At 35.9% G+C, this 144179-nt stretch overlaps 8 protein-coding genes across 9 annotated transcripts; 3 read left to right on the forward strand and 5 right to left on the reverse strand.

Annotated features, from left to right (window-relative positions):
• Positions 1 to 2790: 2790 nt before the first annotated feature.
• On the reverse strand, positions 2791 to 4889 carry LOC110891310 (alpha carbonic anhydrase 7). Its single transcript, XM_022139002.2, has 7 exons — positions 4717 to 4889; positions 4301 to 4518; positions 4106 to 4212; positions 3899 to 4001; positions 3234 to 3401; positions 3100 to 3153; positions 2791 to 2999 (listed from the first exon to the last, which is right to left on the reverse strand). Exons 1-7 carry the CDS (start codon positions 4811 to 4813, stop codon positions 2916 to 2918), a joined length of 831 nt encoding a protein of 276 aa, XP_021994694.1. The 5' UTR covers positions 4814 to 4889; the 3' UTR covers positions 2791 to 2915.
• A 17445-nt stretch (positions 4890 to 22334) lies between these two features.
• Positions 22335 to 24910, reverse strand: LOC110891315 (alpha carbonic anhydrase 7). Its single transcript, XM_022139004.2, has 7 exons — positions 24668 to 24910; positions 24346 to 24563; positions 24129 to 24235; positions 23751 to 23853; positions 22835 to 23002; positions 22706 to 22759; positions 22335 to 22605 (listed from the first exon to the last, which is right to left on the reverse strand). Exons 1-7 carry the CDS (start codon positions 24762 to 24764, stop codon positions 22522 to 22524), a joined length of 831 nt encoding a protein of 276 aa, XP_021994696.1. The 5' UTR covers positions 24765 to 24910; the 3' UTR covers positions 22335 to 22521.
• A 34994-nt stretch (positions 24911 to 59904) lies between these two features.
• LOC110891316 (threonine dehydratase 1 biosynthetic, chloroplastic) lies at positions 59905 to 66926 on the forward strand. Its single transcript, XM_022139006.2, has 9 exons — positions 59905 to 60318; positions 61972 to 62151; positions 62245 to 62514; positions 62958 to 63164; positions 64616 to 64864; positions 65129 to 65202; positions 65297 to 65414; positions 65496 to 65630; positions 66621 to 66926. The coding sequence occupies exons 1-9, from the start codon at positions 59920 to 59922 to the stop codon at positions 66759 to 66761; spliced, it is 1773 nt and encodes a 590-aa protein (XP_021994698.1). The 5' UTR covers positions 59905 to 59919; the 3' UTR covers positions 66762 to 66926.
• A 2434-nt stretch (positions 66927 to 69360) lies between these two features.
• On the forward strand, positions 69361 to 72437 carry LOC110891317. The gene is made up of 3 exons (XM_022139007.2): positions 69361 to 69980; positions 70262 to 70548; positions 72249 to 72437. Exons 1-3 carry the CDS (start codon positions 69940 to 69942, stop codon positions 72350 to 72352), a joined length of 432 nt encoding a protein of 143 aa, XP_021994699.1. The 5' UTR covers positions 69361 to 69939; the 3' UTR covers positions 72353 to 72437.
• A 598-nt stretch (positions 72438 to 73035) lies between these two features.
• On the reverse strand, positions 73036 to 75629 carry LOC110891318 (uncharacterized protein ycf20). 2 transcript variants are annotated; one of them, XM_035980338.1, is made up of 2 exons: positions 75483 to 75629; positions 73036 to 73598 (listed from the first exon to the last, which is right to left on the reverse strand). In XM_035980338.1, exon 2 carries the CDS (start codon positions 73576 to 73578, stop codon positions 73117 to 73119), a length of 462 nt encoding a protein of 153 aa, XP_035836231.1. In that variant the 5' UTR covers positions 73579 to 73598; positions 75483 to 75629; the 3' UTR covers positions 73036 to 73116. The 2 variants fall into 2 exon arrangements, with proteins under 2 accessions (XP_035836231.1, XP_021994700.1); XM_022139008.2 differs by having other exon boundaries at positions 75464 to 75589.
• A 16472-nt stretch (positions 75630 to 92101) lies between these two features.
• On the forward strand, positions 92102 to 95773 carry LOC110891320 (probable glycosyltransferase At5g03795). The gene is made up of 4 exons (XM_022139009.2): positions 92102 to 92696; positions 94170 to 94417; positions 94511 to 94862; positions 94952 to 95773. The coding sequence occupies exons 1-4, from the start codon at positions 92418 to 92420 to the stop codon at positions 95624 to 95626; spliced, it is 1554 nt and encodes a 517-aa protein (XP_021994701.1). The 5' UTR covers positions 92102 to 92417; the 3' UTR covers positions 95627 to 95773.
• Positions 95774 to 98655: 2882 nt separating this feature from the next.
• On the reverse strand, positions 98656 to 109107 carry LOC110891321 (coatomer subunit delta-2). The gene is made up of 12 exons (XM_022139010.2): positions 108970 to 109107; positions 108833 to 108876; positions 108622 to 108661; positions 106789 to 107012; positions 105830 to 106072; positions 105001 to 105187; positions 103767 to 104071; positions 102419 to 102611; positions 100626 to 100779; positions 100458 to 100520; positions 99421 to 99517; positions 98656 to 98902 (listed from the first exon to the last, which is right to left on the reverse strand). The coding sequence occupies exons 2-12, from the start codon at positions 108833 to 108835 to the stop codon at positions 98813 to 98815; spliced, it is 1599 nt and encodes a 532-aa protein (XP_021994702.1). The 5' UTR covers positions 108836 to 108876; positions 108970 to 109107; the 3' UTR covers positions 98656 to 98812.
• Positions 109108 to 138176: 29069 nt separating this feature from the next.
• LOC110888922 lies at positions 138177 to 139013 on the reverse strand. Its single transcript, XM_022136418.1, has one exon. It carries the CDS (start codon positions 139011 to 139013, stop codon positions 138177 to 138179), a length of 837 nt encoding a protein of 278 aa, XP_021992110.1.
• Between the last annotated feature and the right edge of the window lie 5166 nt (positions 139014 to 144179).

Below are 144179 nucleotides of genomic sequence, written 5' to 3' on the forward strand. Positions count from 1 at the left end.
AGCTTTTCCAAAAGTGGAAAGTATGACAAAGACAGCCCTATTTATAGGCTTCCAAAAGAGGAAAGGCTCACTCGATCGAGCAGCATTCCTGGTCGAACGGGCTGCTCGATCGAACAGCCTGTTCGATCGGCTAGTCCTGTTCGATCAGGGTGCCCTGTTCGATCAGAATGCCCCTTTCGAGTGTTTCGCGACGATTTTTGATATTTCGATTTCGATGGATGAGGAGTAGAGTAGGATAGAGTTTCTATTCAAATTACTTTTAGTCCCAACTACTATATCTAACATACAAGCATCCTTACAACCTAATTTCACGTTCGATTTCGATTGAGTTTGATTATCCTTCGAGTTTCGATTTGATTTGATTGATTCACCACACAAATTTACGTAAATAAACATGCACAAGTAACACGTAAGGCACACACACACGTATATAGGTACCAAAATTTCCACACTTGAGTTCGATGGTTGATTTGATTAGCTTGATTATTGATTGATTAACTTTATTGCATTGTTACTTCCTACTATTCACAGTCGGTCGTAGAATTGCGGTTAGATCATCGGTCGATTGGTTAGATTATACAACACTTACTCAACATAATATGAAAATCAAAATGAAACTAAAATAGAATTATCTTTAATTCCAATCACAGTCAATACTTGACTTTGACTTTGACTTTTGGAAAACACGGGGTGTTACAGCCTCCCCTCCTTTAGGGAATTTCGTCCCGAAATTAGACTGAGAGCCGTACATCGCCGTGTGATTTTACCAATTTGACGCTTTAGAGGTGGTGGGTAGACTGGTGTGGCCTGATCCAACAACTGGTAACCGATGTCCATTTCCAACCAACACATTTTTAATAGATTGATGACACGGGTGAGAAATCATACCTGAGTCTCGGGTGAGGTGGTCTGATGCTCCAGTATCCATGAACCAACTAGGAGTTTCGGGTTCCAAAGCCACAGTGTTAAAGGCTTCTGCAAGTTCAGTAGGTTCCAAGGGGTTGACATCAGTCATATGTGCTTCAGGGGCAGACTGGTTCGGTGCCGAGGACGGTGGTTGCTGTGGGGCGGTCCAAGGTGAGACCCAACCCGGTTGGGTTGGGTAGGGGCACGGGGGTGGTGCATTGGCCCAAAACGAGTTGGCCCAATACGGTGGTGGCATGGGGTAGTACTGCTGGTTCCACGAGTTCCTTGACGGGTTCTGATTAGACGAGCCACGGCTGCTGGACCCAGACCCGGGAGTGCCTGACCGATAGTGGGCTGGGCCAGAATTAATTGGGCCGTTAGTTGGGTTTTGGTTGCGGTTTGGGTTATCCCGGCGTGGGCCGCTGCGGCGGTTTTGATTGAACCGGGTGGGACGGTTCGAGTCATAGTTCTGATTTCGAGTGGTCTGAGTATCACGAGGGGAACCATCACGGCTGGTAGTTGAGGCGACGGCTGCATGTGCTTCCGAATTGGGACCAGTGCCGTCTCTAGCAGCCTGTCGTTCCATATCACCACGAAGCATCTCACATGCCTCGTTCCAGGAGGGAAGTTCACGATTAATGATAGAACCGATAGTGTCATATTCCCGAGGCAGACCCCGAACCAGTTGCAGAACTAAAGTTTGTTCATTAACCGGGCTGCCCACATCATCTAACTGGGCTGCCAAATCCCGAAGGGTTTGGCAGTAGGCTTCCAACGAGGACACAGAACTGAGTTTCAGGTTGACAAATCGAGATTGAAGGGCGGCACAACGAGGACCTTTGTTGTTATGGAAGATGTTCTTGACCCGATTCCAAGCTTGGAGGGCCGTAGATGGTTCTTCAAGGACCCGAAGGAGATAGTCAGCGGATAGCGTGCTATATATCCACTGAAGTACAACAGCATCAATCTTCATCCATTGAGCGTATGTGGGATCTTCTTTAGACGGCGGTTCTGCAGTGATGTGGTCGAGGACTTCGTATCCGCGAGCATGAAGGTTGAAGAGCTTCACCCACGCGGAGTACGTGACCGTAGTACCATCCAAGACACGGACCTTCTTGGTGATATCAGTGACGGTATAAACTGGATGTAGGGGAGCAGGTTGTGTGGAGGTGTTGGTGTTGGTGTTGTCAGTTTTGTCATTCATGGTGGGGGGTTAAACAGACAGGACACAGGATCGAAAGAAAGGAAGAGGGTGGCCGGCGATTTAGGGTCGAAACCCTAGGGGACTGGATCGAAATCCAGAAAAAAAAGGACGAAGCTACGGTTAGGTATAGAGCACAAGCTCTGATACCATGTAATCTTTAGGAATTCGATGATCATTCTCATTAACCAAAAGGGTTTAAATACAGGAATACAACGGCATAAAAGGAAACTACATCTCCGTAAATCACGGAGTGATATGTGCACAATAAATACAAAAGATACAGAAATATATATACAGAAATAGAAATATATATCGGCTAATACTAACTGCTAACCAATATTTTAGATCAGAATGTACATGGGTGTCTATGCATAGATGCAAGTGGTTTTCAAAGACATTTGAATAACATAAAGTGTGTAACAACACTTCTTAGTTCTTAGATGTTTCATTTCACTTAAAAGTTGATTTCCATTTCTAAAATTACAACATGATTATATATGAAATAAGTGAAATATTACTGAATAACTGATTTTTTTTCCTTTTGTATAGAGATTAGAGTGAAAATGAATAATGATAAAACTAACCAGCAAATTATGATAAAACATCAATAAATAGTATTGTAATATTTGGACTCCAGATAGAATAATTACTAACAAACAAACTTATAAATAAATAACAGATGAATAAGTAATAATTATAATAGATAATAATCTCACGATATAAATAGGGTACAAGTAGTAAACAAAGTTTTCAAAATAATAACAGAGAACACTAGTGGCCGGAGTGTGTATGTGTGGATTAGTTCCTATTTCCTCTCTCGAGCTTGGGAATAAAGAAGAATGTCTCGTAGATTGTCTAGTTGTACCGGTCTTGCATTATATTCTGCATACTGCAACATAAACGTCAATTAGCAATTATTTACTTCACATACTTGAAAGAAAACAATAAGAACTTAGGCAATAACTTGTTTTCTACTAATATATACTTACATCATTTACAGCCTCTCGAAGTAATTTAACTTGACGTATTGAAACTGTTCTTATCTGTATGAACATAAAATCATCCGTGAGTATAAAAACAAATGATAATCCATGCATAAAATTACAAACGTATTGATTGTTACCCTTCTGCTAATGGTCCAAACAACTTTCTCGGTGCAAGGAGGGACTGTGAGTGAACCGATATATCGATAATACATCCTACTGCTCATTTGAATCTCTCTAGGATCTACTATCCCACTGTGTCCACGCATGCCCTTTCGATCTATCATAGATGATATGTTTATAGCCAACTGCAAAGCAAAAGATAAACATTTAACAAATATGTAAGTCGAGATATGTGTAGGTTCATATAAGTCAAGCTAAGCCCGTGCTCATATAAGCTTGAGCTCAACTCGCTTAACTTATGGAGCTTGAGCTCGGGCTTAGCTTATTTCAAGCTCTTTTTTTAAAGCTCGAGCTATGCTCGTTTATTAGTTATTAATTATTTTATTTACATTTATATTTTTTTATATACTGATGATTATAACTTCCATATATATGACCGTTTTTGTCAAATTCTATATATAATGGACTTGTTTAGACTCAAAAGCTTGTTAAAGCGGGATAATTAAGTGATGCTAAGGCAAACTTATTATGAGGCTCAAACTCGTGATGGTGATGGTCTGGATTCGAGATTTTAGCGGGCCAATTTCGTATAGCTCATTCATGGTTTGGCTCGTTACGACTCAAAGATATGAAAAGCATCGGGGATTAACATATGAAAACTGAAAATTTATGAATAAGTTACCCTGGAAAGAAAATGGCTAGGTCTACCGATTCTATAAAGAACAGCAATGACAGCTATTTTGTCGTCCATGCTGAGATGAACCATATGTAGTTCCATGTCAAACCTGTTCATATATATGTTCTTGAGTTAATTTGCTCAACAACTAATACTACTATTTTTGGAAATATATTATGTTGGATCATCTATAAATAGAAAAAGTAGGTAAACCTTATCCCATTGATGGTATGCTCAGAAGGTGAGTGCCAATGTGCTTGTTTTAAAGCATACTCGGTGTCATTGATGATGATTGATCCAGCATCTCCTATCCATTTAACCTGCAACAAAATAAATCCATTGTAAATAGCAATGATTAACTGAAACATGCAACTCTTATATATTGATTAATTATCGAATCGTAATTACCATGATGTCATGGCCTCTGTTAAGCATGGTTGCATTACATGGCTTATAGTTTCTATATAGATTCTTAGGGTGGTCCACTATCTCCACTCTTCGACTCGACATATCGATGGGAGACTGCATCGTCCCGTTGCTGCACAGCGACCACTCATTCCTCATCGCGCCCCATCTGTCTGGTCCCATCCTACTACCTCTCAAATAATCAAATCCACTTTGATCCTCTACATTTACACATGCATATATATAGTTACGAAAATCATTCACTTTAAAAAATATACACACACATGAAACATGTAATTACAAGGTTTATAACTAACTAGCATAGATATATATATTTTAGTAAACTAAAAACCCTTGATCTTAGTGAGCTTTTATAGTATATAACACACAACTCATTAAAATCTTGTTCTGGGCATTACCAACTTCTTGAGCATGAGTGGATGATGGATGTGAGAAAATAAGCATAATCAAAAGAAAACTAAGTGACAAAATGGACTTTGATTTCATATTCTTCATATTTCACAACTTGGAGAGTGAGATTTAATATGTTGTATTGGAGAGAGATATATATATATATGTGGTATGTTCTATGGTTGTACATGATATATATACACACACAGAGAGATCACATTGTGTGCATGGGAAATTACATGGAAGTTTCATGTGTGGTTCTTTGAAATAATCCGATGCATCATTTGATGTTTATTGTTTTAATTGAAGAGGAAAACGTGTCCTTTGTGTTTGCCACAATTTGGAAGCCAAAGGCTGCATCCAACTTGCCTGGAACATAAAATATAATATTATTAATGTCTTTTTTGAAGCCAAAAGCTTCATGTGTGGTTGCTAGAAATTGCAACCCTAAACACCCTTTCGTTTAGGTGTAAAACTAGGGGTTATTTAATTGTTGAGGTTGAGGCGTGTAGTAGTTTAGTACCAAAATTGTACAATGGTGTAAAACTAGGGGTTATTTAATTGTTGATAAAAAAGGAAAGAAATTCAAACATCTTATATTATAAAATAATATTTTTTTAGAACAACTGATAGTCTGATACACACCTTCAAAGCCTATTCCAAAACTACATCAATATCCCCGTAACATATCATGATATCAATAAACAACAAACGCTGTGGTATAAACTCATGTCTACATTAAAAATTCTTTTATATGTCATTTAAGTAACATGGGGAGGTTCATTTGAGAAGAAAAATTAGTTGAGAAGAAAAAGAACAAAGGGTAAAATTGTTAAACATCAAATACTTTTTTCCATCTCATTTATTATTATCTTTGACTAATTAATTAAGAAAAAACCCATCGATAAAACACGACTTAAATTGAGTATAGTACAACATAGTTCGTAAATTATATGTATGAAGTTTTCTACAATGAGACCATGAGACTTAAGTAGTTTTCTATAACCCGACTTAAATTAAGTCCTGATAATCCGGGCCTTTTATAAATTTTACTTTCTCTAAAATGTTATTCATATGTGTTATTATCATTCACATACTTGTATACACCTTAAAACCCTAAAACATGCATAATTGTGAGCTTCTAGCATAAAATACTGGCATTATCAAACTCTAGGGGTCAAACTGTAAATTCTGAAAAGTTTCGTAAACTCTGCAGGTGTCGCATGACCAGGCAACTGATGGGCATGACCATGTGTACTATGATTCACATGATGTGCACTTGATGCACACGACCATACGTGTCGTGATCCGCGCGACCGTGCACCTGATCCGCATGGTCGTTCAAAACCATGTGTGGCGGAATGTTTCAAAACTCACGAATTTTGGTTCCATATCCCTCCTTTCAACCCCCAACCACTAAATTTAACACCCAAACCCTAATCCCAACTATAAATACAACCCCTTACCACCTCCTAAACACTTTACACACTCCAAACACTCTCTCTAACACTGTCAAATCTTCACATTTCTCAACTTTTGGCAAATTATCCTAAGTTCAAAAGAGTGAGTTTTGAGCTAGTTTCTAAACTTTTTTCTTCTTGTTTTTCTTCTTCTCTTTCCTTGGATAATCTTTTGGCGTATTACCACATGTTTACCATGGTAAACAAGTATGGTATACCACCATTTTGAGGTCCAAAGTTAGGATTATTTTTTGAATTTTGTTAAAAAATTTTAAACATGTTCATCTTTCTTTATCTTTGGAACATCTTCAAGTTGCCAACAAATCCCTATGTTGGATAGGTTTGGATTGAAGTTTTGTTCAAGAAATCTTGTGATTATATGTGTACATTTCAGACGTCCTAAATCTTCTCTAAAACATACCTCGAAACGGTGCTCCAAACGATAAAAAATGGTGCTTCAATTTGGGTGTTAAAACTTCCAAATAACAAAAGTCTAGTCGTTTGGAGCACTAATTCGATGTAAGTTTTATATCAATCAACTCGTATCCTTGTTTTAATCAAAAAAACCTAAAACATATGTGGACTGGTAGAGGAAAAATATTTGAGAGGTGGGACTGCCAGTGGAAATTAAAAAAAAAAGTGAGACTACTAATGACCAATGACATCAACTAGAGATTATTAGATGTCAAATTCCTTTAATTTTACTATGACTTAATGTAATGTTTTAGCCTGACTTATTTCGATCACAACCTATGAAATAGTTCTATAACATATTATTTTTAGTAAAGAATCCTATTTTAGAGTTGATTTGACCAGGCTTTCCCTTGATAAAATATATTCATTAATAATCGAATCTTTCGACTAAATTTCTCATTCAGTTTATTATAGGTCAGTTAGATTTTTAAAAGTCAAACTTCCAATTAACATACTTAGCCATACTATTAATTCGATAAAATCCACTTAGGCATTTTATCGATCACTTGGTGGACATCATTTTTAGGCCACCATATTAGGTCAATTTACAATCCAACGCTACCATGTTTCTTTCAACACAACAAGTTCATATACTTATTATCATTTTATTAACATAGACTTTCAATTATCATGAGCCAAATCATCATTTTAGTCAAATAACAATATTTTCATCTTTCATGCCAAACCCATTTCTAGACACATATGAACACTTAATCACACCTTTAAAATGTTCAAGTAATTCATACCTCAAACAAGTATGGTGATCATAAACATCGAAACAACATCAATTTCATCATATCACAAAAACCCACTTTATGGTTGTATGAGCATATACAATTAAATCTCTAAATTGTTTATGTACTTCACATGTACTAACAAGTATGTTGATTATAAACATAATTTCATAATCAATTTCATGATACCATTTATATTTCCAATTCAAGATTACTACATCCAAGATCCTCTTCTTAGAACATCTCTAAAGTTTGAAATTGCAACATACCTTTGTGTTTAAATGATTCAAATCCTGTAAACATGCAAGGGTTTCCATCTCAATAGCACCTTCAATCTTGCATTTTTTTTTGTTTGAGGTTATAGGAGGCTTACTCCCTTTCTATCTCTAAACACGACAAACACACATACACAATATGTGTGTTTTTTTCTTGCCTTTCTATACTCACCACTTTCATTTAGCCCCTAAGGTTTGGTTTATATTTAGTTTGTTTATAACTCACTTAACCTTCATCAATAGCCAACAATGTTAAGTAGGTTAATTAATATTCCTAGTTATATACTTCATGCCAATTATCAAACGAACAAGATAATTCGATTTACTAAGTTCGGGGATACTACAACCCGACTTAAATTAAGTCCTGATAATCCGGGCCTTTTATAAATTTTACTTTCTAAAAACATTTACTCGCCTTTTATTTAACATTAGGTTTATTTATTGAAATCCAAGATAAATGCCCGGATAGTCCCTGTGATTTACCCATTTACAGCTATAGTCTTTAACTTTTGCAATTTCGTTCCCGGATAGTCCATGGCATGGATGGGGGTTAGTTTTTGGTGTTAAGTAGGTGTGAAATGACTAAAATACACTTATCAATAAAAACTAATAAATTGAACATGCCCTTATATTAACCCATTTTCTCTCTCTAAACAAACCCACTTTCTTTCTCTACTTTATCTCGTCTGTATAGCTTCCATCACCTTCTACCACCATAACCTCCTTCCACCACCACCACTCTTCCTCTCTCTACATTACACCGCCCTCACAACCACCATCACATCCCCCACAAATGCCACCCCCACCAGCCACCACCTCAGCCCCCACGCGTCACCACCACAACCCCCAAATTTAAACCGACAATATCAAAGTCAACCTAAGCATTTCAATTGCAAACCATCTATAACCCCAAACCATCGCAGATCTAAAAAACCCATTGCAGATTAGCTCACATCCAAAGACCCCCATCGCAGACGGAAGGAATTAATGGTGAAGTTAATGGTAGTAGACGGAATAAATGACGGATGACGGAGGTTTCTTCGATTTTTTCAGGGTGGATGACGATGACGATGATGATTTTGAAACCTTAATATTCAGAGAGTTAGATACGACAATGATAACAATCAAGATATGATGCTCAAAACATATTCAGAAGGGTGTCATATTAAAAGTGACCAATTAATGAATCAAATTCACTCATCTGAGGAATCAATGTTTCACTCTTTAAATACTAATAGTTGTTATCAAGGGACATTTAGCCAGATTTTTCCAGCCTTAAATGTTTCAAATTTGAATCTACCCTCAAGCAGTTTTGATATAAATTTGCTGGTGGTGGTTATGGTGAAGGTGGGTGGTGATATAGTGGTTAAAGGGGGCGATGAGATGAAGAAAATGTGAGGTTGGGGGTGGAGCCCACAAAGTTTTTTTAATTAATTTGTTTTTATTATTTAGGTGGGGCCCACTTAAATTCAGTTGTATTCTTTGGTTTTTTACTTTTATTTTTAACAGAGAGGGTACTTTTGTCAGTTCACATCAACTTAACAGAGAAAACTAACCCCCATCAACGTCAGAGACTATCCGGGAACAAAATTGTAAAAGTTGGGGACTATAGCTGTAATTATAGAAAGTTAAGGACTAAAGATGAAAAATGGGCAAACCACAGGGATTATCCGGACACTTTCTCTTTAAATCCTAGTTTTTATCGGTTTAACCTTTGCCATTAATGGTATCTTACCCGTTGATTCCAAGCTAATTTGGTTCATTACCAAATCCGTTTTTGGGATGTTACGCCACCAAAAATGATGACGAATTGTTGCATTTTGTCGCTGTGAAACAGAATGCATGGTGAAATGTGCAGCCTTAGTTTAAATCAGAGATAATTGAAGATTGGAATCACAGTCACTTGATCGGTCTTTGGCTAGAATGATAAGGAACAAAAAAAACCTCTACAGTTCAATATGAGGCGGGATGTTATGATTAAAGAAGGCTAATTCAGGTTTTACATTTTAGAAAAGTTCCAAAAATATGTATGGGGGAGTATTCGAACTCACAACCCCATACAAAGAAAATGAGCACCAAACTAGTGGAAAACTTCAAATTCTTTTTTATGTGTTCACTCCATAATTCATTTATGGGGTAACGGTATATAGGTCACTACTAATTATTCGTAACCGAGTGAGTTTCTGTTCACCCGAACTTTTTTATATAGGTCCGCCCTTGGGTAGTTTAGATGCTCAATGGCCATTGTTCTATTTATATACTAACAAAATTTATGATTAAAATTGCAAATAGACACATTGCATAAAAGCTTTTACGATTTTAGATACTAAACTTTCTTAAAAATATAAATATCAATGTTTATATTTCTAAATTTATCTGATTTCTAGTGGATCTGCAATGACCCCATCATGGATCGGTACCCAAACTTGTTTCTGTTGGAGGAATTAAAAAAGTGTAGAATGGCCGATTATTCGGTACCCAGCAACTCTTCTCGGTTTCTCTTGGGGACGAAATGGATAAATGGGTCTGGCTCGGGGAGGAGTCGGGGTTGTCTTCGATTGGGTCGGTTAAGAGAATGTTGTATAGTGATCGGGATCAATGGCGGACCCAGGAATTTTTCCATGGGGGTGCGGAACATTTTTAAAAATTTTTGGCCCCTAGGTATATAAGTAAAAAAATCGGTTCGTATCGGGTCGGGTCGGGTCAGGTCATGTAAAACAAACGAACATCAAACTAAATTTATATAATCATCAAAAACATGTCAAACCTTGTTACAAACATAATTAAAACGTCGACGCCCTACGGGTTTTCATTTTTTGAAATCTATCTAAAATATCATTTAAAGCTAATTTTTTAAGTAATTCTTTCTCTATATAACATAAGTTCATCGCTCCATAACATAATATTTCAATTTTAATTTTCAACTATTCAAGCCTTAGAAATCATAACGTAAGTTGTAATCACCCTAAAAATATATAAACAACATAATCACCCTAAAAATCATCTAAACAACCATAAACAACAACGTCAAAACACACAAAATTTCAAACCTATTTAACAACTTTATTACTTTTTTTCTCCTATAATATTAATCAAAATCATCAAAATAACAAATAAACTTACCCGTGTTCGGATTCCGGTTAGATTTGATGTGTAAGGACGGTGGTATGATGGCTGATTACGGTGGTCGCCGGCTGCTGGACTGTTGTCGCTGGGTGATGTTGTTCGTTGGCAGTGCAGGGACGCAAGAGAGAGAGAGCGGGAGAGAATTTCTAAAGGTTTTGGGTTTTAATTATTTTATTATAGTTTGAAATATTGTTGGGTTTGATTAATGGGCTAAGACTTAGTGGGCTAGCTAGTTAGGAATTATAAGTGGGTAAAAGTATGAGTATTTGCGTTTAGTTAGTTAGGTATTAAAAGTTATATAATTTAGGTAGTATTTTTTTTAATAAGAGTTTACTAAAAAAATTCAAATATAAATTGATTAATTAACTAAGTAAATTACAAAACCATTCATTTAATAGCAAACCACCCGTTAGCGCGGAGCTTAGCATTAAATTTTTCTTCCCCGGGGATGCGCCCGCCCACCTTGGGCTGGGCTTGGGTCCGCCCCTGATCGGGATTACAACAATAATTATGTTTTGGGACGGTGCAAATTGTTACCGCTAAAGTGCAACATCTTCGCTTTGAGGGTGGCTCTCAACTGGCTTCCTACGCGAGAGGCGTTGCATAGAAGAGGCATTCAGTTGGAGGGAAACCAATGTTTTGTGTGGCGAAGGATCCGAAACCACCGAAAATATTTTTATTGGTTGTCAGATAGATTGCTTCTAAAGTGTGGTCTCATAGGGAGATGGTGTAAAGTCATCCTGGTTTTCGATTTTTCTATCCGGGATCTGCTAGATCTTTACAGGGCATCTAGCATCTAGGCTGGGAAAAAAGAGGTGAACATTTTCCATGGGATACCTGTTGGGTCATCTGGAAGGGTAGGAACGAAATGGCATTTCAAGGTAGAAAGACCGAAAAGAGAAGAGATTATTGGTTCGATAAAGTCTTATGGTTTTATCTGGTAGAAATATAGGTCTAAGTGGTCAGGTCTTATTTGAAGTGAATGGTGTAAGTATATATATATATATATATATATATATATATATATATATATATATATATATATATATATGTATATATGATTAGTTTGTAATCGGGTTTGGCTGCTTTTTGCGGCGTTGGTTGCTCGGCTGTTTTGGTCGAGTGGGAGTAGCAGTGTGAATAAAAGTTAAGTTTCATAAAAAAAATTAGTGATTGAATGATGTTGAGGATATCACAATCCATAAGGCTAAAGGGTATGGGGGGCATGATTTGGGTCATTAATGCCACATAGGATCATTATTGGATTGCTATACCATCCCCTTGCATCGTCCACCATGGTTGGCATGGATTAAACCATGGCAACCATGAGCCTCCTTTCCTTTTTTAATGTTTCTTTTTCCTTTTCACAAAAATAAAATAAAATAAGAAAATAGTGGTTTGAGTCATGACCACACCCTTAGGGTAGTGATTTTGGATGATAGATTAGAAGTGAGTGACATGGCGCTGATGTGGAGGGTCATGATGACCATTAGGGTCATGACCACACCCTATAGCCTAATTCACCATCATCGATAGCAACCAATCAAAATAAATAAAGAAATGTCAACCTAACATTTAAAACAAAACATGTAACTTCCAAAAACATAAAAAAGAAATGTCAGTTTAATTGCAAATCATGGTCCCATCTTTTCAAAATACAAAATCTGTGTCATCAACTTTAAATAACAGACATTGAAATACTCATTGAAATCTTGTGATTTTAATCAGTTTGATCTAACATTCCTTTGTGAATCATAAATCATATATTAGGATGACACACATACATCGAATCTTTAATAATAATAATAATAATAATAATAATAATAATAATAATAATAATAATAATAATAATAATAATAATAATAATAATAATAATAATAATAAATAATAACAATAATAATAAAATAAAGAAAAGAAAAATGACCAAATAAACTTAACTCCACGTTTGACGTGATTGACAAATACATCTGGTAAATGAGTTATAATAAGTAATACATGTCTTAAAATATCATATTGTGTCTTAATTAAGAGCCAGATGACTAATGGAGAGTTTTATTGTGTTTAATTTGATTAGTTATGTCCATGATCGTCTCTGAGCGACCAAGGTTAAGTTCATTTGTGAACAACCCCTTGATTGTGAACACTAGTGAACTAATCGTAGTCCTTGATTATCAATACACAATGTATACACAAGTGTAAATCAATGGTTAGGATTTGATGTTGAAAATACACTAGTGTATTTTACGATTTGATGATGTAATCAATGGTCAGAATTTGTTCACTTAGTTCATAAATACACTTGTGTTCACTTTAGAACCTCACCCCATCTCATAATAGTTTTTAACGAGGTATAATAGGCCTTGGTATGTCATTTTATGTCTTAGTGGGTTAGATTGGATTTTGATTCATAATGAGTAAATTATAGATATACATACATGCCTAACTGGTAGTTAAAGTCATGATATTTCTAGACGAGCCATAATATGTCGTAATTTGTCATATGTCCTTGCTATGTTTTCTAGTATTGAAATGATAAGTCATCTGTCACACATATGAACGTATAGAGATGTGTACCATGAGCTTAAATCTTCCATCACTCGTAGAAGATCCAACTCCATCACTACATTGGGTTATAACATATGAATCCAACTTTTAACAATGGAGTTATTAAAGACATACATAATGTCCTAGACCTTACGATCAATCCCACGCGTGACAGAAAATTGCTCATTAATGTAACCTCTAAATCACTATGGTTCGTGACTAAATCACAATCGTGTAATAAGGCCGAAATCTCAGTTCTAATATGAAAGAAACGTTGTAACCATCGACCCATCCAATCCATGCGTGGTATGATGAGTATGCGGTGTTGGTTCAGTTCTGTTTGTGCATGAAGGAAAACAGATAAATCATACCTGTCACAGCAGATAGTGCAGAGGAGAATCCTGTGAGAGAGTTCGACATGCCTGTCATCTTGATTTGGTTCCTCCTTAGGGTGCTGACTGATGATGGTGCTAAGAAAACCGAAAAGGGATATCGGCTTTGGAGAGGAGGCCGAAACTAATGATGTTATGATCTAAATGGGGTGTGAATTGTGAAACTGAGTAACACTTAAACCTCCACATAACTCTCCTTATATAAGCACCCAGGAGGAAACCTAATTAGTTACTAAGGGTAATATGGTCCATCAACAATTACCAACTAATTAAATAATAGGTTCTAATATATTTTGATCTCTATAATGTAAATGATTAAGATGGCTATAGATTAAATATTAAACATAATATATTTAATCTTACATTCTCCCACTTAGCCGAGTAATCATTTACTATGAGTATTAGCTAAGCCTGATCAGGAGTTAACACTCATTTTAGCCTTAAACAAGTACTATAGCAGAGAAATACAGCCGTTGAATCATTATGCGACTCAGGACCCCCATTAATCATACTATAGCCTTAATTTAAAACCTAGTCGTTATGATCAAAATACGCGTAAGCCCTTTGTTTGATTTGTAACTTTTATTTGTCTATATGCCATTATACCGGTTGAACATATTCTAATAGACATACAAAATCAAACTTGAGGAAATTTCATTAAACATAAAACATAAGCTAGTACAATATGCTCAAATAAGGTCTTTACATAATCCCATATTCCGAACATGTTCTTCGTAAACCTTAGGAGGGAGACCTTTAGTCATCGGATCCGCAAGCATATCCTTAGTACTAATATACTCGATACAAAGATTATTTTCCTCAACACGTTCACGTACAAATAGATATTTCGTATCGAGATATAAACCAGCTCCAGTCGAACTGTTACTGTTCGAGAAACTAACGGCAGCTGAATTATCACAGTAAAGCTTCAATGGTCTAGAAATGGAATTAACAATTTTGAGTCCAGTGACCAGATTTCTAATCAACATTCCATGACAGGTTGCGTTATAAACAGCAATGTACTCTGCCACCATTGTGGAAGTTGTGGTCAACTGTTGTTTATGACTCTTCCAAGAGATAGGGCCGCCTGCTAACATAAAGATATAGCCCGAAGTGGATTTCTTGTCATCTTTGCATTTGGCAAAGTCAGAATCAGAATAGCCCACCACTTCTAAATGATCACTTCTTCTATAAGTCAGCTTATAGTCTTTCGTCCCTTGCAGATATCGAAGTACCTTCTTAGCTGCTTTCCAGTGATCTAGGCCAGGATTAGTCTGATAACGGCCTAGCATTCCAGCAATATAAGCGATATCTGGACGAGTACAGACTTGAGCATACATCAAGCTCCCGACTACTGATGCATAAGGTATCTGGCTCATTTGCTCCTTCTCAACCTCTGTTGTCGGACACTGAAACGAACCGAAAACATCTCCCTTAACTACTGGAGCGACGGAGGGTTTGCACTGTTGCATGTTATATCGTGTAAGGACACGATCTATGTAGGCCCTTTGGGACAATCCTAAGATCCCTTTGTTTCTATCTCGGTGAATTTCGATGCCAATGACGTAAGATGCATCTCCGAGATCCTTCATGTCGAAGTTATGCGAGAGTAACCGCTTCGACTCATGCAACATGTCTAAACTATTACTTGCCAATAGAATGTCGTCAACGTAAAGGACAAGTATAGTAAAGTTGCTCCCACTCATCTTGAGGTAGGTGCATTGATCCACTTGATTCTTCATAAAACCTTGCTTCTTCATGACTTCATCAAACTTGAGGTACCACTGACGTGATGCTTGTTTTAACCCGTAAATGGATTTCTTCAACTTACAGACTAGATGCTCCTGACCTTCAGGCTCAAAGCCTTCAGGTTGCTTCATGTAAACATCTTCGTCCAAGTCTCCGTTAAGGAAAGCAGTTTTAACGTCCATCTGATGCAGCTCTAAGTCGAAATGAGCTACTAGGGCCATGACGATCCTTAATGAATCTTTACGAGAGACAGGTGAAAACGTCTCTTGATAATCAATTCCCTCTTTCTGAGTGTAGCCCTTTGCGACCAATCTCGCTTTGTAGCGTTCAACGTTACCATTCGGATCCAGTTTTGTTTTGAACACCCATTTGCATCCTACGGGTTTGACACCGTTGGGTAATTCTACCAAATCCCAAACGTCATTTTTCTTCATGGAATCAAGCTCATCAATCATTGCTTTATTCCATTCAGAAGACTGATCACTGCTAATGGCTTCATTGTAAGAGATAGGATCATTGAGCTTTCCGGGATCCATTTCAGTCAGGTAGGTAACATAATCATCCCAATTAGGAGGCCTTCTTTGCCTGGATGACCTCCTGAGTGGATTATCGGGTTCAGCGTTGTCTTGGTTTTGAGCGTTTGATGTGCCTTCGTCATGAGGTATAATGGGTTCTGATTGTAGAGGTGAATTTTCAGTTGGTGCAGTAGCTTCAGGAACAATAGTCGCATTGGGTACAAGAGGAGTAATCGGAGTAATGGTAAGCGACGAGTCTCTCCCCCCCGCGTCTTGTACTTCTTGCAATTCTTCGTAAGGGTTGGTACTGCTCCCACTGACCTTGAAATTCTCCAGGAACGCGGCACGCTTGGTTTCAACAATATGGGTGACATGGGAAGGACAATAGAAACGATAACCCTTAGAGTTCTCAGGATACCCGATAAAGAAACAGGTAACTGTCTTAGGGTCAAGTTTCCTTAGGAAAGGATTGTAAAGTTTTGCTTCAGCAATGCAGCCCCATACTTTCATATATTTAAGACTCGGTTTCCTTCCTGTCCAAAGTTCATAAGGAGTTTTAGGGACAGACTTAGAAGGAACTCTATTGAGTATATGAACAGCTGCTTTTAACGCTTCAGTCCAGAGGAATAATGGTAAGTTAGTGTTGGCTAACATACTGCGCACCATGTTCATAAGGGTACGGTTTCTTCTTTCAGCGACACCGTTCTGCTGAGGTGTACCAGGCATGGTGTATTGGTTCACAATCCCCTGGCCCTTACAAAACTCATAAAATGGACCAGGAGCTTGACCCACATCAGTATGTCTTCCATAATACTCACCGCCTCTATCTGATCTCACAACTTTAATCTGACGATCTAATTGCTTTTCAACTTCAGCCTTATAATCTTTAAAAGTTGTTAGAGATTCAGATTTCTCCTTAATAAGATACAAGTACATGTAACGAGAATAATCATCAATAAAAGTGATAAATGAAGTATGTCCTGTTATGCCAGCGATTTGGTAGGGACCACTAATGTCAGTGTGAATGAGTTCTAATAAATTAGAACTCCTAGTGGCACCTTTCTTATTCGCTAATGTCATTTTACCTTTAAGACATTTGACACATGTTCCAAAGTCAGAGAAATCGAGAGGAGGTAAGACTTCATCCTTTACGAGACGATTTAATCGCTCTTTTGAAATGTGGCCTAAACGCTGATGCCACAACATGGATGAAGTCTCTAAGTCTCGTTTCTCTTCCATCTTTGTGAGTGATTCATTTATGTTATATGACAACAAAGATTTGGAAAAGCCATCATCTAGTTCTAATCTATAGAGACCTCCATCCAGAACACCAGTACCATAAAGAACAGAATCATAATGGATAGAGAGTTGGCGATGACCATGGGAAACAATAAAACCGTCCATGTCTAACTTTGGTCCTGATACAAGGTTCCGAGTTACCTCAGGAACATATAAGGTATCATAAAGTTTAATACATAAACCAGTTTTCATAACTAATTGTAATGTTCCAATGGCCTTCACTTCTAATTCTCTATCGTCCCCAACTTTAAGCGTTCTTTGGTTTCTTTCCAGCTTCCGGATTGAAAGGAATCCCTGAGTAGAATTGGTAACATGAACCATAGAACCAGAATCAAACCACCAAGAATTAGCAGGAACACTTAAATCATAGGACTCAAGTATCATAAAATAATCGTTACCTTTCTTAGCCAGCCACTCCTTAAAATCAGGGCATTCCTTCTGCATATGTCCTGTCTTTTTACAGAACTTGCAGCGGATACTGCCTAAGGAGTTCTTAGAGCTGGAAGGTGCACTTGCATTAGTGTTAGGATTAGACTTATGGACTTTAGAAGCATCCTTCCTCTGATAATTGTGCTTCCTTTTCTTAGGATTGGAGGTAGTGAAATTGGCAACATCAGTAGTGCGATCCATCCTCATGCGCTCCTCCTCCTGTACGCACATAGCGACCAGCTCACTCATCGTCCACTTTTCCTTCTGAGTGTTGTAGTTGATCTTGAATGCTTCAAAAGAAGAAGGAAGCGAAGTAATGATGAAATGAACAAGGAAACCATCACTGATTTCCATTTCCAGCCCCTTCAGCTTATTGGCCATGTCATTCATCATCATGATGTGCTCGCGAATGCCGCTCCTCCCATCATACTTAGTTGTCACCAGCTTAAGAATAAGAGTACTAGCGTGCGCCTTAGACGTCCCTTTGAACTGAGCCTCCACATGTTCCAAGTAGGTTTTAGCATCTTCAGAATCAGGAATAGCTCCCCTGATTGCATTGCTTATGGATTGCTTCATAAACATGAGAGACATGCGGTTACACCTAGTCCACTTTTCATGAGTTAACTGCTCAGCAGCAGTGCTTTGAGTGGTGAGGTCCGCTGGCTTTTTCTCTCTTAGAGCATAATCAAAATCAAGCAATCCGAGAGTAAGCATGAGAGCATCCTTCCATGTAGCAAAGTTATCACCAGTCAAAGGTGGAATCCCGCAGTTGGGTGCTGATAGTGGAAATAAGATGAGCAAATTATGATACCAAGGAAGAAAAACTAATGTGATCTATGGGCACGTTAAACTAAGGCAGGCAAAATAATGACCATTTTACATAATGAAGCTGTGATAATGTCTATTACTAACATCAAAATAATAGACTTAACTAAAAAATTCTACTTAAACGAAAACAAAACAGCTTTGGCCAGAAGTGTAATCATTTAAGCATACGTGCAAAGTGGTTGTAACAAATCAGCTTTGGCCAGAAATTGAAACAATCACTTTAGTTATGCACTTGCTAAGTATGCCATCTATGAAAGAATTAAATCAGCTTTGGCCAGATATTAAAACATTCATGCTTATGATGCACACTTAGCATAGCTTTTGTAATACTTGAATGATAAGTAGATGTATCAAGTCAGCTTTGGCCAGAAATGATATATCAAAAACTCATTCAAGTTAAGCTATTGCTGGTTTTGTAAAACATTACATTATCTGATTCTGATTAATTAACTAAGTAAATTACAAAACCATTCATTTAATAGCAAACCACCCGTTAGCGCGGAGCTTAGCATTAAATTTTTCTTCCCCGGGGATGCGCCCGCCCACCTTGGGCTGGGCTTGGGTCCGCCCCTGATCGGGATTACAACAATAATTATGTTTTGGGACGGTGCAAATTGTTACCGCTAAAGTGCAACATCTTCGCTTTGAGGGTGGCTCTCAACTGGCTTCCTACGCGAGAGGCGTTGCATAGAAGAGGCATTCAGTTGGAGGGAAACCAATGTTTTGTGTGGCGAAGGATCCGAAACCACCGAAAATATTTTTATTGGTTGTCAGATAGATTGCTTCTAAAGTGTGGTCTCATAGGGAGATGGTGTAAAGTCATCCTGGTTTTCGATTTTTCTATCCGGGATCTGCTAGATCTTTACAGGGCATCTAGCATCTAGGCTGGGAAAAAAGAGGTGAACATTTTCCATGGGATACCTGTTGGGTCATCTGGAAGGGTAGGAACGAAATGGCATTTCAAGGTAGAAAGACCGAAAAGAGAAGAGATTATTGGTTCGATAAAGTCTTATGGTTTTATCTGGTAGAAATATAGGTCTAAGTGGTCAGGTCTTATTTGAAGTGAATGGTGTAAGTATATATATATATATATATATATATATATATATATATGTATATATGATTAGTTTGTAATCGGGTTTGGCTGCTTTTTGCGGCGTTGGTTGCTCGGCTGTTTTGGTCGAGTGGGAGTAGCAGTGTGAATAAAAGTTAAGTTTCATAAAAAAAATTAGTGATTGAATGATGTTGAGGATATCACAATCCATAAGGCTAAAGGGTATGGGGGGCATGATTTGGGTCATTAATGCCACATAGGATCATTATTGGATTGCTATACCATCCCCTTGCATCGTCCACCATGGTTGGCATGGATTAAACCATGGCAACCATGAGCCTCCTTTCCTTTTTTAATGTTTCTTTTTCCTTTTCACAAAAATAAAATAAAATAAGAAAATAGTGGTTTGAGTCATGACCACACCCTTAGGGTAGTGATTTTGGATGATAGATTAGAAGTGAGTGACATGGCGCTGATGTGGAGGGTCATGATGACCATTAGGGTCATGACCACACCCTATAGCCTAATTCACCATCATCGATAGCAACCAATCAAAATAAATAAAGAAATGTCAACCTAACATTTAAAACAAAACATGTAACTTCCAAAAACATAAAAAAGAAATGTCAGTTTAATTGCAAATCATGGTCCCATCTTTTCAAAATACAAAATCTGTGTCATCAACTTTAAATAACAGACATTGAAATACTCATTGAAATCTTGTGATTTTAATCAGTTTGATCTAACATTCCTTTGTGAATCATAAATCATATATTAGGATGACACACATACATCGAATCTTTAATAATAATAATAATAATAATAATAATAATAATAATAATAATAATAATAATAATAATAATAATAATAATAAATAATAACAATAATAATAAAATAAAGAAAAGAAAAATGACCAAATAAACTTAACTCCACGTTTGACGTGATTGACAAATACATCTGGTAAATGAGTTATAATAAGTAATACATGTCTTAAAATATCATATTGTGTCTTAATTAAGAGCCAGATGACTAATGGAGAGTTTTATTGTGTTTAATTTGATTAGTTATGTCCATGATCGTCTCTGAGCGACCAAGGTTAAGTTCATTTGTGAACAACCCCTTGATTGTGAACACTAGTGAACTAATCGTAGTCCTTGATTATCAATACACAATGTATACACAAGTGTAAATCAATGGTTAGGATTTGATGTTGAAAATACACTAGTGTATTTTACGATTTGATGATGTAATCAATGGTCAGAATTTGTTCACTTAGTTCATAAATACACTTGTGTTCACTTTAGAACCTCACCCCATCTCATAATAGTTTTTAACGAGGTATAATAGGCCTTGGTATGTCATTTTATGTCTTAGTGGGTTAGATTGGATTTTGATTCGTAATGAGTAAATTATAGATATACATACATGCCTAACTGGTAGTTAAAGTCATGATATTTCTAGACGAGCCATAATATGTCGTAATTTGTCATATGTCCTTGCTATGTTTTCTAGTATTGAAATGATAAGTCATCTGTCACACATATGAACGTATAGAGATGTGTACCATGAGCTTAAATCTTCCATCACTCGTAGAAGATCCAACTCCATCACTACATTGGGTTATAACATATGAATCCAACTTTTAACAATGGAGTTATTAAAGACATACATAATGTCCTAGACCTTACGATCAATCCCACGCGTGACAGAAAATTGCTCATTAATGTAACCTCTAAATCACTATGGTTCGTGACTAAATCACAATCGTGTAATAAGGCCGAAATCTCAGTTCTAATATGAAAGAAACGTTGTAACCATCGACCCATCCAATCCATGCGTGGTATGATGAGTATGCGGTGTTGGTTCAGTTCTGTTTGTGCATGAAGGAAAACAGATAAATCATACCTGTCACAGCAGATAGTGCAGAGGAGAATCCTGTGAGAGAGTTCGACATGCCTGTCATCTTGATTTGGTTCCTCCTTAGGGTGCTGACTGATGATGGTGCTAAGAAAACCGAAAAGGGATATCGGCTTTGGAGAGGAGGCCGAAACTAATGATGTTATGATCTAAATGGGGTGTGAATTGTGAAACTGAGTAACACTTAAACCTCCACATAACTCTCCTTATATAAGCACCCAGGAGGAAACCTAATTAGTTACTAAGGGTAATATGGTCCATCAACAATTACCAACTAATTAAATAATAGGTTCTAATATATTTTGATCTCTATAATGTAAATGATTAAGATGGCTATAGATTAAATATTAAACATAATATATTTAATCTTACATGCGGTATCAAATAGACCAAAGCCATGCCATTATGTGTATATCATATATTCATCTATGATTCGTAACATATATGTCTGCTATAACTCAAACATAATAACTTGGTACCACCATCATACAATCAATGACGAAGCTTGAGATTTCCGACGGAGGGTAAAAAACGTATATATCCAAAAATTTCTTTATGGCTAGGTTCGTTTTAAATTCTTATGTATTGGGCCAATAAGTTTTTTAGGTTTTAAATTTGAAAATATACATAGTATTTCTAAGATTGATATAATGTGTTTGTTTAAAGAGATTACACTACAAATGAATGATGATAAAGTTAACAAGCTAAATACAACGTCAATAAATAGTAACCCTAATATTCAGACTAGAGATAGAATAACGCTAACAAACAAAGTTAAAAATAAACGATAAATGGAATAATAATAATAATAATAATAATAATAATAATAATAATAATAATAATAATAATAATAATAATAATAATAATAATTATACAAGATAATTATAACGTTATTTATAGGGTACATGTAGAAAACCAAACCAAACTTTTAAGACAGTATCACAAAATTAAAGACAAGTAGATTTTATGCATTACAAAATACTAGTGGCCGAAGTGTATGTGCATGTGTATTCGTTCCTATTTCCCTTCTCGAGCCTCGGCATAGAGAAGAATGTCTCGTAGATTGTCTGGTTGTAGTGGTCTTGCATTATTTTCTGCATACTACAACATAAACGCCAATTAACATTTATTTTGTTCATCTTACCGGAAAGAAAACAATAAGAACTTGGTGTTCACTTGATTTCAAACAATATATACTTACATCCTTTACAGCCTCTCGAAGTAATTTAAGTTGACGTATTGAAACTGTTCTTATCTGTATGAACGTAAATCATTAGCCTATATAAAAAAAGATTTTCACATAAACAATTACAAAATTATTAATTGTTACCCTTCTGCTAATCGTCCAAACAACTTTTTCGGTGCAAGGAGGGGTTGTGAGTGAACCGATATATCGGTAATACAACCTACTACTTATTTGAATCTCACTAGGATTTATAATCCCACTGCGTCCGTGAATGCCTTTTTCATCTATCATAGACGATAAGTTTACAGCTAACTGTAAATAAAAAAATAAAAAAATGTAATGAAAGCATGAATCATGTGCGAATCGTTGCTATCAGTTTTGTAGTTCACAAATATGATATATGGGTGTGGATCATGAGAGAACCACATCTACTTTTTTTCAACTTTTTCATTGCGCAGTTACTATTGTAAAAAACTAAGAATATATACGAGGTACATATATGTAGCTTGCCAATATACATATATAATTTTTCATTTGCGAAAAGATTAGTAGCATTTAAAAAAAATTTGCTTGGTTGATAGTGGTTCTCAATAAACTCTATGATTATCTCATGATCCCTTCTCTATTATATATATACACACATGTATCAAAATTTATTGTTTTTATTTGGAGTATATATGCATGGACGTAAACGAGTCGAGTTGAGCCCGTACTCATCTAAGTTCAAGCTCAACTTCTTTAAGTCATGATAATTATAACTTTTCTATATAACCTAATATATACGCTTTAATTATTATTTTTCATAGTTTTATATAATAGTTATTATTATGTAAAAATTATAAAAAGATCGTTTAGACTCACACTCACAAGCCTACTCGAGCTTGATTAGAAATGCTTGGGCTCGTTAATTAAACAAACCAATTTTAGGCACGAGTTCATGCTCGACTCAATTCAACCTTTTAGCAAGTCAATCTCAAGTAGCTCATCACAAACGTTTTCCCTCCATATGAATAGAACTAGGGATTAAAGTATAAAAACTAAAGAGAATTGAATAAGTTACCAAGGAAAGAAAATTGCTTGGTCCGCCAATATTATACAGAACAGCAATGATAGCTGTTTTGTTGTCTATGCTTTGGTGAACCATATGTAGTTCCATGCCAAACCTGTTGATATATTCATGAGTTAATTTGCTCAAAACCTAAAACCATATTTTTTGGGAAATAATTTAATATTGGGCCCATGTTTTTTTATATATAAAACTGACAATAAACTATGCTAGATACCGAAGTTATCAGGTCTTGGTACCATGATGTTAGGAAAAAAGTGTCCCTAAGGGGTCAAGTCCGTGATGAACAAAAAGTGTAGATTTAAATGTACTTTTAAAGTGTGTATTAGTTATCCATTCTAAAAGAAAATATACTAAGAAGGCAAAGTAAACCTTTTGCCATTGATGGTGTGCTCAGAAGGCGAGTGCCAGTGTGCTTGTTTCAAAGCATACTCGGTGTCATTGATGATAATTGATCCCGCATCTCCAATCCATTTAACCTGCAACATCCAATCCATTGTAAAACTCAAAGATGGAAACATGTAAATATAACAACAAAAAATGATGCAAGGCTTATTTATATATGGATTAATCACGAAATAGTAGTTACCATGATGTCATGACCTCTATTAAGCAAGGTAGCATTACACGGTTTATAGTTTCGGTATAGATTCTTTGGGTGGAGCACCAGCTCCACCCTACTACTCGACATATCAATGGGAGACTGCATCGTCCCATTGTTGCACAACGACCATTCATTCCTAATCGCACCCCATCTATCGGGTCCCAGCGTGCTATCTCTCAAATAATCAAATTCTCTTTGATCCTCTACATTTACACATACATTATACATATATACACACAAAAATCATTTTAGTTAGAAAAAGAAAATACAGTGTAGAGCATATATATAATCAATTTCTGAGCATTACCAACTTCTTCAGCTTGAGTTGAAAATGGATGAGAGAAAAAAAGCATAAACAAAAGAAAACCAAGTGCCAATATGGAGTTTAATTTCATATTCTTCATATTTAACAACTAAGAGAGATGATCACTATTATTGTGTGGTGTGTTGTATGGCTATACATAAGGACTATATATATACATGCATATATATTACACATAGATAGCACGTGGTTTGTGGGAAATTACTTAGGAAGCTTCATGTGTGGTTCTTAGAAATTAATCCGACGCATCATCTGATGTTTATTGTTTTAATTAAAGAATAAAACGTGTCCTATGTGTCTGCCACAATTTTGGAAGCCAAAAGCTTCATGCTGTGGTTGTTAGAAATGGCAACCCTGAACAGTAGTTCGTCTAGTGGCACCGATGCGTTTGTAGAAACCGTTCGCGTAATTAAATAAAATAAAACAAATTTTATTAATAAGATTACAATACAGAAATAAGAAAGCAGAAACAAGTACTATTACAACTAAAAAAAAATCCAAAATACAAGAAAGGTGAAGAAGCAGAGTTGGACTGAGGCACGTGTTCAACACGCTTCCCTTAAAACAAATTCCGAGTCTCCCAAGAGTACTCGTTTTGTTTCCCAGGGTACAACAGCCGGAGCAGTGGCGCGCACGTGTAAAGTGCAAAGGTGGCGCAATCAATGCGCCTCATCGCCCACGCCATGCCACGCGCGCGCGCGCGTGTGCGAGTGCGAGTTAGGGTGCTCCGCACCCTTCGCGAGGACACTAGTGTGTGCTTCCATGAAACAATAAGGATGGAGAGTTCCACCTTAAATACCCATTTAAGTTCCATCTCTCCTCCTATGTGGGACAAGGTGCTACTTTCCCTTTAGTTTCAACATTGAATGTTCCAAACACCCAACTTTGAGCATTAATATCTCATTCATCTTAGCTCGGTTTTGGACGTGGTTTAGTTCGTTGCGAAGCTCTTCCAACATAGAACACAAACCCACACATAAATACATAAAACCCGCTCATTTTATCATATTTATTTTTAGTCCAAAATAGGAAAAAAATCATTTTCCTATATTTGTGAAAAATGCTATTTTCACTTATTTTCCAACAATCCCCCACATGAAAAATGCTATTTTCATCAAATTTCCAACAATCCCCCACATGTATGGAAATGGATCTTTTCCTTACACTTTTCAACGATAAACTTCGACAGTTGAGTATTGCAAGATAGGTAGGTTGAAGCCTTTGAACCTTCTTTTGTGAAGCGCACTTAGCTTACTAGCGATATGTAGACGCGATGTCCTTGAACATACCCCCATTTGTGTAAACGACAATACACTTCACACAATACTCTCCCTGGTTTGGCCAACTCCTCATTGCCGTGTCCTATTATAGTCCTGGAACACTAGCCTGGTTCTGCGAGAGCTCTAGGATTTGCGCACCCCACAAATCCATTTGAAGCGACCCCACTTCTCTCTAACATCGGCGATTCCCATGAATCATTAAAAGCATCATGGTTATTTGATTTCCCGAAATCATTAACCTTAATATGCTTAACCTCAGTTCATGTCACTGATTGGAATGGACTAGGAAGTATATATAACTCCCTTTTTATTTAGTTTGGGTACTCCCCCACAGTGACGCCGTTTTGGTAATATGATTAAGTTGTCCTACTGAACTTAGATCTTGGGATCTCCAGTCAACTAAGTTAGGTTTCCCTCATATTCCCATTTACCACGGGCTTTAGTCCCATTCCTCTTGACGACATTTCTACTAACTCTCTGCTTAAGCCTTTTGTAAACGGGTCCGCAATGTTATCCGCTGATCTCACATAATCAATTGTGATAACACCCGTTGAGAGTAGTTGTCGTATCGTGTTATGTCTACGTCGCATATGCCTTGATCTGCCATTGTACATCAAGCTTTGAGCTCTACCAATCGCTGATTGGCTATCACAATGTACACATATGGCTGGCAAAGGCTTTGGCCATCTTGGAATATCTTCCACGAATTGACGTAGCCATTCCGCCTCCTCGCCTGACTTATCCAAGGCGATAAATTCAGATTCCATTGTGGATCTCGCTATGACCGTTTGCTTAGAAGACTTCCAAGCAATAGCAGCTCCTCCAAGTGTAAACACGTAACCACTTGTTGATTTGGAATCTTTATTATCCGATATCCAGTTTGCATCAGTGTATCCTTCGATCACTGCTGGTTGTCGGGTATAATGCAGTCCATAGTCTCTTGTGTATCGTATGTATCTAAGCACCCTCGTGATAGCCTTCCAATGATCCGCGCACGGATTGCTGGTGTATCTACTTAGCCTACTCACCGCGTAAGCCAAGTCGGGTCTAGTACATGTCATTAGATACATTAGACTGCCAATAATTCTTGAATACTCTAATTGAGCAACTCCATCTCCTTTATTCTTCTTGAGATGTTGGGAGGTATCAAATGGAGTTCGAGCTACACTCGTATCTCCCGAGTTGAATTTTTCAAGAATTTTATCCACATAGTGAGATTGACTTAACACAAGACCGTGTTGGGTTCTTATGATCTTTACTCCAAGAATCACATCCGCTAAACCCATGTCTTTCATGTCAAATCTCGCTTTCAACATGCTTTTAGTAGCTTTGATAATTTTATCATTACTCCCAATGATAAGCATATCATCTACATAGAGGCATAAGATCACATAACCTTCATTTGTGTCTTTGAAATAAACACATTTGTCGCACTCATTTATTTTGAAACCATTGTCAATCATGACATGATCAAACTTTTGGTGCCATTGTTTTGGTGCTTGCTTCAAGCCATACAAAGACTTGACGAGTTTACATACTTTACCCTCTTGACCTGGGGCGGAGAAACCTTCAGGTTGCTCCATGTAAATCTCTTCTTCTAAATCGCCATTTAGAAATGCGGTTTTAACATCCATTTGGTGAACTTCCAAATTTCTTAAAGCCGCTATAGCAAGAACCAATCTAATCGAGGTTATGCGCGTCACAGGCGAGGAGGTATCAAAGTAATCTAGACCTTCCTTTTGTCTAAATCCTTTAATCACCAACCTAGCCTTGTACTTATCAATACTTCCATCAGTTTTCATCTTCCTTTTGAATATCCAACGATATCCAAGTGGTTTGTAACCAAGTGGAAGATCTACTAACTCCCAAGTATGATTTTGCAATATAGAATCTATTTCATTTCTTATTGCTTCTTTCCATTGAGGTCCTTCTGAAGAGGAAACCGCTTCGCGATATGTATTGGGCTCGCCCTCAACCATATAGCTAACGAAGTCTGGACCGAAGGATTTTTCAACCCTTGGCCTTTTACTTCGCCTACGATCGCTTTCTTCAACCTCAGGTTGTTCATGTGTCCTATTATGAACCACCTCATCAACTGGTGTAGATGAACTTTCACCTACTTCAAAATTAGGTGTTGATGACGTTGCATGTGTTTGTCTTCTCAAAGGAAACACATTTTCAAAGTAAGACACAACGTTAGAATTCACCTCCATAATAGTGTTTACGTGTACATCAGGATTCTTGGACTCATGTACAAGAAAGCGATGTGCACTACTTTGATGTGCATACCCAATAAATATGCAATCAACAGTTTTGGGTCCTATCCTAAGAGCCTTAGGAGGTGGTACAATCACCTTTGCTAGGCACCCCCACACTTTCAAGTATTTGTATGAAGGTTTCTTCCTTTTCCATAACTCATATGGAGTTTCGTCTCTCTTTTTGAGTGGTATCCTGTTCAAAAGATAATTAGCCGAGAGAATGGCTTCCCCCCACAGTTCCTGGCTCACCCCAGAACTTATCAACATGGCGTTCATCATTTCTTTCAATGTGCGGTTCTTTCGTTCCTCCACGCCATTTGATTGTGGAGAGTATGGAGGTGTACACTCATGTACAATGCCACTTTTTGCGCATAACTCGGCAAAAGGTGCAACATATTCGCCTCCTCGATCGCTTCGCAAAGCTTTTATCTTCTTTTGAAGTTGATTCTCAACTTCATTTTTATACAAGATAAATTTACTTATTGCTTCATCTTTACTTTTTAGTAAATATACATAGCAATATTTAGTACTATCGTCAATAAACGTGATGAAGTACTTATTTCCACCTCTTGTGGGTACCGCTTTTAAATCACAAATATCAGTGTGAATTAAATCAAGGGGTTCGGTTATTCGTTCAACGGATTTCGATGATGTTCTTGTAAGTTTGGATTCAACGCATGTTTCACATTTATAGTGTGAATCAATATGGAATGTTGGTATACAATTTAAATTGATTAAACGGCGTATTGAATTAAAATTAACGTGACCTAATCTACCATGCCATTTATTCGATTCAGAAAACTCAAGCATATAAGTAGAAGTAGTAGCAATTTTATTCATGTTCTTGACAGCCATTACATTCAATTTGAACATTCCATTTTGGGCATAGCCCTTGCCTACATACGTTCCTCGTTTAGTTAGTACAAATTGATCGCTCTCAAAAACTAAACGAAAACCAAACTTGTTAAGCAACCATCCCGAGACTAGATTCTTGCGCAAGTCTGGGGCATACAACACGTTGCTTAGAGTGAGCTCCTTCCCGAAGTCCACTTCAAGATCACCGTTCCTTCACCCATGATGTCAGCGGTGGCTGCATTTCCCATATACAGCTTCTCTTCTCCAGAAAGCGCCTTGAAGGTGGTAAAGAGGCTTTTGTCTGCGCAAACGTGACGGGTCGCGCCCGTATCAACCCACCATCCTTTTGGAGTGTTGGTCACAGTATTGACCTCATCCATCATTGCGCTTTTGTCGGAAATCATTGCCACCAAAGGCATTCCGTCTTCGTCCACCATGTGCGCACGTTCACGCTTTTGTTTCTTGCATTGGTTAGCCCGATGCCCCGGCTCGTCACAGTTGTAACAAGTCCCTTGGAACGTTTGAGGTTTCTTTTTCACAACCCCTTTCTTCGGTCCAAGGTTGCTAGCCTTTGCTTTCCCTTTCCCTTTTTCCTTTTTCCCCTTGCCCTTAGCGCCCTTAGAGGATTGCCCATGCTCAACCAGATTTGCGCTAGCACTAGTCTGCGCAACGCTGCCTTTTAGGGCAATTCTATTGTCCTCTTCAATCCGAAGACGAACAATAAGATCCTCTATAGTCATCTCCTTTCGTTTGTGTTTAAGATAATTCTTAAAATCAACCCAACTAGGAGGTAACTTTTCAATCATCGCTGCCACTTGGAATGTCTCGCTAAGTGTCATGCCTTCCGCTGAGATGTCATGAAGTATAATTTGGAATTCTTGGACTTGATTCATAACTGTTTTAGAATCAACCATTTTGAAATCCAAAAAACGAGCTACCACAAATTTCTTTGTGCCAGCATCCTCCGTTTTGTACTTCTTGTCCAAGGCATCCCAAAGCTCTTTGGAAGTCTTGACATTGTAGTACACGTTATACAATGCATCCGAAAGCCCGTTTAACACATAGTCTCGAAAAATGAAATCCGAGTGCTTCCAAGCCTCTACCGCGCTCAGATCCTGAGCGCTGGTCTCCCCTTCCACAGGTTGGGGAGCGGATTCAGTTAAGAACCTCGCAAGGTTCATGGTGGTCAGGTAGAAGAACATCTTCTGCTGCCACCGCTTGAAGTGTAGACCCGAGAACTTCTCGGGTCATTCAGCGTGATTAGCCACTGTGGACGCTCCCACAGTGGTGGCGTTGAAAGGGGTTCCCGTCACAACATTTGTGGTGTTGTTAACGTTGACATTTTCGTTCGACATGCTGAAAAAATGAAAATTTTAAAAGTTTAGTCAAAATATTCTGATTTACGCAAAAACCAGAAGTAAACAATTAAATTTTAATTTTTAACCACAAATTTACTGTTTAGGCTTCTAAGTCCAACTTTGAAGACCCAAACAGAAAATTTTTATTAGTTATAACTTACTGATTGGCTTCTAAGTCCAACTTTGAAGACCAAATCAGAAAGTTTTAGCAAATTTAGGACAAGTTCGAATGTAACCACAAAAGTTTTCACCCAAAGTCGCTCCTTTAAAGATGAAAACTAAAAAAAATCTGTTTTTAAAACACAAACTGAGTGAAAACAAAACTGGTTTGAATCACAAACAGAATGGTTTTGATTACACGAAGGGTTTTTAAAAATTTGTTTTAAGATTATAGGAACCGTTCGCGTAATTAAATAAAATAAAACAAATTTTATTAATAAGATTACAATACAGAAATAAGAAAGCAGAAACAAGTACTATTACAACTAAAAAAAATCCAAAATACAAGAAAGGTGAAGAAGCAGAGTTGGACTGAGGCACGTGTTCAACACGCTTCCCTTAAAACAAATTCCGAGTCTCCCAAGAGTACTCGTTTTGTTTCCCAGGGTACAACAGCCGGAGCAGTGGTACTGCCGGAGTAGACCTACAACCCGAAGGTTACCTTGAAGCTTGTAAGAAGAAGATGATCAGAAGAGTGTAGAAAATTGTTTGCATATAGCTGTTGTTGCTGGTCTCCTTCTGAAGTGGGTATGGAGCTGTATTTATACAGCTCCTAGGTTGAAACAGTCAAAATGAATTAAATGAGAGGTTTAAATTGCATTAAACGTCTTCAATGCAATTTAATACGTCATTTAATTCTCAGTCAAAGCCTATTAACTCGTCAGTTACGAAGTTGGACTGAAACTGCCCTGTCATTCAATGCTGGAAGCTTCTGCGCGCGCGCGCGCCCAGGTCCGCACGCCCATGCGCGGTGCGGCCTCTTGGCTCAAGTCCGTCCATGCGCGCGTGCGCCACGTCACCTGTGAGCCTATACGTGCGCGCCACACAGTCGCGCCGTATTGGCTCACTCTGGTGCGTCGCGCACGACACAGCAGGACCCATGCACCATGCGCCCAACCGCGCGCCTCGTGTACCCGCGCGCGCATGCACATGACTGCCACGTCATGCGCCGCATCACCTACCACTTGGTCCTTGCAACCCTTGTGCTTCACCACGCACGCGCGGTCAAAAATACAAAGGCGGCTCTCAAGCGGCTCGCGGCGATGCGAGCGTGCGAAGTGCGCCATCAAAGCGCCACATTGCGCCTCATCGCGCGCGCGCGCGAGCGAGCGAGCGAGCGAGTGCGAGTGCGAGTGCGAGTTAGGGTGCTCCGCACCCTTCGCGAGGACACTAGTGTGTGCTTCCATGAAACAATAAGGATGGAGAGTTCCACCTTAAATACCCATTTAAGTTCCATCTCTCCTCCTATGTGGGACAAGGTGCTACTTTCCCTTTAGTTTCAACATTGAATGTTCCAAACACCCAACTTTGAGCATTGATATCTCATTCATCTTAGCTCGGTTTTGGACGTGGTTTAGTTCGTTGCGAAGCTCTTCCAACATAGAACACAAACCCACACATAAATACATAAAACCCGCTCATTTTATTATATTTATTTCTAGTCCAAAATAGGAAAAAAATCATTTTCCTATATTTGTGAAAAATGCTATTTTCACTTATTTTCCAACAGCGTTTACAATCATGTCCTTCCGTATGAGGTTGAGGCTTGTAAGATCATGAGTGGCTAGGTGTCTTTCTCCAAGTGAACGGTTTGTAGGGTTTAACACTTTCTCACTTTTATTCACATTTGGATTTGTTTTTAACATTCACAACGTTTTATAAACAATTTGATGTGTTGGTTTCTTTGAACTATTTTCATTCATTTTGAGTTCTTGCTTTACAACCGGTTGATGACAATACCTTGTAACTCGCTGGATGACCTAGAGTAGTTGAGTCACACTAATAGATAGGGTAATTGAATTGTAAAAGATCTGATAACAAAGATCTATTTTTAATTACCACTTAAATTAACCGACTTTTCGGCACCATGTCTATGTGGTGGCCAATCAACTGAGTAAACCGAGTTTGGTGTAAACCTAGAACCTGAAGTTTGGAGAAGGTGACCTTTTCTAAACCTTTTGTAACTTCCCGGGGTGAACGATTGTTAGGTTTTTATATAAATACGTTGTTTTTTATGATTGTTACAACTGATATATCTTGATCACTCGTGGTTGGATTTGATAAGCGTTATTTATATTAGAACTGTTTGTCTTTTATCAAATGTATTTGCGGTTTCTTGCATCGTTAGCGGGTTGGTAATTAGGTGGGAACTTGGTATATATTAACGGATCATTAGGTCGTACGGTGATTATTGAAAACTGTCCCTAATCATTATTCAAATTCATAAATTCTGAGGCCATGTCTATGTGTGTTTTAAATCATTGAAACGGAGTTTTGTGTGAAACTTGCAATTGGGATTCTGGGTGGAGTTACTTCTTCTTAATATAATAACTCTTTTCTTAGTTAATTAATTATATAATCTAGCTAAACACTAACCACATATTTCCAGTGGAGACGACCCTACTTACCCGTACTAATATTGGTATTTAAGTCTTAAAAATAAATACTTTTGATTAGCCCACGACAGCTACATCAGGCCCCCCGTTCGGAAATCTCAAGTTTTGTCACTGTTTTCACGAAAGTGGTAATGTATGGTGGAGGTTTGGAGATCAAAGCTCGAAACCACTTGATTTACTCCGGAAAATGTGATTTACTTCTGTCATATTAGTCGTGGAACCGTTTGAAGGGAGACGCCCGTCGGTGGCATACACCATTTTTTGGTATAATGTCATCAGGGGCGGATTTATGTTCAAACACCGGGTTCCCAGGAACCCATTCGGTTTGTAATTTATAGTGAAAACGTATATAGAAAATTAAAAAGGAACCCATAAATAAATTATGAGTGAACCCATAACCATAAATGGCTAGTGATCCACTTGTTTCATGCGCAATTTCTAAATGTGACATCCCAAGTTCGAATCCTAATTCTGCGCCTTTCTTTTGTTCCTTTCTGGGCTTTTCTTTTGTTCCTTTTTTAAAACATGCACAGAACATCGCATAGCTTATAGCCTACTGCCACCACCCTCCCCCAATGTGTGGTATATGTTGTTTGTGGGGAAATAAAAATTATAATTTATTTGGTGGGTTTTTGGATTTTGGATGGGTGTGTAGCCCACGGACTCACAAAGTCGAGAGTGTAATGCAACGTTTTCAAAAGATAAAAACTCGTAAGGCACAACTCTAGGTAGTTTTTTTATTCGTAAAGACCTTCGTATTTTAGATTATGTGTTTTTAAATTTCTAATAACGATCGAACTTTTATTATGTGATGAACCTTACTCGATCCGAACCGTCGAACCGACCCGAAATTTTTTATGTTCATACATATGAAATTGGATCATCTAAAAGTGAACCCAGTGGAAAATTTTCCTGGATCCGCCACTGAATATCATATCTGTATTTTAATTATTGTATATGTCATTTAAGTAACATATAAAATCATACGTGTAAACTAGTCAAAATATGATTTTATAACATGTAAAGATGTAAGTTCATAAACATGTAATTTCGTTAATATATGCAATCTAGTATACGTGCAAACTCGTAAATTTGTAAATAAACTCATTGACAAGTAACCTCGTAATGTAAATTACATTTTTATAAACATTTTTAGAATAATTAAATTATATTTTTGTAAACCATATTTTGATTAATTAACTAATATAAAATATATAAAAATTGCTTTTAAATTTTCTAAACATACTTTCATATAGAAACATATATAGAAACATGATCCAAAATATAAAATTAGGAATCATATGTGTATTAGTACCTATCGCAACATAAAATATTTTCAAAGTGCTTTTAAATTTTCAAAACAAACTTTCATATAGAAACATGACGCAAAATATAAAATCAGGAATCATACGTCAATTAGTACCTATCGCAACATAAAATATTTTCAAAGTGGTTTTAAATTTTCAAAACATACTTTCATATAGAAACATGACGCAAAATATAAAATCGGGAATTATATGTCTATTAGTACCTATCGCAACACTAATTAAGATATCAGATTACGTTTAGATGATCATGGGCTTACAATATCCTTTAACTTCAATAATCACATTCAAATGTATTGGTGGTTTCTTGCATCGTTAGCGTGTTGGTAATTAGGTGGGTAGTTGTTATATCTTAACGCATCATTAGGTCTTCCGAGGTCATGTCTACGTGGTGTTTTAAATCATTGAAACGGAGTTTTGTGTTAAACTTGCATTTGGGATTCTCGTTGGAGTTACTTCTTCTTAATCTAATAATTCTTTTCTTAGTTAATTAATTAGATAATCTAGCTAAACACTAACCACATATTCCATGTGGAGACGACCTTACTTACCCGTACTAGTATTGGTATTTAAGTCTTAAAAATAAATATTTTTGATTATCCCACGACAGCTACATTAGCCCCCGGTTAGAAATCTCAAGCTTTGCCGTTGTTCTCACCAAAGTTCCTCAGTGGTAATATATGGTGGAGGTTTGGGGATCAAAGCTGGAAACCACTTGATTTACTCCAGGAAATGTGATTTACCTCCGTCATATTAGTCGTGGAACCGTTTGATGGGAGACGCCCATCTGTGTCGTACACCATTTTTTAGTATAATATTATATATGTATTTTAATTATTTTATATGTCATTTAAATAACATACAAAATCATACGTATAAACTAGTCAATATATGCTTTTGTAACATGTAAAGATGTAAGTTTATAAACATGTAATTTCGTTAATATATGCAATCTCGTATATGTGGAAACTCGTAAATTTTTAAATAAACTCATTGACAAGTAACCTCGTAATCATGTAAATTACATTTTTATAAAACATTTTTTGAATAATTAACTAATATAAAATATGGGTTAAGTTCACGTACAAAGTGTCTTATCGTATAAAACATACAAAATGCATGAAAAAGCCAAAAAAAAAATGCGGTGACACTTTGGTAATTATTTGCTCGTAGAGTAATTATCAAAATTATTTTAAAAATGATCTTGTAGAGTAATTTTGATTTTGTAGAGTAATTATCAACATTACTCTACAAGTGTATCTTGTAGTGTAATTTTGATCTTGTATGGTAATTATCAAAATTACTCTGCATCAGATTACTCTACATGTGTATCAAAATTACTCTTCAAGTTTATCAAACAGCATACAATTCAAAATTACTCTACAAAATCATTTGTAGAGTAATTATGATACTCTACAAAATTACCTTAGTAGATTAAAAGTATCATACAAGATCATTTGTAGAGTAATTATGATATTCTACAAAATTACTCTACAAGATCAAAATTACCCTACAAGAACATTTTACAAAATTGCTCTACAAGATTAAAAAATACCCTACAAGATCATTTGTAGAGTAATTTTGATAATTACTCTACGAGTAAATAATTTCGAAAATGTCACTGCGTTTTTTTTTTTTTTTTTTTTTACATTTTCACCATATTCGTACGTTTTGTATGATAAGGGTATTTGTATTTAATCTTTTGTCCATAAAATATATTCAAAGTGCTTTTAAATTTTCAAAACATACTTTCATATAGTAACGTGACGCAAAATATAAAATCGGGAATCATATTTCTATTAGTACCTATCGCAACATAAAATATTTTCAAAGTGCTTTTAAATTTTCAAAACATACTTTCATATACGCAAAATATAAAATCAGGAATCATATGTCTATTAGTACCTATCGCAACACTAATTAAGATATCAGATTACGTTTAGATGATCATGGGCTTACAATATCCTTGTAAATAAAATTATATACATTAGATTCAAATTATGGCATATGGGGTTGTTTGTGTGTAAATTTTCTACAACCAATGAGACTTTAGAAAACTTATTAAAATTTGGTTTACGGTAAATTACATTTTTGGTCGTTTATGTTTGTATCGGATTGTAGTGGATGTCCTTTAACTTCAATAATTACATTCACAATTTCTTATCAGGAAAACTCGTTACACCATGCGTCTTTTGGCTCTAACCTAATTAATATTTTCAGTTAAGTATGTCATGCGCAAGGCACATGAGTGTATTTCGGTCCTTTTACAATATCCTTTTATTTAAAAATATATTTATAAATAAAACATAATCTAACTTTAAAAAAATAACAAAAAGTAAAAAACATATATAAAATCACAACTCTCTCTCTCTCTCTCTCTCTCTCTCTCTCTCTCTACGTTTTCTCCCCCACCAGACAACCACCAGCACTGACAACTACTACCCCAACTTCTAGCAACCATGAATACCACCGCTAGGGGTGTTTAGAATTCGGTTTGGATTCGAAAACTTTGAAATCGGACTCGCGAATTCGATTAATAAGGTTCGAATTCGAGTTGATTAGTATTCGAGTCCATTAATCGAATACGAATCGAATACGAATTTATGATTTTCAATTTTATTCGAAATTCAAATTCAATTTATATATTTTTTTTAATATATGTATATACACACACAAACATATATATACACACATATAACTTCTAAACTTAGGCAAAATATGAACTACATCCATAAGTGATTGGTTTATAATTAAATAACATTACCAAAACTAACAAATAGCTCGTACTACTTATCTAAATTTTTACTATACTTAAACTGCTACCAGTAACCAAGCTATCTTCTAATTTTTGGTGTTTTGACATATTGATAGTTACTTAAGTTTGCAAATTATTATATTTTATATAGAATATAATTAGTTTGTAGGAGTTTTATACTTAATTTTGCAAATTATTATATTTATATAGAATATAATTAGTTTGTAGTAGTTTTAAAAAATAAAAGTAAAATAATTTATTATTTAGGGTAAATTTAAATTAAAAAATAAAGTAAAATAATACACACAGAGAGCACCTGGTTTGTGGGAAATTACTTGACGCATCATCCGATGTTTATTGTTTTAATTAAAGAATAAAACGTGTCCTATGTGTCTGCCACAATTTGGAAGCCAGAGGCTGCATCCAACTTGCCTGGAACATTAATAATTAGTGTTTTTTTGGAAGCCAAAAGCTTCATGCTGTGGCTGTTAGAAATGGTAACCCTGAACAGTAGTTCGCTAGTGGCATCGGCAAGTGTAGTGCCAATGTAGTAATAAGGGTATCGTAGGCTACGGTTCAACATGTATTTGTAGTGTATTTTTTTTTATTAAAAGGATATCCCTAAATAAATACGAGAATGGCCTTGATAAAAAAAAAGGATAGTTGATATTATTAAACTCCCATTTTTATATTAGCTCGAACCATTTACGAACCAAAAGTTGTAGAATAAATTAAGCCCAAATTATAAAGAAGCCCAAATTAACAATAATATAATTGAAAAGAGACCAATTAGTAAATGTCAAAGTTTAGCCCAAGACCTAAAACATTAAAATAAACATTTTGCAACCGCAACCGTTTAAATATGTTTTTCTAAATTGAAGCTTGTCAAGACGGATTTACGCAACCGAATGGGCCCGGAATATTTGAACAATGCTATGGTTTGCCCGGTCGAAAAAAAAAACTTTTGATGAAGTAAAAAGAAGAGAACAAATTTATTAGGTATTTACTTTATTTGTTATCGTTTTTTCTTTATTATTGTATGATTGCATGTTATAAATTTTTTTGGTACCCCTAAATTAATGGGCTAGCTCTTATATTGGGCACCGGTGTGTGTACAATCATGTCCTTCTGGATGAGGTTGAGGCTTGTAGGATCGTGGTAGACAATGGTGTAAAAGTGGGGATTATATTGTCAGATCCAAAGAGAATGAAATTCTTCGGACATTTTCATAAAATCGTAGCTTTTTAGAACAGATAATATACACTCTCTAAGACTAAAATCTTTAACCATTTAAGAAGAAACACCTTTATGACACGTATGGAAAATCTTTCTCATGATAATGCCTCAGTGGTAAGGAGGTGATAATCTATTGTGAAGGTTTTGGGATAAAAGCTATACACCACTTGATTTACTCCAAGACATGTGATGTACCTCCGTCATATTAGTCGAGGGACCGTTCGGTGAGAGACGCCCATTACTGGCGTACACCATTTTTTGGTATAATATTATATCTGTAGTTTAATTTTTTTGATATTCTCAGACGAGCAGGGATCTCGACGAAGAAAGAGGCACCGGTTAATTTTCTTACAGACCCGTCGGAGGGGAGATCCACCCTACGCCCAGCTGACGTGCTAGTTTTTTGTTGGGAGGGCGGGAAACATGCTTGTGTCGATCTCACAGGTGTATCCCCACTAGCCGGGTTCCGGGAAAATGGATTTGTGGCGGGGCAAGCGGTACTGAAAGCAGAGTCAAAGAAGGTGGAAAAGCACGCGAAAGCTTGTGAGGATAATCAACATGCCTTTGTCCCCCTGGCGTTTGACACGTTCGGCTCCTTGGCGCCGGAGGCAGTTCGGTTCTTGTCTAGAGTTCAGCGTGTGGTCCATAGCAACTTTTCGACCCCTCAGGGGCGAGGCTTTGTTTTTAGTAGATTAGGGTTTTCTATTCAAAAAGGGATGGCGGCGCAGTTTGTTGCTCGTCTACCTGCTATCCTTATGTAATTTGCCCTGATGATTCGAATGAAATTGCTTTTTTATGTTAAAAAAAAATACGTCATTTAAAGTAAGATATAAAAACATACGTGTAAACTAGTGAAAATATGATTTTGTAACTTGTAAAGATGTAAGTTCATAAACATGTAATTTCGTTAATATATGAAATCTCGTATACATGCAAACTCATTGACATGTAACCTCGTAACCATGTAAAGTAAATTACATTTTTTATAAACTATTTTTTGAATAATTAACTAATATAAAATATTTACAAAGTGCTTTTATATTTTCAAAACATACTTTCAATCAGAAACATCACAAAATATAAAATCAGGAATCACATGTCTATTAGTACCTATCACATCACTAATTAAGATATCAGATTACGTGTTATTGATCATAAAGCTTACAACGTTTTTGTAAATAAAATTTATACACATTAGATTCATATTATGTTGTTCGTGTGTAAATTTTCTACGGCCAATGAAACTTGGAATACTTATTAAAATTTGGTTTAATGCTATTTCTTTACGTCCAAACTTAACCAATATATATAATTGTACATTGATATCATCTGTAGTGAGCATGTGGTTGGCCAAATGACATGCAACCATATGCTTAATACTACCCCTTCTAATATGGTTTGGTTTTTTTTGGGGAGAACTCGTGGTTCTGGTCACAAGTGTGAAAGAGAGAGAGAGATTGGTGAGTTTTGATGTGAAAGAGAAAGTGGGTGTGTATAGAAAATAAGTATTGGTTGGTATATTAGTTAATAAAGGGGGTGAACCACTACATCATTTCACCATGTGAGATGGCTTAAATGATGTGGTGGACACGTGACGAAAAAGGGCATGTGGTTTGCCATACCACTACACATGGTTATATAGCAAAGGTAAAAATCTATGTATTATTACACGCAATGGCCAAGATTGACAATAAAGACGGGGGGTTGTATATACCCAAAAATTTCTATAGAACCGGGGGTCGAAAACGTAAATACCTAACAATTGTTGTACAAAAACTACATATATAACACTACTGAACGAAAAGTCAGGAGGTCCCCCCCCCTCCCCGGCCCCCACCTGATTACACAAAGTAGTTAGTAATGTTTAGAAAAATAAAATGATACTTTGAGATTACATATAACTTTTGTACTTAAGTAATCCTTTTTTTTTCAATTGAGAAATAGAATACGAAATGATAAAATAAGGAAAGCTAGAAAAATAATATTGAGCTTACAAAACTCTGACACGTAATGCAATCAAACATAAATTATTCATTAATGCAATTCATAATTTATAAAGTTATATTTATATAACTTATTAGATCTACATTCTTTGTCAATAGTTTAGATTCAAAACATGATAACTTATATGATACCTAGAATATATATATATATATATATATATATATATATATATATATATATATATATATAGGGTGGGGTTCTAGAGTGAACACTAGTGTATTTGCGAACTGCGTGAACAAATCCTGGCCATTGGTCTACACACGTGTATGGCCAGGATCTCATCATCAAATCGTAAAATACACTAGTGTATTTCAACATCAAATCCTAGCCATTGATCTACACACGTGTATGGCCAGGATTAGTTCACTCAGTTCGCAAGCTACACTAGTGTTCACTCTTGAACCTAATCCTATATATATATATATATATATATATATGGAAAGGTTCATTTGAAAAGAAAATTTAATTGATAAGAAAAAGAACAAAGGGTATAATTGTAAAACATTAAATAGTTTTTCATTTATCTCATTTATTATCATCTTTGACTAATTAATTAGTCATAAAAACTATCATCCTTCGCACTAATGTTTTTTTGACTACACACATCAAAAGTTACCCTACACCTTTAGAAATTTACCCTACACATGTTGAAATTTATCCTACACAACCCGTAATTTATCATATTACACATTGTAATTTATCCTACACTCTAAATTATTTTATTTTGTTTTTTGAAAAAAAAATATATATATTTTGAAGATAAGTTACATTTTTTAATGTAGTTAGCTATTAAAGAGGAATACTACTAATTAGTGATCTTTGTAGGTTTACCATATTACCCTTATAGTAAAATTAAATACTTATATTAAATGAAATAAAATGAAGCATTTTTATTAGTTGAAATTTCTTCTTTTTTCTTCTTACATAAAGTTTCTTCTCATTTGAATTCTCCACTGTATATATATATATTTGTACTTAATGTAACTATAAGGGTATATTAGTAGACTTACATACATCATTAATTTGTAGTTTCATCTTTAATAACTAACTATATTAAATTTGTAACTTATTTTTAAGATATATATTTTTCACAAAAAATAAAAATAAAAATTCATTTATAGTGTAGGATAAATACGAGGCGTGTAGGATAAATTACGAGTTGTGTAGGATAAATTTCAATATGTGTAGGATAAATTTCGAAATGTGTAGGATAACTTTTGATGTGTGTAGGCAAAAATATTTAGTGTGGAGGATTATAATCTTAATGACTAATTAATTAGTCAAATATAATAATAAATGAGATGAGGAAAAAACTATTTAATGTTTTACAGTTGTACCCTTTTATTCTTTTTCTTCTCAATAAAATTTTCTTCTCAAATGAACCTTCCCCTATATATATATGTATGTATGTATATATAGGTGAATTATAGGGAGAAATCCTATTTGAGTTGCAAAAACTTTGAAAACCTAATGGGTAGACATAATGTTAGCACGTGTTACACTTTTTCACTGTAACATTTTTACTGACACCTGCAACATTTTCTGACACTAACACACTTTCGTAACAGTAGAGAGAGGAGAAAGAATATGTTACTTTTTTCAGCTGTTCACGTTTTTTGTAACTCGCCTATAACATATTTTTGTTGTGTTTTGACAACAATTTTTTAGATAATATAAAATGTATGGATTTTAAAACTTATAATTTACGAAGTTTTTATTTTGTAATATACGTAAAAAAACATGTTACATTTTTTACAGAGAGATTTTTATGTAACAATGCATTTTGTTTCAGAGGAGAGATGAAAGAGAAAAAGGTAACACTTTACACTTTTTGTAAGAGTGTAACATTTGGTTGAAAAAGTCTGAAAAAGTAATTTTTTGTAACTTTTTTATATCTACCATTGATCAAATGAGATGGATGATAGAGATGAAGTTTTCTGAGTTTCTTTAAGTAAGATGGGTTTTCGATTTATCCTTTCCACACACACACACACATATATATATATATATATATATATAGAGAGAGAGAGAGAGAAAGTGAATTGTACAATAACCCTTAACACACGTTGCATACGCGAACAAAATATAACATGCGGATTTTGGGAAGTCTTTTCGAGTTTATCAAGTCTTCCGAGTTTGTGTGACATGCGTGATTTATGTTTTCAACATGCGGTTTTATGTGTTTCTACATGCGCGATTTCGTTTTTGAGGTTTATAACGTGCGGACTTCTCATCGAGTACGCATCGTACGTTAAGGTCAATTGTACGTTAACAAACTTCTATATATATAGAGAGAGAAAGAAAAAGTTTAAAATATAAAAGTCCCTTAACGTGCGATGGTACGCGACCAACAAAATAATGTGCTTAATTAGGGTAAAGACCAACCTATACGTGATTTTGTTTTGACCATGCATGATTTTGTTCTTCATGCGTAATTAGGGTTTAAAATTTATAATATGCGTGATTTACAAATGAACACGCGTAATTAAATCGCGTACCATCACACCTTAAGGAGCTATTGTACATTAACCTTCCCATATGTGTGTAGTATAGGATCAAGATCAATGGAAAAAACCCCTTCGGGTTGTCAGAACTTAGAGAACTCGGCCTTCCCGTGCGAGTTTTGTCCCTATTTTTTCATACCCCTTACGACATATAAATATCAACATTTAAAAAATATATAATAAAAACAAAATAATACTTACGAACAATTGGGCATTTTTGACGTAGCAACCCACTCCTTGGCTAATGCCACCTCCTTGATTTGTGAACAAGGTTGTGCTTTCGGTTTCGAAGTTTGTTTACCTTTTCCCCGAACCGATTGCTTATTTTTTTGCCGCTTGAAAGTTTGGGGTTGCGTTTCTGGCTCAAATTCTTGAACCTCGTCTTCTGTCCGCTGAGACGATCCAATCGGTGGTGGTGATGATTGAGGTTGTTGTTGAAATTGCATGTAAAAAGGGTTTCGCATTAACATGTGTTGCATTTGGTTCATTTGGGTGAAACCATTGGGGGTTTATTGGAAACACGCAAACGAAATTGGGATGCCGACCACTCCGGATCGAGCGTTGGAGTGTAGCCCGGTAGTGGGTTTCGATTCAGGTTGTTTGGTTTGTATGGATCTATGGCAAAAGTTGAAGAGCTTTTAAAAAAATTGTAGAGACTTTATAAAAGAAAAAGAGAATTTGGTAGAGATTATGTTGAAAATGGATATGATATTTGCTTATTTATAAAGAATAAAACAATTTTTTTTTGTAACATAGCCGTTATCCACAACACTTTTTTTAAAAATTTGGACTGTCGAGCTCGTCTTGGAGACGACAATGGAGACGGGACGAAGCAGTGGGGGAGGTGTGGACGTACCTCCATAGAACTCGACGGTCCTCCGCCGTACCCCACACCACATAACCCTTAGCAGATCAATAACCTTAAAATCCATCATTCACCATCATTTATGACAACCAATCAAAACCAAAAACAAATTTCAACCTAACATTTAAAACAAAACATGTAACGTTCAAAATATTAAAATTCGACATAAGAGTTTAATTGTAAAACATGGTCCATCTTTTCAAAATTCAAAATCCGTGTCATCAACTTTAAATAACACATTGAAATACTCATTAACTAGATCAGATAATCTGGTAAATATAATTATTCACGATAATCACAAATCTTGTGATTTTAATCAGTTTGATCTAAGACTCCTTTACAATAATAATAATAACTAGTAATATTCCTCTGCGCATTGCGGCGAGTATTAGATTAGTATCAATTTGATTAATTATGGTATTAGTACGGTATCGACACTCGATATATAATCCCAAAAACAATAAAGTTATAGTATGACCAAAATGATACCGAGACTTGTTTTATATCGGTCGAAAATACCATAAAAACAAATGTCAATAACGATTCAGCTAGTACCGGTACTGATGTTGTTCGGAACCGACAGGCCATCAAGGTCGCTAAACGATATCAGTTTGGTTTGTCATGGTATCAGCACGCCCTATAGCTTAAGGTGTATAAAATTATCTCTATATTATTACCAAAGTTGTTCATACGATATTGTTTCGGTTTGTCAAAATGAATAACCAAAAAATCAATTATATTTGACCCATCTGATTTGAACAAAACTTTTATTGAAGCGTAGTTAAAAGTGGACACGTCGTAACGATATATTCATAATTTTAGAAAACATAAAACTACATTATTAGAAGAATAACGAAAAGATAAAACAACGTCGATTTACAAAAAAAAAAAAAAAAAAAAAAAAGGAAACCAAAAGTGAGGTAGTTTTGATAACACTTATGTTACTTCGATTACTTGTACGTTAACACTCACAACTCTTTAGAACATTCTTTTTGTCCAGACGTGGATAAAAATAGACATGTTTAAAATTTACTAATATGATAAAATAAAAGTTATAATAGAAAATCAAAAGGTTATAAAATAGTGTATCATAAAATAAAACTTAAAAGCAAAAATAGTTATAATAATAAATAAATATTTAGTTACTATTCACTGTCAATCTAAACAAATATATATAAATAAACACTATATTTTTAATACAACTTCAGTTTTAATAAATCTTATAATGGAATGCCGAGTAAAAAATAAAATTAAACATAATTGCATACTTAAGTTATTGGAAATAATTTATCAAACGTAAGTTATTAAAGTAATATCTAATTAATTGATAAAGGTAATATGTTTAAAATAAAATAACTAAAAACAATAAAATTATTAAATAATAAAGTATAAAAAAGTTATTTATTATAATAAAAACATAGTTAGTATTCATTTTCTGATCCAATTTTTCATTTAATTCGCAACCTATTATTTGGAATTCAAACTAAATGTTTTGTACAGGGTCTTTCCGGAAAATCCCTAAAATTCAGAGGTCTGGGCACGCGTTTGGTATTCTAAGTCTAATTAAGTTTTGTCTTTGGTTGTAGAATTTGTATGAGTTATTATATTGACAATGTTCTACTTCAAGAACTGTTTAAATCTTCTGGTAATATATTGTCATGTAAAGTGGTTACTAGGGCTGCAAACGAACACGAACAAGACCTTGTTCGTGTTCGTTGTTAAAAAATATATGTGTTCGCGAACCGTTCATGCACACTTATCGAACGAGATTTTATGTTCGTGTTCGTCTGTTAGAGAAATGAACTTGTTCGTGTTCGTTTGTGTTTGTTTGTTAATTTTAGGCAACGAACATTGACGAACACAAATGAGCACAAACTAATGTTCATGAACACAAATGGAAACAAACGAACACAAACAATCATTCATGAACAAAATATATAATACACTGACACTTATTAGATATTTAATTTGTCGGAATTTTGAAGTATCTAAATAAATATAAAAACTAGAAACACTAATGAACTATGGAATACAAACGAACACGTTACTGAACGTTCACGAACATAAGCGAACAAACAGGACCTCTGTTCATGTTTGTTCATTTTACAAAACGAATGAAATTTCTTGTTCGTGTTCGTTTGTTTTATAAACGAATGAACACAAACGAACTTCCCGCCGAACGGTTCACGAACTGTTCGCCGAACGTTTGGTTCATTTGGAGTCCTAGTGGTTACACTTAAGAGACGGTAAGAGGAAAGGGTATGGTTTTGTTTACTTTGAATTTGAACAATGTGCAAATAATGCTGCTATTGAAAAAATGTCAATTGAACGTAGTAATAGAGCATTTGCTTTTTTTGAACTAGAATGAGTATTAGAATCATAGAACTAACTACAAAACATCACAGGGTTGTGATATTAAAGTTAAAAAACATTAGAATCTTAAATTTAAAATTTTCTTATCCATATGATAACTATTAATATTTGATTATAGTAGTAATCACAACGTAGAGTAGAACCATGAGGTGCGAGGTATATTGGGTTAAGTTATTGTATAAATGAGTTTTAACATATAAAATATCCTTAATGTAAGAAGTGAATGAAGGATTTTTTTTATTTTTATGACATCTTATTAAACACGTATTTTAGTCCTAGAATCCAAAAAAGATCATGATTTTACACTAGTAGACTAATTGTGTAATTTTCTAGGGTAATTATAATTACTATAGTAGTAATTATAATTACCCTACGTACTATAATTAGTCTATTATTGTAAAATCATGATTTTTTTAATATTTTGCAATTAAACAAAATTCTTAAGTAGTGGGGGGGGGGTAAAAATCATCCTTCAGTTCTTACGTAAAGGGTATTATGTATGTTAGGACTTATTTGTATTTGATGTTTACACGACGTATATTTCCTTTCAGAATTAATTATAAGGATGATCCTTATGCTATGTCTATATTAGGATTTTGTTCTATAGATTTGAGAAATTACATCTTTGTTCAATTGGAACGTTTTTGGTCATTCACTAAAGGACTGGAGAGGAGATGCGAGGCGTAGAAATGGGACTCGGCAGGTGGTGAATACTGAATAGAGTGGCTCCGGTGGATGATTGTGGCACGTAGACGAAGATTTTGTAAGACTGGAACATCTTGGCGTAATTGGAGATAAGGACCATCCTTGTTATGGTTGAACAAAGGGTCTGATTAAAATAAAATATGGATCACAACACTAATAGAAACATATCACAAGTACCATCAACTTAATTAAATCTAAATTTAATTTTACTTTGATAATCATCATTCCTTTATTATATTATATTATATTATATTATATTATATTATATTATATTACATTACATTACATTACATTACATTACATTACATTACGTCACATTATTATATTATACATATCAAATGAAAGTGATCATGAATAGTGTTATAATATTTTATTTTAATTTTTTAATTTTATTTTCAAGTATTTATTTATTTTTAAATACTATTTTATTTAATAACTTGCGTTTGTTAGTTTAGAAAAAAAATGCACAACAATGTTTTTTTAACATTGCAGTATAACTTTATTGAAAATGGATATTGTGCTGGAGGTGTACCAAACCGAACCAAAAGCGACAATGAATGGTAATTATTATTTTGAAGTTTTTATTTTTTTAAAAGAATATTATTATTTATTATTTACTTTAATTTTTTCTAATAATCTGTGTTTATTTTTCCCAGTATTATGATAAAGTTTTTTTTTTTTAAATAGCGACAATGAATAGTAATTATTATTTTGAAGTTTTTATTTTTTAAAAGAATATTATTATTTATTATTTACTTTAATTTTTTCTAATAATCTGTGTTTATTTTTCCCAGTATTGTGATAAAGTTTTTTTTAAATAGATAATGTGCCGCTAACGTACCAAAACGTACCGAATCGATTGAACAACATCTGTATCGATACCTCTATTAATTTTTTATTGTTTTTACTTTTGATAAACTGGAACCAAATCGTTATTATACCATAACACACCAAACGAACAACATTGGTACCGGTTTATACAACTTTGTCTGCAACGATATATGAAAAATGATATCAATAATGTGACGATCTGAATCAATCAATATCGTTTGAACATTGGTCTCGGTATCCGTGTTCATTTTTGTCGTTTTCAGTCGATTGATTTCTATACGAAGTACATGTATCATACCGGTATTGTAACCAACCAAACCGATACTAATCCAATGCTCGCGGTAATGTACCGCCGCAACGCGCGGTCAAATCACCTAGTTATATATAGTTTACGAAAGGCAATGAATAGTAATTTTATTTTAAAATAATATATAGCTTTTATTATTTTTAATATATTATAATAGTTTATTATTATATTTACTTTTAATAATATATTTTTAATTTTTTTTCTTTTCTAAAACCATATATTTCCTTTACCATTTTTTTAATAATTCTTTTTTTTTCTTTTTCTAGAACATATATTAATATATCAAATAATTTGATACTTCTTTAATAATTTACGTTTGTAACTTTTTTTCTAAAAACTTAAATACATAGTTGTGCTTGATTTTGTTCCTTCGACATTCCGTTATAAGTTTTGTTAAAAACGAAGTTATACTCAAAATAAAGTATTTATTGGGTATCATAAAATGGTACAATAATAAACTAAACCATTCTAATGTTTGGCTGTCTAAACAACATGATTTATTTTCAAATCACGTTTGTTTTACATTATCATTTGCTCAGTTTCGTCGCAACGCGCGGCGTAAAAAAACTAGTTAAATTAAAATTCAATTTTCATAAATAAAACTAGTTAAAATTAAAATTCAGTTTTCATAATTCTTTGTCTTATTACACCTTCATTTTCTTTTCTTTCTCAAATTAAAAGTTTCAAAACTACATAACTCTTCGAGATTGCGATTTTCCAACTAACTGGTCCTATAAATATGAGCATGAAAGTGGTAATAGTGACGGAGCCACCTTAGCTGGAGGGTGGGCCTGTGCCCAGTGTAAGGCCCATGTTGTTGGTGTTTTTTTTATTTTATAATTATAGCTCCAAGTGCCTTGGTCTAAACTCTAAAGACCCAAGTGTCCAAGTTGAAATCTGAAAGGCCCAACTATCCTAAGCCCCAAGTCCTAAATGCTTGTTTTGTTTGAACTAGCCAAGTTAATTTGAATGGCATAAAATCCTTTTAAATTCTAGAAAGACATGTTGTCATTTTGATCGATGGCATAAAATCCTTTTAAATTCTAGAAAGCCTTCACACAAGAAGCCTCGCTGAAGTAACAGCCGGATGAAAACCGGGGTGCGGCTCAGAATCGAACCCCCCTCAGTGGGTTTGTCATCATCATTGCCCAATATTCACCCCAATACATAGTTTTAATTTGTGTGAGATCATTGGATCGTTTGGCCGATTTAAACAATATGTAAAATCCGAGTGTGCTAAAACTTGAGCAACTCATGTGAAAACTTGACCATTTGCAAGTTGCAAGGCAAATGAGAGAAAAGAAAATTTTAAGCATACGCCTAAAGTAAATCAAGTAATGGGTAGTCATATAATTCCTTTATTATTCTAATTATAAAAATAAAGTTGAGACTTGTCATGCACATTCACACATATGCATGCATAGCAATTAAAGCCAAATTAAGATTCCACCGAAATTTGTAGTCATGTAGTCAATGGTATAATTATTTATAACCCAAAAACAACAAAAAATTACCTTTATTTAAATACTAAATCGACTATGGCTTCTCCAGACTTGAAGGAACATACATTGTAGTTCTTTTTCGGAACGTCCTCTCTCCTCGCTGAACTAAGTTTATTTCAGAACCCATTCAAAAGTGACTAAACTGGGTTAAAAGGTCACAACTAAGTTAAGTTTGGAAGTCAAGATTAAAAGTCAATGAACTCAGTTTAGAGGTCTTATGAGTTCCTCTGAGCAAGTCAATCATTAACTACAAAATCGAATAATCATTTGTAACTGTTTATTAAGCCATTCTAATTGTTATTAGAGATATTATATACCTACCATATGTCAACAGTCAAAAGTACTACAAAATACAAAAGCAAAACAACAACAACAACAACAACAGTCAAAAGTACTACCATACCCAGTATAATCCCACCTCTAGGGAAGCTATTGATAGGGTCTGGGGAAGATAGGATGTAGGCAAGCCTTACCTCTATCCCAGGGGATAGAGAGGCTGCTTCCAGTGAGACCTCCGGCTCCAAAAAACCATAATCAAGACATAAGCTTCTGGAAAAACATATATAAGCACACAACTACTAAAAAAATGTGGAAAAGAAAAATAATAAAAGTAAACACATAAATAAATAAGTAGTTGTTAGTAAAACTACGATGCCGGGAATAAGTGACAACTTATAAAAAGCTATACCACACCTCATAGAAAACGAAAAAATTTAAACTTATAAGACAAGAACCTAAACGAAAAACCAAGCCAAACTCTTAAAAGTCCTTAACCTTAATCCTACGTCTCCATGAAGTTCTATCCTCGACCATGTCCTCGAAGAGGTGCAAATCTAGCAAATCTTGCCTAATCCGCTCATCCCAAGTCATTTTCGGCCTACCTCTACTCCTCCTTCCATCTACAGTGAGTGTTTCAACTATTCCGTAGGAATTTTGGTAGTGTGTAATCTCATTACGACACGTTATTGGTAGATATTACTTAGAGATCACCAACGACTAACTTTACCGACGGATTCCCTTTGTAATTAATGACATCATATGTTTGTCGGTAATCTTCCATCGGCTATACTTCTCTTTCAAGTAGTGTCAACCGTGACCATCATATGTTTGTCGGTAATCTTCCATCGGCTATACTTCTCTTTCAAGTAGTGTAAACCGTGACCGCAAAAATTAGTGGTTCTTTGAACGGGTGCCATGACCATTTAGAGCCAGAAACTTTCCAACAGGGAACAACTTTCAGAAATTAATGGTTGTGTAAATGACAATCGGAATCCTAGAGAAGCCATGTAAATAAAATACTTTTCTGCACGAAAACAATCATTTACAATCCAACCCCGAAAACACAAAATATAGTACAAAACCAAAAACCCAAAAACATTTTAAGGTTTAGGGAGTGGTTAGACACTTGAAAGTTGTAAACTTCAAAATCAACCAATGAGAGTGTGTCATGTCATTCAATGAAAAGTGTTTAAACTATGCTCAAAAGTGTTGACAATTGTTAGACACTTCATAAATTGGTAAACAATTTAGAAAAAAAAAATGTTTGATTGGTTGAGATGGCATGGACCGCACCACACACACCCTCTCTCTGTCCTTCCCTCCCTCTTCCTGATCGGCAACCGGTCACCGAATCACCATCTTCACCGAGCGGCAAAATGGGTCGGCGGTGGTGTTCACGCTCGGCAAACCCATTTGCCGCTCATGGTTTGCCGCCCACTCCCCATACCCTTATGCACGAAACCATCATTTACATCAATATAAAATGTAAGACCCAATCTACATTACCCTAAACCCCAATTTACATTACCATCACCATTACCATAAAAGAAATTATGCACGAAACCAGCATTTACACAGAGTAACCCCCCAATTTACATTACCACGTATGAACATTAAGCACAATGACATTTCATGCAAAGAAAAACCAACGTTTACAGCAATGTAAAACCTTTTTTTCATTACCATCATTTGCCCCCTACTTTCACCATGAAAACCAAAACTAAAAAAGAAAAAGAAAAAAGAAAACGATAGTGTAAAAAAAATTGAAGATGTTCTCTAGATTTCCTTTGTAAATTGTTGCCCAGAATGATCTTTGATCTCTAGAATGTGAATGATAAACTAAACTTTCATATAACCTGAATTTGAATACATTAAGTGTTTTTACAAATGAAAAATCTATCTCTGTTTATAGTGTTCAAAGGGTGTGAGTGTAAAGACGTGTCCTTTCACGAACGGGTGCGTCTCTTGATCTTGTAGATCAGAGTGAATATCAAGAGGTGTGTCTATTGGATCTAAAATCTGCGTCCCTTCCTTCTTTCCTTGTTGCCGTAGACTGAAAAGGTGTGTCCAAGGAGACACATCAGCTCTTTAGTGAGTCAGTTACCAACTTCTGATTTGTCATCTTTGGTCCCCGAACTTCATAACTACATTCTAAACTACTTTATACTAAATACTATTTAACCCTTGTACTTGGATGTGTATGATTAGCGTTTCATTCACCCCCCTAATCATGAACATCCTTGAGCGGTTGTAGATCTTGAACTCCGAGCAGTTCTCGCATTGTAGCAAACTTGACCCTTGCTAGTGCTTTTGTTAGTATGTCTGTCCGTTGTAGTTCTCCACTTATGTGTTCCACATTGATATGTTCATTCTCCACGCATTCTCTTATGAAATGGTAGTGTGTATCAATGTGCTTGCTTCTTCCATGAAAGACTAGATTTCTCATGAGTGCTATTGCAGAAACATTATCCACCCTTAGTGTTATCTTCTCTTCCTTCCAGCCTGTAATTTCACTCAACAATCTTTTGTCATAGTGCTTGGCATGCTACTGTAGTGGCCGCCATGAATTCTGATTCAAATGATGACAGTGCCATTGTCTGTTGCTTTTGTGTGCACCAGGTTATAGGTAATTCTCCAAAGTAGAATACTAGACCAGTCGCACATTTTCCTTGGTCTGTGTTAACACCATAACTGCTATCACTATAACCTGTGATCTTACATCCTCCTTGCTTCTTGTATATGATTCCATGCTCTTTTGTTCCTTTGATATAACGTAGTACTTGCTTCACTGCTTTCAAGTGATACTCCTTCGATTCTTGCATGAATCTACTAAGCAGACTGACTGGGTAACATAGATATGGCCTTGTATGTAATAAGTACCTGAGAGAACCTATCAGGCTTCTTTAATGCGTTGCATCTACTAGATCTCCTTCTTCAGTCTTAGTTAACTGTGTTCCTGGATTCATAGGAATCTTTGTGTCGTTGCAGGTTAACATATCAGCGTCTTTAAGTATCTTGTTAATATAGTCTGTCTGCTTGATGGCTGTCTCACCCACTGCTTGAGTAACTTCTATTCCGAGATAGTATGCTAACGATCCTAGATCGCTCATTTCAAACTTGTTCTCCATCTGAGACTTGAAAATATCCATCTCTTTTCTTGTTGTTCCAGTGACTATCAAATCATCAACATAGACTCTGACTATCAGTGTAGAAGTCTTATTCGTCCTTGTATAGATTGTTTGTTCTAAAGTGCACTTCTTGAAGTTAAGTGACTTTAGGATTTGATCTAACTTCGTATTCCAAGCAAGTGGTGCTTGTCTCAATCCATACAGAGCCTTTGATAGTTTGTAGACTTCTCCTTCATTTCCTGGTTTTACAAATCCTTCCGGCTGTGAGACATAGACCTCATCCTTATGATCTCCGTGTAAGAATGCGGACTTAACATCTAAGTGATGTACCTCCCAACCTTGATCTGCTGCTAAAGCTAACATTAGTCGAACTGTCTCTATGCGTGCTACTGGTGCAAAGACTTCATCAAAATCTTTCTCGTGTTGCTGAACATAACCTTTTGCTACCAACCTTACTTTGTATCTAACAACTTCTCCATTAGCACCCTTTTTAGTCTTGAATACCCACTTTAATCCTATTGCCTTGTGGTCTCTTGGTAACTCTATCAATTTCCATGTGTTATTCTTGTTTATTGAGTCTAACTCAGCCTGCATTGCTTCAATCCATTTTTTGTCACTATATATTTCTTTGTAATTCCTTGGTTCTTCTTCAGCAAGTAGCAATTCTTGTGGATCTACTTGAATTTCCTCTGTCTCTTCGTATAGTTCTTCAAGACTTCGCAGTTTTACTGGAGTGTCACTAATACTCCTTGTTGTACTTTCAGATGTCAATGGGCCTCTACTTGATAATCTGCTTGAACTTCCTGATGACTTCTGATTGTACGAATGTGCAGGCAGGGTTACATTGGAGTCTGGTTCTTCTGCCTGATTTACTCCTGAATCTTCATGATGTGACCCACTACTATCAGGACTAGTTGGTGCATTTTATTCTAACTCTGGTGGGTTGTCATCTTCTTGTATGACAAAGTTTGTCCATTTGGGATTCCCTGAATCTACCGTTTCCATTTAGCTATTCCAGTTCCATGGTTGACCTTCCATGAACTTTACATCTCTACTGACACATATCTTGTTCTATCATCTAACTTCTTTTTGTTGAAGTGGTAATACCTTAGCGTATGCTGTGCAGCCAAAAACCTTTAGATATTTCCAGATTCGGCTTTCTTCCTTTCAATGCTTCATACGGGGTCTTGTTCACCAAAGCTTTCGTTGGAATCCGGTTTAATACGTATATCGTATGTCTTATTGCTTCACCTCAAAAATTCTGTGGCATGTTCATTGCTTTTAACATACACCGAGTAGTTGACAACATCGTCCTGTTCCTTCTTTCCACTACTCCATTTTGCTGTGGGGAATACGGCGCCCCAGGTGGAGACATTTCTTTGGCCCTTCTAAAAAAACAAAAAAAGAAGAAGCTGTCTCACTATGTCGTTGTCTTTGCAATACTTATTTAATTCAGCCGACATGGATTCTCCTCCTCTGGCTGTCCTTATCATCTTTAACTTGGTTCGAGTTTCTGTCCCCACCTTTTCCTTGAACTGCTTGAAAGTTTCGAATGCTTGATCCTTGGAAGTTAGTATATATGCCCACATGTAGCGAGTACAATCGTCTACAAGTAGAAATTTGTACTTCCTCTTAGCATATGTTGGTGGGGATATAGGACAACACAAATCTCCATAGACTAAATCAAGAGGTTTTAAAGATCTGAATTTCGCCTGATTTGGAAATGGTGTCCTAGTATGTTTTCATAAGCATGCGTCACACTTGACTAGCATGACTTATTTGAGGAACTCCATGTACCAAGTTCTTTTGAGTCATTTCTTTAATAGCATCGAAATGTAAATGACCTAACCTCGTGTGCCATAACCATGCTAAATCTTCCATGTTTGAGAGTAGGCAGATTGGCCTTCCAATCTTCAATTTTACTTTGTACAGCCTGTTCTTCATTCTCTTGACTCGCATCGGTAACTTTCTATGTCCGAGGCTCAATATGTTTCTTTTCAGACTTGGAATGTAGTATACTTGATAAACAATCTTCTGTTCTTGATTCAGACATTCCAGTAGTATTGAGCGTATGCTTTTAATTTCTACGTGCGACCCGTTACTGAAACGTACTTGCCTCATCACCTTTTCATCTAATTCTCTGAAGTGACTTCGCACACTTGTCATGTGGTTGATTGCTCTGTTGTCTAAGTACCATAGACTTTCATCCTCTGTGGCGTACCTTGTTGGTTCTATGCGTTTTTCGTTTAACATAACATTTTCTTGAACAACGTTTTCTTTTTGTATTGTCATTAGCAATACTGGTGCTTCGTCTTCCTCGATGAGATTTGAGTGTTCTTTTACAACATCTTTCTTGGGACAGTCTTTCTTAAAGTGTCCAAACTTCTGACACTTGAAGCACTGGATCTTACTTGGGTCTGTTTGATTCCTTCTAAACTTCCTCCAATTCCTAGAATTTCCACCTCTAGGTCTGTTTGAATATCCTTCGTTCTTAGTGCTTTGCTTGTCTTTATTATCTCGCCAATTTCCACGTGGTTGGTTGAACCTGCCACGCCCGCGGTTTCCGAACTGTCATCCTCTGCCTGAGTTGTTGTCATGATGTGCAAACATCAATCTATCTTGGCTATCTCATGGGCTTCCTTTCTTCAACCTTAGCCTTTCCTCGTAAGTCTTTAACCTCCCGGCTGCTTCTTCTAGCGTCATTGTGTCTAGATCAGAGTATTGTTCCATGGAGGCGACAATCTGAGTAAACTTATCTGGCACGGCATTTAGGAGTTTGTGTACCAGAGTCGGTTGACTCAGTGTTGTCCCTAATTCACTTGCCCATGTAACAACACTATTTATCTTTGCGGTGAAAGAGTCCACAGTGTCATCTTCTTTCATTTGCATTAACTCGAACTCTGGTATTAGTGTATGCCAGCGAGCCTTTGGTACCCGATCAACGCCAACGCGTTTTTTTTTTCAAATTTTCCCAAATTTCCTTTGCAGTCTTGCAACTTGCAATACAACATCTTCCGATATTGCTTGGAACAGATAACCAATTGCCGACTAATCTTTCTTAACATCTGATTGTGTATTTTCTGCCGGTTCAATCGTTTTCCAAAGACCATTCGCTTCCAAAATCGTTTTGATGCGAATTGCCCAAACCGTATAATTTGTCGGTTTCAAGTTTGAACATTGAAATTGGGAAAGAGAACTTCCCTCCTTATGAATTACTATCTGTGGAGTTGGTCCGGTTGTTCCTGACATAATTTCTGACCGAACAATCTTCACCTTTCAATAAACTTTATTTTCCTTGGTTTCACTAATCTTTAATCCTTAACCAGCGATTTCCCGAAACGTGTAATAACCAAACAATCTAATTCGCACTAAACCCCAGAATCAAAACCCTAGATTCCTAACCCCTGGTTCGATAATCTTGAACCAAAAATAAAACTGAACTTGCGAATTGAAAAGAATAATAAAACCTGATCGCGAAAACCCTGTGATTCAATGCGCCTAGAGCCTGATGCTCTGATACCAATTGTTGCTCAGAATGATCTTTGATCTCTAGAACGTCAATGATAAATTAAACTTTCATATAACTTGAATTTGAATACACTGAGTGTTTTTACAATGAGAAATCTATCCCTATTTATAGTGTTCAAAGGGTGCGAGTGTAAAGACGTGTCCTTTCACGAATGGGTGTGTCTCTTGATCTTGTGGATGAGAATTAATATCAAGAGGTGTGTCTATTGGATCTAAAAGCCGTGTCCCTTCCTTCTTTCCTTGCTGTCGTAGACCGAAAAGGTGTGTCCAAGGAGACACATTGGTTCCTTTAGTGAGTCAGTTACTAACTTCTGATTTGTCATATTTGGTCCCCGAACTTCATAACTACCTTAAACTACTTTATACTAAATACTATTTAACCCTTGTACTTGGATGTATATGATTAGTGTTTCATTGTAAATGTCATAAACAAATTTCTTTTACAAAGTTTGCCACACTAAAATTTTTGTACATAATAAATTAGGATATTAATTTCTCACTGAATCAGGTCTTGAGTGAAAAAGGAACTCCAAAACTCGGGTTCCAATACCTCATTAGGTAGGATTTCAAATCTTGTGAAAGCAAGAGTAGACATAACAACCTTTTACAAGCATAGAGACAATAAATAGTTAATATTACAAGACTTGCAATGTTCGAAAAGTTAAAGCAATTAGCAAGAAGCAAGTCTGACCTGAGTTAAACCCATACAAGAAGCAAATTTGATGTGAGCAAGAAGCAATTACCAAGAAGAAAAGTTGAAAGCTTTAACCCCCATTAAACCTTGCATACGATGCTAAAATGTAGTCGACTTTGAACTCTCTAGAGCCTAGGATCGAACCGCTTTCAGATCTGCTTCCATATGTTTCCACCTTCCAAATCTGATAAGACACTGAATCACGAAGATCGAACCTAAGCACCATCTGAACGATGCTAAAATCTAGTGGACTTTGAACTCTTCGGAACCCTTTTTACCGCCGCTCAAGACTTCTAGCAACTATGAAGACCAAGATGATGACAGCAACAACCCAACCCATTGCCTAGTTTTGTTCATCGTCAAGGACGCTCTTCATCTGCTTGTTTGATTTAGAAAAAGAGAAAAGAAAGATGGTTTTGAGATCTTTTTTTTTGAACGGTCAACTAAATCAGCGGATAAGCATCCTGAGATGCCTTCAATCGAGCAAACCTCCTCCATAACGATCAGAGTTTGATGCATACCCAAGCCATCAGTTCCGAGGAAAACCCGCCCGCCCAAAGGCCCATTGAAGTAAAACCCAGTTTGGCTCAGTTTCCAACTGGCGACTTCCAGAGAGGCGTAGTTCTAAACTTCATTGCCAGCACCAATGTTCTTCAAAGTGATGTTAGTGGGAGTTGAACTTGGGACCTCAAGAAGAAAAACCAAATGATTAACCACAAGACCAACTTGTCAAGACAAATGGTTTTGAGATCTGATTTATGAAAAGAGAAGAGAGAAAATAGAGGTGACATGGGGATTAAAATACCAAATTACTCTTTTGATTTAAATTTGATTGTGATAATGTGTCAGATTAGTATTGGCTAAAGGGAGTTCTCAGGTTCTTGCATCTGGATAGGGTGTTGTGTGTAACTTGATTTTTGAATTGAGTCGAATTAAAAATCATAAATTTGTATTTGATTACTAGACTTAAATCCAAACATTTAAAATCTGAATTTGAACCTTGATAATTGAATTCGAATTAAATCGAAACTTTTGGAATCCAAATCAAATTCTGAACACCCCTACGTAAAAGTCCACTACAAGAAATACTTACTATTAGCGATGACCTAGAGCAATAGCGGTGACAAGCAATGAAGTCGCCCCTACTGCTTCATGTCGTCGTTATTAGCGTCGTTGCTAATATTCGATCCGTGTGAAGCTGAAAAGGCATTGATCTTGGCCCTTGATGAGAGGATGATCCAGTGGCTTGGGTTCTTCCAGACGCAAAAAAACACACTCTTCATTTTAAACCTATCTTCTTCATCACATATTTCATCTTCTCTAATCTTCAATTACACACCAACAAGCTCAACCACAGCCCATGAAGATGCCACAACCGTGAAGTTACCACCACCGTGAAGCTACCGCCATCGGACCACCACCACTGTCAAGCTCCACCACCACCACTGGACTGCCACCGTCAAGCTCCACCACTACACCAGACTGCCACCGTCAAGCTCCACCACTACCACAAGACCGACATCGTGAAGCTCCACCACCACCACCGGACCACCACCATTAGCCCTGTCACTTCACCACCACTGTCAAGCTGCAACACCACCAATGTCAAGCTCCGTCTCCGGCCACTATCTCCTTTTTACCTCTTGTAAATCATGTAGTGTTTATTATAGAAATCATATTATGTAAATCTGATTTTAATGAGAAAAAAATAGTGTTTTGCTTCAGTTTTCGAGTTCAAACATGTTTGCTAACATATTAATGGTCTTTTGTTGGTTTGAAAGTTGATTAAGCCATCTCCAGTGAAGTTCCAGGCGAAGCTCCGGCCAAAGCATTACCGGTGACAAAAAGGGCAATAGCGGCCGATCTATACCGGCGACTCTTTAGCGGCGACATGTCGCCGCTAATACCAATAGCGGCGACAAAAAGGGCTTTTAGAGGTGACAAGTAGGTGTGCAAACGAGCCGAGTTACTCGAGCTCGGCTCGAAAAAAGCTCGAACGAGCCGAACTTAAACGAGCTCGAGCTCGAGCCCGAGCCTAAAAACAAGCTCATTTAGTAAATGAGCCCGAGCCCCAAAGTTTCGCTTATCGAGCTCGAGCCGGCTCGCGAGCCTAAACGAGCTTTCTGTTTATATATTTTTTATTAATATATTAAACATATATTTATATAATAATTACCCTTTATATAAATATAAAAAAATAACTACATTATATGTATAATAATAATAATTAATATAAATTAATTAATAAATACTAAACGGGTCGAGCCCGAGCCGAGCTCGAGCTTGAAAAATTACCTTCGAGCCGAAATCGAGCTTTAGAAATAAAGCTCGAATCGAGCCGAGCTCGAGCTTTCATATGTTAAACGAGCTCGAGCCTGATCGAGCTCGAACTCGGCTCGTTTGCACCCCTAGTGACAAGTGGCGCCGCTAAATGTACCCATTTTTTGTAGTGGTCCTTTCTAATTTATAGACAAAGCATTTGAGCTATTAGTCTATTAACACGAGATTAATGCTTACATCTTCAAGCACATTGTCAATCAATAAAGTGCACAAGGTAAGAACACAATCAAAGAACAATTTTGAATTAAAAATCTTGCATATTGATATTGCACTAAAGACCTGTTTTAACTTCAACATAAACAATCAGGCCAGACAGTGACTTGGGAGTATTATAATATAGAACAAACTAATTATGTCATGGTCTTCTTTTTCTTCTTTTTTAATCTCACATGATTCATGCATTATATAATTTAGCCAGACTAGACTTTACTACACGTTTATAAAAGGAAACAAACTCTTATTGCTTTAACCTCACCCTCACCAACTACAACTACAATGGAAGCTGCCTCATGTCCCTGCAGCCTCCCTCTACTACCTCTCAACACGAAAACAATCACCGGTAAAACAAGAATGGCGGTTGCATTCCGCATTGCGGCCATGTCCCCGTCGGCTGCAACCTCGATCTCTTCTAAAAACACCATTGGTGTTGTTGCATCTCCACCGCAGACATTGCTGCAGTTCTCTCCAGATTCGCTGCAGTATGAACAAGGCAAGGTTGGAGCGGTACCAGACGGTGGTGTATCGGAGTCTTCGGTTGGTGCAATGGAGTACTTGACAAGAATATTGAAGTCAAGGGTTTATGACGTGGCGGTGGAATCTCCGCTGCAACACGCAGTGAAGCTGTCGGCGAGGTTGGGCGTCAATCTATGGTTGAAGAGGGAGGATGTTCAGCCGGTAAGCGCTTGCTAGTAGATTAATTTTACGGCTTGAACTAGATCAGGAGTGAAAACGGGCCGAGCTGATCTTTAGTAGCTCGGTTTTACTCATTTTCGCTCCAAAACTTGAATAACCACTCAAACCAAGCGATTTAGTATAAAATGATACATAAGATATAATATAGTGTGAGGTTTATTGGGAATACTAAAAAAATAAGGAACCGGGAATAACACATTTAACATATTAAATATATCTTAAAATTTCAAGTTAACATGTTAAAAATCAATTCATTACTTTAGATTATTTAATCTATATTAGTTTAACTATCAAAACCAATGTGAAAACAAAAGTCTTCTTCCGTTTCTACATGCAATACATTATATATATATATATATATATATTTTTTTTTGGCCTAGTTTTTCTCTTATAGTTTGTTGTTATTTGATTAAATTAAGAACTTAGCTTTCTGTAACTTGTATTTTAATTTGTTTGATTTTTTCTGTTTATATTTTATTACCTCGTAATATTTTAGTTAAACTGATTTTTAAATTCTGGAAACAAACAAGATGAAGGTAATGATTGTTAGGTAAACTTTGTTTGCGACAGTTTTTAAATAGACATATACTCGTGCCTTATATCATTATAAAGGAAAGAACACACCTTAACTTATATATCAATAATAAAATATTCAGAGTAACATGCATACAATTGCGAATATCTCAGACTAAATCTTTTCAGCATTACATTTATTATGCGAATATGTTGGAAAGGATATCTTGAAGACCCACCACAGAAATAATAATAATAATAATAATAATAATAATAATAATAATAATAATAATAATAATAATAATAATAATAATAATAATAATAATAATAATAATAATAATAATAATAATAATAATAATAATGGTAGAGGATCCTGTAAAAAGTGCTCAAAGTGTGAGAAGTGTATTATAACACTATATATAATACTATATAACACCGTATAACAATACGTAACACCATATAATACCATATAACACTATGCAACACTATATAACATTATATAACAAATATAACACTACAGTTTGTCTGATAGCATGTCTATGATAGATATATAGTGTTATATTTGTTATATAATGTTATATAGTGTTACATAGTGTTTATATGATATTATATGGTGTTACATATTGTTATATGGTGTTACATAGTATTATATATAGTGTCATAATACACTTCTCACACTTTAGACCCTTTTTGCACTATCCTTACCCTAATAATAATAATAATAATAATAATAATAATAATAATAATAATAATAATAATAATAATAATAATAATAATAATAATATTAATATTAATAATAATAATAATAATCATAATAATAATCATAATAATAATAGTAATAATAAATTTAATTGATATAATTAAAATTTAATTACTCTAAAATTATATAAACATAACTTATCACATACATAATAGGATAAATTCATTTTTGCATGTATTTTCTATTCATCGTGATATTATCTATGACTATATATGAAATGCATAAGGATAAATTGTAAGTACTCAGATGAATGCAATCTAGTTTCGAAGAATACCCCAATCATGATTATAAATATTTATGATGAACATGATTGTAATTTGGATATATAAAATTTAAATATCTTATATTCGAGGTGGTTGCAGGTTTTCTCTTTCAAACTTCGTGGAGCATATAACATGATGTCAAAACTCCCAAAGGAACAACTAGCACAAGGTGTCATATGCTCTTCTGCCGGCAATCATGCTCAAGGAGTTGCGTTAGCAGCCAAGACATTAGGTTGCGATGCGGTGATTGTTATGCCAGTAACTACACCTCGTATCAAGGTTTAACTTTATATCATGTCATGTTACATATGCATACACATGTTACATGACCGTGTGTGATCACTCTTTTATCATAACCATTTGTTTAATTAGTGGGAGTCGGTTAAGAGATTGGGTGCAACCGTTGTTCTTGAGGGTGACTCGTATGATGAAGCACAAGCATATGCCAAGAAAAGGGGTGCGAAGGAGAATCGCACTTTCATTCCCCCTTTTGATCACCCTGATGTAATCTCGGGTCAAGGAACTGTCGGGATGGAGATTGTGCGCCAAATGCAAGATCCCATTCATGCCATATTTGTGCCAGTGGGTGGTGGTGGCTTGATAGCTGGTATCGCGGCCTATGTTAAGAGGGTTTTACCCGAGGTGTGTTTTCCATTTGCAATATACTTTAGATCTTGCGTTATGACATGCCCAAAACACCCAAAAACGTACATCTGATATACCACGTCTAAAAAAACACACATCCTTCAAAAACAACAAAAAGCATCCCCAATAACAAGACCGAAAACATTCCCACTTACATTTTACATTATTTTTGGTTACCGATATTATTATTTTGTAAAAAAGAATATTTACATATTTCTCGGCCCCACCCCTAGTCCCACGTCTCACCGCGATAAGTGAACATGTGGGTGAACAGTGAGCCAAAACCGTGTCCCACCCAAAGGTGAAGCACGGCTTAGACAACCAATGTGGCCTTTTTGGCAACCAAGGATGCCCCATTGGCGCTGGTGTTATCGTATTATTGTTTTGACTATATACAAGCTTAATAAACATTGGATACTTACCAAAACGTGCATTCACAGGTAAAAATCATTGGAGTAGAGCCCGCTGATGCAAATGCAATGGCTTTGTCATTGCATCTTGGCCAACGAGTTATGCTCGATCAAGTAGGAGGCTTTGCTGATGGTGTTGCGGTGAAGGAGGTTGGGGTCGAAACTTTTCGCTTATGCAGGGAACTGATTGATGGTGTAGTTCTTGTCAGTCGCGATGCTATCAGCGCATCCATAAAAGTAATTCGCTCACTCTCCATTGTCTCATTAGTTTCTTATCATGTTGATCCTGTCTTTTGGGTTAGATTACAAGATAAATTGGCTTTTTAACATAGTCATCACTTATAATCCAAGAAAAAGTCTGGTCATAAGGTGACAATGTGTGTATAGGGAATGTTTGGTGTTTAAATATTGACACTTACTATCCAAAAAACATATTAAAAGTAGTGACCATTCTAGGTGTAGTGACACTATATATTTAACAACTTTAACTATCTACAAGAAAAGCGTCACTACTCATACCACACATATACATGGTTATTACAAAACATTAATTACCGTATAAAAAACAAATCCAAATGCCAATGATCTCTAGATCAAGTGGTGGAGGGCTTGCATTTCTCTTGAGAGATGCAGGTTCGACTCCCACTTGGTGCAGAGTGAGGCACTGGTGGGCAATGATAGGAGACCCAGGGAAACCTGGGTTGGATCCTTGAGCCAAACGGGTTTTACCGGTACTTTCACTGTCGTGCCTACGGACGGGTGGGTTACCGGGTTTTCCCCGGAATTGGTGGTGGACTCGGGTTACTCTCGGAGTACTCCGTTTGTCCAGTGGGTGCCCCGAGAGTGCTCGGGATTGAGTTTGTTGGCCGTTCAAAAAAAAAAAAAAAACAAATCCAAATCGTTTATTCTGCTTATTAATAGTTCATATTTTCAAAATAAAAAAAATTACTTATACATACAAATGTGTTTGTTATGCATATTTAAAACTATTATACTACTATAACCCCCTCTTAATTAAAGTCTTATTTTGTCATAAATTCTTAAAGAGCATAATCTATCCCACATGGGTAAAAGGTATAAACTATGGGTTTAAGTGTTTAACTCACATTTTTTCAAGAAAACTAGTGTCACAGAAAGGTCATAATCTATCCCACACTTTTGTTGCCACTAAGAGCTTCTACAACGGATCCAACATGAATGCGTCCGGAATCCCAAACCAAGCGCATTTCAAACCTTCACCGTTGTGGAGTAGGTCTGAAGCTCAAGTCCGGTTGTCAGGTCCTTGCTTGCGGACTTCAAACTGACCAAGGAGAGGCGGGGCGCGCACACACCCAAACAATATTATATTTATATCTTTTTTCTATAAAAGTGGGTTGTGAGGTGGAGATTTGGTATTGTGGAAAAAATGAAGGTATTCGAGGGATGTTTGAAATCTGGTGTAGCATGCTGAGATGGAAGTTTGTGGAGTTCTGCGTTGTGGAAGCTCTAATCTCTTTAGCACAGTTTATTAATATACTTTTTTTCCCTCATTGTGGCTGTTTTTTGAATTTAACTTTAACTTCCATAAGTCACTAATTAATGACCATTTTTTGTAATTTATCCAATGGTAACATAAATATTGTTTCACTGACCAAAATGGATGCCACAATTGTCATATTCTTATAGTGTAATTTATAATATTTTTGAAGGACATGTTTGAGGAGAAAAGGAGCATATTAGAACCAGCAGGTGCTCTTGCCCTTGCCGGCGCTGAAGCATACTGCCGGTTCTACAACCTTAAGGATGCAAATGTCGTAGCGATAACCAGTGGAGCCAACATGAACTTTGATAGATTGAGAGTGGTAAGTGAGCTCGCAAACGTTGGTAGGCAGCAAGAGGCCGTGCTAGCTACTTTTATGCCCGAGGAGCCCGGAAGCATTAAACAGTTCTGCAATCTTGTAAGTTCAGATGATTTATTTTTTTTTTTTTCATTTTTATTTATGATTTATCGGTATGTGTTACAGGAAATATAGTTGCTAGTAACACTAATGTGATGTTGCGTACAACAATATAGTTGGACCATGTACGTATCAATCCATTTTGTAAATAAACTAAAACCAAACATGGCCCAACTATATTATTGTATGCAATATCCACTACTAGTAGTAGCCTTCCCATAGATATATATGTTAACACAATGACTAACAATAACTTTTTGATAGGTTGGACCGATAAGTATCACCGAGTTCAAGTATAGATTCAATCCTAGCAAAAATCAAGCTCTAATTTTGTACAGGTAAGACCTTAAATATCGCTAACCAATCGTCGTTAGTTTTGGCCGCTAAAATTCGTAGTATTGTTTAAATAAACCATTTGATTTTGTGTTACAGTGTTGGAGTTCATACAAAAACTGAACTTCAAGCCATGATGGAGAGGATGAAGTCATTTCAACTAGAAACTATTGAATTCACAAACAATGACATGGTTAAAGATCATTTACGCCATTTGGTAATCAACTTTTTTTGTTCAATTCGTGACATTTGCAAACTAGTTTTTTTTTCCCATACTACTGACTAAATCAATCACCAGATGGGTGGTCAATCACATGTTGAAAACGAAGTCCTTTGTCGATTTATCTTTCCTGAGAAGCCTATGGCTTTGTTGAAGTTCTTGGACGTTATTAGCCCACGATGGAATATTAGTTTGTTTCATTACCGTTCACAGGTTAGTTGTTTTAAGGTTTAACTAGTGTTTTTAAAGTGATGAATCGGCCGTTTTGCCGGTTCACTGGTCTGATCGAATAAAAAATCTGGATTACATTATAAATATTTTAGAAACTAAACATAAAAATATACAACAATATTAAAATAGAAAATTATATTAATATTTTTTTTATTTGAAATATTAATAAATTATGCTTTAAATAAACAAAGATGAAATTTAAAGGCTTCAACTATTCTCTTATCCATATATTTTATTCTCACACCCGTTTACACTCTATCTCTCTATATATATATATATATTTATGTATACATACAGAGAGATAGAGAGGAGAGAGTAATTGAACCACTGTTAACCGAACCTGTCGGATGGGATTAAATTTTCCTTTATTTATTTTGGTTTCCCTGAATACCGTTTGGTGATCTGTGTCCTAATTTAAATCAATGTTTTAAAAACCGCTTTTTAATCGTATTGGGTTAGGCTTAGAAACGGTTTAACCGATTGTACTAGACGATTCAACCAGTTAACTTAATTAACCCTGTAATTCCATAAAAGTACAATTCCAACTAAAAAAATATCCAAAACTACGTTATTCTATAATTAAAAATCAATGGTTTCAACAAAGTCTTATTAAATAAAGCCTACAATAGGTTTAAGGCATTGGAGTGTTGAATGCATCAAGTTCAATTAGCGTAAAAGATGAAATTTACTATTATCACTATTTTAAACTCAAAATTTTAACATGGGATTAACCAGTATTACCGGATATGTCGGCGGTTTGAATACTATACCGGAACCCAATTCATGCCGACTCAACCATACCGAGATAATAAACGATAGCTGGTTCAATCAGTATTTAAAATATTGATTTAAATTCTGATCCGGTCAGCCAGCATTTCCAGTTTTTGGTTTTAACAAGACCTACATACGCACTTTTGTAATAAAAAGTTTGTTATTAAATATTTGTTTTCATACATGTTTCTGTGTGTATAGGGAGAATCCGGTGCTAACGTACTTGTCGGGATTCAAGTTCCATCTAATGATCTGATCGAGTTTCGCGGTCTTGCCAACGATCTTGGATATGATTATGAAATCGAAAGTGATAACGAAGCATTCAAGCTTTTAATGCATTGACGAAGTTGGGTGACAATAATAAGCACGAACTTGTCATGTTTTACGACAATGACTATTAAGAGTGTCGTGTAATGCCCAAAATAATCCGATGTGATTATTATATTTAAATTTAATAAAAGTTAGAATTTGTTATATTTTATATAATATAAATTTTGTTATATTTTATACTTAAATTCTGGGTGTGAATTGCAAAGGTGAACATTTGGTTGGTGGAGAATGTGAGTTCCTGTTGAACAATGGCGGATCTAGAAAATCTTCGTAGCGGTAACATTTTATAAAAAAAAACGGTAACGAAATAAAAAAAAACGTCAAAAAAAGACAATTTTTTTCTAAAACTTACATTATTGCCGGAGCGACAAGCGGTAGCGGAGGCTAAGGTAGGTCCGCCCCTGCTGTTGGAAAGTTAGTGTAGAAATAAACGATATATATATCAAGGGATCATTTATATAACAGGAACAACTAAAAAAGGGATTCATCCATTTTAACATAAAAAAGAGGTTTATACACCTATTAATCATACTTTGTTTCAAATCTATAGCTATATACTTTATCACTAGAATCCTCAAAAAAATGTAATTTTCTTTGTATTCATGGCTTCTTCGTATCTTTTGACAAAATCAATGAATCTGGTATGAACGCGGTAATGGAGACAGAAAGTCGGTATAAATTTATAAAGATGCAAATCGGCAATTCGTCCAATGACATACGGCACATCTAGCGATTCATGGGATGAATGTCTGAAAAGAAACATAACGGGAAAGTGTGTATTAATTTTGGCAAATGTGTGGTTAAGCCATACAAAAAGAAGTATTTACGAAACCAAGATGGACTGACATTCAAAAATTATATGAAGCGCGCGAAACAAAACATGGCTTCCCCCTAATGCTTGGAAGCATGATATGTATTGGTCATGGCGCAGTTGTCCTAATACATGGCAATGTTAGTCTACGTGAGGTGATCGCGAACATCTCACAGTAATGCCAGAAGTTGTGTCTTCACATGATCTATGGATTTGGCATACTTTCTTTGGTGTTTTTGTTTAAATAATGACTTAAACGTTCTGCATCAATCAGAGATTTTCAACGACATCATAAATCGTTACCGGACCTAATTCTTCGTTATGGTTCAGGAGTGGAGTACAAACTAAATATACCCCGAGTACGCAGCAGTTGTTAAAACTTTCTCATTTCCAGAAAATGAAAAAAAGAAAGAAATTTGTGGCATGCCAAGAATCGGCAAGAAAGGATGTTGAACGGTTATTTGATGTTCTAAAGCAATGATGGCACATTGTATAAAACTCGGCATGCATAGGGATGAGCAAATCGTACCCGGCAACGAAACCGAAATGGTTCCATACCGGTACCAATATGGATACTGAAGCGTACCGTACCGAGCACTTTCGATACCGCTACCAGTTTCCATGTTGGAGATTTTTAAGATCGGTACTTTAATTTCGAAACGGTACCAATATTTCAGGCTGTTTTACTTTGAATATCGTACCGTACAGATCGAACACTTACAGTACCCGTAAGTACCGGTACCCATTTTTGGCGATTTTCGGAATCGATATTTTCGAAAGTGGAGCTAATCACTAGTGATGTAATCAAGCTCAATGACGTGGCGGACAATGATTGGGTGTGGTGAGTGATGGAAAGTGGAGCACCCCTACCCATAAGGATGCAAAACACCCATGCGCATGTGACATGGATGATGGACACAACATGACTCACTCTACACTTTGTACACAAGTCGCTTAAGAGACGGCTTTTTGTTATTGAAAACTTGTCGTGTATTGTGTGTTTGAAAAGTTACTCGGGTTACTAGTGATTATGTCACAGTTGTTATTGATGATGTCACAGTTCTGCGACATAAATTAAACAAGCATTCAAGAAATAACCAACATACCCAAACTATTAAAAAACAGAGATAAAGGGAAAGAAAGAAAACAAAAAGAGTTGCAAAAAAAAACATTAAGAGTCGTAAAACAAAATTAAGAGTTAATTACTGTTTTCGTCCTTGTGGTTTGTCAAAAATCACTATTTCAGTCCATTAGTTTAAAAATTGCGATTTCAGTCCCTGTGGTTTCACTTCCGTAACCATTTCAGTCCACCTCGTAACCATTTCAGTCCCTGTACTTAACAGAATAATGGATTGAAATGGTTACGAAAATGAAACTACAGGGACTGAAATCATTACGAAAGTGAAACCACAGGGTCCGAAATCGCAATTTTTAAACTATTGGACTGAAATAGTGATTTTTGACAAACCACAGGGACAAAAACCGTATTAACTCCAAAATTAAAGAAAAAGATGACAAATCATTAACATAAACTGGTCGCCTATTAAAAAGACAAATAAGCAAGCTTTCAAAATTTCTATAAAAAGTTCAAAAAAAGTTTGGTCTTTTTATTCCTCTGGTCACTGACTTCTTTTGAAAATGTGGACTCTCCTTGAAATGCTTTTGTCAGTTTCGGCCCCTCAGTGACTTTTTTTACTTTGTAGGCCCAAGTAAAAGACTTTTGTGCTCCTCAACTCTAAGAGTAATTTAAGGAGCCGAAAGCAAACATCTTATTTCATCTTTTCATACTTTCAAAACATTTTTTGTCACACAAACACACTCAACAAAATATGTCTCTCATCTTCTTTCTTGTTCTCTTTTTCTTTCACTCTCACTCTCTCCCAGTTTGTAGGAATTCATGTGCCAATATTGAAATAGACTATCCTTTTGGCATTGATGATGGTTGTGGTGCACCCCTCTTCCGGAATATGCTCAATTGCTCCACCACTTTTACCCCTCTTACCACCCCTACAACCACCACAACAACTAACACCACCGCACCCGTCCTCACGCCCACCTTTGCCTCGCCCACCATTGCCTCGCCCACCACCACCGTCACCACCCCCTCGGCCACGGCACTCTTTTTCCAAACCCCGTCCGGTAGCTACAAGGTCGAGTCCATCGACTATGCCTCGAAAACCGTTACTATATATGACCCCTCCATGTCCACTTGCACTATTCTTCAACCACACCATGATTTCCTCTTGTCCGACCTCCAATCCGCCCTCATCCCACCCTCACCAGACACTGTTTTCGCCCTCGTTAATTGCTCCATTGACTCTCCGGTTTTAAACCACTATAAATCGTTATGCTTTAACTTCTCTAGTGACCACTCATGTGATGACTTGTACAACTCATGCACCTCGTTCAAGATCTTTAATGTTAGTCGAGTTTATTATCTATTATAGTTATTATTATTATTATTATTATTATTATTATTATTATTATTATTATTATTATTATTATTATTATTTTACTTATTATTCATCTTTAAGTTTTTTTAGTAGTTATTTTATTTCTTGTTTAGATATTATGATACCTAGTGCCACTATTAGATTTTCAGTTATTTAATACATAGAAAATATTATTTACCAATATTTTTATTTTAGATTTTCATTTATTTAATACATAGAAATATTATTCACCAATATTTTTATTTCAGATTGTCGAATGACACTCCTCCGGCGTGTTGCTTTACGTCATACGCTACGCTTAAGTTTATGAGTATGAATATACTGGATTGCACTCATTATACGAGCTTCTATGACGTCGACAAGTTGAAGGACGAGAAACCGTTGGATTGGTCCTATGGGATGAAGTTGTCTTATAGTTTGCCGGATACAGGGTGTGATCGGTGTCGGAGATCCGGTGGAACTTGTGGGTTTGATGTTGAAACGGAAGGAATGTTGTGCATTTGCTCACCCACCCTTAACTCAACAAGACAATGTGGTAATAATTAACAAACCTCTTGCCACCTTTTACTTTTACTTTTACTTTTACTTTCCAAGTATATATACATTAGCAAACACATAGTGATATATAGGGGAAGGATGTATAGAAAACCCACTTTAAATTTAGAAAACTCACTTTAAATTTAGAAAACTCGGGAAACTCAAAGCTCCCAATGTTTTTTTTTTTAAATTTATACATGTTATATACATGTTTTTAAGGGTTTTGGGCAAAAAAAATCAAAAAAGCGTCGAGTAGATATTTTTAAAAAAAATAAACAAGTTTTGGTGTAACACATGTTACAAATATGTCAGATGAATGTAACATGTGTTACACCAAAACTTGTTTATTTTTTTTAAAAATATCTACTCGGCGCTTTTTTGATTTTTTTTTTTTTTTTTGCCCAAAACCCTTACAAACATGTATATAACATGTGTAAATTTTTTCAAAAAAAAAAAAAAAAAAAAAAAAAAACATCGGGAGCTTTGAGTTTCCCGGGTTTTCTAAATTAAAGTGGGTTTTCTATAGATACTTACATGTGATATATATACATATATATACACACACACAAACATGGGCGAAGCTTTTAAGGGGCGGGAGGGGGCGGCCGACCCCCCGAACTTTTCGCTCAGTAGTGGAGAGTATGAAGTTTTCGTATAGAAATTTTTAGGCATATACGTTTTCGACCCCCCCTGTTTTATAGAAATTTTTATGTTCGGTGACTTTCGCCCCCTCGGTCGGAAATCTCAAGCTTCGCCACTGCACACAAATGTGCATTGCTGCTCACGAGCGGAGCTGGGTCAGCTTGTGCTTGGATTGGCTTGTAAATGATCTGAGCCGAGCTGGTTCAGTTTGTAACAAGCCAATTTCGTGAAAGTATTTTTGAGTTTTTTTAAGCGAGTTTAGAGCCATGAGGTATTTGAACATATATTGACTTAAAGTTAGGACATAAAGTCAAAATATACAATAATCATTAGTGCTTTAAACATCCATGATCCACCATATATTATAAACTAAAAAAAATACAATCATTCAACTTGGTTTGGTTCGGTTTGTAAATAAGCCAATTTTAGAATTTTTTGGAAGGCAAACAGCTACAAGTTATTTGAATAGCCTTGCATGAACCAAATATGTATGATAATTAATTCTAATTTATAATGATTCATTCATATATATGTTAATATGTTATGTTTCTCTTTTGATGTTTTAACATGAAAAAGTTTAGCTAAAAATAAAATGTTACAAACTAGTTGTGTTTAAAGGGGTTTTTTTTTTTTTTTTTTTTGAAGCATATAATTAACTTGCTTAGTTGGCTTTCAAAAATATTATTAAAAGATTAGGATGTTAAAGAAAGAGAAAATACAACCCGAAGTTGCAAGCTTTAAGGAAAGAATAGGTTTTGTAACATCTAAAAGAAATTTTGTTAACTTCAAGTTGAGTGGTAGTGACTCAAAGTTTTATCACTTTCTAAGAAGAATATTTTTAATGTGCTTTATATGAAAGAAAGAAAAAGTAGACAGTTTTATAAGTAGATGAGAAATAAAAAATAAAAAAAAATCTTTCATTTCTTACGTTTAGTGTATGTTAAGACCATTTGTATAAAAACTTAACCCATTTTATATAAACTTTATTAATTTGAGGATGATTAATGATGAATTTATGCTACTAATGAATCCTTTGGCTTATTGTTTGAAACGCAGGTGACGGTCCAGTCGCGGGTAAGGCTGGGGAGGGATTAGTATTCCTACATCTGTCATTAACCATTGTTTTTGTTTATGTTTATGTATTTATTTTTATGTCTTGATTAAAATCATTTCAAAAATCATGCAATGAAACATTGTATGTTAAGAAACAAGACAATGATGCATTAATTTTCTTTCTGATTCCAATGGTTATAAGTTTTGTTATAATGTATTTATATGATTATTTACAGTAATTAAATCCTGAATTAATCGGTTACTATAATTGAAACAACTTTATAAAACTAGAAATCAGTTTAACCTCAAGTTATATACAAGGGGCTAGAAATCGTTACGTTATGTTGAACACGTGAGTGATCGATCGAGTTATTGTCATACGCTTGGTAACCATTATCAAGGCGTTGCATTAACAGCCAAATATGTATCTGTGGAGACCTTGCAGGATGTGATCTCATGTCATGGAACTGTTGCAAGGGAGATTTTGCGCCAACTGGATGGCTCGATTCACGCCGTATTTGTGTATGTGGGTGGTGGCGGCTTGATAGCCGATGTTGCTGCCTATTTAAAGAGGGTTTTACCAATATGTGCGCATTTCGCATGCTAGCTGATAATTTACAAAAGAAACGTTAAGAAACTAAAGAAACGTTTAAATTTTGGAAAAATTTAACGTTTTTTCGATTTCGTTACCCCTTTTTATTGAAACGTTACACCTATGCGGATTTTCTAGATCCGCCACTGCATACTTATGTTTAATTTTGTTACCGTAAATAACTAAACATATATCCCCTTCTCTTGATGAATATAAATATAACAAATACAATGCTATAATCATTTAAATCAATTGAATACATACAAAAAATTTAAATAATCAACTTGCAAGCTTGAAGGCATCAATAAAAAGACCATAAGTGAACCCCATCTTGAAATTATTAAGCAGAGCAATGGGAAATGTCACTTTGGGTCTGCTGTAATAAAACCGAGTCACATATTCCGTAAGAAGCACGCAAACAACTGCCGCAATTACATCATTCACAGCTAAAGCTCCAAACGACAAGGATATCGTCTGTGCAACGTAAAACCCGCCAAGAAGTGATATACCACCGAAAAGCGTTCTTCTAGAAGGGCTTTTGAAGTAGTTTCTTGAAATGTCTGGTACGAGCCGAATGATGTCTATTAGTCGCCTACGTCCTCCTTCGTTGTCTTGTACAGCTTTGATTCTGGAAAACTTAAATGATGTGGATGATCTTGAAGATATACTTGAAAATTTTGTAACGGAATTAGAGTTGAATCTGATAGGATCTATGGAGATAAGACTTGCACAGATTGCCATTTAAGCTCAAATTAGTGTTCCTGAAAGATATAATGCAAGAAACAGTTCAGTTTTGAAATTGAAATAAAAAGATTTCGAGATTGTGCGTAATCGTTTAAAAAAGCGCGCACGAGTTGCCACTAGACGCATAGGGTTGCGCTTCAGATAACAAAAAAGCGAGAGGTGTACAGATAGCGCACAGAAAATCAGCACGAGGGCGCGATTTTCGTACCGAAGAAGGTTTTGTGCATCAGGATGTTGTACATATGGATTTTTAGTTAGTACCTCAAGGTTATTTGTATATTAAACCATATATAGCGCTTATTTATGTCTAAACTTAGGGTAACTGATACTAGAAACCTATAAGAATTGATAAAAATAAAAAGAGTTAAATGCCATTTTAGTCCCTGTTGTTTGGGCCATTTTGCCAGTTTAGTCCAAAGGTTTCATTTTTAACCTGTGGGTCCAAAAAGGTTTCACAGTTGCCATTTTAGTCCACTTGGTTAACTTCATCCTTTTTTCTGTTAACGAGAAGGCCAATTCGGTCATTTTGTATGTAATTCTGTTAACTAAAAGGGCAATTCAGCCATATAAAATGACCGAATTGGCCTTCTCGTTAACAGAAAAAATGGATGAAGTTAACCCAGTGAACTAAAATGGCAACTGTGAAACCTTTTTGGACCCACAAGTTAAAAATGAAACCTTTGGACTAAACTGGCAAAATGACCCAAACCACAGGGACTAAATGGCATTTAACTCGAATAAAAAAATAAAAAGTTGTATAAATAAATTGCATTGAGACGTAGGATTAAGGTTAAGGACTTTTAGTGGATGATACTTATGCCATGCAATTAATATCGGTGATATATCGGTCCCCTAGTAAAATATCGGTGTCAAATATCGGTCAGAATATCAGTACCGATATTATCGGCGATATTGAGCGATATAACCGACATATCTAGTGTAAAATTGCTATATATATAAATTCTGCATGATATTAAAATTACCGATATCTCACCAAGATAACCTATATCTCAAATATCGGTCAAGATATATTACCGCATTAACTGCATAGTACTTACGTAGCCTACATTAAGGTGGACTTTGCAGGCAATTTTCTTCATTTACTTATATCTATATGTTTTATGATATTATAGTTATCTCTATTTCTATCTTACAAGGTTACTCTTTCACTCATTTTGTTGTCGGTTTTTAAAGTTGGGGGTCTATCTGAAAGTAGCCACTTTATTCTAACAGATAGAGGTAAGGTTTAACTACATCCCACCCTCCCGTGACCCTACCAATAGCTTTGCTATATGTGGGATATACCATGTCCGGTTGTTGTTTTACATAAACAAATTGCGTCGCACGCACAAAAAAAGGTTGTTCGCTTTGCGCCTAATGTCACACTTGGTTCGGTGCGACTCACGCTTACTAAAGCCAAAAATAAAAATAAAAAAAAAAAAAATAAAAAAAAAAAAAAAAACCTAATCAGACTCACAATTCACAATCAATTTGGGGATACACAAGTTAACTTAATTATCATAATTCTCATGAATCATTTCTTCACCTGTATCCTACTTTATTACTTGATCAACACAATTTAATAATAAACAAATATATCAAAAAAACATTCTTTTGCGGCAATAAAGGGGATTTTTAATTTTGAAATTGATAAATTATCAACATAAATAGCTCGATTGCGTTCTATATTGCTCGTATGTTACCAGAATTTAATGAATCAGCAGTTTAATTTATCAGCAATGGTGGATACATTGTAAATCATTTTTTTATGAAAGAAAGAAACCCTAAATTACAAATTGGAGAAATTGAAGGAACCAATGAGAAATTGAACCGATTACATTATGCAAAATGATGTTTACATTGATATAATAGTCATTATTACCTAGCAGAATTGATGATACCTTGATTATTAGGGCAAGAAGATGATGAAGATTGACTAGTGGATTCAAGCAGCATGAAGAATTATCAGCTTTCTGTTTTGAGTACCCGTTTAGCATCGATAAGCCTTTTTTAGGGGCCCAATATGACCCGTTATTGACCCAACAATGGATACCATTTTCTTGGGCTTTTTAACTATTTGTATATACAAGGCTAGAGGTATACAAAACGGGTCTTTTAAAGAACCGGGTAGTAACTAGGTCCACGGTTGGTCAACATAGTCAAAAACCGGGTAGGGTAGGAGCAGGTTCCGGGTACGTTCGGGTTTTTGATCGGGTTTTGAATGATTTAGCCGGGTTTTTTTCTTTTTTTAACCAGTTTGGCCGGGGTTTTTTTCGGGTTTGGCCGGTTCGGGTCCGGGTTTTGATCGGGTAGAGGTGGAACCAGTTCCGGTTCCACCTGGTCGTGTCTGGTTCGGTTCTTTTTCCAACCCCATGTCTGGAACTGGTATGTACCCGCGGGTCTGGGTAGGGTAGCAAAGGTTACATGTCGGGTAGGAACCAGTATTTTTATGCACCTCTTTACGAGGCGTATAAGCTTAAAATTCACAGCTGCAGATGTCACAATTTAGTATAGTATAGTATTGTATTCTTATACTAGGCCTCATTTTATGTGTAGTAAAGCCCTATATTATGCTCTTTAGTATAGAACGATGTAGTGTTGTATAGTATAGTATATAATACAAAATTGTTGTATAAAAATGTTTGTAATATCTAAAAAAAATTATGTGCCTCATATAGCCCTATACGACACATATAGGTCACCATACGGCTTGTATAGCCATTTACTTATACGAGGCATATAGGCGTGTCGCCATGTAGGTGACTATACGTCGCGTATAGACCTATAAGAGGCATATAGCCCAGCTGGTAGACATGATATGACATAAAAAGTCTTTGTTGGAAATTGAAAAGGCTATACGCTACGTATACGGCTATATGTGGCGTATAAGGGTGTCAAAATTTGGCAAAGAGGTGTTGTATAGCAGGACCTTTTTGTTTATACAAAATCAATTTATTTTGTTTTGTTTCAATATTGTGGTAAGCTCTGTCAGTTCAACTGATCGGGTCATTATCAAAACTCAGTTGGCCCGATACATGAAAGGTGATAAATGAGTCAAAATTTGTCTAATTAGATTTTCTGAAATTACTTGTTATTTTCTTGATTGAGTCACTAGATTTGTTGTTTATACTTTATGGTTTATAGATTGAAAGTAATGTATACGAATATATCGGTCAAAACAAACAAACATGCATGTATAACAAAAATGTGTTGTTATCAACAGTGGCGAAACTTGAAAATTTCCACCGGGGGGTCGGAAGTCACCGGACCTAAAAATTCTATATAAGTAAATTTTGTTTTATAAAACCAGGTGGTCGAAAACGTATATATCTAAAAAAAATTATACGAAGCGTATATACATAACACTACTGAGCGAAAAGTTCGGAAGGTCGGGTATCCCCTGACCTCTTAAAAGCTACGCCCCTGGTTATTAGTCCAATTCATTGCAATGTCTTCATAGTCAATTTTTAATGGTAATAATCTAGCTTGTATACTTGGGGATTGGGCCTATTTTGATTCTTATACCAATTTTATACCAATATATCAAATAGTCAATGATATTAAGACTTGATTACTATTTATTATACTAAGTTTATCTTATTTTATTTGTTGAGTTATTGGGAGGTTATTTGGGGGGATAAAAAATCTAAGGAGATTATTCGTGGGCTGTTTGCCGTGGTGGTGTGGTGCATATGGAAAGCTAGAAATGATAAGATCTTCTCTAATGGTAGAGGTGAAAGTAACGAGATTTTTGTGGAATTAAGGTCTCTTAGGTATTTTTGGTTGAAATCTAGATCGAAGTATAGGGATATTGAGTGGTGTGAATGGTGTAAATTTCCTTTGTATATGTTGTAAGGGGTTATGGCGTGATCCTGCGTTTTTTAGTCAGACCGACCGGTTTTAATAAAGTTTTCCTTAAAAAAAAGAGTTATATGGGAGGTAAACCGAGTGACAAGGGGTAGTACAAGTCAACAAGCTTTAACTCAACATTAATATTCTTGAAGATAGTATATGTATATTTAAATGTTGAAATGGACGTAGATAACAACAAAACTCTATACAACTAGACAATGACGTCGTGTGAGTCACGTAGGTCGGGGGTTTGCCTCTTGAATCTTGATTCCAAATTCCAATCCTTATTGCAGTTTTCCACTAGGAAATAATAATAAATAGTTTAATTAACTTATTTAAACATTGCGGTTTTCATCCGATCTTTCATCCTTAAGGTGTCCTGTCCACCCTTAACGTTTATCAACCTCATGGACTATTTGTGTTATTCATCAATGAAACCATCTGTGTAATTTCCGATACTTAAAAATCAAATGTGCAATACACGTAAACCACAAGACCATCTGCATAATAAACTCTTCTATTTATTTAGAGTTAATTGTCATTTCCGTCCCTATCATATTGGAAACATGTCACTTCAGTTCAAAAATTAAAACTTAGTTAAGTCAGACAGGCTAAATGAAGGTATTATTGTCAATTCATATATCTTTTATTTCCATCTTATTTTATGAATTGAGAATAATACCGTTCATTTAACATGTATGACTTAACTGAGTTTTAATTTTTAGACTAAAGTGCCACATTTTCAGTATGTCAGGGAGGAAACTGGTGCATTTTTGAAAATTGGTCTGAAATGACAAAAGTAAACAAATAACATGGACGAAAATGCCAGTTAACTCTTTTATAAATAATTGTTAACCTATACCATTATTTTTAAAAAATATAACTTATAGAAACTTGTGATTATTTAAATATTTATGTTTTATATCCACCATTTAATAACATTTATCATTGTTAAATATGATACAAGTTTAATGGTGATAACAATTTCAACTTGCACCCAAATGGATTTCATGTGGACTTTAAGGGTTGCTTCAACCTAATTGTTTGATTCTTTTTATGGATTTTAAAAAATATACAAAATTTAAAGAAAACTAATAAATGTGTATTTTTAGCAAATTGCCAAACTTTTTGGCTTTTAATAAAATCTTTGGGAAACACAAATCGTTTAGACATGAGAGGTGGCATGCAATCAGGAACATACCACTATGACTCATATGGTTAGAACTAATTTTGTTTCAATTGTGAAATTACTAAAATATGCTTGGTACATATATTATACGTTAAAGGTTACTTTAAAATGGTTTTACAAGTTATAGCACTTGACTTATTAGTATCAAAATAATATTAGTGAATGTGTTTTGATTTAATAATGTTTAATTAACATATGTTTTTTTTAATGGTTAATTTTTTTAATCCTCTACTATCTGTGTGACTTAAACTCAAGACCTTTCTTTCTCTTTTTAATCTAAGTGTTTTTAAAGATTTTGCTTTACTAATGAAACATCACCGATTGTTATTTTTTATTCAATTTGATGGGTTAAGTTGAAAAATATTACTATTGCTTTTAGAGTTCTGAAATTTTTGCATGTGGCAGGTTTTATTGGCTGCATGCAATAAAAGATACACGTGTCTTATTTTCCTCACTCCACAACAAAAAGAAAAAGAAAAAAAAAACATACTCTTAAGAAATTGTTAATTTCACCTCATTAGTTTTAATCTATAAGACCGGTTGATGTTTTTATCTAAAAAAATTGCGTATGTGTGTAGATATGAGGTGTACAATATCGTAGTGGTTGTTTTTAGGTGTACAATCTCGTAGTGGTTGTTTTTATTTAGGGATACAAGTTTTTTGACATGCATTTTTATTATGTAATTAAATGGGTAGTTGGCGACATTTACATTTACATCCTATAAATGGTTGAGGTACTATATATATCACACGATGCATTACAACTTTTAAGAAATCGTGGTCTTAAATATATGTACACGCATATAGTATTATTTAAATTTAAGAAATCGTGGTCTTAAATATATGTACACGCATATAGTATTATTTAAAGTAAATAAAATTGAAATAATAATTTTTAGATAAATAAAGTAAATAAAAATCCGCATAAAACTAAATTTAAATGAGGCGGATGAGAGAAAATCTAGCCCATTAATATCTTAGTGTGTTAAATGGTAACCCAATAGATTATAAACTTGATTTTTACGTGTTTATTATTTTATATAAAACTTAGTTATAATTTAGTTTCATTAGGGGAGTGGGGGTGGGGAAAGTTTTGTCCGTGATGAGTGAGTTCAACGAGTGATGGATAGCAACATACCACCGCCACCATCATAATTCAACGAGTGACGGAAGGATTCCGTGATATATTTCACGCGTTATGGGCTATTATGTGATAATTGAATGTGAAGGGGTGTGAGAGTTTATTGTTGGGTGTTTTGAGTGATGACTATTGTCACTAAAAAAGGTTGTGAGTGATGGAATAATGGTTGATGACATGACGGAACTTGATTGGATGTTGTGAGTGATAGATTTTTTGCAAGTGATAACCACCCCTCCCCCTTTATTTACGTTTTTCATATATGTTTTTTTTAATAATTTTAAGTGTGTGTATAAACATGTGTGTGAATTATTTAGGTGTTATTGAAGTTATTTATACAATAATATATCATGTATATGTTATACTGAAACCGGACCCCTTTATCTAATATAAAAGGTATAAATTAAACTTAAATCCGACTCATCTTGTTCAAAACCAGTCTTTCAAGATTTTAAGGAGCCGAATGGAGTATAGAGTTATATATTATGTTAAGTAGTTTTATGTTCCGCAAGCGTTGGGAGCGTTAGGGCAAATATTTTTTAACTGATTGAAACAAAAAAGTATCATAATTTGTCTGACAAAATAACAGAAAACGATGGTAAATCTGTAATTTTGCTCTGCGGCAAAAATTGTAATTTGTTAGAACCAACGAGCTTGTGCTAGGCGGCTGTCCGGCACGGATAAAAATTACATTGAGTCAACCAATTAAACCAAAACACTTGCTACAAAAAAAAAAAAAAAAACTAAAGGGATGGCAAGACTGTAATTTTGAGTTGGAGACAAAATTGTAATTCTGAGCCGGGGGTAAAATTGTAATTTGTCCGGACCAATGAGTTTGTGTCAGATGATTAAAAATCGGTCAAACGCTACAGCAATGGCAAGATTATAATTTTTAGTTGGGTAAAATCGTTATTTTGAACTTGGGGTAAAATCGTAATTCTAAACTGAGAAAAACTCATAATTTGTACGAGTCAATAGGGAAATGTCAGGCAGCTCAATTCCCTATATATATATATATACAATAGGAAGTATATTTGGCTAGGAAGTGATCTTGACCATCTATTTAGCTAATCAAGGGCTAAGATTAAATGAATGAAATTGAAGCAAAAAAAAAAAAAAAAAAGAGGCGCGTGGGTTTGTTAGGGACATTCTAGTCAATCCAGCACAATAGTTTCTCTCTCCTCCAATTCCCCCCCCCCCCCCAATTTTTTAAACGTTAATAACTTTTTCATACGACATTATTTTTTTATAAAAATTGCACCAAAAAACGAGCGTTCTTTTATCTTTAAAACGAGTATACTATTGTTATATTTTCGAAATTTTTTTTTGAAAACCCAGTTGCGTAAAACGCAATGGAGAAAACCCAGATGCGTAAAATGCAATGAAAAAAAACATAAAAAAATGACTTTTTCTAAAACGCAACGCACCAAAAACACAAAGTAATGTCTTATTTCTAAAACGCAATGACTAGAAAACACAAATAAATGCCTTATTTCTAAAACGCAATAGCCTAAAAACACAAAAGAAAGTGTACTTTCTAAAACGCAATGGACTGAATGTGTTTTACCTAAAACGCAATGCACCCAAAACACTTAAAATGTCTTATTTCTAAAACGCAATGGCCAGAAAACACTTAAAAATGTATTATTTCTAAAACGCAATGCACCCAAAACACTTAAAAATGTCTTATTTCTAAAACGCAATGGCCAGAAAACACAAAAAAAATTGTTCTCTCTAAAACGCAATGAACTAAATACACATAAAAATGTGTTTACCTAAAACGCAATGAGTAAAAACTGTGACAACCCTCACAAAACCAGGTATCCGTACGACTTAATTAACTATTAATTGTTGCCTAATTACTGTGCTTAACTGAGATTTCTGATAAACTGCTACTTGATTGTTGATACTTGTACATATCTGCATCATACTTTGATTTTTCCGTCACTACATTATTTACTCACTGAACTCTAGTGACAAACATGATGCACAAAAGCACAGTAGCACTTGAACGGATAACCTATTTGACATGCTGATATAGCCAACAGCAGGCAGACACTGCCTCTAAAGGCCTGAATGAGCCAGAAATATTTTACTACACCCATAGTGTGTGTAGGGATACAAGGGTTGTATAACTGCGTTTCTAGGAATAAGATACAGAGATTGGATGTGCCTAAAACGTACTCTAAGCACGAAACACAGCACTTTTATCAACATACTAGCTTCTAGCTAATTAATAAAGTGCCAAAATATGAGGAAATATTCCTGACACTTTGCAGAATAAATTGTGTCGCTAAAAATATTATTTACGACGCTTAAAGGATTACTTAAGCACTTTAACGGATTACTATCCAACCGAACAACCGGACTATACCCGGAACATAAAAATATTGCCAGAAATATTATTAGTCTTTTTCTGAGCCAGTTAGGGTCCCTGATTACCCTAACACCCGCTTTATAACGCATCAAACAACTAACGGGGTTAATCTCTAAACTTAACCTACTTAACATAACTGAACTCTAACCGTGTGATTGGAAACGAACCGGATGTCCTTTCCCCCTAAGGATTCGGCCAAACCAAGGGACAAGAGGGTACAAGCTTTTGAATATTTTATTTGTTGATTGTGGATATCTAGAGAACATAAGAAACCGTTGGACGATGGCTCATGTTTTGTCTATAAAATCCACACTAAACCCACAAGACTTGACACCACAAATCACCAACACTTTCTACTCTCTCCTCTCCTCCCTATTCTCGGCCGAGAGCACCCACAATCCATCCATCATTCTCGAGTCTTGTCTAGCCATTCCAAGCTTATACAAGGTGTTCGGGTCACGTATAAGGAAGCTTGAAGCAAGCGGAAGTTGAAGGACCTCGTTCATTTGCTTTTATCCACGCCATTTCCGACTAGATTCTTCCCTAGCCCCGAGCTAGAGGTATAATGTTTAAAACTCGCTCTTGATCGTATCTAAAGTGGTTAAAATGATTTTTAACGGTTAAAAGTTGGAATCATGCGTTTTGAATCTTTAAAGACTACTAAAACTCGAATATTGTTGGTTAAAAGCTTATAACGCGTGTAAAAGTCGTAGTATTCAAATATGTTGATTGTTGAGGCCCGATCTACGATGTGGTGGCTCTTATCATCGTTTAACCCGACTTTGTCAAGATCACGAATCTTGACATACGCTTGTTTCTATTGGTACAAGGGTTAAAAGGTGAAACTCCACCACACGAGAAACATGAACTTGTGTAAAAGTATTTTGACTTGTAAAATAGTATTTAAAACGAGCCGATCTACGTATGTACAAGTGGTATATTCATAGAACCAAGTGTCGAGAAAATCATGTTTTATAAAAGTTGGGTAACATGTTAACAAATATGATTTTTACAAACTACAAGTGTATAAACACTTGTGAAACGAAAGATCCGACAAAATAACAATTTTTATAAAAGTTGTCGGGAAGTTGTAAAGGATGATTTGTTCCAAAAACGGGGTTTTTACAAGACTAAACTATTTTATACATAGATCCACTAAATATAAGGTGATCTACATTACGACTTTCGGAAAAATTACAAGTTCATGTAACAACGCGACTTTACATACTAGTCTACTAGTTCGATGTGTTAAAACTGGTTTGAAGTATCGGAAATTGATTGGTTGATTTAAAGAAGTGTTGGAATGATTTTGTAAAAGAAAATGATACGCTTGAAAGCGTGGCCACCTCCAGTTACAGGGGAAACTCTGGCGAAATTTTTCTAAAATCTAACACTTAGAATTATTTGCAAGTGTTAAACTATTTTGAAATGTTTTCAAAATATATTTCGCCATGACTTTATTTATTAAATAATCGGAGGTGGGATTTTTCACAAAACTAAACGTGATAAATATTTATTCGATAAATATATTTTTCACCACACTGTTTATGATTATTTTGTGAAAATATATAAATATTATTTTTTTAGAGTAAAAATAATATTTACAAACTTTGTCGAACCCAAAATAATACCAACGCCTACACGACAAACATATAAGTTACAACGGTAATTATTATTACCACTAAATCGCCAAAACGTAACTTACGCCTTATCCGGAAATATTCATAAATGCGGATATTGTCAACGTATTATTTTGGAAAGTATTATGCGAAGAGAAAATATATTATTTTTGAGAAAAATAGTTATATTTTGGAATGAGAAATAAAATATATTAAGTGAGACTTAATATCATAAACGCACATGTATTAATTCCCCCATCCTTGGGAAGGAGATTTACTACCAAATATATACAAGGAACAGTTGTCTAACTGTTTCCCGAAAATTTAACTATAAAGCTAAAGCACGGCCATCCGTCTAATAGAATTAGCACATGTAGGTCGTTGCACAGCTTTCGGACATTTGGAGTGCTTGATTTAGCTACGCACTGACTGTGAGTTCATGTCCCCCTTTTCTCTTAACTGTTTTCAGTTTTCTAAACTGCGGGGGTGAAATACATGTTACAATGATTATGAATATGTTTATACATGGTATGATTAGCGTAAGGAGGTTTGTTACTTAGATCATGTGAGTGGGTAGGCGGAAACTTGAGGCCATTAATCCTCATAGTAGGACCGAGGGACAGGAGCGGTAGATCTATCTGGGTGTAGCGAGCCCAGCCCCAGGTCCAGCTGAACGGACCTCGGGGTGACTTAGTGCCCGACGCATAAATCCGCTAGGTTTGAGTCATCCCTACTTGCACTTCACACATATCAATGGCCTTGCAAACCATTGGTGATCTCTTTTTCCTTATTTGCTACATACCAGGTTTTTGATAAATATAAAGGTTTATTTACTCACTATCGCATGAACTCGCTCAACATTATTGTTGATTTTTCAACTTACATGTATTTCAGGAAACTAACGATCTGGCGCGGTATGGCTTGTTTTCCGCTGCATTAGGCCCGAGGTCATCCAGGGTTCGAGACTTGTGACTCTTTCCTGGACAAGTCACAGTCCCTGAACCATGTTTACTTTAAGTTTGCATTTGTAATGTTTAGACAAGTTTATGGTTGTTGGATGTTAACCCGTTAAGACAATGTTTAATATTTTTATTATCAATGGATGATCTTGCATATTTTAATTCATATAGCTTTGTTATGATTAAGCTATGGTATTAAGAAGTCACACCAAATTAACCACGCTTCCGCAAAGCCAGGGTGTGACAAAAACACTTCAAAAATGTGTTATTTCTAAAACGCAATGACCAGAAACTGTTGTTCACAGAACCAGAAACTGTCTAAAACGCAATGACCATAAACTGTTGTTCACAGAACCAGAAACTGTCTAAAACGCAATGACCAGAAACTCTTGTTCATAGAACCAAAAGCTGTTGTTCACAGAACCAGAATCTAACTAAAACGCAGTGACCAGAACCTGTTGTTTACAGCTCAACCCCAGCCAGGGGCTCTGCCCCTTGGACCCCGCCAGGGGCGCTGCCCCCGGACCCTCGCCAAGATCGTAAAACGCAATGACTAAATAAAAAACCTAGATCGTAAAAATGAAATTAAAGAATTTCTTACATGGATCGAAGTGATTTCTTCAACAATTGACGAAGTTTGAATGATGGAAACACTTATCAACGCTCGAATCGAACGAATCGAGTGATTATCTTCAAAATCACCGGAAAAAACGAGATGTTTTATGAAATTAAACTGGGTTTTCTTAAAAAAAAAAAGCTGAAGAACACGTTGATCGGGTGTTTAAATCATTGATTTGTGATGAAAATCGCACTATAATGTTGTGATTATTGAGATAGAAAGTGAGGAAATGGTTGAAGATGGTGGGTTTTGAAAATGGTGGGTTTTGAAGTTACTGGGTTTTGAAAAGGAAGAAGAAAGGGTTGGATTGACTAAAATACCCTTTTTCTTTATTTTAAATGTTGTCACATGTTCTAATCCTATTGCTTCCTACACTTCCTAGCCAAAATAAACTTACTATTTGATCTTTTCCCTATATATATATATATATATATATATATATATATATATATACACATTAAAAAAAAAAAAAAAAAAAAAAAAAAACACATCACGGATGAAGCCGTTACGCGTCCATGTGTAATAAAAGCTCAAATTTGACTGCTGAGGTTCATGTGTTCCCATATTTACACCATCTTTTATTTTCAATGGCGGTGGTTGCTCAAATTCTTCCGTTTACAGTAATAAATAAAGATTAGAGGTGTGACCGTGAGTGACCCTGCGGTGACCACCCATGCACTCCCCATCTAAAAAGTCTAATTTACCCTTTTCATTATATATGATAACCTTTTATTTTTTTATTTTTTATTATGTACACTTTATAAAAGTCTGATTAAACCTTGATAACGTTAAACACGATTTTAGTGTTTAAACTGATGAAAAGTTGGACTTTTATCTTTTAAAATAACAGAAAAAAGTTAATATATATACCACAAGATTATTTTTTCTTATTGAAAAGATGCAAATCACAAAGTTAGAATTTGCTTGCAATTCAATTGAATAATAAGACATTTAAGATTTGATAAAAAATAAACAATATTTTAAAAACTTTTAAGTTTTGCCATTTTAACATACAAAATGGCTTTTTTTTTCTTTGTAAAATAACAAATCTAATGGTTTTCGATGCATCGTCTACTAAGTTTTCTTTTAGATGATATTCTTACGATATTCAATCTGCGGCTAATCATTAAGCAAAAATTTTGTTTTATAGAGATTCTAGTAGTTGAATCTTGAAAGCATGGCGTAAAAAACATCCGTTATAAAAGGCCAGATTTCTCGTAAAACCTTTTATATTAGAGATTCTAGTAGTTGAATCTTGAAAACATGGCGTAAAAAACATCCGTTATAAAAGGCCAGATTTCTCGTAAAACCTTTTATATAAATAGTCAAATTTACACTTTATAAAAGTCTGACTAAACCTTGGTAACGTTAAACATGATCTTAGTGTTTAAACTGATAAAGTAGGACTTTTTATCTTTTAAGATAACAGAAAAAGTTATTATATACAAGATTACTTTTTCTAATTGGAAACATGCAAAACACAAAGTTAGAATTTGCTTTCAATTTAATTGAATAAGACATTTATGATTTGTGAAAAATAAACAATATTTTAAAAACTTTTTAGGTTTAGCAATTTTAACATATAAAATAGTTTTTTTCTTTGTAAAATAATAAATCTAATAGATTTCGATGCATTGTCTACTAAGTTTCCCTTTGAATGATTTTCTTACGACATTCGATCTACGGCTAAATCATTAACAAAAAATCATCTGTTTTATAGAGTTTCTAGTAGTTGAATCTTGAAAGCATGACGCAAAAAACATCAGTTATAAAAGGCCAGATGTCTTGTAAAATCGTCTAGGACAAAATTTACTCACATTAGTTGCTAGTTAGTTCCCAAATCGATTATGTTTTAAAATATTCCACATGATGTGAGAAAATAGTATAATACCAATAAAAATGGTTTAAATATATATAAATCCATTGTGATTCTTGAAATTATATGATAAAAAAATGAAATTAATAGTCTAAGTACAAAAGGTATACACTTTTTATTTATACGTATGTAAATAAATTGTAGAGTAAATTGTCAAAATCGTTCTTGAGGTTTGGGTATGTTTGTCATTTTCATTCAAAACAACTTTGTTGTACAATATAGTTTCTTCACTTTTGAGATTTTTTTGTCATTTTCATCCAAACATCTAATTTACTTTATTTTATCTAACAAACATTTGGATGAAAATGACAAAAATCTCAAATCTCAAGGACGATTTTGGCAAAAAAAAAAAGTTAGACGTTTGGATAACAATGACAAAAATCCAAAAAGTGAAAGACTATATGGTACAAAAAAAAAAAAATTGTTTTGGATGAAAATGACAAAGATACTCAAACCTCAGGGACGATTTTGTCAATTACTCCATCTTCTAGTGTTTCTTCAGAATTAATACTTTAATAATTAAGAAATATGCTAATACGTTATAGTATGAATAACTAATTCGATGTCATTGTCATTGCAATTCGACTAAATAGAGAAGTGACACGAACCAAACTTCAGGAATTTTTTTCAATTAGTTTATAGTAAATGATTGAGAATGTAATAATCTTTTTATCCTTCAAGATTAAGATTGTATTTTCGACAACTTGAAAATGAGATGCTCAGTCATTATCCATCAAAACAAGATAAACCATCTTAATATATATATTTTGATGACACGTTAAAGACCTTTTTTTTTTATAAATAGACACGTTAAAGACTTAAAAGTAATACATTTATTGTTTTTTTTTTTCATATATCGGCTTTAACATTTAGTTATGTGATAGATACAATTGTTGAAATAACTGTTTAGTTACATGTGATTTGTCTATTTATGTGTTTATTATTTTTTATTTTTAGGTGGCCTATTGATAACATATGTTTGCTCATATTACCTAATGTTATTAATTATAACTTGATTTTCTTTATGTTATCACATATGATTCTTAATAAGGGTACACGGGGTGCCTTCGGCAACCCCCTTCGGTGACCCAAAATGCCGAGCGGTAAGACACCGCCATTCATGCGGGTAGCCCAAATCGGTGAGGTGGTTGGGGGATTAGACACCGAACAAGAAGATAATTGATGGTGGGCCCCATGGCTTGTAACAACCAATCATCTTTTTGTTTTGTTTTTTTTTTTAATAAAAAAACAACTTCCCTAAGAGAGGTGCACCCCGTACGTTTTTGGACAAGAGGGGAGTTATAGAGGGGAAATGACATGGCAACGTATGATTGGGTTAAAAAAAAAAATTTCACTCACCTAATTAGAGGTGCACCCCCTTCACCCTAAAGAAATTAGAAAAGTTGACTGATTAGTTTATTTTTTATCACATATGATTCTTAATAAATTCTTAATAAAGAAATTAGAAAAGTTAATTGATTAGTTTATTTTTAAAGAAGATAGGTTTTGAAACCTTATGAAACTATACCCTATGTATTTACCCAAAAAAAAAACTATACCTTATGTGTCCGGCTAACCATAACTATTGGTAGCCTATGGAATTTGGAGATAACAATAATAATACCAAGATCAGTGGTTTGAAACCTTATATTTAGTGGGTTAAGTTATTCTATAAATACTCTTAATTGTAAGAAGTGTAAGAATAGAATGATAAATGTTCAATAATCTAAAACCTAAACCTCCACCCGTAAAATAAATAAATAAATAATATATGTCACCAAAAAACCTAACCCCCTCCCCTCCTCCACCCCTACCCCCCCCCCCCCCAAAAAAAAAAAAAAAAAAAAAAAAACCTATGGTAGTATATAAAATTTGCACCCTTATATTTAGTGGGGTTTTAGGTTTTTGGTTTTTGGGTGGTGGTGGTGGGTGTTTAGGGGTTTTTTTTGTAGTGAGTTTATTTAGGAACTTTTATACTCTTATTATAATTAGGAGCCTTTGTATTTGATCATAATCCTATATTTAGTATACATTAAATAATTAGTCTTCAAATAAAATGTAGTTATCACTTAAAAAACACATGTTTCTTATAAAATTCTAGGCGTAGCTTGTATATATGCCATAACTCATGGTAGTATATAAAATTTGAAAATAACGATTATCAAACAATGATCATTCGTTTGAAACCTCATATTAAAGTATACATATATTAGATAATTAGTCATCAAGTAGAAAGTAGTTATCGCCCATGCAAGAAGGTAGAATTTAGATACATGTTTGCTTGTGTACTTGTCTTGAAAAAACAAATAGAAGTTTATTATATATTTTATGTATAAGTATTAAATATAAATGAATCTTAATATACAAAATGATCTTAACATGAGAAGTGAAGGACTGGATTTTTCCCTCTACTTAAGCATGATGTTTAGTTACAAAATGTGAAAAAAATAATAAAAAATCATGTATTTAGTCTAGTAGGGTAATTATGTGTAATTACTCTAGTAGAATGTTATTTACACGGAAAAAAATTAGATTCTAAAACTAAAATACGTACTTAATAAGTTTAAATATAAAATCGAGTTAAATGTCATTTTAGTCCCCGTTGTTTGGGTCATTTTGCCAGTTTAGTCCAAAGGTTTCATTTTTCACTTGTAGGTCCAAAAATGTTTCAGCGTTGCCATTTTAGTCCAATAGCTGGTTAATTTCATCCATTTTTTTATTAACGAGAAGGGTAATTCGGTCATATAAAATGACTGAATTGTTCTTCTCGTTAACAGAAATAATGGATGAAGTTAACACAGTAGACTAAAATGACAACGGTGAAACATTTTCGGACACACAGACAAAAAATGAAACATTTAGACTAAACTGCCAAAATGGACCAAACCACAGAGACTAAAATGGCATTTAACTTCCGATTTCTCGATAACTATTTTACTTCATTTAATCAGTCTTATCTAGAGAATCTAGTGAATTATTGTAGCATTTTTACTAATTTCACCTAATATTTCTAAAAATAAAATACAAAACAAAAATAAGGGAATTTTTCAAATACAAACTCACATTTCGATAACTATTTCATTTAATTTCTCATTCTCATCCAGAGAATCTGACTATAAAATACAAAACAAAAATAATATTTCATTTCATTTCTCATTCTCATCCAGAGAATCTGACTAATTATTGTTGCGCTTTTACTAATTTTACCAAATATATTTCCAATAAAAAAACAAAAGACCAAGGGTATTTTCGTCAATAAAAGCAAACACTTAAAAGCACTAAAAATAGCCGGTAAATCAGATCAACTTATGTTTCAAAGCGGCAACATCTTTATTACACATTCTCCCCACCCACTTCCCACACTCGCGCGTGCACACCAAAATCTCCATATCATCCAACGGTCCACATAAGGATGGCAATGGGCGGATGAGTCGGGTATGGTTAATTCCATATTTTACAAGGTTGTAAAATCATGTCCTATATACGGCTCATTATCGGTCAGATATTTGACGGATCATGTCCTATATACGGCTCATTACCGGTCGGGTAGTTGACGGATATTTACCCGTTAGGTATTGGACATACTCAGAAATATTGGGTTTCGGGTATATCCGTTGAGATTTTTATGTGTGTATATATTTTTTACTTTCCTTTCTGATTTTATATTTTTAATATATACATATATAGGATTAGGGGTGTGCATGGGTCGGTTTGGGTCGGTTTTGACCAAAAACCATAACCATAACCGTGATGTCGGTTATTGGATAACCATAACCATAACCGATCAGTTATGGTTATTCAGTTTTGATGGCTATAGCGGGTCGGTTATGAGTGGTTAACCGTGTATTTAGCTTAGCTAAAAATAGCTTAATTTTTTTAACATGGAATAAATTGTTATTGCATATTTGTGTATATTAATATATTACATAGTATTAACAAATACATATAATCTATAATATTAATACCAATTATTATCGAATATCCAAATAAAGGATATGATACATTCCATAAATTCAAATAAACATTCAACCAAAACCACAAAATGATATGAAAAACTCATAAGTACTAAAAATCTTCAGTAAAAAACATAAAATATTAGAAATATGAAAAGTCCTAAATCCTACAAAAATTTATTAAATGTCGGTTCGGTTCGGTTATGGTGGGTATGGAAAAAATGATAACCATAACCGACCCGCTACTTTCGGTTTTCAAAAAAACCATTAACCGACCCACCGGTTTTTTATTTGGTTTGGTTTTTTGGCTCGGTTTTGTCGGTTAATTTGGTTATGGTTCGGTTAATTCGGTTTTTTGCACACCCCTACATAGGATTAGGTTTAAGAGTGAACACTAGTGTAGCTTGCGAACTGATAATATTTAATATATTTTAAAGTGTATATATGTTATAATATTAACCTGAAAAAATAATTTTGTATTTCATAGCATATAGATATGAATAATGTTATTAAAATACATTTTTCAAATTAAAACTTTATTTTTCAAATAATAAAACTACAAGAATAGATCATTACTAAATATGAATTTCTAAAAGTTTTCGGATATATATTTCGGGTAACTTGTATATACTTTCTGGTAATCGGGTCCGGTATCATCAAATCTTATACCCGTAAAATATTTTTTCCATACATATACCCGACTCAATACTCGTCAGGTATGTGATATACCCATCTTAAATGCTTCGGCTTAAAAAACGGTAAAATATGTTTTTGGAGTCCACAAAGAGCATGACCCCCACACTCCGCCAACGCGCGTGGGTAAACATCTAGGAACTAAAAACCATAAAATTTATGAGATCATCGGTTAAAGCATCGGATGGCATAACCGTAAATAAGTTGTAAAAAAATATTAAATATTTAAGAAAATAAATTTCTTTTTTTTGCATGAATAACAAACAGCTCGAAAACAGAGAACAAAACAAGAGGAGACGCTTGGCGTGGTGGCGCAACCATCTTTCACCAATTGTTAAACTTCCTCTGTTGTTGTTTCTAGAGAGAGAAACCTATAGATACACCGATAGATATAGAGAGAGAAAGTTGTTTCAAGTGATTTAACTTGCTTTTTGGCAAGGTATCCTATTCCATACATGTTCTAAATTTCATACGAAGATGAAGTGTTTTAGAATTTAGTGTTTGAAAGAGTTTGATCATAACTTTAGTTTCTAGAGAGAGAAAGTAGTGGTAACAATAATAATGGGTTCATGGAGGAATTCAAGAACATCTTCAACAAAGCTTTTGTGGTGTATTTTACCGTTTATGGTGGTGGCAGTGTTTATTGGTGTAAAAAAGTCAAACTGGGTTGATGGGTCAAAGTATTCTGTGGTGAAAGATGACGTGGCGGTGGTGGCTGTAGCTCCGGCGGTGGTGGATGGTGGTGGTGAGGTGGCGGAGCCACCGGTGGAAGGTTTTCAGAGTTATAATTCTTCTTATCCACCATTGGGTATGGAAGATGAAATGGATGTTGAATTGCCTGTAAGTCATTTTCTCCTTTTTTTTTTTTTTTTTTTTTGAGAATTTATGAACAAGTTTTTTTGAGAATTTATGACGAAGGTTAGATAAAAATGAGTGGTTTGTTTCTCCTTTTTTTTGAGAATTTATGAACAAGTTTTTTTGAGAATTTATGAAAAAGATTGGATAACAATGAGTGGTTTGTTTCTCCTTTTTTTTTTTTTTTTTTTTTTTGAGAATTTATGAACAAGTTTTTTGAGAATTTATGAAGAAGATTGGATAATAATGAGTGGTTTGTTTCTCCATTTTTTTTTAAATTGATGAACAAGTTTTTTTTGAGAATTTATGAAGAAGATTGGATAACAATGAGTGGTTTGTGGTTAATTTTTCAATTAATGTTTTTAGTTATATGTTAACATAGTTAGAATTAGTTATAATTAATATTGGTTAATAAGGTGTAATCTAGTCTACCAGACTCAAGCTCGAGCTCGATTAAGCTAGGTAAATTGATCTCAATCAAATAGTTTCATCTTGGCTAGAGTCATTTTTTAGTCTTTATATGTCAAGCTCGAGCTCAGTTTGTAAATAATAATTTTATAAATCAATCCGTATTTTTTATTATTTATTTCGGAGGTTCATATATGTAAGTTACTTGTTGATCCGTAGATAAATTCTTTACCCAAAACAAGATTTATCAAGGAACTTTACCTTATGCGAAAGTAATAACATAATGGATAGCTACATTATACTAACTAGGTTATAGACATGTGTATTACACGATATTGTATAATAGAAATTACATAATTTAAATATGTAAATTGCTTTATATTTGTATGATTAGTATATCAATTAGACTCGCTAACCTAATCAAGCTAAGTATAATCTCTCTTTTTTTTGTTAATTTAATAAGTAATATATTGAATTAGATTCCTAGATAAGTGGATATTATATATTATTAAATTAAAGATAATGATATATTATCTCTAGTATCTTTGATATATATAAGAAGAATTATTTTGTTGAACTTTATTATTATCTTTGGAATTTGATGTAGCAATCGGAGAAAAGGATGTTTTAGGACCAGCCACAAAAAATATTCTTTCTACGCCATAGTTTGTTTGTTTTAACCTTTTTCTGTTTACTGGAATCTCTTGCTTCTATTTGTCTAATTAAGTTTTACAAGTAATGCTATAAAGTTTTATCGCATATTATAAATAATATATAATTATTTTTATTTAAATATGATTATAATCCGTTCATAGCATATTGGTATGGTCTGGAAAGGATGTGACGGGGGGCAAATCTTACCTCTGTCCTAGTAGATAATTAATTAATACCAAAGATATGAAACTGAAAGATAATTCCATCTTTATTATTTATAGTCAAGTGTGTTTTAAAATTATGTGGTCTTAAAATATAGTTTGACTATTGATTATTCAAGTATTGAAATAGATTGATTGTACCTTAGCATATAGTTATCTTATGATGTTTTGACAGGTTGTTGCTAAGGAAGACGATTTGAATGCGACACTAAGTGGACCCGACATTTTTGTTTCTGTTAATCAAACTAATGTACTTCCTGTTGACGGAGACATTAACAGGAAGTACACGAGTTTGGATAAGCTCGAAGCCCGTCTTGGATGGGTTCGAGCTGCAATCAAAGAAGCGGAATCAAGTAATAGAACTCATGATCCGGATTATGTCCCGGAAGGTCCAATGTATTGGAACGCTGCCTCGTTTCATAGGTATAAAACTCTTGAAGGATCGTTATGCATAATGAGTTGTATTATGTTGATGTTTTGTAACTAGAAAGTTGACTCTTGTTTTGACTTTTAAAGGAGTTATTTAGAGATGGAGAAGCTATTCAAGGTGTTTGTATATGAAGAAGGAGAACCCCCAATATTCCATAGTGGTCCTTGTAAAAACATATATTCAATGGAAGGTAATTTTATATACCACATGGAAACTACCAAGTTTCGAACAAGAAACCCCGAAAAAGCGCACACGTTTTTCTTACCGATGAGTGCAACGATGATGGTACGTTTTATCTTCGAGCGTGATCCTCATGTCGACCATTGGCGTCCCATGAAGCAAACGGTTAAAGATTATGTTGATCTTGTGGGCTCCAAGTATCCGTTTTGGAACCGAAGCCTAGGAGCCGATCATTTCACCGTTGCTTGCCACGATTGGGTGAGTAAATTCGTGTAGCATACCTTGGTTTCTTGTTTTTTGTTATTTCCCTTTCGTGATTTTAAAAGATAATGTATGGTGTGATGTAGGGTCCCGAGTTATCAAAGGCCGTCCCATACCTCTTCAAGAACTCCATCCGAGCTTTATGCAATGCAAATACCTCAGAAGGGTTTAATCCCTCGAAAGATGTGTCAATCCCTGAAATCCTACTTCCCGACGGAACAACACGTGGGATACTAGGTGGCCCATCACCGAGGAATCGGCCCTTTTTGGCGTTTTTTGCTGGCGGGGTCCATGGTCCTATCAGACCAATACTTTTGGAGCACTGGCAGGACAAGGACCCCGACGTGCAAGTTCACAAGTACCTACCAAAGGGCGTTTCGTACATGGGTATGTTGAGACAAAGCAAGTATTGCATTTCCCCTAGCGGGTATGAAGTGGCGAGCCCACGAATGGTTGAAGCACTCTACACCGGTTGTGTGCCAGTCCTCATCAAGGACCATTACGTGGCCCCTTTTAGCGACGTCCTAAACTGGAAATCCTTTGCGGTTATACTTGCGGTCGAGGATATCCCAAACCTTAAAAACATCTTAACCAGAATATCTACAAGCCAATATCTAAGAATGCAAAGACGCGGCAAACAAGTTCGACGTCATTTCGAGGTTAACTATCCGCCAAAGAGGTACGACGTTTTTCATATGATATTGCATTCGGTTTGGCTTCGGCGGTTAAACATTCGAATCCTAGGTGTTGCTGATTCTTGACAGGCTGGACATAAATCATATTGTGAAGGGTAGACTTTTGTTTGTTTTTTTTTTTTTTTCTTATGGGCTAAAATAGTGCATTGTAGAAAAATAGAGGAGTTTGTTTGTAACTTTTAATTAGGCTGAAAGTTGGTGAATGGTTTAATCTTTTGAAGTGGGGAAAAAGTGCAATTACAACCACTAGGAAAATATCTAATTTAGCCACTTTTTTTTTTTTTTTTGAACTGAGACTTTCTTGTGTTTTGGCAACCGTACTTCTTAAAATTGAAGAGCCCCGTTAACCCACTCAGGCAAGACTATGTTGTCTTAACGGACCCACGCTAGCTTTAGAGTTTGGCTGGGGCGTTTCCTGGGAAACCATATCGCTAGCTGTCACTTGACAGTCGTGTCACCACAAGAGCAGAACTCTCTTGCAAAACACACGGTGGGACGAAAACCCAAGTGGGCTCGGGATTCGAACTGACAACCTCTCACAAGGCGTAGCTCAAATCTTTCATTGCCTTAATCCATAAAAAGTAATATAAGTAGGTATCGAACTTATATCTGAATTTTCTGAAGAGTTTATATACTTTTTATGTAGTGTAATTAATGTATTTTTATTTAATAGTAATTTACTATATTTTACTTAAATATACTTGGGTTGTATATATATATTTTTTTTATTATGATGATATGCCAAAATAGAATAAAGACGTCAAGTGAAATAACTTTAGCTCAAGTGGTATGAGGACTTGAGTTATTCTTTGAAGATTCAAGTTCAATTCCCATTTGGTGCAAAAAAGGAGTGAGGCACTAGTGGGCATCAATAGGAGATCCAGGTAAACCTGGGTTTGATCCTTGAGCCGAACGGGTTTTACTGGTAATTTACCGTCGTGCCTACGGGCGGGTGGTTACCGGGTTTTCCCCGGAATTGATGGTGAACCACTCGGGTTACTCTCGGAGTACTCCGTTTGTCCAATGGGTGCCTCGAGAGTGCTCGGGATTGATTTGTTGACCGTTAAAAAAAAAAGAATAAAGACGTCAATTTGATCGGATATTATTTCATTTCGTGACTATAAAGAAAATAAAACATTTTATACTATAGATACTGTAATATGAATTGTAAAAAATATATCATGTTATATTTTTACACACCCACATTGGTACATATATGGGGTTGATGTGACGTTTCAACTTTGTTCGATATTGTAGATCATGGATATTCACATTGTTCCACTAGAAAGTGGTTGATCCATTTTTCTATTTCCATTAAAATTCTATTAATAATGTTTCTATTTCCATTATAATTCTATTAATGTTTCTATTTCCTTTATAATTCTATTAATGTTTCTATTTCCATTATAATTCTATTAATAATAATAATGTTTCTATTTCCATTATAATTTTATTAATGTTTCTATTTCCATTATAATTCTATTAATGTTTCTATTTCCATTATAATTGTATTAATGTTATATATGCAGTGATTAAATTTTTACAGAAATGGAGAGTTTGTGTTTGTTGCAATTATCAACCCTATTCACACTTGAACGATCTTTATTTTTTATAAACTTAAAAGCAAATTATGCTAACGAAGAAAAAATGTCGCTAGAATTGTCAAGCCGAGCCCGTGAAACCGACTTGCCAGGTCGACCAAGTAGCTTGACCAGTTTGGTTGTTTTTTCGTAAATCATAGCTAATGGTTCAGCTCAAAATTTCCGTCAAACACGCTCAAGCAAGAGTATAAACACCCTCACCGGTCACCACCACACATTCCCATTAAATAAAACCACAAACCTTCCTGTCCCCATTTATATAAATAAAACCTCAAGCCTCTTTGCAAGTTGGTCATTGACACTAATGTGGTTCTAGGTGGTGGTCCAATTAGTTATCCGCGTGTAAGACTATTAGGCGTGGCTTGCCTTTCCATGCCCATCGAAAAGTCATGTCATCGCTAAATTAGATTCCACTATGTTTTCACTTTCTTCTACTTCGGATGGGCATGGTTCCACCACTTCTATTGCAACTTCTGCTGTCACGTTAATTTTTAAATAGTTTTATATTTTAACAATTAAAATATTATTGAAAACTATACTAATAATTAAAGTTACATTAAAAATTAAAATTACACTAATAATCAAAATTACATTAAAATTTAAACTATTACTTCCAGCGGTAATCGACATTTGACCAACCTGAACGTAACTTGTCTTCGTAGAGGTATTAAAGCACGGATGATCTCATTTCTTATAATACCATCTATATCGGGACCATAAGAACGTCGTGCCTAGCCATCGTCTATATCAGGTAAATCCTAATACGGTATCTCGTCTTTGTATGGAACAGAGACTTCACCTTCTACAACCGTAACGTTATAGGGTTCGACAACTAGAGGTGTTCAACAACCGGACGGGTTTCAGGTTCCACGTTATTGGGTCCAAACACCAGAGGGGGTTTCGCAATGGAAAAGGTGTTATTCAGGTTGTTTGGTCGGCTCCATTTGTTTCAAATGTCGGAAGTAAGTTTTAAATATAGGAGTTTAAATTAGTCAAGAGGTTTTGAGTAGATAGTTTTGAAATACAAGAGTTGAACTTAGAGCTTTTTTCCGGTTAACCTTGAATGGCTAGTTTTCGGAAAACCAACCAACATTTTTTTGTTTGAAAAAAAGGAAGCCACGCCGGTAGAAGCTTTGACGCCACCACCTGCAGACCGTTCTCACACCATCATCGGCATGGTGTGCACGCCGTGGAAGCCACACAGCTCCATTTCCACGCGACTTCCCCTCCCCCATAGTCTTAGTAGTGCCTAAAACCACCTCCGGTCACCAACTCACCACAACCAAACGCCGAGCCTTGAACCCAACCCCAATCGACAGTGAACCTATTTTCACCCCTTTTAAACGCTCATCCGTCATCACAACTCTCATGTGCAAGGACTGAATTGCGCAATACAGTGTTCAATCCGTAGCCACACGGCTGCTTTAAACAAAATCCAAACATTAAAACCTACCCAAAACTAGTTTCAAAATTACATCAACCAATACACGAGCACATAAAAATAAAACACTTTTCTTTGTCCAAACACTAAAAGCTGTTTATTTGGTTTTATAAAACTTCATAAAGCGACAAAAGTCTATTTAAATCTTTCCATTGCAGGAAAACTATATAACACACAATAATAAAGATAATAGAAATATAAAAACTTTAATCAAACAACTTGGTAGCTGTCTGTAACCAATTGTGTTCTCTGAGAGAACTTTGGAGCAGACCCATTTCTCAGTGGGATGATATTCACAACCTGCAATCAAATGTTGATCACATCATTTGTAATCTAACTAATTTAAAAAAAATAATAAAATTAAATAAAAGAGTAAACTGCCATTTTGGTCCCTGAGGTTTGGTCACTTTTGCCATTTTAGTCCAAAACTCAAACCTTTTGCATCTGGGTCTCTGTGGTTTCAGTTTTATTGCCATTTTGGTCCAAAAATGAAATCAGGTCATATCTGTCTTATAAAATCCTGCAATTTTGTCATTTTCCTCAGGGGCAAATCAGGTCATATTTGTCTTGTAAAATATGGTATTTATTTGTAAAAAATAAATGATCATTTTGCCCCTGCGGAAAAGGACAAAATAACAGGATTTTATAAGACAAATATGACCTGATTTCATTTTTGGACCAAAATGGCAACAAAACTGAAACCACAGGGACCAGATGCAAAAAGTTTGAGTTTTGGACTAAAGTGGCAAAAGTGACCAAACCACAGGGACCAAAATGGCAGTTTACTCTAAATAAAATAAAAGAATAGAAGAAATTACCTTCATGTTGCTGAAAGTACTGGTTGCAGAGAAACGCACGGAAATCGGGAAGAAAGCTGACGTGTCAGCTGGAGGAACAACAAACTCCATCGACCCGCTGCGTATCATGTCACAAGTCACAACATTACATCTCGGATGAGGGATCAGTCAAAACAGGCAGGTTGATGGTTGTGGTAAAGAGTCAAAACTCAAAAGTCAAAACAGGTTGGGTTGGTTTCACTCGAAACTAGAGGTGTACAAACCGTTTTTTATGGGAAAACAAACCGTTTTTTTTTCAAACCGGCTCGGTTTTAAAACCGGTTTCTAATGATCAAATCCCAAACCCATTAGATCGATTCAGGCCGGTTTATAAACCAGTTTGTCTCGATTCGGGCCGGTTTATAAACCTTTTTTTTTTAGAATCGGTCCGGTTTATAAACCGGTATTAAAGATCCAGAATACGAACCGCTATCCAAACTGTCGGGCTGAGTCGGGTTAAAACCAGTTTTTTTTTTTTTTCAAAACGAATCTTTTCCCCCCTTTTTTTTTCAAACCAGTTTTTTTGCCCACCACTACTCAAAACACTTATTGTGCAAAAACTTCCACAAAATAATACGTGTTATAATTTTTTTAGAGAAAATTTCTGTTTTCGTCCCTGAGGTTTGTCCATTTTAACTACTAAAAATCTAATTTATAACAAAACAATCCCTAAGGTTTGCACTTCTTAACGCTTTTCATCCCTAAGGTTTGCATTTCTTAACGCTTTTCATCCCTAAGAATTAATTGAAAAGCAACCCTTAGGGAAGAAAAGCGTTAAGAAATGCAAAGTTCAGGGCTGGATTTGTTATAAATTAGATTTTTGGACTAAACTAGTTAAAATTGACAAACCTGAGGGACGAAAACAGAAATTTACTCTTTTTTTTTATAATTTACTTGTTTGGCCCGTTAGACGTTAAAACATAACCCTAATTGACCCATTCGTAAGCAATGAACTGAAACTGCCGCATCTATTAAAAAAAAGAAAAAAACTTTATGAAGTGTTATTTTTCTCCACTAACCTGCGGTTGGAATCATCAATGAGAAGGATAGACCACTCCAGTACCGAATTTCTGGAATCATATCTGCAATCGAGAGAAAAAATATGAACTTTTTGAGCATCCAAAAGTGTATCGAACGGTCTAGATCAAAACAACAAAACATATATCGTAAAAAGAAAAAAAGTTCACCTCCATTCGCCGTCGATCTGCCTTACATTTGGTGCCTCTCTGAGAGCAGGAAGAGGGACAGAAATAACAACGTTTTGTAAATCAAACATTGATGAAGCTTCGTACTCGATGCTAACATAGGTTTCGTTTCCAGAAACAGAGGGCCAGCAGTTAACTGAAATAAAATAAAAATTAATCTAATACTAATAAAAGAATCCCTTTAATACCACATGGCATTCTCTCATAAATAAGGATTTTATCAAAATGCCATGTGGCAATTTTTTATACTACATCACCCATAATAAATAATAATAATAACTAAATTAATTTAAAGACCATTCTCCACTTTAATAAATAAATTTTTTATGCACCATCTCACTCAAAAGAAATTGATATATCATAATGCTTTACTAAATTATATTATATGATATATAGATAAAAATATAAGAATTAGTTTATCTCTTGCATATACCATTTTGCATATTAAAGATCAAGATTATATTCACCTCTATGACATACGATATAGGGTCATTATATTTTTTTAATATGTCTGTATTTAATATGAAAATCCTTTAAAATCAAAAGCCTTTTAATCGTAGGTTTATTATTATCTATAACAAAACTATTATTACTAATATCCCAGATTTAATTATTCATGTATTATTATATTTACTTTATTTGATAATATAACACCTCATTAAGATTAACTACATATATAGATTAACCACATATATTTCTAAAACAAATGATTTAAAATATTAATTATTGATAAAGATGATAAAATAACAAATATACTAATAAAAAAGTCTCCTTAATGTCACATGTCACTCTAATTCAACTTTTAATAAACATCAAATCATATTTAACTTTTAAAGATTTCACCAAAATGCCATGTGACAATTTATCATTTTACCTCAATCATAATAAAATATAAGTAAATTAATATAAAGACTATTAAATGATTAAATTATATATATATATATATATATATATTAAAATAATCATATATTTTTGATTATATCTCTTCAATATTCTTATTTCTTAATAATTAATATTAATTATCTACTTACATATACTTTAATATAATATCTCTACCTTAATAAATAAAAACATACTTATCTCAAAAAAAGATGGGATAACAAAAAATATTATACATCCATCACTATTTAATGTAACCAAAAGTTTAAAACCCCATCATGTTTATAATTTGTTATTATCGTTTTCACAAATGTCAAACATATATATATAAACGGTCTATATATATATATATATGTATGTATATATATGTTCAATATATATAATCTTATATCATGAACTAATTCCATTCCGTCTTCTACTTTGATAACACTATTTAAAATAAGAATAAATTAATACACTAATTCTTTTGTATTCAAAAATAAAATTCTTTCTTCGTAAACGCATCATTTAAAATGAGTAATGTTATATATATATTTTTTTTTAATTTTTTATGTACAATTCATATTAGGGTTATATATGTATTCATATCAGAATTTATATTTATTATGTGATGCAAGAAATAATATGAAATATAAAAAATAATTCAAAATTTATAATCGTTAGGTCCTTCAAATGCAACCAACCTCAACAATAACATATTTATTTAAAAAAACTCATTCAATTCAAGTTTATATAAATTGAAAACACATTTTTTTCGAAATAACTCGATCAACTCCATAATTATCTTAAAGACTTTCATTTTCTATCCTCAAACCCATGTAACACATGGGTCTATAACCTAGTATTCTAATATACAGAAAATTTATGCTTGATAAATGGCTTCAAACGATGCTTACTTGTAAGAGGGACATCTGACTCATCTTTACTTTGCAACCGCCACTTCAAGAGACCAAGACCATCACCAGATTGGCCAGCGGGAAACGGACGGTTGGGATCTTTCGATCCCAGAATATTTTCATTGGAGAACAACTCTTTGTTGATGTTAGGATGTGTCTTGAATTTGATTTCTGGATTATCCCCACTCTCAATCTGTACATCAAAATGATACCAAGGATGTCATCAATCACTCAATTTGTATTTTGTAAAATAATTCCCAAAGGTCCTGCGTATTCAGGACCGACACGTTGTTGTATACCCGCAGTATATATGTCGTTGAACCCAAACAGAAATTTTGGTTGTTCGAGCTTTAGCAATGTTAACCTTCATTATTTAGAGAAATAACAGGATCCAACATCCAATAAACATCATTGATTCAAATTTTACAAAGATAATAACTACGAAATATATAGAAGCATAAAAAAATATAAAATGTTGAAAAACGTAGTAAAATAAACCATCAACTGGCATATCATAGTTGGGTGGATTGGACTTTTCCAATGAACCCCTAACCCAACCAACCACAAATGTTTTTTTTTTTTTAAATGGAACACTAAACTGTTTGGTTTTATAATTACACCGGTTTTAGGAGTGTGCACGGTTTGGTTCGGTTTTCGAAAACCGTTCAGTTTTGGTTTTTTGGTTTTTACAACGGTTAGGTATTCAGTTTTTTGGGTTTTTGGAACAAAATTACGTAAGATTATAAAATAAAAAGTATAATCCAAGATTTAAGAATCTTTCTCAAATGTTTACATTTAACTTATTGTATTTAACCTTTTTAACTAATATTATTCACATAAACCTAACTTTCTAATCTTATTTTAAGTTTCAATAAAGTTTTTATTAAGACATTTTCTTTAATAATAAGTTGAAAATCATTTAATTTTTATGTTATATTTTGTTATTTCTTGTAGGCAATGGATAAAACATTTCAAATATAAATAAACATGTGAATGTTCTTATTATAAATACTTCAAGAATAAAATTAATAATTCCTAAATCAATATATAACAAAATTTAAAAAAAAAAGATTTTTTAGGTTATTCGGTTCGGTTCAGTTTTTTTTCGGTTTTTATAAAATGCAAAACCATAACGAACGGTAAACTTCGGTTCGGTTTTTTCGGTTTTCTGCTCACCCCTAGCCGGTTTTAAATGGTCAGGGGTGATTGATCTTGCATTGCAACTCTAGTTAAGAATCCAAAGAGAACTCAAATGCTTATTTGTAAGTTGTAACCAGCTTTGAAAGATGAATGCTAGATCGAAACACACACCATAAATACAAATGAATAAAACGGGTAAGATGCAAACCTGAACTTGAATATACCCATCATCCTGGTTAAGTACTTGGAGCGACAAAGTTCCCTGAACGTCAAAGTTGCTAACGCCACCGTCTCTCTTAAGTGTCACGTTAAGCTTTTCTTCGGTCGTTAAAGTGATCGGATCCGTAGGCGGTGGTGCAGCCGCTCTGCTTGAATTAGCACTCGGTCTAACATCTTCCACGATTAATTCACCTTCGGCTTTCAGTGATTCCAGAAACTGGTTTGCCTTTTGTGATTTACCAAGCTTCATACCCATTCCTTTACCCGGTGCACTTACAGCTGCACTTGGACGACCTGATAGAATTCACATGCTAAAGTTACTGTTTGATTATATATGTTCGGTTTCGGATTTCCATATAATAAAGAGAGTAAAATGCCATTTTCGTCTCTGAGGTTTGGCCAGTTTTGCGACTTTCGCCCAAAGGTTAGTTTTTCCGCATCTAGATCCAAAAGGTTTAAAATCTTGCCATTTTCATCCGGTTCGTTAACTTCATCCATTTTTCTCCGTTAAGTTAGGAGTATTTCCGTCTTTTTTACTAACTTAAGGGCAATTCGGTCCTTTTCACTTTACGTAAAAAGACCGACTGAGAAAGACTGAATTGTCCTTTAAGTTATCAAAAAGATGGAAGTACCATGACTTAACGGAGAAAATTAGATGGAGTTAACGAGCCGGATGAAAATGGCAAGATTTCGAACCTTTTTAATCCACGTGCGGAAAAGCAAACCTTTAGACAAAAGTCGCAAAACTGGTCAAACTTCACGGATGAAAATGGCATTGTACTCTAATAAAAATGAAGATCATCTAAGGATTATAAAGAACAATAGCCTATATGGGACTAGGGGTGTTTTTTTCCATGGCATCATGGAAACAAAATGAAAAATTACAACTTTACTAATGCAATCTTTATTAACATTAATCAATTTAATTAACTTTCAATATTTTTAACTGAACTTTTTTTTATTTTCCATAATCAATTAGAAAATACACCTATTTATTATAATCTTTACTAAAATTTTAATGAGCTTGATTAAGCTTAATTTGCATTACTTGTACATAAAAATATTAATAACTTATATTAAATAACGTATAAGACTATAAGGTAGAACTAAAACTACATACTGTTTCTATTTATATTCATACTATAATTTATTCTGTTCCTACAGTGTAACCAAACATTTCAATGAAATGCAACGATCGATTCCATATAAAAATAAGCACCAACCTTTAGGCTTGCTTGAAAACGAGTCAACTTCAGAGCTTAATCCAAATCCAGAACCACTTCCAAAGTTATTACCACTGGATATACCAGTATCGTTACCGAACCCACTATCCATTCTTCCAATTGAACCCATCGAACCCATTGATTGTAAAGATGAAAACCCACCTTTGTCCATTTTACCCCTCTCAATCTGAGCACAAAATCACTCAAAAGATTTATTCATGCAGAAATAAATACCCAAAAATACGGCACTTAAAGAATACGTAGGTTTCACTTAAGGGTGTGATTTTCTGACACGACCCGAAAACACGCCACGAACTTAACACGAAATTTGCGGGTTTAGGTTTAGTCTAAATGGATTTGGGTCAGTTTCAGGTTGAACTCGTGAACCCGTTTAGCTAAACGAGTCGGGTTCGTGTCAACCCGATTGGGTTGGCGGGTTGACCCATTTAACCCATTTATATCATATTTTATTTTTTTAAATTTGTTTTATGTCATAACTTAAATTGGGTGGGTGTTTTATGCCATAATTATAACTTAAAAAGAGATATTGACATTAAGTTTTATAATTAAAATGTAATTGTATTACATACATTTGTTTTTTTTCGTAGTAAAATTTAAATTTTAATATATTAATTGCGAGAAAAAATTAATAAAATAAAATGTTCGGGTTGAACGCATCGTGTTTGAGTTCATACGTATGACACGATTTTCGGAATCAGGTCGGGGTCGGGTCGTCTAAAAGTTTTGGATGCGGGTCAGGTTGAACCTGCCAACCCACGAACACGACCCGTTTAGCACCCCCAGTTTCACTTAAACCAAATCAACTTGCCTTGCTTTTGTCGATCTCGTTAGCTTTACGTTTCATAACATCCTTGGTTTCGTTAATCTTGCTCTGCAATACCAACTTGTGCAATCTCTCTTCGTGACTTTCCATCTCACAGTATTGCTTAACCTGAGCAACGGTTACGTTCTCTTTGTGCCCCAGAGAAATAACTTCATCAAAAGCAAAAATCAGCTCAAACGCATTCTTGCAAATGCCTTCTTCGTCAAGAGACGGAGAATATTCAGGAACCTATGCATAGTTAAGGACTCAAACCATAAAAACAGTTTCACCGTTTAGAAAGAAACCATATTATACCTAGGGCTGCAAACGAACTGAACGAACACGAACATTAACAAGACCTTGTTCGTGTTCGTTTGTTAAGGAAATATATGTGTTCACGAACTGTTCATGAACACTTACCGAACAAGATTTTATGTCCGTGTTTGTTTATTAAGAAAAAGAACGTGTTCGTGTTCATTTGTTAATTTTAGACAACGAACGCAAATGGCCGTTTGTGAAATGAACACAAATGGAAGCAAACAACACAAACAAGCGTTCATGAACAAAATATATAATAAACAGATACTTATTAAATATTTTATTCGTAGGAATTTTGAAGTATTTAAATAAAATATATAAACTAAAAACACTAAGGAACTATTGAACACAAACGGACATAAACGAACACGTTACCGAACGTTCACGAACATAAATGAACGAACGCCATGTCAGTTCATGTTCGTTCATTTAACTAAATGGAGGAAATTTCTTGTTCGTGTATGTTCGTTCGTTTAACAAACTAACGAACACAAACGAACTTCCCACCAAACGGTTCACGGATTGTTTGCTGAACGTTCGGTTCGTTTGCAGCCCTAATTATACTAGTAGAATACTTTATTAATAAAACAATATCAAATGTTTACTCAACAGATGATGCATCAATTTTTTATGCATAAAAAGGATACAACTTTGGAAAGAAGTCTTAGTGTATCAAGATCCTCAAGAATATTGCTTTGCTTGTTGGTCACAAGTAGCAGATACAAGACATCGATTGGCTGGTACACATAACGCACATTCTCGGTCTCAACATAAGTGTGTTGTTTCCCACTTCCAACCAACTTCGGAAACGCTGCAAGAAGCCCCTCGATTCTAATTCGAGACATGTCAACAAACTGCCTTGAAACAAGGACTGTAAAGAATTATATGATTATTAGTTAACATCTACTTGAGAATATCATCAAAAAATCAACTATTAGGTACGACTTTCAAGGTTAGAAAGCACTCTTTTGTAAGAGTTTTATCATTTATGTCCTATGAAAAACAAGCCTACTCATATGATGACTTATAAAGGGTGTATCATACTTTTGGTCATTTTGATGCATAGCCTTTCACAAGGTATGTTTGTGTTTAGACGTATTTATTTACATACTTTACACACTGATGCTTCTCATCTTTGGTTCACCTAGTCACGTCTAAAGCTAAAGTCTACGATAAGCTGCAACTTGTGTCAAATAACTACGGACATCACATACTAGCTACAATGACCAGTGTTACAAAAATCGGGATGAATGGTCTGACCTAAAATTGGTAATCGGTCAAAGGCAGTCTAAATTGGTCGACTTTCGGTCAAATATGGTCAAAATCTTTAAAACATCTGAAAAACTGTACTTATTAATCCAATCCGATTAATAGAATTGAAAAAATTACATTCAAAAAATATTAAAAAAAGAACTTTGTGTGTGTGTGTGTATAAACTTTAAAAAATTTCATATAAAATTCCAATCAGATTATTCCCGATTAATCGGCTAATCGCTAGTCAGTACTCAGTACCCCACCGCCCGACTAGCGCCTAGCGATGTTTAGTTCTTTACAACCATGACAATGACTGAATGACAATTACCGAATCACGCAAATTACAAACAAAAAAAAAAAAAAAAGAGCTGCATTCCTGATTTGAGCCACAAGCGTGGAAATGCATAACACTAAAATCGGTTCTCTAAGAAGTTTTTCAAACCACTTGAGAAAATTATGCAAGCATAAGAACTTGTGTTTGTGTAATGTCTATTGATCTTAGTTTCGCGTTCTTTAACTCTTTTCGACAATGTTTTAAAAACCGGTTCAAACCGGCCGGTTGAACCATCCGGTAAAACCGGTGAAACCGCCCGGTACACTCGGTTGAACCGCCCGATACACCCGGTTAAACCGTTTTTTATCCAAATCCGGTACGGTATAAAAACCGGATTTTAAAACATTGCTTTTCGATTTTAACATTCTAACACAGATCTGAAAATATCATCACAAACTCTACACATTAACCTATCACCATTCATTTACATCCCTACATTAGACTGCCCGTAGTGGGGCGTTTTTTTTAAAAAAAATTGCATTATAACGCCCAAAAACGCCCAAACCCCCATTACATGGGGCGTTTTGGGGCGTTTTTTTTGAAAAAAAATCCTCCCGGCGTGATTATTAAAACGCCATTTTGCTTGGTTGGAGGTTTGACTTATGTTTGACCCACCAATAAGAAATAACTTTGTTTTTTTTTTTTTTTTTTTAAGGATTGAATGGGGCATTATGGGGGCGTTATACCCACTACACCACTTTTGCTATAATGCCCCCTTGCTGACTAGGACGCCACATGGCGCAAAACGCCCCATGGTGGGGGCATTATAGTGTTTAACCATTACGCATGGTCTTACACATCCAGATGCAAAAAAACCTACAAATCACAATCTCACCCAATTTTATCCAAAAATCTAAACTCAAACACAACAATAATCAAAACAACAACTCACCTTTGCCAGATTTACTGATAATAGAAGCCGCTAGAACAACCTAAAACACAAAAAAACCAAATCAACAGCCAAATCTAACCACCAAAACCCTAGAAAAAACCAAATCGCAAATCTAAGCATCAAAATATCAAATACGATGCACAAACTGTTACGTAATAATGAATCTGACGTTACAGATATGAAATTAAACAAGCTAGTGAGGTTAATTTACCATTTTGAAGAGTATTGAATCAAGTGTAGGTGTTTTGAGTATGCCTGCAGAGTGAAAGTGTAGATCAAGGAGTGAGTTAACGGTTATCGGAGGAAGAAAAGTGGCCGGAGAATAGATCGGCCGGAGAGAAAACTTACCGGTGACTGTCGGTTGATCCGGTAGGGATCAAGGATGAGATCTGGTGAATTGGATCGTTATTTGGTGTGAAAGAGAAGAAGAGGGGTGTTTTAATATAACTCTGATTTAAGAAAAATAAAATATATTTTTCTTTGATGCTAAGTCACAAACCCACCCGCTAACCCTACCATGTTACTAAAAATACCGGTATTGAAAATCTCGAAAAAGTGGGCACCGATACTAATAATACTAGGTATAGTATGGACCGATATTTAAAGGCAAAAACAGGATCGATACCGAAAGCATTAAATGTCGGTACTGGATAAGTACCAAAAATCGAGTCAGTTCGGGAAATTCGGTATCGGTTCGATACTAGCCGATTTGTCATATAGATTATAGTTCTAGTCCCATATGAGACAAAACATGTAGATGAGTAGATTTGAAAATAGGGATGAGCGAATAGTATCGGGAACCGGTTTGGAAATAGTATCGAAACGGTATTGGTACTATTTGCTCATCCCTACTTTCAAATCTACTTATCTACATGTTTTTTCTGATATAGGACTAGAATTGTCAACCGCATGAGAAAAAAGATGTTTCTATCGGTTTGGAACTAGTATCGAACCGGTATTGGTACTATTTGCTCATCCCTACTTTCAAATGTACTTATCTACATGTTTTGTATGATATGGGACTAGAGTTGTCAACGACATGAGAAAAAAAGAAGTTTCTATCACACATTAGTATCGTTAGACTAGCGGCCCATTGGTGAAAAAGATGGTCTATGTGGATGCTAACTTAATGTAAACTGATCAATGATATAAATGTTAAAGTGAAGAAGGTATATCCGTATAAATAAAATGAATACGTAGACAGAATAGATACTTAATGAAAATGTTCACGTCAGATTTATAAAAATAGAGCAAATATTTGGTAATTCTTTTACATCTAAAAAGTAGTTTTCTAATTATAAGAGAAAATCAATATATGAAAATTCTTAGTATTTTGTTATTGTAAAGGTAAGGAATTCGGGCTCGAATCCTTAACCTTAAGTAGATTAATCTTCTAATGGCTTTATAAACTTCCAATTTACATTGTGTTATTTGGGGGTGGGAACCAAGGGACTAGGGGCCAGAAGGTGTCAAAAGGGAACACCAATGTAGATGATTTGTTTGGGCCCAAAATGAAAGTCGGTGAGCCCAAGATGAGCATAGTAAACACACAAGTTGAAGTTGGACTATTGGAGTACTTGAACTGTTGAATATGATATCTTTTTATTAAATGGATGAATAGATGATCATGCAAGCGGTGTTGTTTTGACACCTTCTATATGCATATATTTTTTGTAGCTACTTTTGTTAAGTTCAATTTTTTTATAGTTATTAGATATTTAGAGGATAAAGTTATTCTACAAAGTCTCCTAAAAAATAAGAAGTCCACAAAGACACAATAGATCGCAAAATATAACACAATGCCAAAAAATATATCACAATGTCGAAGAAAAAAGACACAATGAGTCACAAAAAGATACTATGACGCAAATAGAGAAAAGACACAATGATAAATAAAAAGACACAATGATGTAAACAAAAAATCTAAAATCTACAAGCTAAACATCTAAAAACAAAAACCTAAAATCTCACATCGTAGAGTCTGATGAGACGGTTCCAATGCCGCTTGAATGAAGTCAATCGGGGTCCGTTTAATACCTTTCTTACAACTTTTTATTTTTTAGAAGACTTTATATTTGATCTAACCCGATATTTGGATGCGGTTCTAAAAAGATATGCATTTAGATGTTGGGTTTTGTAATCCATGTTGGGTTATGTAATCTTTTTGTCATTTATATAGTTATTAGATATTTAGATGACGTTCTAAAAAGATATACATTTAGATGTTGGGTTATGTAATCTTTTTGTCATAATTGGCCAGGCCCATAAATGTTGACTTGTTGTTGGGCTGAAACAGTACAAATAAACTATAAAAACTGACCTGGCCGTTTTAAGAAAACGAAAACTGATGTTACATGGTACAAACAACCGGACGAGCTCTAGTTCGTTTAACTTATGAGAGCTCAAGCTCGGCTTGAGCTTTGAGCTTTGTTTCTAAAGCTCGGGCATCGGCTTATGGGTAGCATTTCAAGCTCGAGCTCAGCTCGTTTATTATTTACTATTTTATTTATATTAATTATAATTTATATTTTTTTTTATCAACTTGAAATATAACATATCTATACACACACTAGTAGGAAACCCGTGCGATATTATGGCGACGATAACTTGCAATGTTATACTCGTTTTCTATTAGCTCATCAATCCTCTTGTGATATATATTATATCGTATTGTGTGTGTTTATTAATCTTCTATGTGGTGATCAAGAATTCTTATGATGCAATGCAAGTCGCGTATAAAAAGAAATTAGCAACGGGTAACATCAATCAAATGTTATACGAAAAGGTAACAATACCCAAAAGGCCAAAATATATACAAATGGTGAACTAGAGAAAAGCTAAACTTAGTTATTTTACATAAATATATTTAATATCTATATATACTTAAAATTTTAGTTATATCAACTATTTTACAACCTTCATTATGAGCCTCTTAAATACATTTGTGTACAAGATTGTAATTTTACCATATTTACAAGTTACGAAGCACCATGTACAAGGATGTGTAAGCTATTTAATCCAAAATTTTAAGACACCAAAGGGGTATAATCGGTAATTTTCCATCTTCTTCTAGAACCCTAATAGTAATAGTAAAGACACGCCGCTTCACTTCATCTTCCCCCTAACCCCTCCAATCCCATAAAATCCACCACACCCTACATAGCTTCTCTGAAACACCCTAATTCCCAATAAACTCATTTCCATTTCATCTCCATCTTCAATTAACGAATAAAAATCCAGTGCGATGTCATCGGAGATCGAGGTGGTGACGATTAGTGTCCAGTTTTACCAGATCAACCAACGGGTACAGAGCCATCAAGAACTGGCTATTCACAAATATATATACTTGAAATTTTAGTTACATCAACTATTTTACAACCTTCATTATGAGCCTCTTAAATACATTTGTGTACAAGATTGTAATTTTACCATATTTACAAGTTACGAAGCACCATGTACAAGGATGTGTAAGCTATTTAATCCAAAATTTTAAGACACCAAAGGGGTATAATCGGTAATTTTCCATCTTCTTCTAGAACCCTAATAGTAATAGTAAAGACACGCCGCTTCACTTCATCTTCCCCCTAACCCCTCCAATCCCATAAAATCCACCACACCCTACATAGCTTCTCTGAAACACCCTAATTCCCAATAAACTCATTTCCATTTCATCTCCATCTTCAATTAACGAATAAAAATCCAGTGCGATGTCATCGGAGATTGAGGTGGTGACGATTAGTGTCCAGTTTTACCAGATCAACCAACGGGTACAGAGCCATCAAGAACTGGCTATTCACAAAAATCCATGGAGAAACAAACGAATGTGAGGAATGAAGTTCGATTTTTATCCGTCAAGGTAGGTTTTGCTGAAGCCGGATCATCACATGCTGTTCCCAGAGTTGAACTACAGCTTTAGGTATTTTACTTTGAGCCGGGACCCATGTGACAATAAATTAAAATTGATATGCGATATATGTAAAATTGTTGTCTTTTTTGTATCAGTTCTGATTCTTGAATGTGTAACTTGAAATGATTGCTTCACCATCTTCTTCAATCGTTGGTTTCAACAGAAAACGACTGATGGATTCTAGGCGACGACGATGAACACCTGGCGGCAATGGTGGATCGATTTAGTGACGAACTTGGTTGTGGTGGTGAATGGAAACAACGGTGGATTGAACACCGACGGTGACGGCGAAATAGGATTTCCACGGGTATTTTGGTGACCGAAGTAAGATCACTTCGTCTCTCATCTATTCCTATTTAAGATTTTAAGTTCTTTAGAATTGATCTTAAGGTTTTATATGTAGGATTATGTTTCTTGATTGAATGATGAAAATAGTTTGTTGAAGGAAAAACTTGATGCAGCAAATAACTAATTTGGATCTAAGGTAGGCTTAACGTTATGTAGTTCTTTGATTTCTTTTATTTTGTTACTTTTTTATGGGTTTTGAGTGTGTACAAAATACTAGGTAGTCTGGGGGTTATAAACGTATTGCAGGTATTATCATAGTTGTGTGTAAAGAACACTTTTTCATTTTTGTTAATCTGGGTGATTAGATAATTCGGATGGTGTTGCCTGGTTTTTGTTATAAAAAATGAATTTGAAGATGATGATGGTAGTATAAGTATGGAACTTATATACTTTTCGGTTATTCGGAACCATTCTAAGATACTTTTTACATTAAAAGTTGCAAATTACGTTCCTCATGACCAGCTTTTATCTATGTTGGGTTGTTTAATGACTGGTCGATCCAGAGGTTTATGCATTTAAATGGATCACACTTATATTGACCCAATAATTTATTTTTGCGAACATTCTTCACATCTGTGACACACTGTTAAGTTACCCAGGAGGTCCTCATGTATGTTAGTGCACTGTTTTTACATTGAAAGGGTGAAAAAAATGATATGGGTTTTAAAAACCCCCCATCGCTTCAAAAGGCGCAGTGTTTACATACAGCGCAGCTGAGGTCTACTTTTTGGCAAACATTTTACTAGACGGGGCAATCTTGACCCAAAACCTTACAAGTGGGTCACTTTGGGTTGCTTTTTAAATTATATGGGTTGGTTTGGGTAAAATATTTTCACTCAATGGGTCAAAATGGGTCAATTAAAATTCCATCTCATATACTTTCGGGTCAAAACGGGTCGACAACTTCAAAGAAATGGATCAATGTGGGTTGGTGTCTTAAAGAAACGGGACAAGTTTCGGATCGAAACGGGTTCGGTTTAGATTTAGTTTCGAGCGGCCGGGACGGGTTTTGGATCAGAACGTAGTTGGTTCAGATCGGATTTACATCTTATGTGTGATATTTTTGCTCGTATAGGTCGAGAAAGCTGGTGGAGAGAAGTGGAAATATTTGAGTGCAGTTGTAAGTAAAATATGGTTTCGATCTTTCGTAGTTTCATACATATGCCATACTTTTTAACTTCTATGATTCAATCAAGTAGTTGTGTAGTAATCCTATCAATCATTAAATATGTTTTTATCACCCAGTTTGTTTTAAAGTATTGGCTTATGATCACAAGGACATGCTCGAACAGTTCTCATGTCTATGCTGCAAACCCAATGGTTGGTGCAGCTGAATTAAGCATTATAAACGGGCCGGCCTGGTATACGGAACCATTTCGGGTTGTTTGATTCTGGTTTCGCATAGCGCTAAAAATAGAAATTTACTTTTTTAACATATAAAAAGCTATGGAAGCTTAGTATTAATCATTCTAAAGTTGGACGTCTCTCCATTTGTCGTCTGACCCGGTTGGGCAAGGTAACGAGTCAAAACATCTTACTTCTTTTATGGGATGGTTTTGGTTGTGCTTATTTAACAAACATTTACCGTCCAAATATTATTTAACCGGCTAAGGTTTTACTCGATTATTTATTTTTGCAGATAATGATCAAGAGTTACGCAAATCACAAGCTGAGATCAAAACACTCTGGTTATCTCAACGACTGAGAGAAAAGGCTATTGAGGAGGAATATGTATGTTCAGCTGTTCACCAACGAATTTGGTTAGATAAAGTTGGGGGGATTTTGCATAGTGCTGGAGCGATCTCGCTCATCAACTTATGTATGATGTTATAATTTTTTTCAAGATGTATGATATATAACATGAAATACCGGGAATATGTATCAGGTTCTTTGTGGTACTCAAAAGACGCAAAAACCTCAACTTATGTATGTTTTTTTATTGTTTGGGATATAATGGTAAATTAATCCTGACCCTATAGTTAAAATCTAGATTTCTTTTCCATCTTTAACCTTTTGACCCTTTCTCTACCCACTATTACTTACAGCTCTTTATTTCTTTAATACTAGCCTTTATTTCTTTTAGTAATTGTGTTTTAATACTGGCACTTATCGACTACCTTATAAGAATGGGTAAAGCTCTTCTTTTTGATATTTTTGATGAGGTTTCAATACATGTAAAGCTTTTCTTGAAATCATACGAGTGGGGGGATAACAGCAACACAGATCATCAATCAACCAATAAAAAAAACCTTTTTTCTTATTCAAATCACCCACAACACTGCAAATTCAACAACTTTTTCAAATCTTCTTGATTGATTCACACTATGAGCAATTCAAGACTCTAAAGATCACCACTTTAACAACAATCTCAAGAAACAGAGATATTCAGGTGCTGTCAATTTGAATTTTTTAGAGTTTAATTACTTTAAGATCTTATTAGTGGCTGCCCCATATGCTTTTATCTTCTTTTTATGTAATTATTATTATTGTTGTTGTTCTAGATCCCTATCGATTTGTTTGATTAATTCTTCATATGGGTGTTTGTAAATTGCATTGTTTTATTGTGCCTCTTTAAATATCCCTGTCATTTAATATCATTCATTAGGATATGATTAATTTGTAGACAGTTGAACGGTCTTTGGTTATGCTATAAGATTGTCGGCTTTGTTATGTTTGTAGGTTCATAGTTTCCCTTCCTCCTCTATTGCCATGGCCAGCCCCCTTAGTTTGCAAACGTCCGACGGTGGTACAAGCAGTCATATGTTCCTTAGTGAACTCTGTGAAGGGAGCACCGGACCTATTATGATAATGGTTTGTAGAAAATGGGACGTGACAAGTGTTAACGGCAGGTACATGAGCACCGACTATATTGTCACTGACATAAAGGTAGTTTTTTACCCTCTGCTATCCCACATTCTTACGCTTTTCTACTTTTGATTCTGAAACAAAAATCTACGCCTTTATTTGCGCAGGGAGGTGTGATGCATTGCACCGCAAGGAATAACATTGCCCACTATTTCTTTGACAAACTCAAAGAGGGCGGTGTATATTTGGTCAACGGTTTCGCCGTGCAACCTACAAATCAATATCGGGTTCTTAAAGACAGCCCCTTTGTGATTGGGTTGCATGGTTCGACAACTGTGAAGCGGGTTGATGATGACGGCGGTCGTTTTGAACGCTACCCTTTGCTGCTTACGACGTTTAATATTAATAGTAAAACGGTAATATTAATAGTAATAATAGTACTAAATAAATAAATAATAATAATATTTTTTATGTTTTTTTAATAATAATAATAATAGTGTTAATACCTCCGATCGAGCTACGAACACGAGTAGGTAGGCGGCTAGGGGGCGGCTGGGCTGCGCCTTTTTGATTAAAGATGCTAATGATTATTATTATTAAAAATAGCAATAATAATAATATACAAATAGAATAATAATTAGTAATGTTAATAAATGAGTGTGAAAAGAATATTCTAAGTTATACATGTTAATTTTTTTAAGACCAACTTAAAGCAGATTATAGACACGACACAGTTATTACAGTTAGATGTTACCGGTTCATATCATCAGTATGCTACGTGTTTTAAAATAATTAATGATGTGATTCATTTAACATAGGTAAAACAGCAAAGTAAAAGTTCCCAAAAAAATATGTATTCTGTTTATAAATTTTTATCGTTTTTGTAAGTTGATCATAACAATAACAATACCACAGGGTTTGTAGTATGGGTGCAATGTGGCCATTAAATCATACTTGGCGTTTTATTTGGTAAGGGTAGAGCAGGCGATATGTTTTGTTTGCTAAAATGGGTCGTGTTAACCTCGAGTACACTATCATATTTAAAAAAACATGTAATATACGGCATAAAGGAAAAGCTGCACAACATTGACATGTTTAACATGATATTTGGCAAGTGGGGTTACATGCCGTTGACATACTTTTAACATGATTCAAATCAGCAAGTTTCAATAGCATAAAGGAATGTATACATTTAACTTGAAATAGTAACCAGTTTTCATATAAAAGGTTTTGGGCCCAATATATTTACAATGATTATGATCCTACCTATTTTATAAAAAATAAATTTAAGTATATAGAGAAAAATATTTGCCTCGAAAATTACCGGGCTTGGTTGATCGTCCGGCTCACACTACCCTGGAGCCGACGATGCTAACACCACATATGAGTCTTTGTGTTGAACATATATGTCACATGTTCATATTAATATTGTCATTGAACTAAAGAGTGCATTTCATAATGTGAGACCATGTATACCTGGAGCCGAGAATTGCTAAAACAGAATAGGAAAAGAAAAAAAAAAGCAAAAGGCAGGCCGCCGAGTTCAGTAAAAAGAAAAATAGCTACCGAATACCGAGAATTAGTAAATCAGAATTGCAAATAATTTAAAATAATTGAATATATATTTGTGTGAAAATAATCAGTTCATATATACGCGCATTGGTTATTGCTAAAGGATTTTATGTATCCAAAATGGGCAGTGGCGTGTGCACGTTTATTTATAACGGTAGAGGTAATAAATGGAGACGTTACTGTATAACCATATCCCCGTTAATTTCTTAAAATACCTAGGTTGATTATTTAATGACTCTCTGTCTTATTCCATTTCAGATGTCATCGGATATGTTACTGAGGTAGGTGCGCCATCTGTGAACGCTTCGGGTTCACGCAAAGTCGAATTCAGTCTAACGAATGAACGGTTAGTAACACGTTCCTATTGCTTACGCAGCCTTCTCTCCCTACGTGACAACTGAGACTTTTATTCTAATCGGTGTTTTGCAACAAGCGCCAAGTCAGAGTCACACTGTGGGGCCACCTTGGTGATGTTATGATTCAGAGGAAGGGTGAGAACCCACCCGTTTACTCTTTTATCTTGACTTCCATGAGCGCGAAGTTCTACCTTGGTACATTTGTTTCCCGTTACATGTCTGCTTACCATTGAAGTTGTTATATTGTTTAAATTTTTTCTTGCCTGGCGCAGGCACCCTGTGTTTGTCCAGCTCAACATCGACTATGCTCATCAATTCGAACGAGATACCTGCGCTGCAGTCTTTCAGGGTGTCCATCAGGTATTATTACACCCTCAACTAATTACCCTCTGCTTACTTGTGTTGCACTGTTCTGTGCTTTGTGTGACTATTTGTATGCGTTTCCCAGCTGTGTTGCCGTCAACGGTACTAGCGAGCCAATTACCGAGGATGTAGCCTGTGTTGGCACCCTAAGTGAGCTTTTGGACAAGGTGCGTGGCGACAAGACTAAAAAGAAGGTACGCTACTAACTTACTTTACAACTTAGACCCCACTTAGGCCTACGTAAGCCACATGAATGAATGAATGTGAATGAATGAATGAATGCGATTGGAGAATACTAACGACCACATGATACCTTTTCCTTTTGTGGGACCCATTTTCAAAAATGGTCCAATAATCTGCCTTGTGGAAGTTTCAAGTATAATTGATTGATTTCCATAAACAATGTAATTGTGCATATTTATTTTTAGATAACCGTCTACATAAATGTTTCGTGCTTTTCCTTCGCAGGCCTGCTTATGCAGATTCGGATTCATAAGAAACAGTTAACATTGACCCAGATGAAAGGTATACCGTCTGCACTTAGTGTTAGTAATGAAAACCCGTACTACTTTTCGATGCATATATATGTAAACATAGTATACTTTTTTTAATAGTTTTCTTTTCGTTATTTCACTGCAGTCAGTTGGCTGGTGATGGGATTGAGGATGACGCTGGCATGCGTTAGCTAAAGTTTGGTCTATGTGTTATCCAATAAGATAGGAATGCGTGCGAGAGTTTATGCGTTTTTCCTTTTTCTTTTTCATTTTTTTTTCTTGGAAGACATATTTTTCCGCTTCTTTTTGGCCGGCAAGTTTTGCCAAGGAAACAACGTATGGTCCATGGTTTAATAAAGTTTAAGCACGCCCCTTTGTAGGCGTATTGTCTTACATGCTATGCACCGGCCATGTCAGACGTCTTACCACGAACAAACAATAGCTATTATGTATGCCGTGCATCGCACGAGCTTTCTCCCTAGTATTAAATTAAAATAAAGTATAGGGTCATTTAAGCTTGCTAGCCGCCTCGAGCTCGATAAGTGGAGCTCGGACTCGTTATAAGTTTATTTTTATGCTCGAGACTGTTTCAAGCTTTTTTCGAGTCGATCTCGAATAGCTCGGCTCGTTTTCAACCGTACGTATACACTTGATCTTTTAGTTAACTGTTGGCCTTCTATTTCTGGAAATGAAAGATACGTAGCATTGACTATAAAGCTTTATCAATGTTTGATCCACAAAATGTTATTATTGTCTTTCTTTCTAATCTCAACTTTCAAGAGACACCGAAGCTAAGGCATATCTATGGGGACTGATATAAAACTTTATATTTTTATGACATTTGTTTGATTTAAGTCATCCAAAACTATTTGATCCTACTGTTAAAATCGAATACCTAATTTCGAGAGTGTGAGAGTTTACTAGTAGGATCCTATACGCCTATGTAGTTGCTTTTCCTCATCTGATTTCGATCCAATTTAGTTCGTCTTAGTATTCATGCTATGTTATTAGTTAAAATTAGTAGTTAAAAATCTGACTTCTATTCGACAATGGTTGTTTATTAAGAGTGCTTGCATAAAGTTCCTATGATCGATATCTGGTCTTATCGGGTATACTACACTGTGACCAATACACTTGTCGTGCATGTGTGGTTTATTTGAGAGTCCGAATTAAAACATATTGAATTATATTTAATTATACACTTTTCATACATTACCACACTTCCATCAATCCCTTTATGTTTTTTATTGCCATTAATTGTGAGTCTTACACCTCAAATCATTGATGCCTTTGCTTTGTTGGACAAAACAAATTAAGGTTCACCACATCTTAATCATTGTTGCCTCTGCAGATATGGACTGTGTATTTGCGAACAAACAATGTCGTCACCTGCGAGTTCTGAGATCGTGAAGAGGGATAGAGATAGTGGATTACATGTTGAATCCTATAAAGGTGAAGTGATAGCGAATACCAGGGCCGGCTCAAAATTTTCTAAATTTTTCTAGGCCCAAAGCGGATAGCAAAATTGGGGCCCTTTTTGTAAACGAAAAAAAATTGCTATGAATCCTATTATTCATATATCATCTTTGTATACGCATAATTATAGATCATAAACCTTAATGTTAACAATCTCAAAGCCAAAATTACCAACATATAATATATTTTCTTAGAATTTAAGGCCCTAGAAAAATGGAGGCCTAAAGCTCTTGCTTTATTTCACTCCCCCTTGAGCAAGCCCTGGCGAATACTAGTTGCGGCAACGACAGCGATGGTGATGCGGCGGCGAAATCTAGAGTGGATCAGAAAGGAGAAAAGGATAGGAGTTCGAGAAGATTGTTTAGAGATGGTTATGAAGATGGTGTTTGAATATCGGATGTATATTGTTTGAAGATGGTGTTTGAATATTAGAATTTGATTATGTCCCCTGCTGGATTTTGTTTGAACATTATTTGAAGATGGTGTTTGAATATTGGAAGCTGATTTGTTCTTGAATTTGGGTTTAATATTGTTTGTGTTTTTTTAAATATTGTGAGATTATCATTTTACTCTTTAACCTGACGATCAAACTAACGACAGCTTAACGAGAGGACTCAAATTGTAGCGATTTTCAGAATACAAGGACCAGACATCCAAAAGTTCTCTGCATGGACAATGTGACTCTGCCGATAAGCACATGGACCCAAATTAGATTTTACTCTTTGAAAAATTATATAATTAGATAGATACTTGCAACTTGGTTTGTCAAACTAATATATTTTACGTACCTATTTCCATAATATTATATTCTAGGGTGTCCACGTATAGCCCACGTACAACCACTTGGTCCACTTGTGACATGAAATCGGTTATATTATTATCTCGTAACTAAAATAAATAAATGAGTAAACTTTCGTTTTGCTCCTTATGGTTTGGTCATTTTAACGGTTTTGTCACAAACCTTTAAAAATAGCCATTTTACTCCCTGATGTTTTGGTTTTGTTGCCAGTTTGCTCCCTGTGGGAAGCAAAATGAAAAAACAAACAATTTGGATGGAGTTAGAGGCGGGGAGCAAACTGGCAAAAAAACCGAACATCAGGGAGTAAAATGGCTATTTTTAAAGGTTTGGAGCAAAACCGTTAAAGTGACCAAATCACATGGAGCAAAACGAAAGTTTACTCTAAATAAATTTACGGTTTTTGAAGTTTATAAAGGGTAGCTTAGTTTATTATTTATAGTAGGATAACAAACAAATAAAACGACACCAATGACAAGACATTCATGCGTCTCATGATATGTTGTTTTACTATAAAGAAAATCTTAAAAGCATATTATATGTATTGGATGTATGTAGACGATAATACTTTAAAGATACATTTTGGGCGCACTTCTCCACATGTTGTAAACGTCCGTCTCAATGAATACAGGGTTTAATAAAACATGTATATTGAAACATGTTATACTTTTATTTTTATCAATTATAATTCCGTGTATTATACATGTTAAATAATGAAAATTGTTTGTTTGTTTTTTTTGAACGGCAACAATGATATATATTAATATCAAAGGGCTAGCGGGAAACTAGCATAACCCAAAATAACCCGGGATATGTCTCCCAATCATACAGACACATCTAACCTACTTACCCCCAAAAACTGGTTGACACGCCACTTATCCCAAATTACATCAACTTTTTTAGCCCTATGTTTTACCCAATCAAAGGATAAAATCATTATCTCCTCAAAAAGATCAGCCGTTCTTTTCTTAATAGATCTGAATATCACCTCGTTCCGGTATTTCCATATGATCCAAAAAGCTGCGTAAATGATGAGAGTGTATATCTTCTTTTCCAGCTTGTTCCCTGCTCTTGTCCACCCATCTTTTATTAAGTTTGTTACTGATGTAATGGAGGAAACATCCACCCCTGACCAATTGCTAATCATCAACCATAATGCTTCTGCCAAAGGACAACCAACGAAGAGATGTTCCTCATTTTCCGGTTCGACACAACAAATCTTACAATTACTTGAAGGAAGTGATACTCCCCTCGAAATAAGATTAATTGGTGGCCACCGGTATCCGGTATTGTGCTACCCTCCATAAAAAGCATCTAACTTTAAGGGGTATCCAAGATAACCATTTCACTTTAACAAAATTGCCCGGACCTCTACCATTCGACAACCATTCGCTGCATGAAGATGTAGAGAAGTCACCATTTTTATTGAAGATCCAACTCCATTTGTCTCCTCCACCTCTGAAGTTATAAGATTCTAACATTTCTTCCAGATCATTGATTTCCATTATTAATTTGCACGCCTTCCTTGAAGAAGTCCATTCCCATTTAAAGGAAGAGACTAAGCCATTGACGACCTCCAGTCTTTGACCAATATTACAGTTTTTATTCCTTTCTATTTCAAATAGTTTGGGGAAGAGGTTCCTTAAAGGTTTAAGGCCACACCACGGATGCTTCCAGAATTTTGTGTTAGATCCATCCCCCACCATAACCCGTAGGGCCGCTCCCAGCTCAAGATTAGAGGCCTCAAATTCTTTATCTACTGAGTTAATGGCCGTCCATTGATCTCGTATTGTTGGTCGAGCGATGTCTTCCAACGGTGTGAAGGACACGTTGTGAATATGTTTTATAACCGATCCCCACAAGCAATTTGTTTTAGTAAGGGCTCGCCATTTCCATTTTTAGTTAATAAGGCTTCATTCATGCTTTTCAACGCCACGATGCCCAAGCCCCCATTTTTGATAGTGTCACACCCCAACCGATGGCGGAATCATCGGGGCGCGGCACTGAGCGAAACAGATTGTTCAGAAGTTTCCACAACAACTATCATACAATTCAGTTATATAACACGTCCCATACCGTGTCCCAAATAATAACAAGTTATCATAGAAATCAACTAAACAACATGGGAGCTGTTCCGACAACTCAGATTCTTAATTATTACAGACAGAATTAAATATTGTTTAATGACCTCTAAGACGGCTAACTGTAGATCTTACTGACTACAGGTGCCAGTACAAGATCTACAGATAACTAGAACCCCGGAGCTGGTTCATGGACACTGTCCTAAGGTCACAGGCTCCTAGAAGCTTATTATTGCCTCGCTTCCCTAGCAAGCTAGTAGCTTAAACACCTGTCACATACGTTAAAATAAAAGTCAATACATAAAATGTAAAGGTGAGTACACAAGTTTGATATAACATATAGAGTTTGAATAGTTTACGCATAACCAAGCACGTACACAAGGGAAAACGATGCATGTGAATTATCAACATGGGACCATCGATACCAACGACTTCGGGTTGACTGTCCGAGACAGTTCGCAATACATGATTACCACCGTAATCCATGCAAGTAATTGTCCTTAGCAACCCCCGTGTGAACGGGTGCTGAGTCCAAACTATAGTACTACGTTGCTAAAGCAGGTAGATAGCACTCCACGTGTAAACATAATAAACAGCAATCATTTAGGCAAGTAATACATGCGAATAGGTTAGCGTTCAAATAGTTGTGTTGTTTGTGATTTTGATAGATTACGTATGTAACACCCAAAAGTGCTGAAAGCAAAAAGGGATCGAGTATACTCACAGTGGTTGTTTGTGGATTGAAGGGAGCACTGAGAATAGGTTAGCCTGAATAGTTCGATAACATAACGATGAGTAATGAGGAAAAAGTAAACAATGTACTTGGATCGAGTAGACCATTCGATCGGACGGCTGTTCGATCGAGTGGGCTGTTCGATTGGGTTAAAATCCGTTCGAACATCCATTCGATCGGCCGGCTGGCTCGATCGGCTAGATCCTTCAAGCGGATTGTTTCTTCCTTTGATGTGAAGGATGTGTTTGTGTATGATGGTTTGTACTTTTGAAGTTTTTGCAGCATTACCTTTCAAGTTGGCCGATCGAACATCTGTTCGATCGGTTAGCCCAACCGATCGGTTAGCATTGTAGACTTGGCAAGATGTCACTCGATCGGGTGGCATGATCGATCGGGTGACATTCCAATGTTTCGAAAAGGTTAAGTGTTGAAGTGAAGTATCTCATGACACGATGAGTAATGTTTACAATCGAGTGGCTCGATCGATCGAACATCACCTCGTCGATACTTCACTTGTGAGTTTGTGGGCCCAGGTGCTAGTCGATCGGTTAGCCTAATCGATCGGCTGGTGTAGTCGTTCGGCTGGGCTGTTCGATCGAATAGCCTAGCTGTTCGGCCAGCTTTTTGACTTGGTTAACCTATCACTTAACACTTGGTTATTCCCGTTACTTGGTGTGATTTAAAGATAGTTCGAGTACAAGTTGAACCATGAAAACCTCAGTCTCTACTTGACTCACTAACTCGGCTGGAATCACCCAGTCCGGTCAGTGGTCGTTTCAGGACCTAAGTCTAACGTTAACCCGTAATCGGTAAATCTCGTGGTAGAAACCCGAATCTTGAACCATGTGTTTGTTTAGAATGATTTGTAGGTCGGTTCAAGCTTCGTTTTCACCGGTTTGAGTGTAAAAGAGTTGAAAGATAGATGAAAATCCGTCTTTCAATCCTTTTCCACCGTGGAATGTTAAGATCTTTGGTAGATTTTAAGTTATTTATGTGGAAATCGGTTAGATCTACGTTATTCATGGTGGAATGATGCCACAACTTAGTGTTCTTGAAGAACACCATGATGACATCACCCAAGAACACCTAGATCTTGATGATTTCACGGTTGGAATTCAGATTTTGAAAGATAGAAAGATGGAGAATCGATTGAACAAAAACGTACAAAGATTGGAGTGAAATACTTACAGGTTTGAGAGAAATCTGAGAAATGGCGAGAATAGAAGGCTGGTCGGTCAGAGCTTTTCCAAAAGTGGAAAGCTTGACAAGGACAGCCCTATTTATAGGCTTCCAAAAGAGGAAAGGGTTAGCTGATCGAACAGCATCCCTGATCGAGTGGCTGCTCGATCGAACAGCCTGTTCGATCGGCTAGCCTGTTCGATCAGGTTGCCCTGTTCGATCGGCTTGTCTGGTTTTGAGTGTTTCGCGACGATTTTTGATATTTCGATTTCGATAGTTGAGGAGTAGAGTAGGATAGAGTTTCTATTCAAATTACTTTTAGTCCCAACCACTATATCTAACATACAAGCATCCTTACAACCTATTTCCAAAGTCGGTTTCGATTGAGTTTGATTATCCTTCGAGTCTTGATTGATTTGATTGATTCACCACACACTTTAACATAAAAGTAACATGCACAAGTAACATGTAAGGCACACACACACACGTATAGAAACATTAAAATACCCACCTCGAACTTGATTATTGATTAGTTTAGCTTGGTTGCTGATTGTTTGACTTTATCGCATTGCTACTTCCTACTATTCACAGTCGGTCGTTGATTCACAGTTCGATTATCGGTCGATCAGTTTAATTATACAACACTTACTCAACATAATATGAAAATCAAAATGAAACTAAAATAAAATTAATCTTTATTGATCTTTAATTCCAATCACAGTCAACACTTGACTTTGACTTTGACTTTTGGAAAACACGGGGTGTTACAGTCTCCCCTCCTTTAGGGAATTTCGTCCCGAAATTAGGCCGAGAACCGTACATCGCCGTGTGATTTTACCAATTTGATGCTTCAGATCTATCTGAACAACTGCGGGTACTTGGCCTTCATATCGCGTTCGAGTTCCCAAGTGAACTCCGCGCCTCGTTTGCCTTCCCATCGGACTTTCACAATAGGAATGCGAGAGCGCCTGAGTTGCTTGGTTTGTCGGTCCATGATCTCGACAGGCTTTTCCACGAAGTGCAGTGTCTCATTGACCTGAAGATCGTCGAGTGGTACTATTGCGTCGTGGTCGGCTACACATTTCCGAAGGTTTGAAACATGGAAAGTCGGGTGGACATTGCTGAGTTCTTTCGGTAATTCGAGTTTGTAGGCGACTTTACCGATTCTTTCCAGAATCTTAAAAGGTCCAACAAATCGAGGCGCAAGTTTCCCTCTTTTACCGAATCGGACTACGCCCTTCCAAGGGGATACCTTTAGGAGTACATAGTCGCCAACTGCAAATTCTCGGGGCTTGCGTCGTTTATCGGCGTACATCTTCTGTCTATCCCGGGCCTTTACCAAGTTTTCCCTGATCTGGTGGATCTTGTCAGTCGTTTCTTGTAGAATCTCGGGCCCGGTCAATTGCGAATGACCGACCTCGTGCCATACAATAGGCGAGCGACATCTCCTACCATACAAGGCTTCGAAAGGTGCCATTTCGATGCTGGAGTGATAGCTATTATTGTACGAGAATTCGACCAAGGGCAGGTGTTTGCTCCAACTACCACCAAAGTCGATAACACACGCACGGAGCATGTCTTCAATAGTACGGATTGTTCTTTCAGTCTGCCCGTCGGTTTGCGGGTGGAATGCGGTAGTCAAATTCAGCGTCGTACCAAGAGCCGCTTGAAAAGTTTCCCACAATCTCGATGTAAACCGAGCATCGCGATCAGAAATGATGTCTCGAGGCGTACCATGATTCTTAATGATCTCGTCGGTGTAGATTTGGGCTAGTTTGGCCACCTTATAGTCTTCTCGTATTGGCAGAAAGTGGGCTGATTTGGTTAGACGGTCGACTATAACCCAAATGCTGTCGTGACCTGATGGCGTGGTCGGAAGCTTAGTTATGAAATCCATAGCTATGCTCTCCCACTTCCATACGGGTATCGGCGGTTGTTCGAGTAAGCCGGAAGGTCTTTGATGTTCAGCCTTGACTCTTGCGCAAGTTAAACAGCTACCAACGTAAAGAGCAATATCCCGTTTCATCCCAGGCCACCAGTACTTGTAGCGTAGGTCCTGGTACATCTTGTCTGCACCGGGATGAATAGAGTATCGGGATTTGTGGGCTTCGTTCATGATGATCTTTCGCAAATCTGTCCTCCTCGGAACCCAGATTCGGTCCAGATAATAGAATATCCCATTGGCTTTGCTCACGAGCTGAGTTCCATCGTGGTAGATTCTTTCTCTCTTCAACGTACGCTCGTTGAAACAAGCGTGTTGTGCTTCACGGATGAGAGCTTCGAGGTTATACTGGGCCTGAATGTTTCGAACACCTATCACATAATTCTTTCTGCTAAGGGCGTCTGCAACTACATTCGCCTTGCCTGGGTGATAACGAATCTCACAGTCGTAATCGTTGAGAAGTTCTACCCATCGGCGTTGACGCATATTGAGTTCTCTCTGGTTAAAGATGTGTTGTAGGCTCTTGTGATCGGTGAAGATCGTACACTTTGTACCGTACAGGTAGTGTCGCCAAATCTTTAGGGCAAAGACAACTGCGCCTAGCTCGAGGTCATGGGTTGTATAGTTCTTCTCGTGGATTTTGAGCTGTCGAGATGCGTAAGCTATAACCTTGTCCCGTTGCATGAGGACACAACCAAGACCAAGGTTTGAAGCATCACAGTAGACAACGAAGTCATCGCTTCCGTCCGGCAGGGTAAGAATCGATGCATGGCACAGCAGGTGTTTGAGGGTTTGGAAAGCAGTCTCTTGCGCGGTTCCCCACACAAAAGGCTTGTCTTTATGAGTAAGGGAGGTAAGGGGTACAGCAATCTTTGAGAATCCCTCGATGAATCGCCGGTAGTAACCAGCTAATCCGAGAAAAGAGCGAACTTCTGACGGATTCTTTGGCGTAATCCAGCCTTTAACTGCCTCAATCTTTGCAGGATCAACGTGTATGCCCTGACTATTCACAATGTGACCCAGAAATTGAACCTCCTCTAACCAGAATTCACACTTGGAGAACTTGGCGTAGAGTTGATTCCCCTGAAGTAACTCGAGAACCAAGCGCAAGTGTTGCGCATGTTCAGCCCTCGATCTGGAATAGATCAAGACATCGTCGATAAACACAATGACGAAGCGGTCTAGGAATGGCTTACACACGCGATTCATCAGATCCATGAAGACCGCGGGTGCGTTCGTCAAACCAAAAGGCATGACAACGAATTCGTAATGGCCATACCGGGTTCGAAAAGCGGTTTTGGGTATGTCGTCCTCTTGTATCCGCAACTGATGATAGCCTGATCGTAGATCAATCTTGGAGAAACACTGAGCACCTTGTAACTGGTCAAACAAATCGTCGATTCTGGGCAAGGGGTATCGGTTCTTGATGGTTAGCTTGTTCAACTCCCGGTAATCGATGCACATCCGGAACGACCCGTCCTTCTTTTTGACGAAAAGGACTGGCGCGCCCCAAGGAGAAGTGCTCGGGCGAATAAAGCCTTTTTCAAGTAACTCTTGGAGTTGGTTTGAGAGTTCTCGCATCTCAGAGGGAGCGAGTCGATATGGAGCTTTGGCTACGGGATTGGCTCCCGGAATAAGGTCGATTCGAAAGTCGATATCACGACTTGGAGGTAATCCAGGAAGATCGTCAGGGAATACCTGAGGAAATTCTCGGACAACGGGGACGTCTTTGACCTCAACTTTCTTTTTCTTTTCCTCCTCCGCTACTACAATATTGGCCAAGAAGGCTCGATAGTCCTTGCGGAGGTATTTGCGAGCTTGAAGACATGACATGAGCTTGAGATCCTTCGCAGTAGTTTCACCGTACACACATAGAATATCACCACTAGCTAGCACAAAACGAATCATTTTATCGAAGCACACAACTTCAGCATGGTTTTCGCGAAGAAAGTCCATGCCTACTATGACATCGAAACTTCCGAGCTGCATCGGAATAAGGTTAATCGGGAATATATGATTGTTGAGCTCAAGAGTACAATCACGGAGCACAGAATTGACAGCAATGGTTCTTCCGGTAGCGACTTCCACTTCGAATGACGACGAAAGATAAGAGCGCTTACGTCTAAGAAGCTTCTCAAATTCAAATGACACAAAGCAGTTATCGGCTCCAGTATCAAACAAACATGATGCATATATACCATTCACGAGGAACGTACCATTAACCACGTTGTTGTCAGCTTGAGCCTGACGTGCGTTGATGTTGAAGGTTCTGGCGTGAGCTGCTTGCTGTTGAGGCTGCTGTTGTTGTTGCTGGGGCTGTTGGGCTTCTTGTTTCACTACCCTGTTCGGGCATCGGTTTGCAAAGTGGTTAGGGTCACCACATGCAAAGCAGGTCCGAACATTGGTTGCTGGGGCCTGTGCAGCTTGAGGAGCTTGAGGAGCAGGGAGTAGAGCTTGATTAACAGTGGCTTGAGCTTGCGCTTGACGAGGACCATAGCGGCAACTCGCAGTGAAATGCCCGTAAACATTGCAGTGGGCACAGAAACGGTAGGCCACACCCATCGGGTGATGATAAGAACATGTAGCACAGAGTGGGTGGGGGCCGGTGTACGCACGCTTAGCTGGCGGCGCATTGATCACTGGCGCAGTGCGCTGTGGTTGTTGCTGTTGTGGCGGTACTGATTGAAGAGGAGCAGCATTGGTTGCAGCAGCGCAACTCTTGTTCTTCTTTCTTCTTCTTGATGACTTGGAGGCTTGAGTAGTAGGGTTGTCGGTTGATGCGGTAGTGATTTGATGCAATGACTTGGATGGCTTATCCCAAACACCAGCCTTAACCCGCTTGTCGTTAATCTCGGCAGCGAGCAAGTAGGTTTCTTCAATCGATGCGGGTTTGGCGGCGAACACAAAATCTGCAACACAATCCGGAAGAGCACGGATGTATTTCTTGATGGTCATGTCAGGAGTCTTGACCTGGTCTGGACAGATAATGCTCAGCTGTTTGAAACGGGCAGTGAGACCAGCGTTGTCGCCCTCCTTTTGCTTGATGGTCCAGAACTCATCCTCCAACTTTTGGCGTTCGTGGGGAGGACAGAACTCATCCAGCATAATTGCCTTCAGTTCCTCCCACGTCAGCTCGTAGGCAGCGTCGTTCCCGCGCTTGTTTCTTTCGGCTGTCCACCAGTCCAAAGCCCTTGACTGGAAGACACCGGTAGCATTGAGAGTTCTGAGATGATCTGGGCATCCGCTTTGACGAAGGGTAACTTCCACCGAGTCAAACCAATGAAATAAGCCAGTAGGGCCTTCTTCACCGGTGAACTCTTTTGGTCCACACGCCTTAAACTGCTTGAAACTGAACGGAGCTTTGCTGGATTCAGTGAGGTTTCGGGATTCCTCAGATGGCTTGCTTGCATTCTCGTACACTTCACTGACGGCTTTTGCTACAGACCTGGAGATGACCTTGGCGAGACGTCGATCTCTCTTTTCCTGACGGGTAAGATGTTGGCGAGTCCTTGATGATGACGACATGGTCTGCAATAGACATCGTCGCAGGCTCAACACAACGAATTCGAGTCTCACACGTTCTTAGATTACTAAAGCTTAGAATCATGTCGCATCTCACAACACGTAACACACGTAAACACATAATCACACAAAGTCCACATAATCACAGAGGCACATAATTACCTAGGCACATAAGCAAGTAAACAAGTAGAGCACTTGATTTCCTAGACACATACGTATTCTTAGCACAGAGGTAGACATTTCAATACACTATTCCTATAAGCACATGCAGTTTTCTGACTACCTCAAGATCCGATCATTATAGTTCAAGTGTCGTTCGTATAGTACGTCGAGTAGCATCACATCGTATTGTCTAACTTAATCGTATAGCGTCATATTAGCATGTTGGTTTCGTCTATATCACATCATCAGGGAATTGAATCGTAGTAGAATAACAACAAAGGTCACGCAGATTGATAACAAATGGAGTAACCAACGAAAATTTTAAACACGTAAACAGGTAAAACATATAAAATCAACGAAGTAACACTCAAAATCGGGAAATGGATTGTCTGCGGCTACTAGACTTTGACTAACCATGGCAATTTAACTATTCACAGTTGACTTGTCGTCACTTTCGACTTTAGAGAACGTGTTCCTGCCTCGATTCTTGGGCATCACGCACGCGTATTCTAGGTCATACTCGTGAGTTCAGGTCGTTGGAGTCCGTCAATTGCCTTGGCGAGATGAAATAAAATTGGAAGCAACTGCCAAGGTTAGGGTTTCACCCCTAGTTTAGCAAATTTCTTCCTTGTTTTAAGAAAAATTCAGAGGAAAATTTGCATCAAATTGCGGGTTTCAGCCCTAATTTGGTATAATTTTCCCCCGTTTGCTGATAGAAAATCACACATAAATATCGGCGAAATCAGTAATTTAGGCAGGAATTCACAGATTTCACTCCTAATCCCGTCCAAATTACGGAATTTGGCTCGGAGTTCGGATGCAATAATAGAATAGAATGGATAACACGAATAAGCACATAAACTTGGTCTCTTGGTTCTTAGCTATAGTCTAGGTCTCTAAGACAGCGATCCGGACTAGACCGTGTCTAACCTAATTCCCTATAGTTATGGCTCTGATACCAATCTGTCACACCCCAACCGATGGCGGAATCATCGGGGCGCGGCACTGAGCGAAACAGATTGTTCAGAAGTTTCCACAACAACTATCATACAATTCAGTTATATAACACGTCCCATACCGTGTCCCAAATAATAAAGTTATCATAGAAATCAACTAAACAACATGGGAGCTGTTCCGACAACTCAGATTCTTAATTATTACAGACAGAATTAAATATTGTTTAATGACCTCTAAGACGGCTAACTGTAGATCTTACTGACTACAGGTGCCAGTACAAGATCTACAGATAACTAGAACCCCGGAGCTGGTTCATGGACACTGTCCTAAGGTCACAGGCTCCTAGAAGCTTATTATTGCCTCGCTTCCCTAGCAAGCTAGTAGCTTAAACACCTGTCACATACGTTAAAATAAAAGTCAATACATAAAATGTAAAGGTGAGTACACAAGTTTGATATAGCATATAGAGTTTGAATAGTTTACGCATAACCAAGCACGTACACAAGGGAAAACGATGCATGTGAATTATCAACATGGGACCATCGATACCAACGACTTCGGGTTGACTGTCCGAGACAGTTCGCAATACATGATTACCACCGTAATCCATGCAAGTAATTGTCCTTAGCAACCCCCGTGTGAACGGGTGCTGAGTCCAAACTATAGTACTACGTTGCTAAAGCAGGTAGATAGCACTCCACGTGTAAACATAATAAACAGCAATCATTTAGGCAAGTAATACATGCGAATAGGTTAGCGTTCAAATAGTTGTGTTGTTTGTGATTTTGATAGATTACGTATGTAACACCCAAAAGTGCTGAAAGCAAAAAGGGATCGAGTATACTCACAGTGGTTGTTTGTGGATTGAAGGGAGCACTGAGAATAGGTTAGCCTGAATAGTTCGATAACATAACGATGAGTAATGAGGAAAAAGTAAACAATGTACTTGGATCGAGTAGACCATTCGATCGGACGGCTGTTCGATCGAGTGGGCTGTTCGATTGGGTTAAAATCCGTTCGAACATCCATTCGATCGGCCGACTGGCTCGATCGGCTAGATCCTTCAAGCGGATTGTTTCTTCCTTTGATGTGAAGGATGTGTTTGTGTATGATGGTTTGTACTTTTGAAGTTTTTGCAGCATTACCTTTCAAGTTGGCCGATCGAACATCTGTTCGATCGGTTAGCCCAACCGATCGGTTAGCATTGTAGACTTGGCAAGATGTCACTCGATCGGGTGGCATGATCGATCGGGTGACATTCCAATGTTTCGAAAAGGTTAAGTGTTGAAGTGAAGTATCTCATGACACGATGAGTAATGTTTACAATCGAGTGGCTCGATCGATCGAACATCACCTCGTCGATACTTCACTTGTGAGTTTGTGGGCCCAGGTGCTAGTCGATCGGTTAGCCTAATCGATCGGCTGGTGTAGTCGTTCGGCTGGGCTGTTCGATCGAATAGCCTAGCCGTTCGGCCAGCTTTTTGACTTGGTTAACCTATCACTTAACACTTGGTTATTCCCGTTACTTGGTGTGATTTAAAGATAGTTCGAGTACAAGTTGAACCATGAAAACCTCAGTCTCTACTTGACTCACTAACTCGGCTGGAATCACCCAGTCCGGTCAGTGGTCGTTTCAGGACCTAAGTCTAACGTTAACCCGTAATCGGTAAATCTCGTGGTAGAAACCCGAATCTTGAACCATGTGTTTGTTTAGAATGATTTGTAGGTCGGTTCAAGCTTCGTTTTCACCGGTTTGAGTGTAAAAGAGTTGAAAGATAGATGAAAATCCGTCTTTCAATCCTTTTCCACCGTGGAATGTTAAGATCTTTGGTAGATTTTAAGTTATTTATGTGGAAATCGGTTAGATCTACGTTATTCATGGTGGAATGATGCCACAACTTAGTGTTCTTGAAGAACACCATGATGACATCACCCAAGAACACCTAGATCTTGATGATTTCACGGTTGGAATTCAGATTTTGAAAGATAGAAAGATGGAGAATCGATTAATGAACAAAAACGTACAAAGATTGGAGTGAAATACTTACAGGTTTGAGAGAAATCTGAGAAATGGCGAGAATAGAAGGCTGGTCGGTCAGAGCTTTTCCAAAAGTGGAAAGCTTGACAAGGACAGCCCTATTTATAGGCTTCCAAAAGAGGAAAGGGTTAGCTGATCGAACAGCATCCCTGATCGAGTGGCTGCTCGATCGAACAGCCTGTTCGATCGGCTAGCCTGTTCGATCAGGTTGCCCTGTTCGATCGGCTTGTCTGGTTTTGAGTGTTTCGCGACGATTTTTGATATTTCGATTTCGATAGTTGAGGAGTAGAGTAGGATAGAGTTTCTATTCAAATTACTTTTAGTCCCAACCACTATATCTAACATACAAGCATCCTTACAACCTATTTCCAAAGTCGGTTTCGATTGAGTTTGATTATCCTTCGAGTCTTGATTGATTTGATTGATTCACCACACACTTTAACATAAAAGTAACATGCACAAGTAACATGTAAGGCACACACACACGTATAGAAACATTAAAATACCCACCTCGAACTTGATTATTGATTAGTTTAGCTTGGTTGCTGATTGTTTGACTTTATCGCATTGCTACTTCCTACTATTCACAGTCGGTCGTTGATTCACAGTTCGATTATCGGTCGATCAGTTTAATTATACAACACTTACTCAACATAATATGAAAATCAAAATGAAACTAAAATAAAATTAATCTTTATTGATCTTTAATTCCAATCACAGTCAACACTTGACTTTGACTTTGACTTTTGGAAAACACGGGGTGTTACAGATAGGTTTTACCACTTTATCCCATTTTATCCAACTTATTTTATTGTTTGTTGTGTTGCCACCCCAGAGGAATTTCCTCCTAATACGGTCCATAATTTTTATTACCTTGCTCGGTGCCTTGAACATAGAGAAGAAATAAAGCGGTAAGCTGCTGAGCACGACTTTGACCAAAGTTAAACGTCCTCCGAATGAAAGATTTTTTGCTCTCCAATTGTTAAGTTTGTTCCTGAATTTAGTCACAACCGGATCCCAATTCTTGCTATATTTCATATTCGCACCTAGAGGTAAGCCGAGGTGTTTAATTGGGAAGAACTCTTTTTGACACCCCATCATCTTTGAGTAAATTGATGCCTCCGAATCAGACGCACCAACTCCAACCAACTGGCTTTTGTTGTAATTAATGTGAAGACCTGACATCAAATAAAATATTCGGAGTATACGTTTCAGATTCAACAAGTTTTCAATACTCCATTCCCCCAATATCACCGCATCATCCGCATACAAAGTGTGAGAGATAATTGGACCATTGTTTGGTAATGAGACACCTTTGAAGACCCCTTTTTCAACAACAATATTGATAAGTGTTGAGAGCCCTTCCATAGCTACTATGAAGAGGAAAGGAGAAAGGGGATCTCCTTGTCGTACCCCTCTTTCCATATGAAATTCCTCCGTGGGTGCCCCGTTTACAAGAACCGAAGTTCTTGCCGAGTTAAAATAACCTCTCACCCATTTCCTCCATTTACTAGAAAACCCCATTTTCTCCATGACTTTATCTAGATATGACCAATTTATCGAGTCGAAGGCCTTAGCAAAGTCCACTTTAAACAAGATCATTTTGGAGCCCGATTTTTTAATCCATGAATGGATAGCATTGATCATAATATGCCCGTCGAAAACATTCCTTCCTGTCACGTAGGCCGTTTGTTCAACCCCAACAATTTTGTGAATCACCTTTTGAATTCTTGATGCAAGAAGTTTACCAATGACCTTCGGCATGCACCCCATAAGACTGATCGGCCGGTAGTCATCTAAGGACACCAAATGAGCTTTTTTTTGGAATGAGAGCTAGGAAAGAAGGGTTACAACCTTTAGTTATGGTACCACTCCTTTCAAAATTCTTGATGAATAAAACAAAGTCTTGGCCGATGATGTCCCAAAATTTACGTATAAAGTTGAATGTGAGTCCATCTGGTCCGGGGGCTTTTGTCACACCCCAACCAATGGCGGAAACATCGGGATGAGACGAAGTGTGAAGATTCCTAGAGACATCATAACGCTATTTGTGACAATATTTAAATAATCCCAATTTCATTTCATAACTTCAAATAGTCAACATTACATAAACTCAAATGACAACAAGTTCCAAAAGTAATACATAACAACATAAGCAAAATTGATACAACATATTAAACCTAAACATCTATATGTGTATCTAAGCATCAACGCTACTTCTTTTCATAGCATCGTCATCATCAACCTGTAACATGTTTAAAAATACAATTCAATGCAAAAGCAAAGGCGAGTATACAAGTTTGATACATACATAGCAAGAGATAAGTTTTAAACAATTCCTCATAGCAAGCATGTGATTCAAGATGAACATTTAAATATGGTATGTGTCTAACATATCAAACCAAGGAAACGCAATATGCTCATGACATTACCGAAGATAAAGAGGCGGGTCGTTAATACTATAGCGCTACATATGTCACGGTTTGGCTCGTACGAAGTTAATGATAAATTCGACACATAAGATTAATCCAAGTTTAAAGCATCAAGCCATCACGTATACAAGCATGTTATAGGAATGTTCATGTGTTTAAGCAAAATGTTCATGTGTAAGTTTGTTGATAGATAAACATGTTACACCCCAAAAGTGGTAAAAGTAAAAAGGGGAATACGAGTATACTCACAAAGTTTGCATATGCTTTCCAATTATCCAATTATTGACGAGTTGATGAGGTTAGAAGATTGAATGTGTAGGGTTAAAGTTCAAGTATGCTTAGAGTCGAGATTCGGTATTTAAAACAACATAAAAGTAAGATATGAGAATAGCATGTGAAAATAATCATCTTCAACACTTAACACTTGTATGACACTTGGTAACCACAAGGGTTATGATAATGTTTTCATGAGTTGAACACCCATAAGAATCACAACAAGGTTTAGGTCTTAGGTGATGTTCTACTACTTTAAAATATAAACATAAGTTCAACATCAAAGGTTCGAATGAGTGTATATATATATCTAGGTTAAGTACTACATATTATTTAGTCCAATAATTCAAGTAGGAGGTAGAAGATTAGGATCTTCATTTAGGCACCTCGTGTTATCATAGATGTCATGTATGGGGTAGGAAGAACATGCTTCCATTTAGGAACCCCTTGAATGTTCACCACTTCACTTGATGTAAAAACAACCAAGGAGGGTCACGAACTAGGTTTTGCACAATAACATAAACAACCTAACTATAGAGAAATCACCAAATCATGTGAGGATTGTATGTAGGAAAACCCAAGTTGTTCCATAATCACTCATTCATCAAGATCTAAGCTTGACATGATTTGTGGGTTAAATACCCTAACAAAACAGAAAGTATTTGAGGTTTTAACCTCTGATTTATAGTGTCTCAACCTTGTTTTTAAGCTTAACCAACCATAAGTGAGGTTGTAAGCATTAGGACATAGGTGTGAGATGTGCTAGACACCAGTTGGATGAGTTTAACAAAGTTTAGATAAAAACAGAAACGAACAGCCCACTTTGGAGCCTATTTGGGGACATTCCAAGGACTTATTTACTGTGAAAAACCCATGGAAACGTAGATAAGGTCAATACAAAGTAGTAGGAAAAAGAATCGAGTGAATCGGATAAGAATTGAGTGAGTTATGCTCATTTTCGTGAAGGGGTGTCAATCTGCTCGAACCCTTGCTTTCAGCTACGGTTTGGAGGATGTTTTGAGAGTTTTTAGTGTTGCAAAAGTGGTAGGGAGGCTGGTTATAAGTGGTATTTATAGGGGGAAGGATTAGGGTTTCAATGGGTTGGGCTTTGGAAGTGTTTTAAAGGGGTTACACCTTGAAACTAGCCCACAAAACCCAACCATATGGGGCTGAATTTTGCTGAATTGGGGCTGCCATATTTCTTTATTTTTTTTATTTTTTAAAACATTATAATGAGTAATTTTGTTAATTAAGTTGTGTAATAGTATGCAACAATGTTTCCCCTAACTTGTAACAAGGTGAAATATGAAATAAAACATGATTTAACTAGGTAAAAAGTGTAATGTACAAATATGTAACATGTTTGTAAGTGACAAGTATATGTCACATATTAGATGATTAACCGTTGTACAAATAAGCATATTATTAGGGGTTTTTAGGTATCAACAATTTAAGGACAAGCATGGACATGCATCGTGAATAAGTATCGTATAAGTATGAATTACAAATAAGGATTCGATGTACAATGACTTCGAACGTATGAACATGTATGAATACGTAGATGGTGAATTTAAAGAAATACGAATTTTATTTATGATCCAAGTCTTGGATTTTACAACGAAAAGACGACTACAATAATACAAGATTTCCAAAAATAGCATTACAAGGCGAGCTTTCTAATTATGGAAAGTATGAAAAAGCAGGGTGTTACAGCTTTGTTACCCGCGCAAGCCCATACAGCGTCTTTAATTTCACTACATGAAAATGGGGCATCAAGCATGACAGAATCCACATCAGAAAGTTTATACCTTAGTTCGAAAGTCACTTCAGGTCTAGATCTTGCCGGTTCAGAGAACTTGTTAGCAAAGAAGGATAGGACATGTAACTTAACATCTTCTGGCTCCGTTATCCAAACATCATTAACCAGGAACCCCTGAATTCTATTTCTGATAAGATTGGAGTTAATAACTCCGTGAAAAAAACTTGTATTTTCATCACCATCGCTGAGCCATTTGATACGGGATTTTTGTTTTAAATCTTGCCTTTTCTTTTCCGCCAATTCGAACCTTCTCTTTTTTGCCTCCAACCTATACATTAATTCCTCCTCGTTTAGGCCTACCTACTCCACCTTTGAATCAAGGGTGGATAAAACACTCTCTAGTTTTGTTTCTTCATCATCCATAGCCCTTATTTGATCCCTACACCAAGTTTTAAGAGCTTCCTTAAGGGCTTTTAGCTTCTGCCCCAATATATAGTCAGCTTTGCCCTTAATGGGCTTTCCTAACCAGGCCCGCTTTACAATAGGTAACAGTCCATGATGAGTAATCCATGAATTAAAGAGTCGAAAGGGGGCCGGACCATAGTTAATGTTGTTGCTAATCAATGTAATAGGCCGGTGATCGGACCATCTCCTTTCTAAAGCAGTGGATTTAGCAAGTGGCCAAAATTCGATAAATTTATCACATACAAAAAAACGATCAATCCTGCTTGCAACAGAGGCATCGTCTTTTAGCCATGTGAAAGAAGAACCACCCATATTTAATTCGTTGAGACCCGCATCGGAAATAAAAGTGTTAAAATCGGCCATAGATTGATCATACGGAGGGTAAGACGATCTCTCATGTGAAGCACGAATGGCGTTGAAGTCCCCCATAAAAATCCAAATTCCAGAGGATCCATTCTTCAGTTTAACCAAATGATCCCAAAGCATCTTTTTATCACCTCTGTCTTGCGGACCATAAACATTCACTACATTAACCACCTCATCTACTCCACGCCAAGCTCCTGACACCATGATGTAGTTTGATGTAAAGGAGATAGAGGATCTATTAAACCTGTCTTTGTCCCATAAACAACATATTCCTCCCGAACGCCCAACCGCATCAACTGCAGATGAATCAAAATTACTATTACCCCAAATCTGATGAGTCGGAATACCATCACTGTCTACCAACATCGTTTCCTGGATACTAATGAAGCCGATTCCGTAGCGGTTCTTTATTTCTCTGATCCAAGCGATTTTATTTGGATCCCTAATACCCCTACAATTTATTGAGAGGAAATTCATTGATTTTCAATGATCTCCCCCTCTTCCCGGATGGCCTTTTGGAGTAACTGATCATGCTCTTCCAGATTGATACCCAATTTTGTCGAAAGTGATTTAGTTGCTTCTGCTTCGCCAACAATCTCAGTACCCTCGAGATCATTACCGCACCATACCGTCTCTCCATTCTCTCCGTTCTGGATATTACTTTCCACCTGTTCATCACTTCGATCCTGATCAGAATTCATCGCCAACGAGTTATTATCAATGGGGTTAGGATTGGAGGGAAGATTAAGATCAAGGAGATGATCCAGGTCAAAAGGGTCATCAGATCTGGCCCTTTTATGTGGTCTGGGCCTGGACGACGGAGGAGAGAATGATAAGGAATCATGGGCCGACGGACTCCCCCTGATAGCCACAGGCCTTCTTTTACTTTTGGGTCGGAGGGTGGTATTTCCCAAATCTCTTGTAGTATTGAATTGATCCACTTCAACTGCCTGAAAAGAAATATTAATGGATTCATAAATAGGTGCCACCATTTTGGTAGGCCCCCTATTTCCATGCAAATTGTTTGGCTCCTCGGTTTCCGCGTCTAATTGAATTTGCATGGTTCCCGCCCCCCATCCGTCTTCTCCTCTTCCCCATGAGATGTTTCCCTGGCCGGTTCAACTTCCTCATCCACTGCGTTACCGGAATCTGGTACACCTGCCGACGTCGAAGGAACATCATCCGGCAAATCCCACCCTTCCACACAGTCCGGCACCCATTCTCCCGATTCTTCTGTAACCCAACACCGGAAGGATTTTCCTTTCCAGCAAATCGTTATCTCTTTATTAATCTTTAAACCATCTTCCCGAATCACACCCAGGCACTCATATGTCTAGTTACCATCATTGCACGTAATCTGGGACGGCAATACCACTTTTCCAAATTTTTATCCGATGAAGTCTAACACCTGTCAGTCCCATAGGTGAGGGGGGACCCCGTAAACGCGTATCCAAGCAATACGTTCGAAAGGCAAAGATTGACCCGTCCATGTATCAAGAAACGAAAACCAATCCCTCCATAGATCTTTATTCTCTAGGAAGGCTCTGGAGAATATAGTACCATCGAATTGTAGTAGGATGGAGAGACCGCCAATATAAGCTATCTTTCATCCATACAACTCGGCTTCCTTAGCTAAGATGTGAAATGTTCGGAGAGTAGTGAAATCTGTCATCCGACCGATCAGAGCGCAACCCAAGATTGACCCAATCGGTCTGATATTATTAGGAATAATAATCTTCATCTCCTCCTTATTTCCTAAACCTATTCCCAGAGAATCTGCAAAGGATTTACCTGCAATAACCTCCGGATCTCTACCCACCTGAGGATTAGTGTTATTTCTTTTATCCATATTTCTTACTTTTGGGAGCAGTGGAGGGGCTTCCCTATTGAATCTTGCAATTTTGGTTATTACCTTAGCACCCATAACAGTTTTCCCCTTCATAGATCTTTCCATTTCTCTTGCGTCACCCACTAACTTGAAATCAATGAACCCAAAGAGCCTCCCTGCCTTGTCTTTTTTTGGAGCCACAAAGCTTCTAGTTATCTCACCACGGTCCGCGAAGGAATCCTCCAGATTTTTTGCTGAACATCCATATGGCAAATTTGCTATGAAGAAAGTTGTAACTTAACCTCCAAGATTGTTATCCCACATACCCTGGTATCTTCCGTCAGCTCTCCCTCCCATGTCCGATCAGTTTAGTAGCTGATAGTTTTTGGAGAGTGAGTTTTTATACTAATTATCTTGCAACTTATGTTCGTAACTATGTTCTCTCTTAGCTTATTTAACAATCCAAGGAATTATCAATGACTAGTGTTTAGGTGGTCCATATATGTCCCAAAAGACTCATTGTTTCAATCTCCTCCTCACTAAAATTAACACCTAACCCCTTGCTAAAGTTCTTAATAATCAATTCTTTAGAAAACTTGTTAACAAATTTTAGATCATGTAACCAAAAGATAACGCATAAATTTATTCGCACTTATTTGTTATACAACTAACGCATCTTGTCTGAAATACATGTTATTTGTCTAACATTTGTTATAAGATAAATAATTTTATTCGTAAGCAAACACACTTGTTTTATTTGAGTTGATTACTATTTTCATTCATGTGGTTTGTCAAAAATCACTATTTCAGTTCATTAGTTTAAAAATTATGATTTCAGTCCCTGTGGTTTCACCTTCGTAACCATTTCAGTCCCTGTGCTAACAGAATAAATGGATTGAAATGGTTACGAAAGTGAAACTACAGTGACTGAAATGGTTACGAAAGTGAAACCACAGGGACTGAAATCGCACTTTTTAAACTAATGAACTGAAATATTGATTTTTGACAAACTACAGGGACGAAAACAGTAATTAACTCGTTTTATTTCATTTCATTTCATTTCATTTGTTCTCTTTGTTACAAGCTAAATCATAGTATGTTGACTGAAATTGGAACATCATTGGATCGTGGACATATGCGTTATGACTCAACACATGTTTGTTTGGAGTTTTTTATTTCGATTTTAACTCTATATTATACAAAAAATGAATGATTTATCCCTGTTGCACACTTGTTAGGTTGTACCTATCATTGTGATAAAAAGTCAAACACCAGTTAAACCTTTATAAATTAATACTTGATAAAATAATAATCTTGATAAAATTAATAATCTGACCAGTTCTAACTTGGGACCAATATAAAATTGGACCTAATCAATACTTTTTTTGAAATCTCAAAGTATATTTATTGTTCCTAACGAAACTATAAATTAATAATTACTAAAAGATTTTGAATTCTAAGATTGTCTAGTAAAAATGAATCTATTTGTTTTTGTTGAACTTCAAATCTATCTTGAGTTCATCTTTAAATCTCCTCATTGCACATAAGAGTTGGAGCATTGTCTTCTCATATTAAAACAAAAAGTTGTGAAAACTCGTTGCCGCTTGCAATGTACATAAGAAATGTGCATTTAAACTTGTTTTTGTAATTTATTTTTTGGTACCATGAACTAACTTTTTGTATTAAAAAACAATGAATTTGACAAATTCAATTAATTTGTGAATGTACATTGGACTTAAGGGAGTGGGGGTGATATCACTTGCAAAAATTCCATCACTCACAAACATCCAATCAAGTCCCGCCATATCATCATCCACTATTCTATCACTCACAAGCTTTTTTTAGTGGCGGTGGTCATCACTAGTAATCGAATTCCATCACTCACAATTTTTTTAAATTTTTTTAACATCAGATTAACATATCTTTGCAGATAATTTATGGGTTTAATTCTGAGGAGACTCCCACGTGTGTTGGGTTAAATATCTGAAATGCCCTAACCAGTGTTCATTACGTTGGGATTTTAATATATGTATAATTCACAAACAAAATTCATAAAAAAAGATACTTACAGCCCAATAATGTTTCTCACTGATGTTCCATCCTCCTCTGTATTTATTAAAACCATCAAGTGGATCTGTTCTTGTTGTTCTTTCCCCCCTGCAAAAAAAAGATCTTTTTTTTTCAAAACCCTAGCAAAAATTCCAACACCCCACATCAAATTCACAAAAAAATCAAAGCTTAACATGTTAATCACCAAAACCCCAAAACCCCAAACAAATTTGACCCCAAAAGCAAAGTATTTGACCCGAACAAACCTGAAGTGGGTGACCCATTTGAGAAAACGAAGAACATGGCAAGAAGAAGCAGCAGAAAGGGAAATGGGGGTCAAAATCCAAACGGTCCTTTTCTGTCACACCCCTAATTTCCACGTGTCACCGGTGGGCCCGATGGGGGTATAGCGACGTAGTTGATATCGTCATAGTCAAACAACACAATTATTTAAATGCACAGCGGAAGCAAAAGATAAATTTATTTCAACCGAATAAATATTATAATATTAAGTATCACAACAATTGAAATAGATCCACAGGCGGATCGAAAAGAAAAAGGGAACTTGTTCAACAGATTTAATTTGCATCCAAGCTTGCGGGACTCTAAACGATGCTAGGGAGAGGCCAGCCTATTACTTGTAGTACCTGCACTTAACCTTTTTGGGAAAATACGTCAGTTTACACTGGTAAATACAATTTAACTGACTCATTTTGAAAAGTTTAAAAATTGATTTGAATGCACGTGGCATAAAAGATTTTATAACTTGGGATAATTATTTGAATATAAACTTGTAAAAGATTTACATGTTACTTATGCGTCTAGTAGCCCGGGTCTACACCGGGTTAAAGATCAATAGACACACCACATGATATAATCCCGCAGCGGTTTAACCAGAAACCGGCGGTTATACCTTAATATTTATTTATGCACATCGGGTGTACGCCTACACCCGCATGCTTAGGTCGTGGCCATTTCGCAAAATGATGCCAAGGATATCCGGGACATGGTCATTAACCCCCCAAAGGCTTTAAGCAAACAAAAAAATTTTTAACGGGTCATTTCAATGATTTAATCTACATTTTATTAAGGATTCAATGCCTGACCAAGCGGTATTTTATATACCGTACCCCAAGCCCGTATAGGGAAAATAAGTTAAAAGTATTTACCTGAGCAAGTATAGTCACAATAAGCAAGTGTAAATAGCTTTTACTGGATCTCCTATTCTGGAACGAAGGTTTATAATAACCTATTAGCATCCTAACGGGTCTTTAATTTAGCCTAAGCTTAGACCGGTTAGTTTTTAAAAGAAGAATACGGTTTAAACGCGTGATTATGCGAAGACTGTGCTAGAATGTGGTTTTGACCCGACAAGCTTGTATGCTTGTTTAATATGGGTAACTTAATCACATTCTGGATTTTGAGATAAAAATGATATGGTTTGACTCGTTTCGGCTAATACGTGTAAACTAGTTACATCAGCCGATCCGAACGCGAAAAATGCGTAACGAGTAACCATAAGAGTCATATACAAGTTTCCTAAGTTAATATGCCTTAAATATGTTGGGACATCAGTAAGATGTCTTCTATTATGCCAAAAACGATTTTAGACCCACACTATGCCCCGTAAGGGCATTTTGGTCATTTTAAAGGGT

The sequence above is a fragment of the Helianthus annuus genome, chromosome 11, assembly GCF_002127325.2.
Source record: "Helianthus annuus cultivar XRQ/B chromosome 11, HanXRQr2.0-SUNRISE, whole genome shotgun sequence".
Taxonomy (NCBI): domain Eukaryota; kingdom Viridiplantae; phylum Streptophyta; class Magnoliopsida; order Asterales; family Asteraceae; genus Helianthus; species Helianthus annuus.

Bases quoted from the DNA above. Each gene is read 5' to 3' on its own strand.
- LOC110891310 (XM_022139002.2), bottom strand. From the start codon at position 4,813: ATGAAGAATATGAAATCAAAGTCCATTTTGTCACTTAGTTTTCTTTTG. The intron at 3,402-3,898 runs GTAACTTATTCA...TTTGCTTTGCAG, and splicing joins CTAGCCATTTTCTTTCCAGG to TTGGCTATAAACATATCATC. The intron at 3,000-3,099 runs GTAAGTATATAT...TTTATGTTGCAG, and splicing joins TTCGAGAGGCTGTAAATGAT to TATGCAGAATATAATGCAAG.
- LOC110891315 (XM_022139004.2), bottom strand. From the start codon at position 24,764: ATGAAGAATATGAAATTAAACTCCATATTGGCACTTGGTTTTCTTTTG. The intron at 24,236-24,345 runs GTAACTACTATT...TGGATGTTGCAG, and splicing joins ATAGAGGTCATGACATCATG to GTTAAATGGATTGGAGATGC. The intron at 22,606-22,705 runs GTAAGTATATAT...TTTATGTTGTAG, and splicing joins TTCGAGAGGCTGTAAAGGAT to TATGCAGAAAATAATGCAAG.
- LOC110891316 (XM_022139006.2), top strand. From the start codon at position 59,920: ATGGAAGCTGCCTCATGTCCCTGCAGCCTCCCTCTACTACCTCTCAAC. The intron at 63,165-64,615 runs GTAATTCGCTCA...ATATTTTTGAAG, and splicing joins CTATCAGCGCATCCATAAAA to GACATGTTTGAGGAGAAAAG. The intron at 65,415-65,495 runs GTAATCAACTTT...ATCAATCACCAG, and splicing joins AAGATCATTTACGCCATTTG to ATGGGTGGTCAATCACATGT.
- LOC110891317 (XM_022139007.2), top strand. From the start codon at position 69,940: ATGACTTGTACAACTCATGCACCTCGTTCAAGATCTTTAAT. The intron at 69,981-70,261 runs GTTAGTCGAGTT...TTTTTATTTCAG, and splicing joins CCTCGTTCAAGATCTTTAAT to ATTGTCGAATGACACTCCTC. The intron at 70,549-72,248 runs GTAATAATTAAC...TTTGAAACGCAG, and splicing joins TAACTCAACAAGACAATGTG to GTGACGGTCCAGTCGCGGGT.
- LOC110891318 (XM_035980338.1), bottom strand. From the start codon at position 73,578: ATGGCAATCTGTGCAAGTCTTATCTCCATAGATCCTATCAGATTCAAC.
- LOC110891320 (XM_022139009.2), top strand. From the start codon at position 92,418: ATGGGTTCATGGAGGAATTCAAGAACATCTTCAACAAAGCTTTTGTGG. The intron at 94,418-94,510 runs GTATAAAACTCT...TGACTTTTAAAG, and splicing joins AACGCTGCCTCGTTTCATAG to GAGTTATTTAGAGATGGAGA. The intron at 94,863-94,951 runs GTGAGTAAATTC...GGTGTGATGTAG, and splicing joins CCGTTGCTTGCCACGATTGG to GGTCCCGAGTTATCAAAGGC.
- LOC110891321 (XM_022139010.2), bottom strand. The intron at 106,073-106,788 runs GTATCCTTTTTA...AACTATGCATAG, and splicing joins TAAGACTTCTTTCCAAAGTT to GTTCCTGAATATTCTCCGTC. The intron at 105,188-105,829 runs GCAAGTTGATTT...TTTTGTGCTCAG, and splicing joins ACGAGATCGACAAAAGCAAG to ATTGAGAGGGGTAAAATGGA.
- LOC110888922 (XM_022136418.1), bottom strand. From the start codon at position 139,013: ATGTTGGTAGACAGTGATGGTATTCCGACTCATCAGATTTGGGGTAAT.